General features: G+C 43.4%; 10 protein-coding genes, 1 long non-coding RNA gene and 4 pseudogenes across 20 annotated transcripts in view; 7 read left to right on the top strand and 8 right to left on the bottom strand.

Annotated features, from left to right (window-relative positions):
• Window positions 1–1,324: 1,324 nt before the first annotated feature.
• LOC137876850 (ribosomal RNA-processing protein 8-like) lies at window positions 1,325–1,881 on the bottom strand. The gene is made up of 2 exons (XM_068716643.1): window positions 1,486–1,881; window positions 1,325–1,410 (listed from the first exon to the last, which is right to left on the bottom strand). The coding sequence occupies exons 1-2, from the start codon at window positions 1,854–1,856 to the stop codon at window positions 1,332–1,334; spliced, it is 450 nt and encodes a 149-aa protein (XP_068572744.1). The 5' UTR covers window positions 1,857–1,881; the 3' UTR covers window positions 1,325–1,331.
• A 19,351-nt stretch (window positions 1,882–21,232) lies between these two features.
• LOC137876847 (E3 ubiquitin-protein ligase TRIM21-like) lies at window positions 21,233–24,923 on the top strand (annotated as a pseudogene).
• A 6,570-nt stretch (window positions 24,924–31,493) lies between these two features.
• LOC137876846 (ribosomal RNA-processing protein 8-like) lies at window positions 31,494–33,224 on the bottom strand. The gene is made up of 2 exons (XM_068716642.1): window positions 32,829–33,224; window positions 31,494–32,753 (listed from the first exon to the last, which is right to left on the bottom strand). Exons 1-2 carry the CDS (start codon window positions 33,197–33,199, stop codon window positions 32,675–32,677), a joined length of 450 nt encoding a protein of 149 aa, XP_068572743.1. The 5' UTR covers window positions 33,200–33,224; the 3' UTR covers window positions 31,494–32,674.
• An 18,255-nt stretch (window positions 33,225–51,479) lies between these two features.
• Window positions 51,480–54,557, top strand: LOC137876845 (E3 ubiquitin-protein ligase TRIM21-like). The gene is made up of 2 exons (XM_068716641.1): window positions 51,480–51,668; window positions 52,262–54,557. Exon 2 carries the CDS (start codon window positions 52,271–52,273, stop codon window positions 53,909–53,911), a length of 1,641 nt encoding a protein of 546 aa, XP_068572742.1. The 5' UTR covers window positions 51,480–51,668; window positions 52,262–52,270; the 3' UTR covers window positions 53,912–54,557.
• Window positions 54,558–55,041: 484 nt separating this feature from the next.
• Window positions 55,042–57,053, bottom strand: LOC137876829 (glycerophosphodiester phosphodiesterase domain-containing protein 4-like). The gene is made up of 4 exons (XM_068716627.1): window positions 56,779–57,053; window positions 56,392–56,474; window positions 55,804–55,883; window positions 55,042–55,292 (listed from the first exon to the last, which is right to left on the bottom strand). Exons 1-4 carry the CDS (start codon window positions 56,800–56,802, stop codon window positions 55,087–55,089), a joined length of 393 nt encoding a protein of 130 aa, XP_068572728.1. The 5' UTR covers window positions 56,803–57,053; the 3' UTR covers window positions 55,042–55,086.
• Window positions 57,054–58,157: 1,104 nt separating this feature from the next.
• On the top strand, window positions 58,158–68,100 carry LOC137876844 (LHFPL tetraspan subfamily member 6 protein-like; annotated as a pseudogene).
• Window positions 68,101–69,195: 1,095 nt separating this feature from the next.
• LOC137876843 (ribosomal RNA-processing protein 8-like) lies at window positions 69,196–69,752 on the bottom strand. The gene is made up of 2 exons (XM_068716639.1): window positions 69,357–69,752; window positions 69,196–69,281 (listed from the first exon to the last, which is right to left on the bottom strand). Exons 1-2 carry the CDS (start codon window positions 69,725–69,727, stop codon window positions 69,203–69,205), a joined length of 450 nt encoding a protein of 149 aa, XP_068572740.1. The 5' UTR covers window positions 69,728–69,752; the 3' UTR covers window positions 69,196–69,202.
• A 17,259-nt stretch (window positions 69,753–87,011) lies between these two features.
• On the top strand, window positions 87,012–91,311 carry LOC137876842 (E3 ubiquitin-protein ligase TRIM21-like; annotated as a pseudogene).
• Window positions 91,312–91,441: 130 nt separating this feature from the next.
• LOC137876794 (cullin-5-like) lies at window positions 91,442–93,825 on the bottom strand. Its single transcript, XM_068716596.1, has 5 exons — window positions 93,625–93,825; window positions 93,304–93,465; window positions 92,995–93,113; window positions 92,499–92,622; window positions 91,442–92,271 (listed from the first exon to the last, which is right to left on the bottom strand). The coding sequence occupies exons 1-5, from the start codon at window positions 93,823–93,825 to the stop codon at window positions 92,077–92,079; spliced, it is 801 nt and encodes a 266-aa protein (XP_068572697.1). The 3' UTR covers window positions 91,442–92,076.
• A 1,148-nt stretch (window positions 93,826–94,973) lies between these two features.
• Window positions 94,974–99,293, bottom strand: LOC137876793 (serine/threonine-protein kinase pim-1-like). The gene is made up of 10 exons (XM_068716595.1): window positions 99,121–99,293; window positions 97,893–97,975; window positions 97,161–97,364; window positions 96,646–96,800; window positions 96,204–96,314; window positions 96,063–96,110; window positions 95,737–95,946; window positions 95,462–95,642; window positions 95,182–95,349; window positions 94,974–95,065 (listed from the first exon to the last, which is right to left on the bottom strand). The coding sequence occupies exons 1-10, from the start codon at window positions 99,291–99,293 to the stop codon at window positions 94,974–94,976; spliced, it is 1,425 nt and encodes a 474-aa protein (XP_068572696.1).
• Window positions 99,294–100,578: 1,285 nt separating this feature from the next.
• Window positions 100,579–106,984, top strand: LOC137876839 (LHFPL tetraspan subfamily member 6 protein-like; annotated as a pseudogene).
• A 4,187-nt stretch (window positions 106,985–111,171) lies between these two features.
• LOC137876841 (ribosomal RNA-processing protein 8-like) lies at window positions 111,172–111,728 on the bottom strand. The gene is made up of 2 exons (XM_068716638.1): window positions 111,333–111,728; window positions 111,172–111,257 (listed from the first exon to the last, which is right to left on the bottom strand). Exons 1-2 carry the CDS (start codon window positions 111,701–111,703, stop codon window positions 111,179–111,181), a joined length of 450 nt encoding a protein of 149 aa, XP_068572739.1. The 5' UTR covers window positions 111,704–111,728; the 3' UTR covers window positions 111,172–111,178.
• Window positions 111,729–130,502: 18,774 nt separating this feature from the next.
• LOC137876838 (E3 ubiquitin-protein ligase TRIM21-like) lies at window positions 130,503–133,270 on the top strand. The gene is made up of 2 exons (XM_068716637.1): window positions 130,503–130,593; window positions 130,975–133,270. The coding sequence occupies exon 2, from the start codon at window positions 130,984–130,986 to the stop codon at window positions 132,622–132,624; it is 1,641 nt and encodes a 546-aa protein (XP_068572738.1). The 5' UTR covers window positions 130,503–130,593; window positions 130,975–130,983; the 3' UTR covers window positions 132,625–133,270.
• Window positions 133,271–133,754: 484 nt separating this feature from the next.
• Window positions 133,755–135,718, bottom strand: LOC137876243 (glycerophosphodiester phosphodiesterase domain-containing protein 4-like). 2 transcript variants are annotated; one of them, XM_068715651.1, is made up of 4 exons: window positions 135,492–135,718; window positions 135,105–135,187; window positions 134,502–134,596; window positions 133,755–134,005 (listed from the first exon to the last, which is right to left on the bottom strand). In XM_068715651.1, exons 1-4 carry the CDS (start codon window positions 135,513–135,515, stop codon window positions 133,800–133,802), a joined length of 408 nt encoding a protein of 135 aa, XP_068571752.1. In that variant the 5' UTR covers window positions 135,516–135,718; the 3' UTR covers window positions 133,755–133,799. The 2 variants fall into 2 exon arrangements, with proteins under 2 accessions (XP_068571752.1, XP_068571753.1); XM_068715652.1 differs by having other exon boundaries at window positions 134,517–134,596.
• Window positions 135,719–136,857: 1,139 nt separating this feature from the next.
• Window positions 136,858–142,459, top strand: part of LOC137876837 (uncharacterized) — a 6,797-nt gene continuing 1,195 nt past the window's right edge. For 2 of the 9 annotated variants that reach the window (XR_011103471.1, XR_011103468.1), the window contains exons 1-8: window positions 136,858–137,183; window positions 138,622–138,760; window positions 139,479–139,637; window positions 139,809–139,904; window positions 140,550–140,929; window positions 141,027–141,085; window positions 141,259–141,541; window positions 141,651–142,459. The exon at window positions 141,651–142,459 is cut by the window's right edge. This is a non-coding gene — a long non-coding RNA (uncharacterized lncRNA). Of the gene's footprint in view, window positions 137,184–138,621; window positions 138,761–139,478; window positions 139,638–139,808; window positions 139,905–140,549; window positions 140,930–141,003; window positions 141,086–141,258; window positions 141,542–141,650 lie in introns of all 9 variants that reach the window. The other 7 variants (XR_011103475.1, XR_011103473.1, XR_011103470.1 and 4 more) reach the window with 7 other exon arrangements.

Below are 142,459 nucleotides of genomic sequence, written 5' to 3'. Positions count from 1 at the left end.
GAGCCACAGAGAAAAAGACCATTTACGTCCCCAGATACCGTGAGTTTAGAAACGACGCTCATAACGAGCGCCTGCACACTTCAGTTGCTCCAAAAGTAGTGATTCACACAAATGCATTTGGCTGACTGCTAAACAGACTTTTCTGCAGATGTCTCCTCTGTGAGAGTCCTCTGCAAAGCCACTACGGTGAAACCATCACATGTGTCCTCCTCTACCTACCAGCTGATGAGGATGCAGCTGTACTCACAGTGTACGACTCTAAATGACATGTTCGCCCAATTTATAGGAGCTGTTACACCCAGAGTTCACAATGATCAGCCTGGAGATGTAGCATCATGGACATCACCCAGCATAACTTTGACTTTAAAGTATGAGTTTAAAGAGATTCTATAATCCCATGAACTGTACTGTAGTTTCTTTTGTTTTTTTTGGATCAACTCCACATATTCTGCTACAAATACTCACTAGAAGACCAAATGTGTTTAAATCTGCAAACTAATGTGCAAAGAGGAAATTACTGAGCCTTTTAGCAAACAAATTAAACTTCATATTTTGAGTGTAATTTTGAACATTTCTGTCTAAAGTGTAGGAAGAGATGAAGTGTAAACAGAGGAGGAAGTCAGAAACATGTGAGAGATGGACGAACACATCGTAGGTTAAAATCTTCAGACTGAGCTGTTTAAATGATGTACGTCTAACTTTAATACATTTTAAAAAGTCTGTTTTTTTCCAACAATAAACCAGTTTACTGAACATATTTTCTCCCTGAGGTTTCCTGCCCAAAGCAGCACAACCTCTAACTAAACATGATGAAAGATGCAGCTTCCAGCCGCTTATTCCCTCTTTGAGAAAACTGCCTTTTAAAAAGGAACAAAATTAATCCTGATGTCATGACAATAAATATTATTGCATATTTTTCAATGTTTTAAGATTTTACAGCTGGAAACAAAAGTGTAAAATGAAGGTGTTTACATGTGAGACTAACCGTCTGCTCCATCAGGGTTCTCATGATTGGATTTTGAGCCATTTTATTTCATCTACACTTCGTTTTTATTAACAAAAAAGAGAAACTAGACAAATAAGGAAGTGTCTCTCTGTCCCCGATGTCCCTCGTTTGTTGTCTCTCCTCGATCACCATCTTGAATCCCAGACAAAGTTCCGCATGTTCTGGAACCTGCTCACCACTTCTGCTATTTTCAGGACAACTTTACAACAAATGTGCAAATCAGTGATCCAGACATGTCCTATACATGCACCAAAGAAACCTGCCGTGCCTGTTCTGAATCACTGTGACATATTTGACCCCTTCTTTAACACACGGTTGGCCTCTGCTAGAAAATCTGCCAGGTTGGTTCCCATGAGAGAGAGGCAGAACACGGCGATGTCCACAGAGCCGTCACCAAGCGGGACCTGCAGAGACGATGCGTTACATTAAATTCTTTCTACTGTGGTCTACTTCTTTCTACATTGATTATAACGTCTCACTTTTGTCTGATGTAAGAGATGATGGCGTCCACTGGATTGGCGGGCCGTCTCTGAACCTGCGCCGTGTGTCCTCTGTGGTAGATCCAGAAGGCCTGTGGGTCCCGCTTGAACATGCGCTTCGCCTCGCCGCTGGACGCGCCGTACGAAACCTCACTGATGTATCGGAAACGGGCCGACTCCAGCCGCCGCTCCATGCGGGACCTCAGGGAGGCGGAGCGGTCCTCTTTCGCCTCTTCTTCTGGGACCGCGGGCTCGTCTGTCGTCTCCGCGGGATTCTCCTGCTGGACCGGTTCCTGTCTGCGGAGCAACTTCCGGAGCTTCTCTCTTTTCAGAATCTGTTCTTTGCTCAGCTCGGGTTTCAGTCTTTTCATGGGCCGCTCACCTGCGATCTCCACTTCAGGTACGTCTGCTTTCTGTTTTCATCCATCGGCAGAAGATTCAGTCGCGTCTTTTTCAACTTTGCCACCGACTCGCTGCTTTTCCTCTCCGAGCGTCTGTGTGTCTGTTGTCCCGGATAAGTCTGTGTCCTCTTCTGGCTTTTTCATTTTCTGTGGTTTACTTTGCTTTTCCTTTTTCTTGGCTGGTGTCTGACCGTTGTTGTTGTTGCTACATGAATCTATTTTGACTTCTTCTGTTTTTAAATTGATGAAATGTAAGCCTTTAACCAGTTAATTACTCACCAAATGTGTTGTCTTTCTTCCTCTGTTTTGTTGCAAGTGTCTCCTCATTAACCGTCTGATCCAAGTCTCCATCGTCTCACTGCTCTCCTGTTGTCTCCGCTTGCTTTTTCTTCTTCTTCTTCTTCTTCTTCTTCTTGCCAGGTGATGGGACCACGTCTGCCTCACTGTCGCTGTCCTGCTGATGGTCGTCCTTCTTCCACTCTGGTTCTGACCCGAGTGTCTGCAGGGTCCGCAGCCGGCTCTTCTTTCCAACCAGCTTGGGCTGATCTGGGGATCAATTCAATAATGTAATAAGTCACGTGTGCTTCTTTTTTTTATTCAGTTATTTATCTATTTCTTAAAATCCGATTCAACATCAGCAAATGTTTCCCTGCTTGACTTTTTCTTAGAACAGGAAACATTAAAAACTAAAACAAAACAACCTCCAGAGAACCAGCTGTTACATTTCCTGACTGTCATCGGTCCTTTTTAAAGGTTTCACCATCTTCACAACTAGTTCTTAGATCGAGCCGACATCCTCTGCTCTTATTCAGGATGTGTAGAGTTCAAAATGTAACGAGGCTATTTGTATCACTAATAATATTTATCATAAGCTCTCTGAACCTGAATGAATGAATACGTGTTTATAAAGTCTTGTTTCACATTTATACTCTACTGTACTATATGCATTTTACTTAAACATGCTTAGATCTGTTACTGACAGGTTTGTTGACATGTTTACACATGCAGGGACTTTGTATTAGTACTTTAGTGCATAACGGTCATAATATAGTAATATATATGTTATATATATATTATATACATATATAACGGCTGTTCCACAAACACATTGATGTTCTGCTTGTTTGCTTCATGTTGTGGTAAACTGCTGCTGCTTCCTCTCTTACTTGTGAGGGTTTTATTGTGAAAACAGATTCATAAAAACATGCAGACCTTATAACATGTCCTGTGATGTGAAGGGATCACTTTGATTCTACTTATCGACACCTTCATCTGTCAGCTTCTAGTCAAATAAATATCTTTGAAAACAGAAATGTATAGTTTCATTCTTTATAAAAAGGTTCAGTAGTTGCTTAAAAAAAGCTGGTGGATTTAGTTTTTATCAAACACACTTTATGTTTCATACTGATGAGTTTCATGCAGATCCAAACGTTAAAGTGCTTCAACATTGTCTATGACATCCTGTAGCTGCCGACTCATGTGGCCACAGGTGTCCTCAGTGTTAGCCAATTCATAAACAAACAAACCAAAACACTCAAAAAAAAAAAAAAAACCACACACACAGAAATGATATGTATCCATGGAGATGGATTGTTTGGCTTCAAATGAAGAGATTTCTTCACAGCCATCCAGCCACCAGAGAGCAGTTAGCAAAGAGCATTTAGCAGAAAGCATTGAACAGAGTAGTGAACAGAAAGCATTGAACTGAGAGGATTTAACAGAGGATTGAACAGAGGAATAAACAGAGAGGATCTAACTGAGAGGATTTAACAGAGGAATAAACTGAGAGGATTTAACTGAGGATTGAACAGAGGAATAAACTGAGAGGATTTAACAGAGGAATAAACAGAGGATTTAACTGAGGATTGAACAGAGGAATAAACAGAGAGGACTTAACTGAGGTTTGAACAGAGGATTTAACAGAGGAATAAACAGGATTTAACTGAGAAGATTTACTGTCTTTTTAAAGACACAACAACAGTCTTTTTAAAGACTGAAGATAAACCATCAGTCTTTTTAAAGACTGAAGATAAACCATCAGTCTTTTCAAAGACACGTCTGTTGGTGCAATGGATAAAGTCACGGATATCCGAAACAACGTCGAGCGCAGGATAACTAGCAAGGACACCTGCATTCTGATACCGATTCCCACCGTGGTTTCCTCACCACCGCAGGACGCTCCACCCTGCGCCGTGGCCGGCATCAGCGAGTCCTCACCACCTCTGAGGACTAACCTCTTTAAGATGGACCCCGAGCTCGTTGACGCAAACAAGGAGATCTACCGTCTAAGGCAGCAGATCGGACATCTGGAAGCAGCTAACCAGAAGTCTGACTCTGCGAAGTGGGATTTCTGTCGGCGTTTTCATGACGGTGTGCTTAAAGCTACCCGTCTACACCGGAGTCTGACGGTCGCTGACGGCAGGATCGTCACACTCAAGCAGCAGCTTAACGAGTCCGAAGATCTACTCGTTACTGTGCAAGAGAACCTCGCTCAGAACCTTAAGGCCTGGAAGATGAACTATGACATCCAGAGCAATAAGGTCCTGGACCGAAGGGACGACACCTGGAGAGCCATCGTGGCCGAGTTGGAATCGGCCAACCAAGAACTCACTGAAAATCTGAGCACGGAGATGGCTAAGAGTCACCTGTTGGCCGAGATACATCGGAGCCAGGAGGCTGACATCCAGGAGCTGACAGAGGTCAATAAAGACCTGCTAGACCTCTGTCAACCAGCAAAGGAGGAGAAGAAGAAGAGATGGTTCTTCTCCAGAAGGTTGGGAAATCCAAGGAAAGTGGTGGAGGAGAAGCAAAAGAAGAAAGCTACAGGGTGCTTCAGCTTTCTGTCACGAAAAAGACGTGACAGAAATGTTGAATAGCAACACCTTCCTCTCCGCTTCACCTCTCCCTCCACCCCCACCTCCCTACTCCATCTCCCCTACCTTCATCCAACCTCTGCTCCATCTCTCCTGTTTCTCCATTGCCGCCACCGCTGCCGTCGACTCCGGGCTCGGAGCGACCGGCTGCCGTCGCCGCAGGACTGCCAGCCGAAAGACAGCCACCGCGGCCGCCGCTGCCGTCGACTCCAGGCTTGGAGCGACCGGCTTCCGCCGCCGTAGGACTGCCAGACACAAGCCAGACCATTGCCGCCACCGCTGCCGTCGACTCCGGGCTCGGAGCGACCGGCTGCCGTCGCCGCAGGACTGCCAGCCGAAAGACAGCCACCGCGGCCACCGCTGCCGTCGACTCCAGGCTTGGAGCGACCGGCTGCCGCCGCCGTAGGACTGCCAGACACAAACCAGACCATTGCCGCCACCGCTGCCGTCGACTCCGGGCTCGGAGCGACCGGCTGCCGTCGCCGCAGGACTGCCAGCCGCAAGACAGCCACCGCGGCCGCCGCTGCCGTCGACTCCAGGCTTGGAGCGACCGGCTGCCGCCGCCGTAGGACTGCCAGACACAAGCCAGACCATTGCCGCCACCGCTGCCGTCGACTCCGGGCTCGGAGCGACCGGCTGCCGTCGCCGCAGGACTGCCAGCCGCAAGACAGCCACCGCGGCCGCCGCTGCCGTCGACTCCAGGCTTGGAGCGACCGGCTGCCGCCGCCGTAGGACTGCCAGACACAAACCAGACCATTGCCGCCACCGCTGCCGTCGACTCCGGGCTCGGAGCGACCGGCTGCCGTCGCCGCAGGACTGCCAGCCGCAAGACAGCCACCGCGGCCGCCGCTGCCGTCGACTCCAGGCTTGGAGCGACCGGCTGCCGCCGCCGTAGGACTGCCAGACACAAGCCAGACCATTGCCGCCACCGCTGCCGTGGACTCCGGGCTCGGAGCGACCGGCTGCCGTCGCCGCAGGACTGCCAGCCGCAAGACAGCCACCGCAGCCGCCGCTGCCGTCGACTCCAGGCTTGGAGCGACCGGCTGCCGCCGCCGTAGGACTGCCAGACACAAACCAGACCATTGCCGCCACCGCTGCCGTCGACTCCGGGCTCGGAGCGACCGGCTGCCGTCGCCGCAGGACTGCCAGCCGCAAGACAGCCACCGCGGCCGCTGCTGCCGTCGACTCCAGGCTTGGAGCGACCGGCTGCCGCTGCCGTAGGACTGCCAGACACAAGCCAGACCATCGCCACCACCGCTGCCGCCGCCGCTGTCCACTCCGGGCTCGGAGCTACCGGCCAGACCATCGCCACCACCGCGGCGGCAGGACATGCAAGCCGTCCTTCTGAGCACCTGTGTCCAGAGCCCTTCTGCCCTCCCGTGTCGATCCACGGGACAGTCCGCCGAACCTGCTCCGGACACAGGTGCTCAGGCGGAACAGACTCGACACCGGAGGGCAGGCAGATCGACAGCGTGATGTCCCGTGGATCGACACCGGAGGGGAGGGAGATCGACGGCGTGATGTCCCGTGGATCGACACCGGAGGGCAGGCAGATCGCAGCCGTGATGTCCCGTGGATCGACACCGGAGGGCAGAAGGGCAGAAGGGCTCCAGACACCGGTGATCCGGAGGACGGCCGGACTGCCGAACCTGCTCCGAACACAGGTGCTCAGGCGGACCAGACTCGGACTCTCGGAGTCGGGTCTCCGGGGAACAGGATGCTGGCCCAGCGGCGGGAGCTGGAGGTCGCTGCCTGCCCTCCGGTGTCGATCCACGGGACACCACGCCGTCAAGCTGCAGTGACCTTCAGTTTCCGCCGCCGGGCCAGCATCCTGTTTCCCGGAGCCCCGACTCCGAGAGTCCGATCCGCCTGAGCACCTTTGTCGGGAGCAAGTTCGGCAGTCCGGCCGTCCTTCTGAGCACCTGTGTCCGAAGCTCTTCTGCCCTCCGGTGTCGATCCATGGGACAGATCGACAGCGTGATGTCCCGTGAATCGACACCGGAGGGAAGGCAGATCGACGGCGTGATGTCCCGTGAATCGACACCGGAGGGAAGGCAGATCGACGGCGTGATGTCCCGTGAATCGACACCGGAGGGAAGGCAGATCGACGGCGTGATGCCCCGTGAATCGACACCGGAGGGAAGGCAGATCGACGGCGTGATGTCCCGTGAATCGACACCGGAGGGAAGGCAGATCGACGGCGTGATGTCCCGTGAATCGACACCGGAGGGAAGGCAGATCGACGGCGTGATGTCCCGTGAATCGACACCGGAGGGAAGGCAGATCGACGGCGTGATGTCCCGTGAATCGACACCGGAGGGAAGGCAGATCGACGGCGTGATGTCCCGTGAATCGACACCAGAGGGAGGACAAGCAGATCGACATATCTCAGACTCCGAGGTCCGAGTCCGCTCCGCCTGAGCACCTCAGTCCTTTCAATCAACAAAATCAAATAAAAAATCAAATGAATGTTCTATGTTTCTAGCTCTCTAATTAATTCTATATCGTATTAATACAGTTGTATGACATGATGGTGACTATAAAGAAGAAGTACTGGAATCGGTTTAAGTTTAAGTGATTTTAACTGCAGCTAGAAGAATAAAATGATCAAAGTTTCATAAAAGAAGTTTCAAATGGTATTTGAGTTTAAAAACAAAGATTTCATTCTACAGTAAAAACATGTGACCTTCATCACTGAGGGGTTTATGGATATGTTTAATAATAGCATTATCTACCGGTATTATAATTGAATGAACAGAGAGTTGTAAACTACTTCAACATGTTTTCTTTGTGATTGTGATTCACTGGTTCTTGTGTTGAATACATGAAGCTGGACAGAATCTACGTATCGACACTTTTAAGATGCAAAGTGTCTCTGAATAACTGCAGGTAGTCGCTGATCATAGTACTAGTATCAATACTAGTACTATCAATACTCTTATCGATTATTTTTGATTATTTTGTGAAAAAGAAGATAATTAATTTAAAACAGAATCAACATTGCTTTATTATTCATGTCAACAAATAGCATTTAACAGCGACAGCAGCAATGTTTAAATAACTCACTATTGTTGACTACTGTTTCCATGGCAACAACAAATGTAACTGAGAACATTCCTACAGGGAGTATATTATTATTATTATTATTATTATTATTATTATATATTAAGATATATTTGGAGTTGAGAGCTACTATTATTGAACTATTAAACTATTTAAACTTAAGGTGTGTTGGGTGGAGTGGTAGTGGGATGAGCAGCTTCAAAATAACTTCTAACACTAACTTATAACAACACAGCTGCTCCCCTTATTAATAACTATGTATGAAACAAATCAATATACACTGACAGACTTATTAGTTGTTCCCTAAATCCCTTAGACTCTACTGTTGAGAAGGGGTGCAGTCTTTAACAGTGAACTGTTCTATGAACAGCTCTATGACACTCGGTCACCCTCTACAAACAAGCCTGTGCACCCAGGAAACACTCACAGGGGATTTAAATGACTTTTAAAATCCCTGGATCGGCCTCTTCTCAGGCTTGTGTCTGTGTGCACAAACCGGTAGTTTGATTAACAGCTCTAGTGCATCTGTTAAGGTGGGACGAATTACACTTTGATCATTGTTATTAGTACATGGAGGCACATTATTTTACACCGTAGCTCCGCCCATTTTTAACCTGAGCAGAGGTCTAATCAGAACAACTGTGTGAAAAGCAAGAGAACATAAAACACATGACATGATTTTAAAGGAATCAGAGTATTTATAAAATCAAATTACTTTGCTATGTCTACATATAATCTGCTCTTTTTTTGACAAAATGTGCCTGGTTGTTTCTGAGGGCACTTTCATTATGTTATGAAAAGTTCATTTGAGTTCATTATCCACAAGCCTAAGTTTTATTTTGTCAGCAAGTCCGTTTTAAAAAAGATTCATAGTGTAGCAGCAAGTGAGTGCAGGTGCACTATAAACATATATCCCTTAATGTGAAAGGTTTGTGACTTCCCTGTTTAATTGACAAGTATGGCCAATAAAAAAAGTACCATATTACAAGTAAAGTCTTGCATTCAAAATCCTACTTAGTATTGCTATTTGGAAACTATACTTTCTTACAATATTCTTTTTTATATACAGTTCGGTTTAGCCCAATTTAAGGGTCACAAGATTAATCTAATCTCTTTTTTTGTAAGGTGTCACAAGCCAGAAAAGATTAGTGATCTTTAACAATGTAGGGCATTTTATAAGGTTATTATGTTTTTTTATTCATTTGAAATTAAAACCAAAGCTCTCATGTATTCGTACAGACAAAAGTACAATATTTACCAATAAAGTGTGGCCTGCTGGACTGTATCGGTATGTTGCTGTACATACAGCATGCAGGAGGGGGCGTGTTGAGAAGGGGTGCAGTCTTGAACAGTGAACTGTTCTATGAACAGCTCTATGACACTCGGTCACCCTCTACAAACACAGGAACACTCTGAAGGGCTGCTCTCCTGTTGTAATGATAAGGGAGTAACACATCATAAACAAGAACTACTTTGATGTGTGTCTCAAAGCCAAACATCACAGACTCTTATGCTGAGTATCATCTCCTGAGACACTGACTAGACAGCCTTCAGTCACATGAGGTCCAACAATGTAGATTACAGTTGGAGGTTGCCGATGACGAGAGATAGCGCTGCCAAAATACAGATTTGAAAGCCTGCGCACACCCAGAAAACACTCACACAGGTGATTTAAATATTGATAATGACCGACTTTCACATCAGAGAAGATACGCAGAGGCCAAATTGAACCGCCACAGGATTAGGAAATAGACCAGAATGCATTGCAGCAACAAGACAGTTTTAGTTATCAATAAGAACTGGAAAAGCGTTCTCATTACTTTGCTTACTACCTCATTTTTATGACCAATTTCTTATCGTATTTTTTCTACTTTAAGTGTAGTGACCACAGTCCAAAGACACATTTAACGGACTAAATTAATTCATTGTGAAGTTTAGGGTCTTAAAATGGACTCCAAGTCCCTCACTTGTGACGTTTTTATGCTGGTAAATAAACTCCACGCTGCTTTATTAGACAAAATAAATCACACATTGTTTCAGAGATGATGTGTCAGACATGCTGAGGCTTCACTTCTTGCTGGGTCATCATGCTAATCTTGAGTTTCGGGTACGTTAGGTGCTTTGGATAAAAGTGTGTCCCCTTCACAGAATCATGTTTCCATTCCCAACAAGAATGTAGCTGACAAAAAAAACCTCTCTGCTGCTGTCATTCACTGCTGATGTCACTGTGTGTAGTTCAGAAGACTCTTGAACTGTAAATGAGATCCAGTGAAGAGTCAACCTTCAACTTGTTCTTCTTTTGGCCCGTGTAGTTCATGTGTTGCCTTCAGTGTGTGTATGTTAAAGACCCGTCTCCACTTTCTGTTCCTCGTTTCCTCTTACTTCCCCCTTCAATCCTTCAGTGGTCTCCAAAAAAGTCCCAAAATATACTGTAAATGTTTTCAATCCACAAAAATAGATAGTCACAACACATTGAAGTAGAAGTAGGAATATATTGCACAAGTGTTTATAAGAATGATGAATATCACACAGATACATAAAGACTCCAACTGCACTACAGCTGTTCACACCTCGTTTATTAATAAACAAAAAGAAAAAAGGAGGAAACTCGATGGGAACTGAATCGGATGCTGTGAGGACGTTCACTCTGAGGCTGCGTTCACACTGCTGGAACCAAACGTTGTATCCTCATACCGGTCTGAGCGCTCGCATTTCTGAACTAATCAACGTACAAAAGAAATCATTACCAAAGATTTAACACCCGATACTCACGTAAAAAAATACGCAAACGGGAATGTAGGCTACAGGTGTCGTCACCTTTAACTATGACCTCAGTGGTAAACAAACTGTATAATTAAAGTTACACATTTCATTCATCAAAACCTGAACATTCTAAACGTTTTGAAGTTAGTAGAGTAGCTGTATTGAGTTCCTGTGGATTGTACAAGTGTCCTAATGAAGTGGACATCATTATATTTTAACATCTGGCCACAGACAGCAGATGACAACGAGCCCTGGAGACTAACTCTGGCTCATTTCCTGTTTTAATTGTTTCAGTTGGTCAATGAGAATCGTCCAATAGGTTTTCATTAGATGTGTTCAGACGTCTTCGTCTGAGCTGTCTCTCTTCATCTGCTTTCAAACACAATCAGGTGACTTTGAGGTCAGTGTAGATAATTCTGCATTCATCAAATTGAATGCAAAGTTTATTTCTAGCTTTGTCAACAACTTACACAGGCGTGTGGTTTCCCCTCGATTAACAGTGTCCGAACAACACCTGAACTCCTCACTGTGTCTCCACTGAATCGCTCCACGACAAACTTTGAGCAACACAACAGACGTGTGAATCGCGATCCGACTGAGCAGATTACATCTGGTTTCCTCCCGCAGTGTGAATGCAGCTCTGAAAGGTTGAACACTGTGACATTAATGAAAGCCTTTGCAGTTGTGTGAGCAAGTGTGCCTTTTGGAAAGCAACACTATCAAACTATTCTTTTCTTTTCTTTTCTTTTTTTTTGTCTTTATTGTCCAAACATGGCCGCCATTATGTGATCTTAAAAGAAGCTGGAAATGTAAAGAAACGTTTGCATTGATTTTTCCGAATGTGAACCGTTTTGTTGTTTTTCCTCCGCTGTAGAGCGAGTAGTTTTAAAGAATAGGACTCTCTGTGTAGGAACCGTCTGTTTTTTAAGTGCATTGATCTTTGTCATGATCGACCGAATGACGTTTAACCGCGAAATCAAAAAAAAAAAAGACTCATTTATATATATCAACATCTGGATGAAGGAATGTAGGTTTTTGCTACAAGAAATCACGATCATTCAGAGAAAAACAAACGCTGTTAGTCACAAATAACTATTTTTTCATTATTAATCTGTTTGTGTTCGGACTGGTGATGAACCTGGTAATGTGTATGGAGGCGGCTATGAGAAACATACAGCATGTATTTATTGCACTTTGTGATTTGGGTGTGCTTTTCCTGTTTTTCTTTGTATCGCGAGAGTCCCGAAAAGCTGTGAATTTTATTCTCAGACACTGTACTATCGACCAGATTTGTAAATATTTCACCAGCACAAAAAACTACCAAACACTATGTTTTGTAGTTTCACAACAAATAAAAAAAGTTCTTCTCTTCTATTTTCATGTGTTTTGTGGGTCCAGAAATGACTTTTTGTGCTTATTTTATTTATCTGCTTTTAAAAATTAAGAAACATTTTATTTTATTTTATTTCATATTTTCCTTTTAAGATTTACTCTCTGAAAACAGTTCATCAAGGTGAGTGTTGGCATGCATGCAACATTCTGTATCCTAATCAAACCAGAAGCTAATGTCTTATTAGTGATTACTGATTAAATGTTGTCTCTAGCCACTAGATCAGGGCTTCTTAACCTTTTTGACCTCAGGGCCCAACTTTTCAAGTACAAAGTGGCCTGGGGGACCATTCAAATATTAACACTGTATTGGTTTAACTAATTGATCTCACTCTTGGTTTGATTTGTGTTCAATAACAGAATCAAAACCTTGTCAAATAAATGACATGATACCAATAAACCCTAACCCTTATAATATGCAAATTATATGCTTCAGCAGTCTTCATTTTGGCATGGCAGAACCAGAAGTTGTTCTTCATATCTGTGACAAGTGAACAATAACAACAGTCACAACAGTCCACACACTGGGCTCTCGGCTCTGCCTCGTTACCTCCGTTCACAAAGCCGTACTTAATGAAGTCCGGATTGTAAATTTAGACTTTTCGGGGGGTTTGGCACCACTTTCGTCTTCATTTTTTTGTTTTAAATTAGTGCTGGGCAACGATTAACATTTTTAATCGCAATTAATCGCATTATTTTGTGCGATTAAAGGCAATTGTATGCACAATGTTCAATAATGAATTCAAAAGTAGTGTATTGTGTACTTTTATTTTAAAAGTACTGCTATATGAACAAAAGTGCAATAACATTTGGTTTGCAAACACTTTAAACAAATCAGGTTCTTTTTAACAGCAGTATTCATTTACACAGTAGCAGTTAAAATACAGTTAAAATGATTCTGATCATAGATATTCAGCCGGTGTTCACAACTTTATTTTCATGTGTGTAATAGATGCAATTTCAAATATACACCTTGAAAACTGCAAACCTATCTGTCATGTTTTTTTATGTTTGTTAAATTCTCAGTCGGATAACTAAATGATATGCTTATTATACATATTCCAAACAACAAAACTTTAAAAAATCAAAAAGAAAATAATTTAAATGAATCATTTCTTTTTTGCTTTTTTTGGTCAGACACATTTGCAACGCTGAGTACCTTGTACTATGTGTGGTATTTGTTATAAATGTACGTTGGTACAGAGAGGGTGATAAGAAGCTATACTTGGAGGGACTTAGGACCCAGGGGAATGTAGGTGAAGCATTGAACGTGGGGGGAGTCAGTACCGGGGCAGTAACGTGCATGTGAAGTTATGCCAATAAAGAGTTAAGAGCAGTTTGTTCTCACGTTCTTATATGCTTATTTAAAAACACGACAATATGTATTTTGATATTGTCACGTTTGATCCCGGGGGGGGGGGGGGGGGGGGGGGCGGAAGGAAGAGACGCCACCGCTCGCTGCCCGGTTCTTGTGTTAAAATTGTCCGCTTGATAATATTAAAAAAACTTCGTTAATGCGCGATAAAATAATTGTCGGTGTTACTTAGTTAATGCCTTAATGCAATAATAACACGTTAACTTATCCAGCACTATTTTAAATACTTCTCCATAACTTTCGCTACAGGCTAGCGGCTAGCTGAGTGTCTTCTTCTGCTTATTGGAGCTTGTTAAACAACTGACTGACGCATTACCGCCACCAAGTGGTGGGAAGCTATATTGTAACTGAGCGTCTCATGAATAACAGTAATATCTCTGGTGTCTTCAATTGATAACCGAAAAATACGTGATATTGTGGTAAATCTTCGAGTTGATTATATTAGTTGTGTAGAATTGTGTTTGGAGTTTGTAAAAATCGCTGACATGATAGTTTTGCCCAGACTTTTTTTAATCTGGTATATAACATGCTCTGGATAAATGCATTTTTTTCGACGGTATATGTTACTCGTCTAAGCCCTCGTCGAATCAACGTCTGTTCAAAGGAGGGTTGTCACTGTTGGCGCATTTGAACTGATAAAGCTTTGTTGATTCTCGCGCTTACCGCCACAGATCGCGTGTGAGCTTCGAGCAAGAACGGAGGCGTTCATACTGTATGTGCTGTGCTGTGCGTTATTCTCTGAAACACCAGAGTAGTACAAATATAACTAGAAAATTTCGCAAGAAATTTTGACAGTGTGGCTTCTACTGCCCGAAGACGTCGCAATATATACATAAATGCTGATGTTACCGGCAGTATCGTTGAGGTTCGATTGAGATAATGCTTCTCTCTTTTCTGCATTTTAGATTCATACTCTTGAAAAAGTTAAACCAAGTTAAAGCTGATGCTTATATTTTTTATTTTGCTCTATCCCTTATCGGTGTCTGACTTCCTGCCTGGGTCGATCTGCTCTGTGTTAATTGACGCGATAAACCCGAGCCTTGGGCTCTCGCGCACCCTTCATTGAGGCAGAGTAGTGTTTGCCTCCCCTTAATGTCAGATCAGCAACACTAAATATGTTCTACACAGACGTGAAATACAGTACCTATTATATGGAAAGAAAGGACATATAATAAAAGTGTCTACAAATATTACAGTGTGTGCAGGAATGAGACAGCAAAAGGCACGCGCTCAACCCAGTTAGTGAGGGATTCACAGTCTGAGGTGAGGAACAGCTGGTCACTGCCTCATCTCACTGTCTCCTCTCTGTTTCAACAGGACATGCGCTAATTCAGAGATTTTGATTATAAAAATGTTTGGAATAATACAGAAATTACATTTATAGCGCAGATCAGTAGAGAAATATTAATATTTATTTTATTTTAGCATTATTTGTTTTTTACATTTCATCATCACACCCTGACCGCACGTCCCTGCGTAGAGCTCTGGGTGAACACAGATGGCTACAGTTTGTACTTCTTGATTCTACAACAACAGGACGTCAGTGATGACAGGAGAAACATCGCGGCAACCGCGTCGCTTCAAACGCGTCGCTTCAAAGGCATCGCCCCAAACGCGTCGCCCCAAACGCTCCAAACGCCTCAAACGCGTCGCCCCAAACGCCCCAAACGCGTCGCCTCAAACGCGTCGCCTCAAACGCGCCGCCTCAAACGCGTCGCTCCAAACGCATCGCCCCGAACGCGTCGCCCCAAACGCATCGCGCAAAATTTGCGTCACTGCAGTCTCATCGTGTCTGTGCAAAGACTTTGTATGTAATCTCATCGCGCGAATAATTCGCCCTGCGTTCGGTGTGAACACAGCTGGCAGCCTCGTGGGGAGGGGAGGGGAGGGGGGAGCTGCGCTCATGTGATTGCTTGAAAATGAGGCTGACATCTGATTGGCTACAGATAGGTCCATGTTAAAAAAAACGTATTTGTGAATCCGGCCAGGCAGGGGAGTCTCAAAAAACTCACCAACAAATGTGAAGAGATCCACAAACAAATCCACACAAATCCACAAACAAATAGAAAACATCCACACACAAATACATACAAATGCAGAAATATATTTGTTCTGCGTGCATTTGTGAGTCACATTTATTTGTAAATCCTTCTGTGTAGAGACAGACAGACAGACAGAGAGAGAGAGAGCGCGTGCGTGCGTGTCACTGGTTGCCACTGGTTGCAGGGCCTGGAGAGTCTGTGAGTCTGTTTGTTTATAAACATCAGTAATTAGCTGAATTAAGAACACCTGTGAGCTTGGCAGACTTTTCATGAGAAAACACTGGAAAACACCTGTCAAACAAATGCACTTTATACCAAAACCATGAGTCCAATCAATAAAATAAGTGCACCGTGAGAGAGATAAGACTCTGCCGAACGCCCTGGTATGTTTTTTATGTTCATAGTGTTATAAATGTGAGCGCCAGCGCAAGTTACAAAACTGGTACCGTCTGCTTTCTTTGACAAATTTCTTTTCTGATTTAACATGGGGTCTAATGGGGCAGTCGGTTGGAATTCATGTCGCTCCACGGCTGTTTGAGCCAAATGTGTAAGTCCGTTGGATTCCATAGACACTTTGTTGCGACCAGCACAAGATTTCCAAGCTTTTTGGCCAAAAATGGTGTATAAAGAGTAAAAACTGTGGGAATGGGAGCAATTTGTTTGGAAAAATCACAGAACTTTTTCCTGCTCTGCTCCACTCTGACCGTGATGTCATCACTCTAGCACTTAACGAGCTGCGCAATACACACCCATTATAAAATCTGAAACAGACCCAAAGTTTTGCTGAAACTAAATCGGTGACTTCATGAAAACTATGTTAGCTAGCAAAATGTCCATTTGGCTCAATAACGTCCATCAATTTGTCTACGTTTTAAACTTTGAATCATGTTTCTACGTTAAAGTATGGCTGGTCAATATGGGTCGAAAGTTAAGTGTTTTTTTTGCTTTCTTCACGCCGAAATCCCATTCAAGTCAATGGGCCGATTTTTCATCGTAGATCGCGATTTTCGGGGAAACCGCTGGACGAATTTCTTATAAAAGTCATAGCTCACGATTCCCGATCAAGCTGCACGTGTTGAATTACTTTTTGAGCAGGTGTTGGCAACGCTGTGGGGCAAGTTTCGCGGCAAACTCTGATGTGGAAGATGGAGAATAAGAATAATAAGCCCGCAGGATTACAGTCAGTGTGCTTTGGCACAGGCAGTATTACTGCCTTGTGCCACAAAGCCACACTGAATTAACTGTGAGGAATCAAAAAGTCAACGAGTGTAGCTCATAGATACGCCCATAGACTGTAGGTGTAACCGGGGCAAAAAGGCATAAACCAACCTCCACTATAGAGGATGAATTGTAATTATCTGTAATCTCATATCTCTTATTCATGGACTACATTACCTTTTTTTGGTCCCCTGTAATTGGAACTGAACCCAAAATGTGCAATTTAACTTGGCGTACCTCATGTCAAACATGACCTTTTGAGTTCATTATCCACAAGCCTAAGTTTTATATTTTTTTATTTTTTTGAAATTAAAACCAAAGCTCTCATGTATTTCGTACAGACAAAAGTACAATATTTACCAATAAAGTGTGGCCTACTGGACTCTATCGGTATGTTGCTGTACAAACAGCATGCAGGAGGGGGCGCGTTGAGAAGGGGTGCAGTCTTGAACAGTGAACTGTTCTATGAACAGCTCTATGACACTCGGTCACCCTCTACAAACACAGGAACACTCTGAAGGGCTGCTCTCCTGTGTAATGATGAGGGAGTAACACATCATAAACAAGAACTACTTTGATGTGTGTCTCAAAGCCAAACATCACAGACTCTTATGTTGAGTATCATCTCCTGAGACATGCTGAGGCTTCACTTCTTGCTGGGTCATCATGCTAATCTTGAGTTTTGGGTACATTAGGTGCTTTGGATAAAAGTGTGTCCCCTTCACAGAATCATGTTTCCATTCCCAACAAGAATGTAGCTGACAAAAAAAACAAAAAAAACCTCTCTGCTGCTGTCATTCCAGATGTTTCTCTGTGTCACTGTGTGTAGCTCAGAAGACTCTTGAACTGTAGATGAGATCCAGTGAAGAGTCAACCTTCAACTTGTTCTTCTTTTGGCCCGTGTAGTTCATGTGTTGCCTTCAGTGTGTGTATGTTAAAGACCCGTCTCCACTTTCTGTTCCTCGTTTCCTCTTACGTCCCCCTTCAATCCTTCAGTGGTCTCCAAAAAAGTCCCAAAATATAAATACTGTAAATGTTTTCAATCCACAAAAATAGATAGTCACAACACATTGAAGTAGAAGTAGGAATATATTGCACAAGTGTTTATAAGAATGATGAATATCACACAGATACATAAAGACTCCAACAGCACTACAGCTGTTCACACCTCAGTTATTAATAAACAAAGAGAAAAAAGCGTTCACACTGCTGGAACTAAACGTTGTATCCTCATACCGGTCTGAGCGCTCGCATTTCTGAACTAATCAACGTACAAAAGAAATCGTTACCAAAGATTTAACACCCGATACTCACGTAAAAAAATACGCAAACGTGAATGTAGGCTGCAGGTGTCTTCGCCTTTAACTATGACCTCAGTGGTAAACAAACTGTATAATTAAAGTTACACATTTCATTCATCAAAACCTGAACATTCTAAACGTTTTGAAGTTAGTAGAGTAGCTGTATTGAGTTCCTGTGGATTGTACAAGTGTCCTAATGAAGTGGACATCATTATATTTTAACATCTGGCCACAGACAGCAGATGACAACGAGCCCTGGAGATTAACTCTGGCTCATTTCCTGTTTTAATTGTTTCAGTTGGTCAATGAGAATCGTCCAATAGGTTTTCATTAGATGTGTTCAGACGTCTTCGCCTGAGCTGTCTCTCTTCATCTGCTTTCAAACACAATCAGGTGACTTTGAGGTCAGTGCAGATAATTCTGCATTCATCAAATTGAATGCAAAGTTTATTTCTAGCTTTGTCAACAACTTACACAGGCGTGTGGTTTCCCCTCGATTAACAGTGTCCGAACAACACCTGAACTCCTCACTGTGTCTCCACTGAATCGCTCCACGACAAACTTTGAGCAACACAACAGACGTGTGAATCGCGATCCGACTGAGCAGATCACATCTGGTTTCCTCCCGCAGTGTGAATGCAGCTCTGAAAGGTTGAACACTGTGACATTAATGAAAGCCTTTGCAGTTGTGTGAGCGAGTGTGCCTTTTGGAAAGCAACACTATCAAACTGTTCTTTTCTTTTCCTTTCTTTTCTTTTGTCTTTATTGTCCAAACACGGCTGCCATTATGTGATCTTAAAAGAAGCTGGAAATGTAGAGAAACGTTTGCATTGATTTTTCCGAATGTGAGCCGTTTTGTTGTTTTTCCTCCGCTTAGTAGTTTTAAAGAATAGGACTCTCTGTGTAGGAACCGTCTGTTTTTTAAGTGCATTGATCTTTGTCATGATCGACCGAATGATGTTTAACCGCAAAATCAAAAGGAAAAAAAGACTCATTTATATATATCAACATCTGGATGAAGGAATGTAGGTTTTTGCTACAAGAAATCACGATCATTCAGAGAAAAACAAACGCTGTTAGTCACAAATAATTATTTTTTCATCATGTAGGTTGTGATATAATTCTTGTTTGTTTTTTTGAAGTTCAAGTGCATTTTTTTTTCTTCCTTCCCTCATTTGATTATTGTTTTTCCCTAATTAATCTGTTTGTGTTCGGACTGGTGATGAACCTGGTAATGTGTATGGAGGCAGCTATGAGAAACATACAGCATGTATTTATTGCACTTTGTGATTTGGGTGTGCTTTTCCTGTTTTTCTTTGTATCGCGAGAGTCCCGAAAAGCTGTGAATTTTATTCTCAGACACTGTACTATCGACCAGATTTGTAAATATTTCACCAGCACAAAAAAAAACAACCAAACAATATGTTTTGTAGTTTCACAACAAATAAAAAAAGTTCTTCTCTTCTATTTTCATGTGTTTTGTGGGTCCAGAAATGACTTTTTGTGCTTATTTTATTTATCTGCTTTTACAAATTAAGAAACATTTTATGTAAATAGTTGCAATATTCCGACTTTTTCAGGAGAGCTGATGACCTTCTTGTATTTTATTTGTATTCTTTACATTTTATTTCATATTTTCCTTTTAAGATTTACTCTCTGAAAACAGTTCATCAAGGTGAGTGTTGGCATGCATGCAACATTCTGTATCCTAATCAAACCAGAAGCTAATGTCTTATTAGTGATTACTGATTAAATGTTGTCTCTAGCCACTAGATCAGGGCTTCTTAACCTTTTTGACCTCAGGGCCCAACTTTTCAAGTACAAAGTGGCCCGGGGGCCCATTCAAATATTAACACTGTATTGGTTTAACTAATTGATCTCACTCTTGGTTTGATTTGTATTCAATAACAAAATCAAAACCTTGTCAAATAAATGACATGATACCAATAAACCCTAACCCTTATAATATGCAAATTATATGCTTCAGCAGTCTTCATTTTGGCATGGCAGAACCAGAAGTTGTTCTTCATATCTGTGACAAGTGAACAATAACAACAGTCACAACAGTCCACACACTGGGCTCTCGGCTCCGCCTCGTTACCTCCGTTCACAAAGCCGTGCTTAATGAAGTCAGGATTGTAAATTTAGACTTTTCGGGGGGTTTGGCACCACTTTCCTCTTAATTGTTTTGTTTTAAATTAGTGCTGGGCAACGATTAATATTTTTAATCGCAATTAATCGCATTATTTTGTGCGATTAATCGCATTGTTATGCGCAATGTTCAATAATGAATTCAAAAGTAGTGTATTGTGTACTTTTATTTTAAAAGTACTGCTATATGAACAAAAGTGCAATAACATTTGGTTTGCAAACAATTTAAACAAATCAGGTTCTTTTTAACAGCAGTATTCATTTACACAGTAGCAGTTAAAATACAGTTAAAATGATTCTGATCATAGATATTCAGCCGGTGTTCACAACTTTATTTTCATGTGTGTAATAGATGCAATTTGAAATATACACCTTGAAAACTGCAAACCTATCTGTCATGTTTTTTTATGTTTGTTAAATTCTCAGCAGGATAACTAAATGATATGCTTATTATACATATTCCAAACAAAAAAACTTAAAAAAATCTAAAAGAAAATAATTTAAATGAATCATTTCTTTTTTGCTTTTTTTGGTCAGACACATTTGCAACGCTGAGTACCTTGTACTATGTGTGGTATTTGTTATAAATGTACGTTTGTACATAGAGGGTGATAGGAAGCTGTACCTGGAGGGACTTAGGACCCAGGGGAATGTAGGTGAAGCATGGAACGTGGAGGGAGTCTGTACCGGGGCAGTAACTTGCATGTGAAGTTATGCTAATAAACAGTTAAGAGCAGTTTGTTCTCACGTGCTTATATGCTTATTTAAAAACACGACAATATGTATTTTGATATTGTCACGTTTGATCCTGGAACGAGACGTGTCACCCGGGAGGGGGGGGCAGGAAGACACGCCACACAAACAGCTGTTCACCGCTCGCTGCCCGTTTCTGGTGTCAAAAATGTCCGCTTAATAACAATAAAAAAACTTCGTTAATGCGCGGTAAAATAATTGTCGGCGTTACTTAGTTAATGCGTTAATGCGATATTAACACGTTAACTTGTCCAGCACTATTTTAAATACTTCTCCATAACTTTCGCTACAGGCTAGCGGCTAGCTGAGTGTCTTCTTCTGCTTATTGGAGCTTGTTAAACAACTGACTGACGCATTACCGCCACCAAGTGGTGGGAAACTGTATTGTAACTGAGCGTCTCATGAATAACAGTAATATCTCTGGTGTCTTCAATTGACAACCGAAAAGTACGTGATATTGTGGTAAATCTTCTATTTGATTATATTAGTTGTGTAGAATTGTGTTTGGAGTTTGTAAAAATAGCTGACACGATAGTTTTGCCCAGACTTTTTTAATCTGGTATATAACATGCTCTGGATAAATGCATTTTTTTCGACGGTATATGTTACTCGTCTAAGACCTCAAACATGTTACTAACTAACGTTGTAACATGTTGAATCAACGTCTGTTCAAAGGAGGGTTGTCACTGTTGGCGCATTTGAACTGATAAAGCTTTGTTGATTCTCGCGCTTACCGCCGTAGATCGCGTGTGAGCTTCGAGCAAGAACGGAGGCGTTCATACTGTATGTGCTGTGCTGTGCGTTATTCTCTGAAACACCAGAGTAGTACAAATATAATGAACTGTGAGGAATCAAAAAGACAACGAGTGTAGCTCATAGATACGCCCATAGACTGTAGGTGTAACCGGGGCAAAAAGCCATAAACCAACCTCCACTATAGAGGATGAATTGTAATTATCTGTAATCTCATATCTCTTATTCATGGACTACATTACCTTTTTGTACAAGCTCTGTAAACATACAAGTTAAGAAACACAGGTTTAATATCCTAAACAATGTGATTTGGCTGTCAAAATATATACTCAAATTATGATTTTTCTAAAGCATCTATAAAGGAATTGCCTTTCTTTTTATAATCCCCAAACATGTAAATAGAACAACTTGTGGCAGGTTTTCTCTATCAACACAATGTTCTTACCTTTTTTTTGTCTCTTAAAATGATTTCATTCACAGAGCTTCACTGAGAGGAGGAGCAACTGTGAAAGAGGAGAGCTGCAGAGTCACTTTTCCTGAAGTGAAAGTGAAAGTTAGTGTGAGCGACAGCAGAGCTGCAGTCGAGACAAGTCTCTCCGTTTCTCTCTAAAGAAACATTCAACTGAATCCAGCAGCTTCTTCTCAACAACACAACAGAGTCTCTGACAAACTGTGGTGAGTACACTGTTCTACAGAGAAACTCAACATTTGGTCAAAAGTGAGTTCAAACCAGGATCCATAACAAAGAAAGTAACAGCAGATAAACTAGGCCTGCTAAAGGCTAACTAGCCTAGCTGTTACTGCATTTTGATTTGTGTGATGTGACAGTAATGGAGGATCACTCTGTGTGTTTAAATTCTATGTTGTGATCACCTTTCTAAAGTACTCAAACCCTCTTCTGTAGTACTTCCTCTACAGTAGGTGTCTCCAGGACACATTCTACCATGATGACACACACAGAGACCCACAATGTGAAGACAGTACCTGACACACTCTGTTGCTGCTGCTAAAGATGTGATAACAGTTTTGTTTTTCTACACTTGTTGTCCTCAGAGTGTAGATATGTCTGCTGCCAGCTGTCTGCTGACTGAAGATCAGTTTCTCTGCTCCATCTGTCTGGATGTGTTCACTGATCCAGTCTTCATACCATGTGGACACAACTTCTGTAAAACCTGCATCACTGAACACTGGAACGTTAGTGTCCAGACTCAGTGTCCAAACTGTAAAGAGGCGTTCAACTCTAGACCTGAGCTGCGGGTCAATACTTTGATCTCTGAGATGGCTGCTCAGTTCAGACAGTCGGCTCAACAGAAAGCCAGCAGCAGCAGCTCAGAGCAACAAGCTGCCAAACCAGGAGAAGTTCCCTGTGACGTCTGCACTGGAACCAAACTGAAGGCCCTGAAGTCCTGCCTGGTGTGTCTGGTCTCCAACTGTGAGACTCACCTGGAGCCTCATCTGACAGCGTCAGGTCTGTAAAGACATCAGCTGATCGACCCTGTGGAGAACCTGGAAGGCAGGATGTGTACGAAGCACGATAAACTGCTGGAGCTGTTCTGTAAGACCGACCAGATGTGTGTCTGCATGCTCTGCACTTATTCAGTCCATAAGAACCATGATGTTGTTCCTCTGAAAAAAGAATATGAAGGAAAGAAAGCTGAGCTGGGGAAGACTGAGACTGAAATCCAGCAGATGATCCAGAAGAGACGACTGAAGATTGATGAGATCAAACACTCGGTGGAGCTCAGTGAGGAAGATGCAGACAGAGAGATAGCAGAAGGTGTTCAGGTTTTCACCGCTCTGAAGGAGTCTGTTGAGAGAAGCCAGGCCGAGCTCATCGACACGATCAAAGAGAAGCAGAGAAAGACGGAGAAACAGGCTGAAGGCTTCATCAAAGAGCTGGAACAGGAAATCTCTGAGCTGAAGAAGAGAAGCACTGAGGTAGAGCAGCTCTCCTGCTCTGAAGACCACCTCCACCTCCTCCAGAGCTTCAGGACCCTGAACGCTGCTCCACCCACCAAGAACTGGACAGGAGTCAGAGTCAGTCCACCTTCATATGAGGGGACTGTGGTGAGAGCTGTGAATCAGCTGGAGGAGACGATCAGTAAACAGAAGAAGAAGCTGTTTGAGGCTGAGCTGAAGAGGGTCCAGCAGTCTGCAGTGGATGTGACTCTTGATCCTGATACAGCACATCCTGAACTCATCCTGTCTGATGATGGAAAACAAGTTAAACTTGGTGATGTATGGAAGAATCTACCAGACAATCCAGAGAGATTTAATCCTTGTGTTAATGTTTTAGCAAAGCAGAGTTTCTCTTCAGGAAGATTTTACTACGAGGTTCAGGTTGAAGGGAAGACTGAGTGGGATTTAGGAGTGATCAGAGAGTCGATCAACAGGAAGGAAATCATCACACCGAGTCCTCAGAAAGGTTACTGGATGATATGTTTGGAGAATGAGAATGAGTACGGAGCTCTTGCTGGTCCTCCAGTCCTTCTCTCTCTGAAGTCTCAGCCTCAGAAGGTGGGGGTGTTTGTGGATCATGAGGAGGGTCTGGTCTCCTTCTATGACATTAAGTCTGCAGCTCTTATCTACTCCTTTACTGGCTGCTGCTTCACTGAGAAACTCTACCCATACTTTAGTCCATGTTTTAATGATGGTGGTAAAAACTCTGCTCCTCTGATCATCTCTCCTGTCAATCACTGAGTAGAACAAACACTTGATCTTCTACAGAGAAACTCTTTCATTTAATGTAACAAATCTATATTATTGGTGATTTACGGTGTGTACTGTATTGATTCTTCACATTATGATCAATGTTTTTTTTTTCTATTTGTCTGTAAATGTCTTTCTACTACTCCAACACACTGATTTTAATAACTGCATAACCTGCCTTCAAGTCTGTTGAACCATCACAAACAATGTACTCAGGAATAAGAAGCGTTTACACATTCCTTAAATATCTGGGTGTCAAATGAGAATGTTTAATGTCTGATTATTGTGTATATAATACATTATGAATACTGGATCAAATTATTGGAGAAAGTCATGAAACACTTATTGTTTAGTTTAAAAAAAGGTGTTTAAGGGTTTTATTTTGTATTATTTTTGAATTAACAGAAGCATCAAGGGTCTCTGTCTGGTATGTTTTTAGGGGTCAATAAAAGATGAATTATTTACTCATATTTGTAGAAAATGAATCAACAAAATGTAATAATAAAATATTCAGCTGCTGTGACCAGAGAAGAGAAGTTTAGTATTGTGTTATTTGTATTTCATACAGTCGTCCTCTCTGCAGACTGTTTTATAGCCTGAACAAAGTGAACAAATCCTCAACACAATAAAAACAAAGAAACTCTGAACTGGATTTGTCTTTTGTCTTTTACATTTAGTCAAGTACTGTAATTAAGTACAATTTTGAGATACTTTATTGTGTATTTCCACTACTTTTTACTGTACTACATCTCAGAGGTACATATTTTATTTCATACTGTACTACATCTGAGGTAAATATTTTACTGTACTACATCTCAGAGGTAAAGACTTTTTTATGAGATTTGTTACGACATACTATACTATGACTTTTTCAACATTCTACACTGACTTTTTATTTACCAACATAGTATACTATGACTTCTTTCATGACCTTTGACATACTTACCTCAGATGGTTTGGAAACTATTAAAATTTATAAACTTTAAAAATGGTTGTTGAAAAGATTCATAGCATGTTTGAAAACATTAAAATAGCATTGCACTGCATGTTGAAAAAAGGCATAAAAAAGTCAACAAGTATGTCAAAGGTCATGAAAGAAGTCATAGTATACTATGTTGGTAAATAAAAAGTCAGTGTAGAATGTTGAAAAAGTCATAGTATAGTATGTCCAAAGACACATTTAACGGACTAAATATATATATATATATATATATATATATATATATGTCTGTATATATACATATATATGTGTATATATATATGTATGTATGTATATATATATGTATATATACATATATATATACGAATATATATATATATACGTATATATATATATATATATATACGTATATATATATATATATATATGTATGTGTATATATATACGTATATTTTTATATATATATATATCATATATATATATATAAAAAACAGGGAGATTAATAATAGAGAGATTAACAACTTAAGGCGGCACTATTTTCTGTCTGAAGTCATCACCTCTGATCGAGAGAAAACACTATATGACAAACGGATCAAACTAAACTATACAAAACAAGGACTGAAACAAGTTGCTGAACGGCATTCTGGGAAATGTAGTAAATGACTAACTGGAGTAGAAGAAGAAAATTGCATCCATGGGACACTAAATAATTAAACGTCTTGAGCGTCACAGATTGAAAACAAGTTAGTTTTGTGGCTCTACATCACTGTAAGAGTCTGAGATTAAGGAAACAAAAAGAAACTACAAGAACAACCAGGAAAGTCAACAAGAGAACAAGAGAGACGACACACAAACAGCTGTTCACTGCTCGCTGACCGGTTCTTGTGTTAAAAATGTCCGCTTAATAAAAATAAAACATCTGCGTTAATGCGCGATAAAATAGTTGTAGGCGTTAATTAATTAATGCGTTAATGCGATAATAACACGTTAAGTTGTCCAGCACTATTTTAAATACTTCTCCATAACTTTCGCTACAGGCTAGCGGCTAGCTGAGTGTCTTCTTCTGCTTATTGGAGCTTGTTAAACAACTGACTGACGCATTACCGCCACCAACTGGTGGGAAGCTATATTGTAACTGAACGTCTCATGAATAACAGTAATATCTCTGGTGTCTTCAATTGATAACCGAAAAATACGCGATACTGTGGGAAATCTTCTAGTTGATTTTATTAGTTGTATAGAATTGTGTTTTGAGTTTGTAAAAATTGTTTACATGATAGTGTTGCCCAGACTTTTTTTTAATCTGGTATATAACATGCTCTGGATAATGCTCGTCTGAGCCCTCAAGCCCCCGATTTCGGGACGTCATGCAGAACAGGTCTTAATAGGCTACCTGTTGGGATGTACTGGTTGATATTATTATGTATACACTGTAAACACTAACTAGCAATCGTTGATCTCATACATGTTTTCAAATGAACCTGACTCAGAAACAAAGCTTTGTCATATTCAACTAACAAAAACGTGCCTGGCCAGTAAACTCCTCCTTATCGTTGCCCTAATAAGTCATTTCAAAACGGGTTAACAAGCATTTCTGAGTGGAGCCTTATTTTTCTTGATGAAATCCGCGTAACGACCGTTGCGCATGTGTGTTGCTGTCATGTACGGGGTATTTACGGGTCTAAGTCGGTGCTGAAAGCGATGAGGAACGTGGTGGTCGGACATCTTGTGGACAGAAAGTCTAACTGCGTGGGACCGAAGTTGGACATTATCGAACTATTTGTCGACCTGAAGTTTCCCAAGTTAGGTAAGTGTGTTTTTTACTAGACAACCAATGTGATCAGTAATGTGCACTGACCTATTTCAACCTACAGATTAATTCAATGAGTTCAACTAACTTAACTAGCTACCACATGTAGCTTTGTTAGCTACGTTATTAACTGTGTAGAATGCTGTGTCAGCCCCGCTTAACCGGTATAATCGTGATGTTTACGGCTACATGCAGCATTTACTGCTTCGGCAATGCGCCAGCGCTATAGTGGACACTTGAATTGTAGTTGTTTAACAAAGGCCAGTTTTTCCCGGTGCTGTGGAATCCTGTTTACCCGACTAAACACGGTCCAATATGGCGGTTACGTTCACGTACAAGCCAGTCATAACATTTTACACAGACAGCCTCTTTACGGCGGTAATATATGTAACGTTATGTATGTTTTGTGTCTAACATGGGGACATGAGATGGGTAATATCATTCCGTTTGGGCGGCAGCGGAGGTAACGTTAGTAACATGTTGAATCAACGTCTGTTCAAAGGAGGGTTGTCACTGTTGGCGCATTTGAACTGATAAAGCTTTGTTGATTCTCGCGCTTGCCGCCGTAGATCGCGTGTGAGCTTCGAGCAAGAACGGAGGCGTTCATACTGTATGTGCTGTGCTGTGCGTTATTCTCTGAAACACCAGAGTAGTACAAATATAATGAACTGTGAGGAATCAAAAAGACAACGAGTGTAGCTCATAGATACGCCCATAGACTGTAGGTGTAACCGGGGCAAAAAGCCATAAACCAACCTCCACTATAGAGGATGAATTGTAATTATCTGTAATCTCATATCTCTCATTCATGGGCTACATTACCTTTTGTACAAGCTCTGTAAACATACAAGTTAAGAAACACAGGTTTAATATTCTAAACAATGTGATTTGGCTGTCAAAATATATACTCAAATTATGATTTTTCTAAAGCATCCATAAAGGAATTGCCTTTCTTTTTATAATCCCCAAACATGTAAATAGAACAACTTGTGGCAGGTTTTCTCTATCAACACAATGTTCTTACCTTTTTTTTCGTCTCTTAAAATGATTTGATATGATATAAAATGTCATTGAACTGTTAGGTGTGTTTGTTTTGTGTTCATTAAGACAATTATAAATCACTGTCACTCAATACTGCAGTGCCATCCTTTCTAGCAGGCATATGTTTTACTGTTAAGTTTCCAGTTGGCTATTTTGCACGTCCTCTTCCCCCTGTATGACAGATTCAACCTGGCCTTTATCTATTCAGTCACATGGATGGGGTAGTTCTGGCTTCAGTGGGATACATGTATGTCTCATATTGATGAGATAAAGCTGTATCATGGTAGTTATTATATATATATGCAGATTACAAGGTCTGCAGCTTAAATGCTTATTGGAAAACTGAATATGTCCTATATGTGTCTCTTTTGTTTCATGGTTCGACGAAATGAAGAAGAAAAAGAAGAACATCACATTGATCCGGCACAAGATGGAGCTGACCTTTTCCCTCAGACGGAGAGAGGTAGTAGAGGGGCAGCCTGTGGTATCAGAGGTCCAGGAGAGATGACCTGCACTTTTGTTCCATTGAGGAGGTAAGACTGTCCTCATTTATTGTCTTATAATGCTTATTGTGGTGTGTGGAGTAATTATACTACATTGACTCTAACTGAATAAATACAGGATCTGCTGTTAGTGGTGGACAGATATAGTGGCAAACTCTACTATACACTGTCCTGTCACTCAACTACAGGCCCTTCCAACAATTATCTGTATGCAAATATATGCTAATTCAGTGTATAGACAGAAATGCAATGTAATGCTGTGGACAGGACAGCAGCACAACTTATTTTAGACATCTAAAGAAATCATTATTAGTGGTTATTAGTAGAATTGGGGGACTGTTGTGACTTTGGTTAATCCACATTAACTATAAAGTGACAGTAAACTAAGTGATCAAGGCAGTGGTAGACCAGCAGCTCCTGTGTTCCGTGAGATAAATGACTGTATTTGTCTACTAGCTTTGAGTAGAGCATTGATAAAGGCTTAATTTCCCCTCCAGTAAGGTCTGTCTGACAGCAGGATAAAGAGCCGAACATATTCTAAATATAGCGTACATTTAAACTGATTAACATTTTCTTTAGGTGTCTAAAATACATCCACAGGAGTACACTGACTATGGAGAAGAACCTCATACAAACACACTTCAAACAATCTGAAATATCCCTTTAAAATGGTGCATGCTTTGAACAAGACTGCTACCCAGTCATTTTATGTACACATGGTATTTCTTTGTTTTGTTATTCTGTTAAGATATCTGAAGAATTCCATCGGCTCACCAGCAAAGACCTCCTGGGGACTTTAAGTGCTTCCCTTGAAAAACATGTGCCTCGCCTGCTGAGACTTTACCGGACGAGGAAGGGAGCTTTTGGTCACAAGATGGAAGACCTCCTGGAAAAGCTTGATGAACAGGTGAGTGAAGCGCCTGAGTTTAGTTTTTTATTTAATTCTTAAGCATGATACTTGGGTCTGACCTGAGCTTTATCCTCCTCATTACTATCAATAATGTCATATTTTGTGTAACTTCACTAAGGCACGATACTAATTGTTGTGCTTTTGTGTTTTCCACTGAATACTTCTTAGACATCGGACTTTGTGTCTCAGTGAAAGACAGCAGCACTGAGAGACCTGTCCATTTTTGTCCGGGACGACCCAACAAAGTTCTTCCTGGAGTGTTTGGTAAGTGAAATTGTGGTAATTCATCAAAAACATTTTATTCTACATGTCTCATTTAAAATGTCACCACGAAAAATCCCTTTGCTTGAACCAGATCCTGTAAAAACCATTAAATTCTGCATTTCTCAGCGCAATTTAGAAGCCATGATTGATTTCACTGAGACCAACAGTCATGTGACAAAAATACCGTGAAATTTTGACTGAATTGCAGGCTGCTGAACACAGTGCATTTGAGGAGAGGACAAGGTTGTAAAAATGTAAATAGTTCAATACAGAACGTTGGATATATAGATTCTATTGTTTTCTATATAAGTTCATTATCATAAAAATCAGCTTGCGTTATTTTTTTTTTTATAGCATTCTGACTTTGTTCTACTGCCCACAAGACATGTTTGACTTCTCTCAACTTCTCGCCATGATTGTGCAGAAAAAAACGAGGCCACAGAGTAAAATGTGACGGGAGCAAAAAACGCCCCAAAACTATTATTATAACATTTAGAATATGCTCAGAAATATAACTCTTAAGCTAAATGCTAATAATTGTATGCATAATACTTAGTGGAAGATTTTATTTTTATCCCAGTGATGTTTAAAGAATGAGTGAGTTTTCTATGACTCTTTTTTTTTTTTTTTTTTTTTCCCTGCCGAGGGGCAACAGTCAACCCTGAACAGGCGGCCATTGTTGGCTGTTCTTTGGCAGAAATACTTCCTTAAAAAAACGAGTCACAACAAGGTTGGTGGGCAGGCATGGGACAATATGAAGATTTCATGTCATGATTATTCTGGCCAAAATATCTAATAATATATCAAAATAATATAATTTCATCTGGAGGGAGACCTGACGCTGACATCGCCTCGGCTTTGAACGGCGACGAAGAGCTGCAGAGAGAGGACAACACGGACTCAGACATGCAGACGAGCTCGGTCGTCCTCCTGCAACAGTGTATGAGGACCGTAATGTCACTCGTGTGTTCGACCGCCCCAGATTTACACACCAAGTGTCACGAGTCACAACACTGCCGTCTGTTTGTGAGTATGAGCAATGTTTCACCTTTTAAAATAACTCTGCTGATGCTCATGAGGTAGACGTTACAGGAGAACAGAGATGTGCTTTATTGTTCTGCAGATCTGTCTGGAGTTTATTTGGACGCAACGGAGTGGAAAGACGGTGACGAGTTCACAAAGGTGTGTTTGACCTGCAGAGTGAAGCTTCCAAGCCTGGAGGCACCAGAAAAAAAAGAACAATACACATTCTTGTGCACATTACGTTATTTCTTTCTTTGTGATATTTCTCTCTGTGACTCACACAAACTCACACAGCTGCTCATCGCCTTCCTGTCCCCTTGTTGTCTTTTTAGAAGCCCCTCTGCTGAGTGTGTCTCTGGTGAGACGGCAGGACTCTCCTCTCTGGCTGGCAGTGAGTGACTGCAGAGGGGAGGGTGTCGGGGCTGACCTCTCCTGGGTCCTTCCCGAAAAATGCCAAAGGCCAAACATCCCTGCGCTCAGAGCATGAGGGCCGCATTAAAGCCAGGCTGACTCACCAGTTTCCTCTGGTCCTTCATGAGGGGCAGGACCTGACCTGTGTGTATCGGTTTGATCATGGAGCCACAGAGAAAAAGACCATTTACGTCCCCAGATACCGTGAGTTTAGAAACGACGCTCATAACGAGCGCCTGCACACTTCAGTTGCTCCAAAAGTAGTGATTCACACAAATGCATTTGGCTGACTGCTAAACAGACTTTTCTGCAGATGTCTCCTCTGTGAGAGTCCTCTGCAAAGCCACTACGGTGAAACCATCACATGTGTCCTCCTCTACCTACCAGCTGATGAGGATGCAGCTGTACTCACAGTGTACGACTCTAAATGACATGTTCGCCCAATTTATAGGAGCTGTTACACCCAGAGTTCACAATGATCAGCCTGGAGATGTAGCATCATGGACATCACCCAGCATAACTTTGACTTTAAAGTATGAGTTTAAAGAGATTCTATAATCCCATGAACTGTACTGTAGTTTCTTTTGTTTTTTTTGGATCAACTCCACATATTCTGCTACAAATACTCACTAGAAGACCAAATGTGTTTAAATCTGCAAACTAATGTGCAAAGAGGAAATTACTGAGCCTTTTAGCAAACAAATTAAACTTCATATTTTGAGTGTAATTTTGAACATTTCTGTCTAAAGTGTAGGAAGAGATGAAGTGTAAACAGAGGAGGAAGTCAGAAACATGTGAGAGATGGACGAACACATCGTAGGTTAAAATCTTCAGACTGAGCTGTTTAAATGATGTACGTCTAACTTTAATACATTTTAAAAAGTCTGTTTTTTGCCAACAATAAACCAGTTTACTGAACATATTTTCTCCCTGAGGTTTCCTGCCCAAAGCAGCACAACCTCTAACTAAACATGATGAAAGATGCAGCTTCCAGCCGCTTATTCCCTCTTTGAGAAAACTGCCTTTTAAAAAGGAACAAAATTAATCCTGATGTCATGACAATAAATATTATTGCATATTTTTCAATGTTTTAAGATTTTACAGCTGGAAACAAAAGTGTAAAATGAAGGTGTTTACATGTGAGACTAACCGTCTGCTCCATCAGGGTTCTCATGATTGGATTTTGAGCCATTTTATTTCATCTACACTTCGTTTTTATTAACAAAAAAGAGAAACTAGACAAATAAGGAAGTGTCTCTCTGTCCCCGATGTCCCTCGTTTGTTGTCTCTCCTCGATCACCATCTTGAATCCCAGACAAAGTTCCGCATGTTCTGGAACCTGCTCACCACTTCTGCTATTTTCAGGACAACTTTACAACAAATGTGCAAATCAGTGATCCAGACATGTCCTATACATGCACCAAAGAAACCTGCCGTGCCTGTTCTGAATCACTGTGACATATTTGACCCCTTCTTTAACACACGGTTGGCCTCTGCTAGAAAATCTGCCAGGTTGGTTCCCATGAGAGAGAGGCAGAACACGGCGATGTCCACAGAGCCGTCACCAAGCGGGACCTGCAGAGACGATGCGTTACATTAAATTCTTTCTACTGTGGTCTACTTCTTTCTACATTGATTATAACGTCTCACTTTTGTCTGATGTAAGAGATGATGGCGTCCACTGGATTGGCGGGCCGTCTCTGAACCTGCGCCGTGTGTCCTCTGTGGTAGATCCAGAAGGCCTGTGGGTCCCGCTTGAACATGCGCTTCGCCTCGCCGCTGGACGCGCCGTACGAAACCTCACTGATGTATCGGAAACGGGCCGACTCCAGCCGCCGCTCCATGCGGGACCTCAGGGAGGCGGAGCGGTCCTCTTTCGCCTCTTCTTCTGGGACCGCGGGCTCGTCTGTCGTCTCCGCGGGATTCTCCTGCTGGACCGGTTCCTGTCTGCGGAGCAACTTCCGGAGCTTCTCTCTTTTCAGAATCTGTTCTTTGCTCAGCTCGGGTTTCAGTCTTTTCATGGGCCGCTCACCTGCGATCTCCACTTCAGGTACGTCTGCTTTCTGTTTTCATCCATCGGCAGAAGATTCAGTCGCGTCTTTTTCAACTTTGCCACCGACTCGCTGCTTTTCCTCTCCGAGCGTCTGTGTGTCTGTTGTCCCGGATAAGTCTGTGTCCTCTTCTGGCTTTTTCATTTTCTGTGGTTTACTTTGCTTTTCCTTTTTCTTGGCTGGTGTCTGACCGTTGTTGTTGTTGCTACATGAATCTATTTTGACTTCTTCTGTTTTTAAATTGATGAAATGTAAGCCTTTAACCAGTTAATTACTCACCAAATGTGTTGTCTTTCTTCCTCTGTTTTGTTGCAAGTGTCTCCTCATTAACCGTCTGATCCAAGTCTCCATCGTCTCACTGCTCTCCTGTTGTCTCCGCTTGCTTTTTCTTCTTCTTCTTCTTCTTCTTCTTCTTCTTCTTTTTCTTGCCAGGTGATGGGACCACGTCTGCCTCACTGTCGCTGTCCTGCTGATGGTCGTCCTTCTTCCACTCTGGTTCTGACCCGAGTGTCTGCAGGGTCCGCAGCCGGCTCTTCTTTCCAACCAGCTTGGGCTGATCTGGGGATAAATTCAATAATGTAATAAGTCACGTGTGCTTCTTTTTTTTATTCAGTTATTTATCTATTTCTTAAAATCCGATTCAACATCAGCAAATGTTTCCCTGCTTGACTTTTTCTTAGAACAGGAAACATTAAAAACTAAAACAAAACAACCTCCAGAGAACCAGCTGTTACATTTCCTGACTGTCATCGGTCCTTTTTAAAGGTTTCACCATCTTCACAACTAGTTCTTAGATCGAGCCGACATCCTCTGCTCTTATTCAGGATGTGTAGAGTTCAAAATGTAACGAGGCTATTTGTATCACTAATAATATTTATCATAAGCTCTCTGAACCTGAATGAATGAATACGTGTTTATAAAGTCTTGTTTCACATTTATACTCTACTGTACTATATGCATTTTACTTAAACATGCTTAGATCTGTTACTGACAGGTTTGTTGACATGTTTACACATGCAGGGACTTTGTATTAGTACTTTAGTGCATAACGGTCATAATATAGTAATATATATGTTATATATATATTATATACATATATAACGGCTGTTCCACAAACACATTGATGTTCTGCTTGTTTGCTTCATGTTGTGATAAACTGCTGCTGCTTCCTCTCTTACTTGAGGGTTTTATTGTGAAAACAGATTCATAAAAACATGCAGACCTTATAACATGTCCTGTGATGTGAAGGGATCACTTTGATTCTACTTATCGACACCTTCATCTGTCAGCTTCTAGTCAAATAAATATCTTTAAAAACACAAATGTATAGTTTCATTCTTTATAAAAAGGTTCAGTAGTTGCTTAAAAAAAGCTGGTGGATTTAGTTTTTATCAAACACACTTTATGTTTCATACTGATGAGTTTCATGCAGATCCAAACGTTAAAGTGCTTCAACATTGTCTATGACATCCTGTAGCTGCCGACTCATGTGGCCACAGGTGTCCTCAGTGTTAGCCAATTCATAAACAAACAAACCAAAACACTAAAAAAAAAAAAAAAAACACACACACAGAAATGATATGTATCCATGGAGATGGATTGTTTGGCTTCAAATGAAGAGATTTCTTCACAGCCATCCAGCCACCAGAGAGCAGTTAGCAAAGAGCATTTAGCAGAAAGCATTGAACAGAGGAGTGAACAGAAAGCATTGAACTGAGAGGATTTAACAGAGGATTGAACAGAGGAATAAACAGAGGATCTAACTGAGAGGATTTAACAGAGGATTTAACTGAGGATTGAACAGAGGAATAAACTGAGAGGATTTAACTGAGGATTGAACAGAGGATCTAACTGAGAGGATTTAACAGAGGATTTAACAGAGGATTGAACAGAGGAATAAACAGAGGATTGAACAGAGGAATAAACTGAGAGGATTTAACTGAGGATTGAACAGAGGATCTAACTGAGAGGATTTAACAGAGGATTTAACAGAGGATTGAACAGAGGAATAAACAGAGAGGACTTAACTGAGGTTTGAACAGAGGATTTAACAGAGGAATAAACAGGATTTAACTGAGAAGATTTACTGTCTTTTTAAAGACACAACAACAGTCTTTTTAAAGACTGAAGATAAACCAACAGTCTTTTTAAAGACTGAAGATAAACCATCAGTCTTTTTAAAGACTGAAGATAAACCATCAGTCTTTTCAAAGACACGTCTGTTGGTGCAATGGATAAAGTCACGGATATCCGAAACAACGTCGAGCGCAGGATAACTAGCAAGGACACCTGCATTCTGATACCGATTCCCACCGTGGTTTCCTCACCACCGCAGGACGCTCCACCCTGCGCCGTGGCCGGCATCAGCGAGTCCTCACCACCTCTGAGGACTAACCTCTTTAAGATGGACCCCGAGCTCGTTGACGCAAACAAGGAGATCTACCGTCTAAGGCAGCAGATCGGACATCTGGAAGCAGCTAACCAGAAGTCTGACTCTGCGAAGTGGGATTTCTGTCGGCGTTTTCATGACGGTGTGCTTAAAGCTACCCGTCTACACCGGAGTCTGACGGTCGCTGACGGCAGGATCGTCACACTCAAGCAGCAGCTTAACGAGTCCGAAGATCTACTCGTTACTGTGCAAGAGAACCTCGCTCAGAACCTTAAGGCCTGGAAGATGAACTATGACATCCAGAGCAATAAGGTCCTGGACCGAAGGGACAACACCTGGAGAGCCATCGTGGCCGAGTTGGAATCGGCCAACCAAGAACTCACTGAAAATCTGAGCACGGAGATGGCTAAGAGTCACCTGTTGGCCGAGATACATCGGAGCCAGGAGGCTGACATCCAGGAGCTGACAGAGGTCAATAAAGACCTGCTAGACCTCTGTCAACCAGCAAAGGAGGAGAAGAAGAAGAGATGGTTCTTCTCCAGAAGGTTGGGAAATCCAAGGAAAGTGGTGGAGGAGAAGGAAAAGAAGAAAGCTACAGGGTGCTTCAGCTTTCTGTCACGAAAAAGACGTGACAGAAATGTTGAATAGCAACACCTTCCTCTCCGCTTCACCTCTCCCTCCACCCCCACCTCCCTACTCCATCTCCCCTACCTTCATCCAACCTCTGCTCCATCTCTCCTGTTTCTCCATTGCCGCCACCGCTGCCGTCGACTCCGGGCTCGGAGCGACCGGCTGCCGTCGCCGCAGGACTGCCAGCCGAAAGACAGCCACCGCGGCCGCCGCTGCCGTCGACTCCAGGCTTGGAGCGACCGGCTTCCGCCGCCGTAGGACTGCCAGACACAAGCCAGACCATTGCCGCCACCGCTGCCGTCGACTCCGGGCTCGGAGCGACCGGCTGCCGTCGCCGCAGGACTGCCAGCCGAAAGACAGCCACCGCGGCCGCCGCTGCCGTCGACTCCAGGCTTGGAGCGACCGGCTGCCGCCGCCGTAGGACTGCCAGACACAAACCAGACCATTGCCGCCACCGCTGCCGTCGACTCCGGGCTCGGAGCGACCGGCTGCCGTCGCCGCAGGACTGCCAGCCGAAAGACAGCCACCGCGGCCGCCGCTGCCGTCGACTCCAGGCTTGGAGCGACCGGCTGCCGTCGCCGTAGGACTGCCAGACACAAGCCAGACCATTGCCGCCACCGCTGCCGTCGACTCCGGGCTCGGAGCGACCGGCTGCCGTCGCCGCAGGACTGCCAGCCGAAAGACAGCCACCGCGGCCGCCGCTGCCGTCGACTCCAGGCTTGGAGCGACCGGCTGCCGCCGCCGTAGGACTGCCAGACACAAGCCAGACCATTGCCGCCACCGCTGCCGTCGACTCCGGGCTCGGAGCGACCGGCTGCCGTCGCCGCAGGACTGCCAGCCGAAAGACAGCCACCGCGGCCGCCGCTGCCGTCGACTCCAGGCTAGGAGCGACCGGCTGCCGCCGCCGTAGGACTGCCAGACACAAGCCAGACCATTGCCGCCACCGCTGCCGTCGACTCCGGGCTCGGAGCGACCGGCTGCCGTCGCTGCAGGACTGCCAGCCGCAAGACAGCCACCGCGGCCGCCGCTGCCGTCGACTCCAGGCTTGGAGCGACCGGCTTCCGCCGCCGTAGGACTGCCAGACACAAACCAGACCATTGCCGCCACCGCTGCCGTCGACTCCGGGCTCGGAGCGACCGGCTGCCGTCGCCGCAGGACTGCCAGCCGCAAGACAGCCACCGCGGCCGCCGCTGCCGTCGACTCCAGGCTTGGAGCGACCGGCTGCCGCCGCCGTAGGACTGCCAGACACAAGCCAGACCATCGCCACCACCGCTGCCGCCGCCGCTGTCCACTCCGGGCTCGGAGCTACCGGCCAGACCATCGCCACCACCGCGGCGGCAGGACTGCCAGATGCAAGCCGTCCTTCTGAGCACCTGTGTCCAGAGCCCTTCTGCCCTCCCGTGTCGATCCACGGGACAGTCCGCCGAACCTGCTCCGGACACAGGTGCTCAGGCGGAACAGACTCGACACCGGAGGGCAGGCAGATCGACAGCGTGATGTCCCGTGGATCGACACCGGAGGGGAGGGAGATCGACGGCGTGATGTCCCGTGGATCGACACCGGAGGGCAGGCAGATCACAGCCGTGATGTCCCGTGGATCGACACCGGAGGGCAGAAGGGCAGAAGGGCTCCAGACACCGGTGATCCGGAGGACGGCCGGACTGCCGAACCTGCTCCGAACACAGGTGCTCAGGCGGACCAGACTCGGACTCTCGGAGTCGGGTCTCCGGGGAACAGGATGCTGGCCCAGCGGCGGGAGCTGGAGGTCGCTGCCTGCCCTCCGGTGTCGATCCACGGGACACCACGCCGTCAAGCTGCAGTGACCGCCCGGCCAGCATCCTGTTTCCCGGAGCCCCGACTCCGAGAGTCCGATCCGCCTGAGCACCTTTGTCGGGAGCAAGTTCGGCAGTCCGGCCGTCCTTCTGAGCACCTGTGTCCGAAACTCTTCTGCCCTCCGGTGTCGATCCATGGGACAGATCGACGGTGTGATGTCCCGTGAATCGACACCGGAGGGAAGGCAGATCGACAGCGTGATGTCCCGTGAATCGACACCGGAGGGAAGGCAGATCGACGGCGTGATGTCCCGTGAATCGACACCGGAGGGAAGGCAGATCGACGGCGTGATGCCCCGTGAATCGACACCGGAGGGAAGGCAGATCGACGGCGTGATGTCCCGTGAATCGACACCGGAGGGAAGGCAGATCGACGGCGTGATGTCCCGTGAATCGACACCGGAGGGAAGGCAGATCGACGGCGTGATGTCCCGTGAATCGACACCGGAGGGAGGACAAGCAGATCGACATATCTCCGACTCCGAGGTCCGAGTCCGCTCCGCCTGAGCACCTCAGTCCTTTCAATCAACAAAATCAAATAAAAAATCAAATCAATGTTCTATGTTTCTAGCTCTCTAATTAATTCTATATCGTATTAATACAGTTGTATGACATGATGGTGACTATAAAGAAGAAGTACTGGAATCGGTTTAAGTTTAAGTGATTTTAACTGCAGCTAGAAGAATAAAATGATCAAAGTTTCATAAAAGAAGTTTCAAATGGTATTTGAGTTTAAAAACAAAGATTTCATTCTACAGTAAAAACATGTGACCTTCATCACTGACGGGTTTATGGATATGTTTAATAATAGCATTATCTACCGGTATTATAATTGAATGAACAGAGAGTTGTAAACTACTTCAACATGTTTTCTTTGTGATTGTGATTCACTGGTTCTTGTGTTGAATACATGAAGCTGGACAGAATCTACGTATCGACACTTTTAAGATGCAAAGTGTCTCTGAATAACTGCAGGTAGTCGCTGATCATAGTACTAGTATCAATACTAGTACTATCAATACTCTTATCGATTATTGTTGATTATTTTGTGAAAAAGAAGATAATTAATTTAAAACAGAATCAACATTGCTTTATTATTCATGTCAACAAATAGCATTTAACAGCGACAGCAGCAATGTTTAAATAACTCACTATTGTTGACTACTGTTTCCATGGCAACAACAAATGTAACTGAGAACATTCCTACAGGGAGTATATTATTATTATTATTATTATTATATATTAAGATATATTTGGAGTTGAGAGCTACTATTATTGAACTATTAAACTGTTTAAACTTAAGGTGTGTTGGGTGGAGTGGTAGTGGGACGAGCAGCTTCAAAATAACTTCTAACACTAACTTATAACAACACAGCTGCTCCCCTTATTAATAACTATGTATGAAACAAATCAATATACACTGACAGACTTATTAGTTGTTCCCTAAATCCCTTAGACTCTACTGTTGAGAAGGGGTGCAGTCTTTAACAGTGAACTGTTCTATGAACAGCTCTATGACACTCGGTCACCCTCTACAAACAAGCCTGTGCACCCAGGAAACACTCACAGGGGATTTAAATGACTTTTAAAATCCCTGGATCGGCCTCTTCTCAGGCTTGTGTCTGTGTGCACAAACCGGTAGTTTGATTAACAGCTCTAGTGCATCTGTTAAGGTGGGACGAATTACACTTTGATCATTGTTATTAGTACATGGAGGCACATTATTTTACACCGTAGCTCCGCCCATTTTTAACCTGAGCAGAGGTCTAATCAGAACAACTGTGTGAAAAGCAAGAGAACATAAAACACATGACATGATTTTAAAGGAATCAGAGTATTTATAAAATCAAATTACTTTGATATGTCTACATATAATCTGCTCTTTTTTTGACAAAATGTGCCTGGTTGTTTCTGAGGGCACTTTCATTATGTTATGAAAAGCTGGTAAAAAAACAAACAAAACAATTTTTACCGTTTGTTGACCTCTACTGGTGATTATGTAGAATTGCAGCAATTGCAATAAGGGTCAAATGTATTAGTGTCCCTATGGTCCCCTGTAATTTGAACAGAACCCAAAATGTGCAATTTAACTTGGTGTACCTCATGTCAAACATGACCTTTTGTGTTCATTATCCACAAGCCTAAGTTTTATTTTGTCAGCAAGTCCTTTTTAAAAAAGATTCATAGTGTAGCAGCAAGTGAGTGCAGGTGCACTATAAACATATATCCCTTAATGTGAAAGGTTTGTGACTTCCCTGTTTAATTGACAAGTATGGCCGATAAAAAAAGTACCATATTACAAGTAAAGTCTTGCATTCAAAATCCTACTTAGTATTGCTATTTACAAACTATACTCTCTTACAATATTCTTTTTTATATATAGTTCGGTTTAGCCCAATTTAAGGGTCACAAGATAAATCTAATCTCTTTTTTTTGTAAGATGTCACAAGCCAGAAAAGATTAGTGATCTTTAACAATGTAGGGCATTTTATAAGGTTATTATGTTTTTTTATTCATTTGAAATTAAAACCAAAGCTCTCATGTATTTCGTACAGACAAAAGTACAATATTTACCAATAAAGTGTGGCCTGCTGGACTGTATCGGTATGTTGCTGTACATACAGCATGCAGGAGGGGGCGCGTTGAGAAGGGGTGCAGTCTTGAACAGTGAACTGTTCTATGAACAGCTCTATGACACTCGGTCACCCTCTACAAACACAGGAACACTCTGAAGGGCTGCTCTCCTGTGTAATGATGAGGGAGTAACACATCATAAACAAGAACTACTTCGATGTGTGTCTCAAAGCCAAACATCACAGACTCTTATGCTGAGTATCATCTCCTGAGACACTGACTAGACAGCCTTCAGTCACATGAGGTCCAACAATGTAGATTACAGTTGGAGGTTGCCGATGACGAGAGATAGCGCTGCCAAAATACAGATTTGAAAGCCTGCGCACACCCAGAAAACACTCACACAGGTGATTTAAATATTGATAATGACCGACTTTCACATCAGAGAAGATACGCAGAGGCCAAATTGAAGCACCACAGGATTAGGAAATAGACCAGAATGCATTGCAGCAACAAGACAGTTTTAGTTATCAATAAGAACTGGAAAATCGTTCTCATTACTTTGCTTACTACCTCATTTTTATGACCAATTTCTTATCGTATTTCTTCTGCTTAAAGTGTAGTGACCACAGTCCAAAGACACATTTAACGGACTAAATATATATATATTTATTTAGTAAATGGAATTGAAATAAAGTGTAAATGAAAATATAGCCTTATAATATGCAAATTATATGCTTCAGCAGTCTTCATTTTGGCATGGCAGAACCAGAAGTTGTTCTTCATATCTGTGACAAGTGAACAATAACAACAGTCACAACAGTCCACACACTGGGCTCTCGGCTCCGCCTCGTTACCTCCGTTCACAAAGCCGTGCTTAATGAAGTCAGGATTGTAAATTTAGACTTTTCGGGGGGTTTGGCACCACTTTCCTCTTCATTTTTTTGTTTTAAATTAGTGCTGGGCAACGATTAACATTTTTAATCATGATTAATCGCATTATTTTCTGCGATTAATCGCATTGTTATGTGCAATGTTCAATAATGAATTCAAAACTAGTGTATTGTGCACTTTTATTTTTAAAGTACTGCTATATGAACAAAAGTGCAATAACATTTGGTTTGCAATCACTTTAAACAAATCAGGTTATTTTTAACAGCAGTATTCATTTACACAGTAGCAGTTAAAATACAGTTAAAATGATTCTGATCATAGATATTCAGCCGGTGTCCACAACTTTATTTTCATGTGTGTAATAGATGCAATTTGAAATATACACCTTGAAAACTGCAAATGTGAGATAAATGGATTTTTGATTAACTAATTGTAGATTATTGTAATGTGTGTTATAGTTAAAACGGCCAGCAGGTGTCGCCAGCTCACCACTAGGGGGGTTGTCTGTGCATGGTATTCACGCTTCCTTGCAAAGTTTCGCAGAAGAAGAACAGCAAGCGAAGAGAAACGTAGAAAACAGACACCCTCAATAAAACATTTGTTTGAACTATATTCAAGGTGTCTGCTGCCGTTCTTTGGTGCGCCCGTCATCCACTGACGGGAGGGCAACACATCTTGGCGAGCCAGCCAGGAGAAAGGAGTCTTCGAGCAAAATCTCCAGCAGTGAGAGGAAGATCTTTCTCCCAAGACGAACCTAGAACAACCGTTAGAGAACTGCAGTTTCATTATGGAACTTCAGGCGCTTCTGGACAGAGCCAGCTCAATTCTGACCAAACTACAATGGGATCAGGTAGTACAAGTCTGCACACACCTAAACTGTATCGAGGAAGATGATGAGACCATAAATGATAGGAGTCGACGAACACTTGTCAAATTAGTGGAGAAGAAACTGGATGCTATTGAACAGGATGAGGATGAGGATGAAGCATGTCAGATTATCCAAGATCTTTTAGCCTTCATGGGAGCAATGATGGACGGGAGTGGTGAGGAAACAGAGAAGGAACTCCTCCGCTTACAAGAGATAAAGGGGAAGTACGTAGAGCTGCAGAGGTCCCAAGAACTGTCCCGTAAGCTCCTACAGGAGGAAATAAAAGCTCTCAGTGATAAACTGCATATAACCGACCCCACTGTGAATGAGCCTATCCAGCCCCCTCAACAATCCAAAATTCCTGAAGTAACCATTCGAAGAGAGTTCCGTATCAGTGGGCAAATTGGCGAGGGAGGACAGCGCGACAAATTGTCATATACCAACCTCGTACACCAAATAGATGGAGGACTTCGGAGAGGTCATGGTGAATCAGACATCATTGAAGCAGTCATAAAAGCCATTAGCCCAGGGCTGAAACTGCGGGATATGCTTGAAATAAAAACTGACCTGACTCTCTCAAAGCTTAAGACTATTCTAAAGGGGCACTATAAGGAGGAAGACACATCAGACCTGTACCAGAGACTCATTAGCATAGTTCAGGAACCGAAGGAATCAGCTCAAAACTTCCTGTTCAGGGCGATAGAACTCAAAGACAGGCTGCTGTTTGCATCAAAGGAAAATGAGTCAGGAGAGCAATATAGCCCTGATTTGATAAGTAAGAAATTCTTGAGGTCCGTGGGCACAGGGCTGTTGAGTGATAACATTAAATTCCAGATAAAGCCTTTCCTGGATGACCCAGCAGTCAGTGATGAGATGCTCATTGAAAGAGTAAATGAGGCAGCAAGTTTTGAGGCCGAGAGACTCAACAAACTCAAGAAATCCACTGTCAAGTCAGCCCGTGTAAATGAGCTACATGTTAGTGTTTCAGGCGAGGCAGCGAGCAGCCAACATAGCTCTTCTCCAGACCCAACTGCACAGGCTGGGAGGAACAGCCGAGACCAGAAAGAAAAGCCTCCGACAACCAGCCACACATCAGAGACTGAAATCCATTCAATCGTGAGGGAACTGAAAACAGAAATGGCAGAAATGAAAAAGATGGTATTGGCTTCCATGAGTACAGACACAAGAACAACCAGGAGACAGACAATGGGAGAGAGAGAGGGGCTCGGAAGAGAGGCTGCAGGACCTGCCAGGACAAAGGTGAAGGAGAAAGCTGCAACCACTGCTTCAAGTGTGGCCAGGCTGGACATGTGTCTCGTGGATGCAGGGCTCCTTACCAGTCCCAGGGAAACGGGCGAGGGTTGCTGTCGAGGGACCCACAGTAACCCAACAACAACCATCACAGTCCCGATGTTGCCAGAACTGCCTACAAGAGGAGGACCGGGGAAAAATACTACAAAAGTGTAAGGGGTGTTCAGCCACATTATACTGCTCAAAAGAATGTCAGAGAAATCACTGGGAAAAGCACAAGCCTCTCTGTGTGGCAATCAGTCAAGTCGAGAAAAAGGTAACTGAGGAGGAAGAAAGAAAACACAAATTACCAGATATGTGTAAGGTGAACTACCTCTCAGCCAAACAGAAAAAGAGACTGATTAAACTGATAGGAAGACGGAATATGGTGAAATGTAGCTTTGACAACACACCTGTTACAGCACTGTGGGACACAGGAGCACAGGCAACAGTGATAAATGATGCCTGGAGAGGTAAACACCTCCCTCACAGCACAATTCGTCAGATTGATGAACTTATTGGACCAGATCCACTAAATGGGGTTGCAGCCAATCAGACAGAAATACCATTTATTGGGTGGATACCGGTAGAGTTCAAACTGAACAACTCTGAGGATTCTAATCACAGTATGTTGGTACCAGTACTTGTGTCCAGCGACCCGAAGGTAGCTGAGGATCCCATCATAGGCTTCAACGTGATAGAGGAAATGATAAATACACAAATAAAACAGCCGGGAGTGGCAACAGAGGACTGTGCTACACAAGTAGTTAGTGGGGCCTTTGGCATTGACTCCAGTGCTGCTGAGACCTTCATACAATTAATGCACACTTACCAGTCAGATAATGAGGAAGTGATCGTGAAAACGGGAAAGCATAGAATAGTTCTCCTTCCTGGAGAATCAACCACAGTGAGGTGCCGCTCGCACACACAGACTGACGAAGACACAGTGATGTTGTTTTGCCCTGACACAAAAACCAATCTGCCAGAAGGGGTACATATACAGGAAGTGCTATTCACCAGGAGAAAGGGGAATTGTACCACTATTCCAGTCCCTATAGTTAACAGCACTAAACACAGTGTCGCACTGAGCCCACGCACAAACTTAGGGCACATTGAGATGGTGAAGGCAGTTTACCCAGCAGCAGTGCAGCCCGTCATGGAGGGACAAGCACAGTCAGAGCCGCAGGACACTGGAAACACACCACCTGATGAGGTTGGCGGAGTCAACACAAACACACCATGTCTAACCCAGAGTGACAGCAAAGCATGGGACTTACCTATAGTACTGGATCACCTGACCAGCGAGCAGCAGGCTATCGCAAAAAAAATGCTGAGAGAGGAGTGTAATGCTTTTACAGGATATGCTAGATAGTCTCAGTGGGAGTTCCTGGTTTTCAGTGTTAGATCAGGGCAAGGCATACCACCAAGGGTTCCTTGATGAAGAGAGCCAGCCTCTCACAGCCTTTATAACTCCATGGGGCTTGTACCAGTGGATACGAATCCCATTCGGATTGAGTTCAGCACCTGCGGAATTTCAAAGGAGTATGGAGGACTGTCTATGGGGACTACGAGATGAGATCTGCCAGCCATATCTAGATGATAATCTAGTCCATAGTAAATCCAGTTTCAGGATCATGTCAACCACATACAGATGATTCTGAGGCGGTACCAACAACACGGCATCAAGCTCACAGCAAAGAAATGTGAACTATTCAAACACAGTGTGAGATTTCTGGGGAAGATCGTGTCTAAGGAAGGATACACAATGGATCCTGCAGAAATAGCCCCTGTGCAGGCCTTAAAGGGGAAACGTCCTACTACCGTTGGAGAGATAAGACAGTTGCTAGGGTTTCTCTCCTACTACAGATCTTATATACAGGACTTTTCACGCCTGGCAAAGCCATTGTATGACCTGTTAGCAGCTCCTCCAAGTGGCACAGATCCTCCTCCTAATACCAAAGTCCTCAAAAGAAAAACAACGCAGAAAAGAGGGAAACAGGGACAGTTGCCTAGTGGGACACATGTGACATGGACTGAGGAACACCGCCAAGTAGTGTGTCAGCTAGTCGACAAGCTGTCCAGCCCATCAGTACTCAGTTACCCTGACTTCAACCAACCATTCGTTCTCCACACTGATGCATCACAAGATGGCCTCGGAGCGGTGTTGTACCAGCAGAGGGAAGGCAAGCTGAAGGTAACAGAACACTAACCCCTCCAGAAAAAAATGATCATCTGCATTCTGGTAAATTAGAGTTTCTGGCACTAAAGTGGGCTATTTGTGAGCGCTTTAGGGACTACCTGTTCCATGCTCCTTCCTTTGTTGTGTATACTGACAATAATCCGCTCACATACATACTGTCAACTGCAAAGTTAAATGCCACAGGGCAGAGATGGGTAGCCGAGTTAGCGGATTTCAATTTTACTATAAAGTACAGACCAGGTAAAGCAAATGCAGATGCAGATGGCTTGTCTAGAATGCCCATGTATTTTGAGAGGTACATAAGTCAGTGCACAGAGTCAGTCAGTCAGTCAGGAAACAGTGAGTGCCACTAGGCAGGGTATCCTGGTGCAGCAGGAGGAGCCAGCACCGTTGTTGAGCTCAGTCTCATTCAGTACCCTTCAAGAACAGGCCGATACAGACAGGTTGGTCAGCACAGTACAGCCAATATCCAAAGACAAAATACGAGATGCACAACAGAAAGACCCGGTAATAGGCAAAGTATTGGACTACAAAATGAAAAATGAAAGGCCTAGTCCCAATGTCCTAAGGAAGGAAAGCCCGGAGCTGAGAAACCTTGTTAGGGAATGGAGTAAACTGGAGATCAAGGCAGATGGAATTTTGCATAGGAGGAGTCAGTCTAGATGTCAGCTAGTACTCCCCAAGATCTACCATCCTCTCGTTCTGAAAGAGCTTCACAAGGAGATGGGTCACTTGGGCACAGAAAGGACAGTTAATCTGATCAGAGACCGTTTCTTTTGGCCAAAAATGCAGCGTGACGTGGAACACTTTGTGACGAATATGTGTGAATGCCTCAAGAAGAGGAAACCAAACCGAACAACACGAGCTCCGATGATGAGTACCAAAACCACTCACCCATTCGAGTTAGTCTCAGTGGACTTCCTGCACTTGGAAAAGTCTAAAGGGGGGTATGAATATATTCTGGTGGTTATAGACCATTATACACGCTTTGCCCAAGCCTACGCAACTACCAACAAATCAGCAAAAACTGTGGCTGACAAACTATTCAACGATTTTGCTATGAAATTTGGGTTTCCTAGAAAATCCATCATGACATGGGCAGGGAATTTGAGAACCAGTTGCTGCACCGTTTAAAAGAACTCTGTGGTATCAAGGGATCACACACCACTCCTTATCACCCACAAGGAAACGGACAGACTGAAAGATTCAACAGAACACTTCTCTCCATGTTAAGAACACTGACAGAGGAACAGAAAACGGACTGGAGAAGCTATCTTCCTAAAGTCCTGCATGCTTACAATTGCACCTCGAGTGATGCAACAGGCTACTCTCCATTCTTCTTGTTATTTGGCAGGACACCCCGGCTTCCAGTGGACATCCTTTTTGGAATAGAAAGGGAGGACCAGCCAGGCTCATATCAGGCCTATGTGGAGAAATGGAGAAAGAGGATGACAGAGGCCTATGAGATAGCGTCTAAAGATGCAGGCAGATCAGCCGACAGAGGAAAAAAACAATATGACAAAAGAATCTATGGTCCAGAGTTACAAGTGGGCAGCCGAGTTCTGGTGAGGAATACGACAGAGAGAGGAGGGCCTGGCAAACTCCGCTCATACTGGGAGGATGATGTCTACATCATCAGAGGACGTAAAGGGGATGACAGTCCAGTGTTTGAGGTCCAATCTGAGAGTGGGAAAAGTAGGACAAAAGTCCTCCACAGAAATCTGTTGTTGCCATGTGACTTCCTGCCTGTAGCTGAAAACACAAAACCAAAAACACTCCAAAACACAGAGCAAGTAAGGACAAGAAACAATAATAGAATTGATCAGGGACTCAGAACACAGCACATCCAGCAAACAGACACTGATGAAGAATCAGAGGAGGAGTTTCCCACAGGAGTACTCTCTTGGTCATCCACAGAACAGCAAGATCCACTTGCACTGAATCCGACAGCACCGGAATTCTATCCTCAGGACACATCTGATGTGTCAGACAGACACCACTCACTCCATGGAGCTCATGAGGAACAGGATGAAAACCCAGCTGCTGACAGGGCAGAACTGGATGTTATGGACAACAAGGATGACATTGGGAATCCAGGATAAAGTGTGGACTCTGACATTGAGATGCTGGAGGAAACAGAACAGATAGCTGGATATCCCAAAAGAGAAAGGAGACGACCACAGACACTGACATACGACAAACTTGGTCAGCCTACTTTCACACAGAGAACAGTGTCCACCAGAGAAATAGCTGTGAACAGCTACTGGCGGCCTTGGTAGTGGAAATAAACTGATAAAGTTCATTGACTGAGAGAAAGTGACTCCTACCATTTGAAACTATACATACAGTGGCTGTTGGCCTGGGAAGAGCAGAGCACACAATCTGTTGGCCGAAGTGTGTCAGAGCGTTTGAGTATGAAGTGGGTATGAGGACTGTCAGAGAGAGAAACCCACCCAGGTACAAGGACTAATAGAATGGTAGTAATGTGGAATGGGGGTAATGGGTATGTAAAGTGACAAAGTCAGGGGCAGTCATGATCGCAGTGCACGGTGGTTATGGTGCCAAAGGAAAAAGTGTCATACTCTTTATGTTAAAGAACATGTTGCCCAATCATTGTAATACCATTCTATGTATGTAGGGGTAAAAACAAACACAAAAGGTTACCAGTGTAGTTAAATGTCGAGACGACATTTGTTCAAGTGGGGGAGAGTGTGAGATAAATGGATTTTTGATTAACTAATTGTAGATTATTGTAATGTGTGTTATAGTTAAAACGGCCAGCAGGTGTCGCCAGCTCACCACTAGGGTGGTTGTCTGTGCATGGTATTCACGCTTCCTTGCAAAGTTTCGCAGAAGAAGAACAGCAAGCGAAGAGAAACGTAGAAAACAGACACCCTCAATAAAACATTTGTTTGAACTATATTCAAGGTGAGATTTCGAATTTTAAATGCACACATTGTTTTGAGCAACTGTTACGCTTGTTAGCTAAGGCGAGTATTAGATTGTAAGTCGTTTGATAGAAAACTGTTGATAGGGCCGTTATTAGCATTAGCCTAACAAGCTAACCCGTTGGCGAATATGACCGCATGGTTATTTTAGTATTGTTGTCTAGTTTGTACATTTGCAAAGTTTCGCAGAAGAAGAACAGCAAGCGAAGAGTAACGTAGAAAACAGACACCCTCAATACAACATTTGTTTGAACTATATTCAAGGTGTCTGCTGCCGTTCTTTGGTGCGCCCGTCATCCACTGACGGGAGGGCAACACAAACCTATCTGTCATGTTTGTTAAATTCTCAGTAGGATAACTAAATGATAACTAAATAACTAAATGAGAAGCTGGTCTTGGCCCACCTCCGACCGCAGGTGAAATCATCACTGGACCCTCTGAAATTTGCATGCCAGCCTCATGTGGGAGTGGACGACGCCATCATCTACCTGCTGCAGCGAGCTCAGTCGCACCTGGATGGAACCGGTGGCTCTGTGGGAATCACTGTCTTTGACTTCTCCAGTGCATTCAACACCATCCAACCAGTGCTACTGAGTGAGAAGCTGCGGGAGGTGGGGGTTAACGCGTCCACCGTCTCCTGGATCACTGACTACCTCACAGGCAGGCCACAGTTTGTCCGACTGGGCCGTGTGCTGTCTGATACGGTGGTCAGTGATACTGGAGCCCCACAGGGAACTGTTCTGTCTCCCTTCCTGTTCACCTTATGCACCACTGACTTCCAATACAACACGGGGTCATGCCATCTGCAGAAGTTCTCTGATGACTCTGCAGTGGTCGGGTATATAAGGGACGGACGGGAGGAGGAGTACAGGGCAGTAGTGGATGACTTTGTGGAGTGGGCCGGTAGAAATCACCTGCTTTTGAACGTGGCCAAGACCAGAGAGATGGTGGTCGACTTCGGGAGGAGGACGACGGCTCCACAGCCGCTGAGAGTTCTGGGAGAGGATGTGGACATGGTGGAGGAGTACAAGTACCTGGGTGTCTCCATCGACAACAGACTGAACTGGAAGGCCAACATCAACGCTGTGTACAAGAAGGGGATGAGTCGACTCTTTTTCTTGAGGAAACTTGAATCCTTCAACGTGTGCAGCAAGATGTTGGAGATGTTCTATCAGTCTGTTGTGGCCAGTGCACTTCACTTTGCTGTAGTCTGCTGGGGGAGCAGCATTGGAGCCGGAGACACCAACAGACTTAATAAACTGATTAAGAAGGCCGTCTCCATCATCGGCTGCAAACCGGACAGTCTGGAACAGGTGGTGGAGAGGAGGACACTGAAGAAACTATTATCCATATTGGATAACCAGGACCACCCTCTCCACCACCTACTGCAGGGACAGCGGAGCACTTTCTCCAACAGACTGATCCAGCTCCGCTGTCATAAGGACAGGTACAGGAGAACATTCCTGCCAACTGCTATAAGACTATAACAAATCACCTCGGGACAAATCTTTCACTGTTGGTTAAACCTTTGCACTACTGTTTATTTAGTTGATTTAATATTATTCTGTTATTCAATTTCATTGTGTATATAGTGTGCATTCTTTATCTAATATCTTTACTCTGTTATTATAATTGTATATATTGTGTATTGACATGTGCATTTTTTATATTATATTAAGATGTTTACTGTAACCTATTGCTGCTCTGTAACCTATTGCTGCTTGCAACAAAATAATTTCCCCTCGTGGGATCAATAAAGTTACTATCTATCTATCTATCTATCTATCTATCTATCTATCTTATTATACATATTCCAAACAAACCAACTTTAAAAAATCTAAAAGAAAATTATTTAAATGAATCATTTCTTTTTTGTTTTTTTGGGTCAGACACATTTGCAACGCTGAGTACCTTGTACTATGTGTGGTATTTGTTATAAATGTACGTTGGTACATAGAGGGTGATAAGAATGTGTACCTGGAGGGACTTAGGACCCAGGGGAATGTAGGTGAAGCATGGAACGTGGAGGGAGTCTGTACCGGGGCAGTAACGTGCATGTGAAGTTATGCCTATAAAGAGATAAGAGCAGTTTGTTCTCACGTGCTTATATGCTTATTTAAGAACACGACAATATGTATTTTGATATTGTCACGTTTGATCCTGTAACGAGACGTGTCACCCGGGGGGGGGGGGGGGGGCAGGAAGAGACGCCACACAAACAGCTGTTCACTGCTCGCTGACCGGTTCTTGTGTTAAAAATGTCCGCTTAATAATAATAAAAAACTGCGTTAATGCGCGATAAAATAATTGTCGGCCTTACTTAATTAATGCGTTAATGCGATAATAACAGGTTAACTTGTCCAGCACTATTTTAAATACTTCTCCATAACTTTCGCTACAGGCTAGCGGCTAGCTGAGTGTCTTCTTCTGCTTATTGGAGCTTGTTAAACAACTGACTGACGCATTACCGCCACCAAGTGGTGGGAAACCATATATAAAGGAATTGCCTTTCTTTTTATAATCCCCAAACATGTAAATAGAACAACTTGTGGCAGGTTTTCTCTATCAACACAATGTTCTTACCTTTTTTTTTGTCTCTTAAAATGATTTCATTCACAGAGCTTCACTGAGAGGAGGAGCAACTGTGAAAGAGGAGAGCTGCAGAGTCACTTTTCCTGAAGTGAAAGTGAAAGTTAGTGTGAGCGACAGCAGAGCTGCAGTCGGGACAAGTCTCTCCGTTTCTCTCTAAAGAAACATTCAACTGAATCCAGCAGCTTCTTCTCAACAACACAACAGAGTCTCTGACAAACTGTGGTGAGTACACTGTTCTACAGAGAAACTCAACATTTGGTCAAAAGTGAGTTCAAACCAGGATCCATAACAAAGAAAGTAACAGCAGATAAACTAGGCCTGCTAAAGGCTAACTAGCCTAGCTGTTACTGCATTTTGATTTAATGTGTGATGTGACAGTAATGGAGGATCACTCTGTGTGTTTAAATTCTATGTTGTGATCACCTTTCTAAAGTACTAAACCCTCTTCTGTAGTAGGTCCTCTACAGTAGGTGTCTCCAGGACACATTCTACCATGATGACACACACAGAGACCCACAATGTGAAGACAGTACCTGACGCACTCTGTTGCTGCTAAAGATGTGATAACAGTTTTGTTTGGGGGGTGACCGTGGTTAAGTGGAGAGCAGGGCCGTCTTTCAATCAGAGGTTCGATCCCCGGCTCCTGCTCCACTAGTCTCATGTCAATGTGTCCTTGAGCAAGACACTTAACCCCAAAAATTGCTCCCGTAGCTGTACCTATGGTGTGTAGATAGATACTGAAATGTAAGTCGCTTTGGATAAAAGCGTCTGCTAAATTACTGTAATGTAATGTTTTCTACACTTGTTGTCCTCAGAGTGTAGATATGTCTGCTGCCAACTGTCTGCTGACTGAAGATCAGTTTCTGTGCTCCATCTGTCTGGATGTGTTCACTGATCCAGTCTTCATACCATGTGGACACAACTTCTGTAAAACCTGCATCACTCAACACTGGAACGTTAGTGTCCAGACTCAGTGTCCAAACTGTAAAGAGGCGTTCAACTCTAGACCTGAGCTGCGGGTCAATACTTTGATCTCTGAGATGGCTGCTCAGTTCAGACAGTCGGCTCAACAGAAAGCCAGCAGCAGCAGCTCAGAGCAACAAGCTGCCAAACCAGGAGAAGTTCCCTGTGACGTCTGCACTGGAACCAAACTGAAGGCCCTGAAGTCCTGCCTGGTGTGTCTGGACTCCTACTGTGAGACTCACCTGGAGCCTCATCTGACAAGATCAGGTCTGAAAAGACATCAGCTGATCGACCCTGTGGAGAACCTGGAAGGCAGGATGTGTACGGAGCACGATAAACTGCTGGAGCTGTTCTGTAAGACCGACCAGATGTGTGTCTGCATGCTCTGCACTTATTCAGACCACAAGAACCATGATGTTGTCCCTCTGAAAAAAGAATATGAAGGAAAGAAAGCTGAGCTGGGGAAGACTGAGACTGAATTCCAGCAGATGATCCAGAAGAGACGACTGAAGATTGATGAGATCAAACACTCGGTGGAGCTCAGTGAGGAAGATGCAGACAGAGAGATAGCAGAAGGTGTTCAGGTCTTCACCGCTCTGAAGGAGTCTGTTGAGAGAAGCCAGGCCGAGCTCATCGACACGATCAAAGAGAAGCAGAGAAAGACAGAGAAACAAGCTGAAGGCTTCATCAAAGAGCTGGAACAGGAAATCTGTGAGCTGAAGAAGAGAATCACTGAGGTAGAGCAGCTCTCCTGCTCTGAAGACCACCTCCACCTCCTCCAGAGCTTCAGGACCCTGAACACTGCTCCACCCACCAAGAACTGGACAGGAGTCAGAGTCAGTCCACCTTCATATGAGGGGACTGTGGTGAGAGCTGTGAATCAGCTGGAGAAGACGATCAGTGAACAGATGAAGAAGCTGCTCACTGAGGCTGAGCTGAAGAGGGTCCAGCAGTCTGCAGTGGATGTGACTCTTGATCCTGATACAGCACAGCCTGAACTCATCCTGTCTGATGATGGAAAACAAGTTAAACATGGTGATGTAAGGAAGAATCTACCAGACAATTCAAAGAGATTTAATTCTTGTGTTAGTGTTTTAGCAAAGCAGAGTTTCAATTCAGGAAGATTTTACTACGAGGTTCAGGTTGAAGGGAAGACTGAGTGGGATTCAGGAGTGGCCAGAGAGTCGATCAACAGGAAGGGAATCATCACACCGACTCCTCAGAAAGGTTACTGGACGATATGTTTGAAGAATGAGAATGAGTACAAAGCTTTTGCTGACCCTCAAGTCCGTCTCTCTCTGAAGTCTCGGCCTCAGAAGGTGGGGGTGTTTGTGGATTATGAGGAGGGTCTGGTCTCCTTCTATGACGTTAAGTCTACAGCTCTTATCTACTCTTTTACTGGCTGCTGCTTCACTGAGAAGCTCTACCCATTCTTTAGTCCTGGTCTTAATAATGGTGGTAAAAACTCTGCTCCTCTGATCATCTCTCCTGTCAATCACTGAGTAGAACAAACACTTGATCTTCTACAGAGAAACTCTTTCATTTAATGTAACAAATCTATATTATTGGTGATTTACGGTGTATACTTTATTGATTCTTCACATTATGATGAATGGTTCTTTCTATTTGTCTGTAAATGTCTTTCTACTACTCCAACACACTGATATTAATAACTGCATAACCTGCCTTCAAGTCTGTTGAACATCACAAACAATGTACTCAGGAATAAGAAGCGTTTACACATTCCTTAAATATCTGGGTGTCAAATGACAATGTTTAATGTCTGATTATTGTATCTATAATACATTATGAATACTGGATCAAATTATTGGAGAAAGTCATGAAACACTTATTGTTTAGTTTAAAAAAAGGTGTTTAAGGGTTTTATTTTGTATTATTCTTGAATTAACAGAAGCATCAAGGGTCTCTGTCTGGTATGTTTTTAGGGGTCAATAAAAGATGAATTATTTACTCATATTTGTAGAAAATGAATCAACAAAATGTAATAATAAAATATTCAGCTGCTGTGACCAGAGAAGAGAAGTTTACTATTGTGTTATTTGTATTTCATACAGTCGTCCTCTCTGCAGACTGTTTTATAGCCTGAACAAAGTGAACAAATCCTCAACACAATAAAAACAAAGAAACTCTGAACTGGATTTGTCTTTTGTCTTTTACATTTAGTCAAGGACTGTAATTAAGTACAATTTTGAGATACTTTATTGTGTATTTCCACTACTTTTTACTGTACTACATCTCAGAGGTACATATTTTATTTCATACTGTACTACATCTGAGGTAAATATTTCACTGTACTACATCTCAGAGGTAAAGACTTTTTTATGAGATTTGTTACGACATACTATACTATGACTTTTTGAACATTCTACACTGACTTTTTATTTACCAACATAGTATACTATGACTTCTTTCATGACCTTTGACATACTTGTTGACTCTTTTATGCTTTTTTTTAAACAACCATTTTTAAAGTTTATAAATATTAATAGTTTCCAAACCATCTGAGGTCAGTATAGTATCACTGTTTTTATAATCTTCTGCCAATTATACAATTGTCACTTTTGCATCTTTTGTACGTAAAACTGAACACAATAAATACATTTTTTTTTTTTATTCAAGTTCAGTGTTAAGTGAACCCAGAATTCAGCACACAGACTCAGATTAAAAGCTTTATTGCAAAACTTGGTTTCCAGAATTGAGATAATGGCAGACGGGCAAGACCGCGGGTGAACGTTCCTGAACGTTCCTGGGCCGATCTGGTGGATGAACAGATGAGAACGGGGAGCTGTGTTTGACGGCTGAGAGAGTGAACGGGCAGGAAGGACATCGGGAATCCAGAAGAGCTGACGGGGAGGTGGAGATCTGAGCACAAGGAAACACGATGATTAACTGAGGGAGACCACGGAAGAACAAGGAAGGTCTAGATGAGACGTGATAGTATAGAATATCAAATAATGACAGTAAAAAATCAGGTAAAGTGTGTCGGAAAAACTCCTGAAAAGCCATAGTGTGTATATATAGTATGTCAAAAAATCCCATAGGAAAGACATTGTACAAAAATGTAAAAAAGTCATCGAAAATGCATAGTATTTAATGCGGAAAAAGTCATTAAAATGTGTATATGTATGAATATGTAAACAAAAGTCATAGCATAGTTTGTTGAAAATAAGCCAAAGTATAACGTGTCAGAAAAGTCCAAACAAGTCATGAAATATTCATAGTATAGGATGTTGAAAAAGTCACAGCATGTCAAAAAACATCACAGTATACCATTAAAAAAAAAATCATAGTATGACATGAACTAGTCGTACATCATAAAAAGTCCAGTCCAGTAAGTCATGATAAAAAAGTACTTTTCTTCGGAGTGATCGACCTGTTTTGAACTTGCTGTATGTTCCGTTGTCCAGCGGGATCTTGCTGCTCGAGCAGAAAGCCAGTCGTCTCTCTCGCCACCTAGGAGCAAACGCAACGTTTAGTCTCCTTATTCAGATCGGACCACCTTTCCTCCACTACATTTACAGTTTACAGTGATACTGGTTGTCTAGATTTGTATTGTCCTTCATTAAACTACCCAACAGTTTACAAAAGGTGCAGCTGAAAGTTGGTTAATCGCTTGACAGAAAATTAACTGGCAACTATTTTGAAAATTGTCCTTTTTCATGTACACGTTTGCTGCTTTTCCTTTTAATAATGTTAAAAATACGAATGTATTGGAAACAACGTTGAGGTTCAACTAAAACACTGACTGTGTCACTTTGGGCTCTGAGTATTTGTGACCAACATTTCTCACCGTTTACTAATAATCAGCAGATTAAACCATAATGAAAAGAATCAGTTTACAGTCACAATTGGACATTTATATATTTTTAATACTTTAACTGAAGTAAGATTTTCAATGCAGGACTTGTACTTGTAGTATTTTCTCAGTGTGGTGTTTGTAGTTTTTAACTGTCAGATTCACCAGTGAAAGATGAAGATGATGAAGATGAGCACGAGGGACACCAGGTCAGTGAGAATCCACATCAGGTTGTACTCGTCTGGACTCTGAGAGACACACAGAAATACAAAACACAAGGAAGGCAGTATTTCCCACGTAGAGAAACTGGTGTCTTAATCTGATAAGTATGTATTTGTGAGCCTGCATGTCCATATATGTTCATGTTCTATAGCCTCAATTCACACAGGACTAACAATAGGCTTTATGGTTATTTAATGTAGATTATTTACTGAATTATCAGTAGAATCCCTGTATTGCAATAGAAGATTTTGGCCTCATCGCCCTGGAGCAGGTATTTTAAATGTGTACTTGAGTGCAGTACTTGTGTGCATGTATCTGTGTAAGTGTTACCATGAGGAAGAGAGGCGAGCTCATGTTGCTGAGGAGCTGTGGAGCGTTGGTGGTGACCGACTGGACTCCAGCACACCAGGCCAGAGAGAAGAGCCACGGCTGGCTGATCACATACAGGTTGGTAGTGATGTTTGCTGCAGCGTACTCACTGCACACAGGTGAGGAGAGGAGTCATGATGCGTTACGAAACACCTGGGAGGAGGGAGGGTGTGTGTGTGTGTGTGTGTGTGTGTGTGTGTGTGTGTGTGTGTGTGTGTGTGTGGGGGGGGGGGGGACATGGAGCTGTAGTGCAGGTTGAGCGTGACGATGTGGTTGCTCTGGAGCTCCTCTAGAGGGAGCCGACTGCCCGACGTCTGCTGGAGCTCTGGATCGATGTCCTAAACCAGAGAGCGCAGGTCTGAGGGCAGCCACAGCACCTGGTGGATTGACCCAGGGGAATGTAGGTGAAGCATGGAACGTGGAGGGAGTCTGTACCGGGGCAGTAACGTGCATGTGAAGTTATGCTAATAAAGAGATAAGAGCAGTTTGTTCTCACGTGCTTATATGCTTATTTAAAAACACGACAATATGTATTTTGATGTTGTCACGTTTGATCCTGTAACGAGACGTGTCACCCGGGGGGGGGGGGGGGGGGGGACGCCGCACAAACACACACACACACACACACACACACACACACACACACACACACACACACACACACAAACAGTTGTTCACTGCTCGCTGCCCGGTTCTTGTGTTAAAAATGTCCGCTTAATAATAATAAAAAACTGCGTTAATGCGCGATAAAATAATTGTCGGCCTTACTTAATTAATGCGTTAATGCGATAATAACACGTTAACTTGTCCAGCACTATTTTAAACTATTAACTTAACTATTATTAACTACTTAATAACTTTCGCTACAGGCTAGCGGCTAGCTGAGTGTCTTCTTCTGCTTATTGGAGCTTGTTAAACAACTGACTGACGCATTACCGCCACCAAGTGGTGGGAAGCTATATTGTAACTGAGCGTCTCATGAATAACAGTAATATCTCTGGTGTCTTCAATTGATAACCGAAAAATACGTGATATTGTGGTAAATCTTCTAGTTGATTATATTAGTTCTATAGAATTGTGTTTGGAGTTTGTAAAAATGGTTGACATGATAGTTTTGCCCAGACTTTTTTTTCAATCTGGTATATAACATGCTCTGGATAAATGCATTTTTTTCTTCTAGTATATGCTACTCGTCTGAGCCCTCGAGCTCCCGAATTCGGGGCGTCGTGCCGAACAGGTTTTAATAGGCTACCTGTTGGGATGTACTGGTTGATATTATTGTGCATACACTGTAAAAACTAACTAGCAATCGTTGATCTCATACATGTTTTCAAATGAACCTGACTCAGAAACAAAGCTTTGTCATATTCAACTAACGAAAACGTGCCTGATCAGTAAACTCATCTTTATCGTTGCCCTAATAAGTCATTTCAAAACGGGTTAACAAGCATTTCTGAATGGAGCCTTATTTTTCTTGATGAAATCCGCGTAACGACCGTTGCGCATGTGTGTTGCTGTCATGTACGGGGTATTTACGGGTCTAAGTCGGTGCTGAAAGCGATGAGGAACGTGGTGGTCGGACATCTTGTGGACAGAAAGTCTAACTGCGTGGGACCGAAGTTGGACATTATCGAACTATTTGTCGACCTGAAGTTTCCCAAGTTAGGTAAGTGTGTTTTTTACTAGACAACCAATGTGATCAGTAATGTGCACTGACCTATTTCAACCTACAGATTAATTCAATGAGTTCAACTAACTTAACTAGCTACCACATGTAGCTTTGTTAGCTACGTTATTAACTGTGTAGAATGCTGTGTCAGCCCCGCTTAACCGGTATAATCGTGATGTTTACGGCTACATGCAGCATTTACTGCTTCGGCAATGCGCCAGCGCTATAGTGGACACTTGAATTGTAGTTGTTTAACAAAGGCCAGTTTTTCCCGGTGCTGTGGAATCCTGTTTACCCGGCTAAACACGGTCCAATATGGCGGTTACGTTCACGTACAAGCCAGTCATAACATTTTACACAGACAGCCTCTTTACGGCGGTAATATATGTAACGTTATGTATGTTTTGTGTCTAACATGGGGACATGAGATGGGTAATATCATTCCGTTTGGGCGGCAGCGGAGGTAACGTTAGTAACATGTTGAATCAACGTCTGTTCAAAGGAGGGTTGTCACTGTTGGCGCATTTGAACTGATAAAGCTTTGTTGATTCTCGCGCTTGCCGCCGTAGATCGCGTGTGAGCTTCGAGCAAGAACGGAGGCGTTCATACTGTATGTGCTGTGCTGTGCGTTATTCTCTGAAACACCAGAGTAGTACAAATATAATGAACTGTGAGGAATCAAAAAGACAACGAGTGTAGCTCATAGATACGCCCATAGACTGTAGGTGTAACCGGGGCAAAAAGCCATAAACCAACCTCCACTATAGAGGATGAATTGTAATTATCTGTAATCTCATATCTCTCATTCATGGGCTACATTACCTTTTGTACAAGCTCTGTAAACATACAAGTTAAGAAACACAGGTTTAATATCCTAAACAATGTGATTTGGCTGTCAAAATATATACTCAAATTATGATTTTTCTAAAGCATCCATAAAGGAATTGCCTTTCTTTTTATAATCCCCAAACATGTAAATAGAACAACTTGTGGCAGGTTTTCTCTATCAACACAATGTTCTTACCTTTTTTTTCGTCTCTTAAAATGATTTGATATGATATAAAATGTCATTGAACTGTTAGGTGTGTTTGTTTTGTGTTCATTAAGACAATTATAAATCACTGTCACTCAATACTGCAGTGCCATCCTTTCTAGCAGGCATATGTTTTACTGTTAAGTTTCCATTTGGCTATTTTGCACGTCCTCTTCCCCCTGTATGACAGATTCAACCTGGCCTTTATCTATTCAGTCACATGGATGGGGTAGTTCTGGCTTCAGTGGGATACATGTATGTCTCATATTGATGAGATAAAGCTGTATCATGGTAGTTATTATATATATATGCAGATTACAAGGTCTGCAGCTTAAATGCTTATTGGAAAACTGAATATGTCCTATATGTGTCTCTTTTGTTTCATGGTTCGACGAAATGAAGAAGAAAAAGAAGAACATCACATTGATCCGGCACAAGATGGAGCTGACCTTTTCCCTCAGACGGAGAGAGGTAGTAGAGGGGCAGCCTGTGGTATCAGAGGTCCAGGAGAGATGACCTGCACTTTTGTTCCATTGAGGAGGTAAGACTGTCCTCATTTATTGTCTTATAATGCTTATTGTGGTGTGTGGAGTAATTATACTACATTGACTCTAACTGAATAAATACAGGATCTGCTGTTAGTGGTGGACAGATATAGTGGCAAACTCTACTATACACTGTCCTGTCACTCAACTACAGGCCCTTCCAACAATTATCTGTATGCAAATATATGCTAATTCAGTGTATAGACAGAAATGCAATGTAATGCTGTGGACAGGACAGCAGCACAACTTATTTTAGACATCTAAAGAAATCATTATTAGTGGTTATTAGTAGAATTGGGGGACTGTTGTGACTTTGGTTAATCCACATTAACTATAAAGTGACAGTAAACTAAGTGATCAAGGCAGTGGTAGACCAGCAGCTCCTGTGTTCCGTGAGATAAATGACTGTATTTGTCTACTAGCTTTGAGTAGAGCATTGATAAAGGCTTAATTTCCCCTCCAGTAAGGTCTGTCTGACAGCAGGAGAAAGAGCCGAACATATTCTAAATATAGCGTACATTTAAACTGATTAACATTTTCTTTAGGTGTCTAAAATACATCCACAGGAGTACACTGACTATGGAGAAGAACCTCATACAAACACACTTCAAACAATCTGAAATATCCCTTTAAAATGGTGCATGCTTTGAACAAGACTGCTACCCAGTCATTTTATGTACACATGGTATTTCTTTGTTTTGTTATTCTGTTAAGATATCTGAAGAATTCCATCGGCTCACCAGCAAAGACCTCCTGGGGACTTTAAGTGCTTCCCTTGAAAAACATGTGCCTCGCCTGCTGAGACTTTACCGGACGAGGAAGGGAGCTTTTGGTCACAAGATGGAAGACCTCCTGGAAAAGCTTGATGAACAGGTGAGTGAAGCGCCTGAGTTTAGTTTTTTATTTAATTCTTAAGCATGATACTTGGGTCTGACCTGAGCTTTATCCTCCTCATTACTATCAATAATGTCATATTTTGTGTAACTTCACTAAGGCACGATACTAATTGTTGTGCTTTTGTGTTTTCCACTGAATACTTCTTAGACATCGGACTTTGTGTCTCAGTGAAAGACAGCAGCACTGAGAGACCTGTCCATTTTTGTCCGGGACGACCCAACAAAGTTCTTCCTTTGTGTTTGGTAAGTGAAATTGTAGTAATTCATCAAAAACATTTTATTCTACATGTCTCATTTAAAATGTCGCTGCGAAAAATCCCTTTGCTTGAACCAGATCCTGTAAAAAACATTAAATTCTGTGTTCCTCAGCGCAATTTAGAAGCCATGATTGATTTCACTGAGACCAACAGTCATGTGACAAAAATACCGTGAAATTTTGACTGAATTGCAGGCTGCTGAACACAGTGCATTTGAGGAGAGGACAAGGTTGTACAAATGTAAATAGTTCAATACAGAACGTTGAGCCTCCATTGTCCCAACTTTTAGAATATGCTCAGAACTATAACTCTTAAGCTAAACGCTAATAACTGTATGCATAATACTTAGTGGAAGATTTTATTTTGATCCCAGTGATGTTTAAAGAATGAGTGAGTTTTCTATGACTCTTTTTTTCTGCCGAGGGGCAACAGTCAACCCTGAACAGGCGGCCATTGTTGGCTGTTCTTTGGCAGAAATACTTCCTTAAAACGAGTCGCAACAAGGTTGGTGGGCAGGCATGGGACAATATGAAGATTTCATGTCATGATTATTCTGGCCAAAATATTCACGATAATAACATAATCTAACTTTTTGTTAAGGAACGAATATTTTTATTCCATCAGAGATGGGACACATTTTTTAAGTGGATGTTCTTTTCGGTAAAAAACAATCAAACAATCTTAAATAAGGTAATCATACATCATAAGACACTCCTGCATAAAGAAGACAAATTAGTGCGTCTGTGATTTCTGATGTGATAATTTGTGTATTTCTTTTAAAATCAGGCTCTATTTTTCACTCCTCCACCATGACACCAAGCTAGACAGCTCTTTCAGATCACTCATGAGGATATTCACCATCAACTTATTGTGAGTGTTTTATTCAGGATCCACGATAAAATCCTCTACTGTACGGTGGGTGATAGCAACTGTGCTGTTGAGTCACAACTTTAACATTTCTTTTTAAAACGTCCACAAGCCGAATGGCAAGAGTCAGTAGAATGGTGCTAAAGTTAGAATGAATAGAAATGTGTTTTGTCTTTAAATGTCCCTCAGCACTCAATCCTGCATGTGTTGCTTTTCCTCAGGACACTGACCATGAAGAAAGAGAACTCAGAGATGTGTCTGTTGCCATCATTGAAGACGATGATGCTGCCGTATCACCAAATGTGTGATGCTCGCAGCGCATACGCTCTCTGAAAACAAAGCTTTTGCTCTAAATGTGATGGGGATCCAGACCTAAAGCTTTGGGTTTTTTTTCCTGTTTGAGTGCAAAGCTGTTCGTTCTCATGTTTAACCATTTAAGTCTCCTTCGCCTCAGATTCACAGAATTTGTAAAAATATCAGTTGCCAGTTCACAACAGGGACAAATCCAGTGTTTAACTATTCATGTTCATTGTCGGTACTCAGGTATAAGTTTTATTTATTTATATATATATACTGTATACAGATACATACACATATATACACGTGTGTGTGTGTGTGTGTGTGTGTGTGTGTGTGTGTGTGTGTGTGTGTGTGTGTGTGTGTGTCTCTGTGTATATTCAGGGATATAGTCAAGTGTTTTGCATTGACTATTGTTAACATAGTTGCCGTTCTGAATCCAGAGTCAATCCATTGTTTCCTGAAGGTCAGACTGACCTCATTGAGTTCTTTTAACTCGTGTTCAAAACCTTTTTACCAAGGAGACATCAACAAGGTTTGAGCTAACTTTGAGCTGTGTGCCCTTTAATTATATGTATTAATGTATTTCTTGAGAATTCCTTTAATACAATTACAGCAACATGCATTTTCATTGAGTTATCGAGGAAGATTTCTATCTCACTGAAGCAAGAATTATGTTTATTCAACTAGTACATCTGTGTTTGTTGAAGGCATAAATACTTGGCATTGAAACAATGATTTTATTTTTAACCTCACAGAAATTTCATAATTCTGTGGAATTTTGTGAACTAACTAGAATGCTTTATTTCTTTCTCTTGCATTCCTCTGTGACTATAAAGGAAAAAGAGAATAACTGTTCATCTTATCATACTTGAGTTGATAATGCTTCAGCCTGAGTTTGATAATTGATGAATTGTGTTTCCGAATCGTATTGAATAACTGTGCCTCTTATTAAACGACGCCCAGTTTTGTTTAGTCTAAAGAATAAGATAATTCCAAAAGCCAACAACTTGTTCCCACAGATGACTTTTTGTTTTGTCTTCTCTGTGTCTCTTCCTCCTGACAGGGACCGGGAGTCACTGAGGAGGTGAAGGCTGCTGCTGTTAAATGCTCACCGTGAGGCTCCCCTACCACACTGCGTCTGCTCATATAACTGCTGTTAGTTCAGTGACTGTGTGAACCGCTCACAGGCTTGTTTACCATGGCGTCTAGTCTCACATGTCCGGGTGTCATCTGGGCCCTGCTGTGCGCTGTTGGCTTCTTCATGCCCTACTGGCTGCCGGGGACACCGATGGACAAGCCGGTGTCCTTCGGCACGTTCCGCCGCTGCTCCGACCCGGTGAGGGACGAGGAGAGGCGGGCCACGGTGACGACGGAGCAGTGCGGCCGCTACGCCTCCTTCCTCGGCATCCCCGGCCTGGAGTGGAGGATTGCACGGTGGTGATGGGCGTGGGCTGCGGCCTCCTCCTGCTGGTGGCCCTCACTGCTCTCATGGGCTGCTGCATCTCTGACCTCATCTCACGTACAATCGGCCGCGTCGCCGGCGGCATTCAGTTTGTTGGAGGTGAGTTTATGTTTCTGTGTTTGTGTTCCCTCCCCTAGTGATTCTCATCTGACTGCTGGTGTGCAGAGCCACGGCTCTGGTTGGAATTATGAGGCGATATGGGGGCTATCAAGTTTGGATCTTACAGATCACAAATGTCTTAATGGTTTGCTTTAAATTGTATATATGTTTTTAAGAGCAATTTTTGAGTCATGAATAAGAGCAGAGTATTGATAAGAGTAGCTCCTAGTAGTAATACCACCCTGAAGGTAACTAACCCTACCTGAAGGCCACTGTAGTATTATAGTTTTTTCATCTGGAGAAGAAGACAGAAGTGCAGTATGACATGTGACTGCTGTGGGGAACAGGACACAGTTCAACAGGCCTGTTTCACAAAGCAGGTGAGATGAGAGAAACTGAGTTTTCAGTTTCAGAAAGAGAGGTAACTTAAATTCTGGGTCTGTTACCATGGTAACGAACTCTGAACCTGACCTGTTGCAGTTGAGTTTCTCTCTTTCTCCTCTTACAGAGACAGACACTGTATTGAAGGTTTCCTGTCTGTCAGAATGTAAATCCTGGTTGGATATTAGTGTGTTACTCATTGAAATCTGAAGTTACTGCTTTTAGGAGTTGTCAGTCATTTCTTTACTTGGTGTTTTCGTGCGTCCTTCCCAGCATTTCCAAACCCTTTAGTTTTTGAAGGTTTCAAAGTACGGAGCAGTGTGGACACTAGGCATAAACGTAGTGCCTCAGACTTCCTTTTTAACACACCTTGACAAGAATGGAACAACCTGTTGGCTGTGAAAGGTATTTATGTTGTTGAACTATGGCATGTCTTCCTTTATAAGATGATATTTTTGGTTTTCTTATGAATAAGAGAATCTAATGTTTTTCTATGTAACTTCAAGTATACTGCTGTTAGACCTTACAGAACTGTTAAATTATAACAAGGTGTTGGCATAACTAAAAAAAAAAAAAGAGCATTTATTTATGATCATTACAACAAACATTGCAACATATTTCATCCTACATTTGTAGGGACAGCGTTTTTACCCGGCAAATGCTTTCAACATAAACTATCAAGACTTTCTTCATTCCCAGAATTCCAAGCAGGAGTCCTGCCACACAGAGGGAAACGCAGGTCCCTGGGCCGTTACACAGCACCTGAAACAAACACAGACAGACAGACAGACAGACAGACATTTCCAGGAAGTGGCAGACTGGTTAAAGGAACAATACTGGGCAATGTGTGTTTGCTATTTTAAAATCATTATCTCTTTAATCCCTGTGTGTCCATTACAGTGATAGATTGCAGACTGATTTGTTTTTCATCAATATACTAGTTTTTCTTGTTTTCTAAGACAAGGAGGTGTGTAAGAACCACTATGCGGTGGTTCGAGCCCTGGTTCCTTCGGTCCACATGTCAAAGTGTCCCTGGACAAGCTACTGGACCCCAAGCTGCTTCGGAAGGCTGTGCCATCGGTGTGTGAATATGTGTGATTGAGCATTAGATTAGATCCTGATCGGTAGGTGGCACCTTGCATGGTAGCCCCTGCATCAGTGAATGAATGGGTGAATGATGGCATGTAGTGTTAAAGTGCTTTGAGTGGTCAGAAGACGAGAAAGGTGCTATATAAATGCAAGTCCATTTACCATTTATGTTTGCCCAGTTGTCTGCACCTGTGTTGGCTTTCTGAGCCACTGTAGAAAACTCACATCCAGGCACTGTCATCTGTCCTCTCCAAAGAACAGTGGAGTCCATGAGGAACATGTTTAGAATGCACACATTTAATACGTTTATGTCTTTTGTAGATACCTCTAAAACAGCAACATTTCTATGGTTTCACTTTTTCAAGCCAGGAAATCACTGGTTGATTCAGAGCCCAGGAGTGTCCATAGATAGAAAAACATATTTAGATGCAACAATTTACAAATTTGTGGGCACGAGATGTAGTACTTGGCCTTAATTCAAGTCAGTTAATTTCCCCTTCTTTTTTTTTTGATAATTTGTGTGCAGGAGATAAGTGTACCTGAAGAGAGCCAGCACAGTGCAGCCCACTGCTCTCTCTTACTGCAGTGATGTCGCTGTCAATCCAAAATGACACGTGGGAGATCCGCTTGTTACATTTTGTGCAACGAGCATCAGACTGCTGTAAGATGACAGAACATCCTGTGTTCATGTGCTCATCAAACATGTCGTTTTGATTCATTATGCTTTCATCCGCGCGTAACCATGGCTGGCTCCACATGTGTCTTTAGAATAGCCTACAGCTAGATGTGTGGCTGCGATGAGCAACATGATTGAAGCGATCAATTCTCTGGGCAATATGGCCGACATCTTAACTATGAAACGTCAACTGTCCAATAGTTTGCCCATCAACTTTGACTGTATTTGAGCACCAAGCATCAATGATGCAAACGGAGCCTCCCTGCATACAGAGTCCTGCGCTCCACCCGTCAAGTGCAGCTTGATCCACAATGAAACCAGGTCTTTGTGTGGCCACTTGTCTCTGGTTGATGGGTTAGCCTGAGTTTTCCTGCAGACTGGGCGGTGGAATAGCAGAGTTAGCTTAGCGTCTGTCTCGGCTCTCCTCCCTCTCGACTCTACTTTCAGTGGCAGCAGGTCTGGCTGGGTGGTCGGCCGTAAGCAGTCATCGTTTCAACGTCTGCTAAGCCGAACCCCACGAATGAATCCAATCCCCACGCTTCCTTCTCCGATGTCGAGTGTATTCTGTCATCAGTGCTCCATTAATAAAGACAACATGACAAAAATGTAGCTCCGTGATTTAAGAGGTGAAAGTAGTGAATGTGATAAGCCGTGATTGTCACAGTAAATGGACTGTACTTGTATCGCGCTTTTCTAGTCTTTCCGACCACTTGACACTACATGTTATCATTCACCCATTCATACTTTCATACATATTCATAGCCAAAAGTGCGTTAACATGCTCCTGATGCACATGGCAGGGCGCCCCTGACTGCGATCTAGCTGCATCGCTACAATAGTCACCACAATAGTTACCACAGCTGAATGAAAAACATCAGACCTGGAGAAAGAATAACTCTTCTCGCCTTTCTTCCTGCTCTTTTAGCGAGGCCAAATGTAAGCATTAAAGCAGAGATGGTTCAACGAGGAGGAAGTGAGTTCAGGGTGGTCTCGTGCATTTCATCTGGAGGGAGACCTGACGCTGACATCGCCTCGGCTTTGAACGGCGACGAAGAGCTGCAGAGAGAGGACAACACGGACTCAGACATGCAGACGAGCTCGGTCGTCCTCCTGCAACAGTGTATGAGGACCGTAATGTCACTCGTGTGTTCGACCGCCCCAGATTTACACACCAAGTGTCACGAGTCACAACACTGCCGTCTGTTTGTGAGTATGAGCAATGTTTCACCTTTTTAAAATAACTCTGCTGATGCTCATGAGGTAGACGTTACAGGAGAACAGAGATGTGCTTTATTGTTCTGCAGATCTGTCTGGAGTTTATTTGGACGCAACGGAGTGGAAAGACGGTGACGAGTTCACAAAGGTGTGTTTGACCTGCAGAGTGAAGCTTCCAAGCCTGGAGGCACCAGAAAAAAAGAACAATACACATTCTTGTGCACATTATGTTATTTCTTTCTTTGCGATATTTCTCTCTGTGACTCACACAAACTCACACAGCTGCTCATCGCCTTCCTGTCCCCTTGTTGTCTTTTTCAGAAGCCCCTCTGCTGAGTGTGTCTCTGGTGAGACGGCAGGACTCTCCTCTCTGGCTGGCAGTGAGTGACTGCAGAGGGGAGGGTGTCGGGGCTGACCTCTCCTGGGTCCTTCCCGAAAAATGCCAAAGGCCAAACATCCCTGCGCTCAGAGCATGAGGGCCGCATTAAAGCCAGGCTGACTCACCAGTTTCCTCTGGTCCTTCATGAGGGGCAGGACCTGACCTGTGTGTATCGGTTTGATCATGGAGCCACAGAGAAAAAGACCATTTACGTCCCCAGATACCGTGAGTTTAGAAACGACGCTCATAACGAGCGCCTGCACACTTCAGTTGCTCCAAAAGTAGTGATTCACACAAATGCATTTGGCTGACTGCTAAACAGACTTTTCTGCAGATGTCTCCTCTGTGAGAGTCCTCTGCAAAGCCACTACGGTGAAACCATCACATGTGTCCTCCTCTACCTACCAGCTGATGAGGATGCAGCTGTACTCACAGTGTACGACTCTAAATGACATGTTCGCCCAATTTATAGGAGCTGTTACACCCAGAGTTCACAATGATCAGCCTGGAGATGTAGCATCATGGACATCACCCAGCATAACTTTGACTTTAAAGTATGAGTTTAAAGAGATTCTATAATCCCATGAACTGTACTGTAGTTTCTTTTGTTTTTTTTGGATCAACTCCACATATTCTGCTACAAATACTCACTAGAAGACCAAATGTGTTTAAATCTGCAAACTAATGTGCAAAGAGGAAATTACTGAGCCTTTTAGCAAACAAATTAAACTTCATATTTTGAGTGTAATTTTGAACATTTCTGTCTAAAGTGTAGGAAGAGATGAAGTGTAAACAGAGGAGGAAGTCAGAAACATGTGAGAGATGGACGAACACATCGTAGGTTAAAATCTTCAGACTGAGCTGTTTAAATGATGTACGTCTAACTTTAATACATTTTAAAAAGTCTGTTTTTTTCCAACAATAAACCAGTTTACTGAACATATTTTCTCCCTGAGGTTTCCTGCCCAAAGCAGCACAACCTCTAACTAAACATGATGAAAGATGCAGCTTCCAGCCGCTTATTCCCTCTTTGAGAAAACTGCCTTTTAAAAAGGAACAAAATTAATCCTGATGTCATGACAATAAATATTATTGCATATTTTTCAATGTTTTAAGATTTTACAGCTGGAAACAAAAGTGTAAAATGAAGGTGTTTACATGTGAGACTAACCGTCTGCTCCATCAGGGTTCTCATGATTGGATTTTGAGCCATTTTATTTCATCTACACTTCGTTTTTATTAACAAAAAAGAGAAACTAGACAAATAAGGAAGTGTCTCTCTGTCCCCGATGTCCCTCGTTTGTTGTCTCTCCTCGATCACCATCTTGAATCCCAGACAAAGTTCCGCATGTTCTGGAACCTGCTCACCACTTCTGCTATTTTCAGGACAACTTTACAACAAATGTGCAAATCAGTGATCCAGACATGTCCTATACATGCACCAAAGAAACCTGCCGTGCCTGTTCTGAATCACTGTGACATATTTGACCCCTTCTTTAACACACGGTTGGCCTCTGCTAGAAAATCTGCCAGGTTGGTTCCCATGAGAGAGAGGCAGAACACGGCGATGTCCACAGAGCCGTCACCAAGCGGGACCTGCAGAGACGATGCGTTACATTAAATTCTTTCTACTGTGGTCTACTTCTTTCTACATTGATTATAACGTCTCACTTTTGTCTGATGTAAGAGATGATGGCGTCCACTGGATTGGCGGGCCGTCTCTGAACCTGCGCCGTGTGTCCTCTGTGGTAGATCCAGAAGGCCTGTGGGTCCCGCTTGAACATGCGCTTCGCCTCGCCGCTGGACGCGGCGTACGAAACCTCACTGATGTATCGGAAACGGGCCGACTCCAGCCGCCGCTCCATGCGGGACCTCAGGGAGGCGGAGCGGTCCTCTTTCGCCTCTTCTTCTGGGACCGCGGGCTCGTCTGTCGTCTCCGCGGGATTCTCCTGCTGGACCGGTTCCTGTCTGCGGAGCAACTTCCGGAGCTTCTCTCTTTTCAGAATCTGTTCTTTGCTCAGCTCGGGTTTCAGTCTTTTCATGGGCCGCTCACCTGCGATCTCCACTTCAGGTACGTCTGCTTTCTGTTTTCATCCATCGGCAGAAGATTCAGTCGCGTCTTTTTCAACTTTGCCACCGACTCGCTGCTTTTCCTCTCCGAGCGTCTGTGTGTCTGTTGTCCCGGATAAGTCTGTGTCCTCTTCTGGCTTTTTCATTTTCTGTGGTTTACTTTGCTTTTCCTTTTTCTTGGCTGGTGTCTGACCGTTGTTGTTGTTGCTACATGAATCTATTTTGACTTCTTCTGTTTTTAAATTGATGAAATGTAAGCCTTTAACCAGTTAATTACTCACCAAATGTGTTGTCTTTCTTCCTCTGTTTTGTTGCAAGTGTCTCCTCATTAACCGTCTGATCCAAGTCTCCATCGTCTCACTGCTCTCCTGTTGTCTCCGCTTGCTTTTTCTTCTTCTTCTTCTTCTTCTTCTTCTTCTTGCCAGGTGATGGGACCACGTCTGCCTCACTGTCGCTGTCCTGCTGATGGTCGTCCTTCTTCCACTCTGGTTCTGACCCGAGTGTCTGCAGGGTCCGCAGCCGGCTCTTCTTTCCAACCAGCTTGGGCTGATCTGGGGATAAATTCAATAATGTAATAAGTCACGTGTGCTTCTTTTTTTTATTCAGTTATTTATCTATTTTTTAAAATCCGATTCAACATCAGCAAATGTTTCCCTGCTTGACTTTTTCTTAGAACAGGAAACATTAAAAACTAAAACAAAACAACCTCCAGAGAACCAGCTGTTACATTTCCTGACTGTCATCGGTCCTTTTTAAAGGTTTCACCATCTTCACAACTAGTTCTTAGATCGAGCCGACATCCTCTGCTCTTATTCAGGATGTGTAGAGTTCAAAATGTAACGAGGCTATTTGTATCACTAATAATATTTATCATAAGCTCTCTGAACCTGAATGAATGAATACGTGTTTATAAAGTCTTGTTTCACATTTATACTCTACTGTACTATATGCATTTTACTTAAACATGCTTAGATCTGTTACTGACAGGTTTGTTGACATGTTTACACATGCAGGGACTTTGTATTAGTACTTTAGTGCATAATGGTCATAATATAGTAATATATATGTTATATATATATTATATACATATATAACGGCTGTTCCACAAACACATTGATGTTCTGCTTGTTTGCTTCATGTTGTGATAAACTGCTGCTGCTTCCTCTCTTACTTGAGGGTTTTATTGTGAAAACAGATTCATAAAAACATGCAGACCTTATAACATGTCCTGTGATGTGAAGGGATCACTTTGATTCTACTTATCGACACCTTCATCTGTCAGCTTCTAGTCAAATAAATATCTTTAAAAACACAAATATATAGTTTCATTCTTTATAAAAAGGTTCAGTAGTTGCTTAAAAAAAGCTGGTGGATTTAGTTTTTAATCAAACACACTTTATGTTTCATACTGATGAGTTTCATGCAGATCCAAACGTTAAAGTGCTTCAACATTGTCTATGACATCCTGTAGCTGCCGACTCATGTAGCCACAGGTGTCCTCAGTGTTAGCCAATTCATAAACAAACAAACCAAAACACTAAAAAAAAACAAAAAAACACACACACAGAAATGATATGTATCCATGGAGATGGATTGTTTGGCTTCAAATGAAGAGATTTCTTCACAGCCATCCAGCCACCAGAGAGCAGTTAGCAAAGAGCATTTAGCAGAAAGCATTGAACAGAGGAGTGAACAGAAAGCATTGAACTGAGAGGATTTAACAGAGGATTTAACAGAGGAATAAACAGAGAGGATCTAACTGAGAGGATTTAACAGAGGAATAAACAGAGGATTTAACTGAGGATTGAACAGAGGAATAAACTGAGAGGATTTAACTGAGGATTGAACAGAGGATCTAACTGAGAGGATTTAACAGAGGATTGAACAGAGGAATAAACAGAGAGGACTTAACTGAGGTTTGAACAGAGGATTTAACAGAGGAATAAACAGGATTTAACTGAGAAGATTTACTGTCTTTTTAAAGACACAACAACAGTCTTTTTAAAGACTGAAGATAAACCATCAGTCTTTTTAAAGACTGAAGATAAACCATCAGTCTTTTCAAAGACACGTCTGTTGGTGCAATGGATAAAGTCACGGATATCCGAAACAACGTCGAGCGCAGGATAACTAGCAAGGACACCTGCATTCTGATACCGATTCCCACCGTGGTTTCCTCACCACCGCAGGACGCTCCACCCTGCGCCGTGGCCGGCATCAGCGAGTCCTCACCACCTCTGAGGACTAACCTCTTTAAGATGGACCCCGAGCTCGTTGACGCAAACAAGGAGATCTACCGTCTAAGGCAGCAGATCGGACATCTGGAAGCAGCTAACCAGAAGTCTGACTCTGCGAAGTGGGATTTCTGTCGGCGTTTTCATGACGGTGTGCTTAAAGCTACCCGTCTACACCGGAGTCTGACGGTCGCTGACGGCAGGATCGTCACACTCAAGCAGCAGCTTAACGAGTCCGAAGATCTACTCGTTACTGTGCAAGAGAACCTCGCTCAGAACCTTAAGGCCTGGAAGATGAACTATGACATCCAGAGCAATAAGGTCCTGGACCGAAGGGACGACACCTGGAGAGCCATCGTGGCCGAGTTGGAATCGGCCAACCAAGAACTCACTGAAAATCTGAGCACGGAGATGGCTAAGAGTCACCTGTTGGCCGAGATACATCGGAGCCAGGAGGCTGACATCCAGGAGCTGACAGAGGTCAATAAAGACCTGCTAGACCTCTGTCAACCAGCAAAGGAGGAGAAGAAGAAGAGATGGTTCTTCTCCAGAAGGTTGGGAAATCCAAGGAAAGTGGTGGAGGAGAAGCAAAAGAAGAAAGCTACAGGGTGCTTCAGCTTTCTGTCACGAAAAAGACGTGACAGAAATGTTGAATAGCAACACCTTCCTCTCCGCTTCACCTCTCCCTCCACCCCCACCTCCCTACTCCATCTCCCCTACCTTCATCCAACCTCTGCTCCATCTCTCCTGTTTCTCCATTGCCGCCACCGCTGCCGTCGACTCCGGGCTCGGAGCGACCGGTTGCCGTCGCCGCAGGACTGCCAGCCGAAAGACAGCCACCGCGGCCGCCGCTGCCGTCGACTCCAGGCTTGGAGCGACCGGCTTCCGCCGCCGTAGGACTGCCAGACACAAGCCAGACCATTGCCGCCACCGCTGCCGTCGACTCCGGGCTCGGAGCGACCGGCTGCCGTCGCCGCAGGACTGCCAGCCGAAAGACAGCCACCGCGGGCGCCGCTGCCGTCGACTCCTGGCTTGGAGCGACCGGCTGCCGCCGCCGTAGGACTGCCAGACACAAACCAGACCATTGCCGCCACCGCTGCCGTCGACTCCGGGCTCGGAGCGACCGGCTGCCGTCGCCGCAGGACTGCCAGCCGAAAGACAGCCACCGCGGCCGCCGCTGCCGTCGACTCCAGGCTTGGAGCAACCGGCTGCCGCCGCCGTAGGACTGCCAGACACAAGCCAGACCATTGCCGCCACCGCTGCCGTCGACTCCGGGCTCGGAGCGACCGGCTGCCGTCGCCGCAGGACTGCCAGCCGAAAGACAGCCACCGCGGCCGCCGCTGCCGTCGACTCCAGGCTAGGAGCGACCGGCTGCCGCCGCCGTAGGACTGCCAGACACAAGCCAGACCATTGCCGCCACCGCTGCCGTCGACTCCGGGCTCGGAGTGACCGGCTGCCGTCGCTGCAGGACTGCCAGCCGCAAGACAGCCACCGCGGCCTCCGCTGCCGTCGACTCCAGGCTTGGAGCGACCGGCTGCCGCCGCCGTAGGACTGCCAGACACAAACCAGACCATTGCCGCCACCGCTGCCGTCGACTCCGGGCTCGGAGCGACCGGCTGCCGTCGCCGCAGGACTGCCAGCCGCAAGACAGCCACCGCGGCCGCCGCTGCCGTCGACTCCAGGCTTGGAGCGACCGGCTGCCGCCGCCGTAGGACTGCCAGACACAAGCCAGACCATCGCCACCACCGCTGCCGCCGCCGCTGTCCACTCCGGGCTCGGAGCTACCGGCCAGACCATCGCCACCACCGCGGCGGCAGGACTGCCAGATGCAAGCCGTCCTTCTGAGCACCTGTGTCCAGAGCCCTTCTGCCCTCCCGTGTCGATCCACGGGACAGTCCGCCGAACCTGCTCCGGACACAGGTGCTCAGGCGGAACAGACTCGACACCGGAGGGCAGGCAGATCGACAGCGTGATGTCCCGTGGATCGACACCGGAGGGGAGGGAGATCGACGGCGTGATGTCCCGTGGATCGACACCGGAGGGCAGGCAGATCGCAGCCGTGATGTCCCGTGGATCGACACCGGAGGGCAGAAGGGCAGAAGGGCTCCAGACACCGGTGATCCGGAGGACGGCCGGACTGCCGAACCTGCTCCGAACACAGGTGCTCAGGCGGACCAGACTCGGACTCTCGGAGTCGGGTCTCCGGGGAACAGGATGCTGGCCCAGCGGCGGGAGCTGGAGGTCGCTGCCTGCCCTCCGGTGTCGATCCACGGGACACCACGCCGTCAAGCTGCAGTGACCGCCCGGCCAGCATCCTGTTTCCCGGAGCCCCGACTCCGAGAGTCCGATCCGCCTGAGCACCTTTGTCGGGAGCAAGTTCGGCAGTCCGGCCGTCCTTCTGAGCACCTGTGTCCGAAACTCTTCTGCCCTCCGGTGTCGATCCATGGGACAGATCGACGGTGTGATGTCCCGTGAATCGACACCGGAGGGAAGGCAGATCGACAGCGTGATGTCCCGTGAATCGACACCGGAGGGAAGGCAGATCGACGGCGTGATGTCCCGTGAATCGACACCGGAGGGAAGGCAGATCGACGGCGTGATGTCCCGTGAATCGACACCGGAGGGAAGGCAGATCGACGGCGTGATGTCCCGTGAATCGACACCGGAGGGAAGGCAGATCGACGGCGTGATGCCCCGTGAATCGACACCGGAGGGAAGGCAGATCGACGGCGTGATGTCCCGTGAATCGACACCAGAGGGAAGGCAGATCGACGGCGTGATGTCCCGTGAATCGACACCGGAGGGAAGGCAGATCGACGGCGTGATGTCCCGTGAATCGACACCGGAGGGAGGACAGGCAGATCGACGGCGTGATGTCCCGTGAATCGACACCAGAGGGAGGACAAGCAGATCGACATATCTCCGACTCCGAGGTCCGAGTCCGCTCCGCCTGAGCACCTCAGTCCTTTCAATCAACAAAATCAAATAAAAAATCAAATCAATGTTCTATGTTTCTAGCTCTCTAATTAATTCTATATCGTATTAATACAGTTGTATGACATGATGGTGACTATAAAGAAGAAGTACTGGAATCGGTTTAAGTTTAAGTGATTTTAACTGCAGCTAGAAGAATAAAATGATCAAAGTTTCATAAAAAAAGTTTCAAATGGTATTTGAGTTTAAAAACAAAGATTTCATTCTACAGTAAAAACATGTGACCTTCATCACTGACGGGTTTATGGATATGTTTAATAATAGCATTATCTACCGGTATTATAATTGAATGAACAGAGAGTTGTAAACTACTTCAACATGTTTTCTTTGTGATTGTGATTCACTGGTTCTTGTGTTGAATACATGAAGCTGGACAGAATCTACGTATCGACACTTTTAAGATGCAAAGTGTCTCTGAATAACTGCAGGTAGTCGCTGATCATAGTACTAGTATCAATACTAGTACTATCAATACTCTTATCGATTATTTTTGATTATTTTGTGAAAAAGAAGATAATTAATTTAAAACAGAATCAACATTGCTTTATTATTCATGTCAACAAATAGCATTTAACAGCGACAGCAGCAATGTTTAAATAACTCACTATTGTTGACTACTGTTTCCATGGCAACAACAAATGTAACTGAGAACATTCCTACAGGGAGTATATTATTATTATTATTATATATTAAGATATATTTGGAGTTGAGAGCTACTATTATTGAACTATTAAACTGTTTAAACTTAAGGTGTGTTGGGTGGAGTGGTAGTGGGACGAGCAGCTTCAAAATAACTTCTAACACTAACTTATAACAACACAGCTGCTCCCCTTATTAATAACTATGTATGAAACAAATCAATATACACTGACAGACTTATTAGTTGTTCCCTAAATCCCTTAGACTCTACTGTTGAGAAGGGGTGCAGTCTTTAACAGTGAACTGTTCTATGAACAGCTCTATGACACTCGGTCACCCTCTACAAACAAGCCTGTGCACCCAGGAAACACTCACAGGGGATTTAAATGACTTTTAAAATCCCTGGATCGGCCTCTTCTCAGGCTTGTGTCTGTGTGCACAAACCGGTAGTTTGATTAACAGCTCTAGTGCATCTGTTAAGGTGGGACGAATTACACTTTGATCATTGTTATTAGTACATGGAGGCACATTATTTTACACCGTAGCTCCGCCCATTTTTAACCTGAGCAGAGGTCTAATCAGAACAACTGTGTGAAAAGCAAGAGAACATAAAACACATGACATGATTTTAAAGGAATCAGAGTATTTATAAAATCAAATTACTTTGATATGTCTACATATAATCTGCTCTTTTTTGACAAAATGTGCCTGGTTGTTTCTGAGGGCACTTTCATTATGTTATGAAAAGCTGGTAAAAAAACAAACAAAACAATTTTTACCGTTTGTTGACCTCTACTGGTGATTATGTAGAATTGCAGCAATTGCAATAAGGGTCAAATGTATTAGTGTCCCTATGGTCCCCTGTAATTTGAACAGAACCCAAAATGTGCAATTTAACTTGGTGTACCTCATGTCAAACATGACCTTTTGTGTTCATTATCCACAAGCCTAAGTTTTATTTTGTCAGCAAGTCCTTTTTAAAAAAGATTCATAGTGTAGCAGCAAGTGAGTGCAGGTGCACTATAAACATATATCCCTTAATGTGAAAGGTTTGTGACTTCCCTGTTTAATTGACAAGTATGGCCGATAAAAAAAGTACCATATTACAAGTAAAGTCTTGCATTCAAAATCATACTTAGTATTGCTATTTACAAACTATACTCTCTTACAATATTCTTTTTTATATATAGTTCGGTTTAGCCCAATTTAAGGGTCACAAGATTAATCTAATCTCTTTTTTTTGTAAGGTGTCACAAGCCAGAAAAGATTAGTGATCTTTAACAATGTAGGGCATTTTATAAGGTTATTATGTTTTTTTATTCATTTGAAATTAAAACCAAAGCTCTCATGTATTTCGTACAGACAAAAGTACAATATTTACCAATAAAGTGTGGCCTGCTGGACTGTATCGGTATGTTGCTGTACATACAGCATGCAGGAGGGGGCGCGTTGAGAAGGGGTGCAGTCTTGAACAGTGAACTGTTCTATGAACAGCTCTATGACACTCGGTCACCCTCTACAAACACAGGAACACTCTGAAGGGCTGCTCTCCTGTGTAATGATGAGGGAGTAACACATCATAAACAAGAACTACTTTGATGTGTGTCTCAAAGCCAAACATCACAGACTCTTATGCTGAGTATCATCTCCTGAGACACTGACTAGCCAGCCTTCAGTCACATGAGGTCCAACAATGTAGATTACAGTTGGAGGTTGCCGATGACGAGAGATAGCGCTGCCAAAATACAGATTTGAAAGCCTGCGCACACCCAGAAAACACTCACACAGGTGATTTAAATATTGATAATGACCGACTTTCACATCAGAGAAGATACGCAGAGGCCAAATTGAAGCACCACAGGATTAGGAAATAGACCAGAATGCATTGCAGCAACAAGACAGTTTTAGTTATCAATAAGAACTGGAAAATCGTTCTCATTACTTTGCTTACTACCTCATTTTTATGACCAATTTCTTATCGTATTTCTTCTGCTTAAAGTGTAGTGACCACAGTCCAAAGACACATTTAACGGACTAAATATATATATATTTATTTAGTAAATGGAATTGAAATAAAGTGTAAATGAAAATATAGCCTTATAATATGCAAATTATATGCTTCAGCAGTCTTTATTTTGGCATGGCAGAACCAGAAGTTGTTCTTCATATCTGTGACAAGTGAACAATAACAACAGTCACAACAGTCCACACACTGGGCTCTCGGCTCCGCCTCGTTACCTCCGTTCACAAAGCCGTGCTTAATGAAGTCAGGATTGTAAATTTAGACTTTTCGGGGGGTTTGGCACCACTTTCCTCTTAATTTTTTTGTTTTAAATTAGTGCTGGGCAACGATTAACATTTTTAATCGTGATTAATCGCATTATTTTCTGCGATTAATCGCATTGTTATGTGCAATGTTCAATAATGAATTCAAAACTAGTGTATTGTGCACTTTTATTTTTAAAGTACTGCTATATGAACAAAAGTGCAATAACATTTGGTTTGCAATCACTTTAAACAAATCAGGTTATTTTTAACAGCAGTATTCATTTACACAGTAGCAGTTAAAATACAGTTAAATTGATTCTGATCATAGATATTCAGCCGGTGTCCACAACTTTATTTTCATGTGTGTAATAGATGCAATTTGAAATATACACCTTGAAAACTGCAAATGTGAGATAAATGGATTTTTGATTAACTAATTGTAGATTATTGTAATGTGTGTTATAGTTAAAACGGCCAGCAGGTGTCGCCAGCTCACCACTAGGGGGGTTGTCTGTGCATGGTATTCACGCTTCCTTGCAAAGTTTCGCAGAAGAAGAACAGCAAGCGAAGAGAAACGTAGAAAACAGACACCCTCAATAAAACATTTGTTTGAACTATATTCAAGGTGTCTGCTGCCGTTCTTTGGTGCGCCCGTCATCCACTGACGGGAGGGCAACACATCTTGGCGAGCCAGCCAGGAGAAAGGAGTCTTCGAGCAAAATCTCCAGCAGTGAGAGGAAGATCTTTCTCCCAAGACGAACCTAGAACAACCGTTAGAGAACTGCAGTTTCATTATGGAACTTCAGGCGCTTCTGGACAGAGCCAGCTCAATTCTGACCAAACTACAATGGGATCAGGTAGTACAAGTCTGCACACACCTAAACTGTATCGAGGAAGATGATGAGACCATAAATGATAGGAGTCGACGAACACTTGTCAAATTAGTGGAGAAGAAACTGGATGCTATTGAACAGGATGAGGATGAGGATGAAGCATGTCAGATTATCCAAGATCTTTTAGCCTTCATGGGAGCAATGATGGACGGGAGTGGTGAGGAAACAGAGAAGGAACTCCTCCGCTTACAAGAGATAAAGGGGAAGTACGTAGAGCTGCAGAGGTCCCAAGAACTGTCCCGTAAGCTCCTACAGGAGGAAATAAAAGCTCTCAGTGATAAACTGCATATAACCGACCCCACTGTGAATGAGCCTATCCAGCCCCCTCAACAATCCAAAATTCCTGAAGTAACCATTCGAAGAGAGTTCCGTATCAGTGGGCAAATTGGCGAGGGAGGACAGCGCGACAAATTGTCATATACCAACCTCGTACACCAAATAGATGGAGGACTTCGGAGAGGTCATGGTGAATCAGACATCATTGAAGCAGTCATAAAAGCCATTAGCCCAGGGCTGAAACTGCGGGATATGCTTGAAATAAAAACTGACCTGACTCTCTCAAAGCTTAAGACTATTCTAAAGGGGCACTATAAGGAGGAAGACACATCAGACCTGTACCAGAGACTCATTAGCATAGTTCAGGAACCGAAGGAATCAGCTCAAAACTTCCTGTTCAGGGCGATAGAACTCAAAGACAGGCTGCTGTTTGCATCAAAGGAAAATGAGTCAGGAGAGCAATATAGCCCTGATTTGATAAGTAAGAAATTCTTGAGGTCCGTGGGCACAGGGCTGTTGAGTGATAACATTAAATTCCAGATAAAGCCTTTCCTGGATGACCCAGCAGTCAGTGATGAGATGCTCATTGAAAGAGTAAATGAGGCAGCAAGTTTTGAGGCCGAGAGACTCAACAAACTCAAGAAATCCACTGTCAAGTCAGCCCGTGTAAATGAGCTACATGTTAGTGTTTCAGGCGAGGCAGCGAGCAGCCAACATAGCTCTTCTCCAGACCCAACTGCACAGGCTGGGAGGAACAGCCGAGACCAGAAAGAAAAGCCTCCGACAACCAGCCACACATCAGAGACTGAAATCCATTCAATCGTGAGGGAACTGAAAACAGAAATGGCAGAAATGAAAAAGATGGTATTGGCTTCCATGAGTACAGACACAAGAACAACCAGGAGACAGACAATGGGAGAGAGAGAGGGGCTCGGAAGAGAGGCTGCAGGACCTGCCAGGACAAAGGTGAAGGAGAAAGCTGCAACCACTGCTTCAAGTGTGGCCAGGCTGGACATGTGTCTCGTGGATGCAGGGCTCCTTACCAGTCCCAGGGAAACGGGCGAGGGTTGCTGTCGAGGGACCCACAGTAACCCAACAACAACCATCACAGTCCCGATGTTGCCAGAACTGCCTACAAGAGGAGGACCGGGGAAAAATACTACAAAAGTGTAAGGGGTGTTCAGCCACATTATACTGCTCAAAAGAATGTCAGAGAAATCACTGGGAAAAGCACAAGCCTCTCTGTGTGGCAATCAGTCAAGTCGAGAAAAAGGTAACTGAGGAGGAAGAAAGAAAACACAAATTACCAGATATGTGTAAGGTGAACTACCTCTCAGCCAAACAGAAAAAGAGACTGATTAAACTGATAGGAAGACGGAATATGGTGAAATGTAGCTTTGACAACACACCTGTTACAGCACTGTGGGACACAGGAGCACAGGCAACAGTGATAAATGATGCCTGGAGAGGTAAACACCTCCCTCACAGCACAATTCGTCAGATTGATGAACTTATTGGACCAGATCCACTAAATGGGGTTGCAGCCAATCAGACAGAAATACCATTTATTGGGTGGATACCGGTAGAGTTCAAACTGAACAACTCTGAGGATTCTAATCACAGTATGTTGGTACCAGTACTTGTGTCCAGCGACCCGAAGGTAGCTGAGGATCCCATCATAGGCTTCAACGTGATAGAGGAAATGATAAATACACAAATAAAACAGCCGGGAGTGGCAACAGAGGACTGTGCTACACAAGTAGTTAGTGGGGCCTTTGGCATTGACTCCAGTGCTGCTGAGACCTTCATACAATTAATGCACACTTACCAGTCAGATAATGAGGAAGTGATCGTGAAAACGGGAAAGCATAGAATAGTTCTCCTTCCTGGAGAATCAACCACAGTGAGGTGCCGCTCGCACACACAGACTGACGAAGACACAGTGATGTTGTTTTGCCCTGACACAAAAAACAATCTGCCAGAAGGGGTACATATACAGGAAGTGCTATTCACCAGGAGAAAGGGGAATTGTACCACTATTCCAGTCCCTATAGTTAACAGCACTAAACACAGTGTCGCACTGAGCCCACGCACAAACTTAGGGCACATTGAGATGGTGAAGGCAGTTTACCCAGCAGCAGTGCAGCCCGTCATGGAGGGACAAGCACAGTCAGAGCCGCAGGACACTGGAAACACACCACCTGATGAGGTTGGCGGAGTCAACACAAACACACCATGTCTAACCCAGAGTGACAGCAAAGCATGGGACTTACCTATAGTACTGGATCACCTGACCAGCGAGCAGCAGGCTATCGCAAAAAAAATGCTGAGAGAGGAGTGTAATGCTTTTACAGGATATGCTAGATAGTCTCAGTGGGAGTTCCTGGTTTTCAGTGTTAGATCAGGGCAAGGCATACCACCAAGGGTTCCTTGATGAAGAGAGCCAGCCTCTCACAGCCTTTATAACTCCATGGGGCTTGTACCAGTGGATACGAATCCCATTCGGATTGAGTTCAGCACCTGCGGAATTTCAAAGGAGTATGGAGGACTGTCTATGGGGACTACGAGATGAGATCTGCCAGCCATATCTAGATGATAATCTAGTCCATAGTAAATCCAGTTTCAGGATCATGTCAACCACATACAGATGATTCTGAGGCGGTACCAACAACACGGCATCAAGCTCACAGCAAAGAAATGTGAACTATTCAAACACAGTGTGAGATTTCTGGGGAAGATCGTGTCTAAGGAAGGATACACAATGGATCCTGCAGAAATAGCCCCTGTGCAGGCCTTAAAGGGGAAACGTCCTACTACCGTTGGAGAGATAAGACAGTTGCTAGGGTTTCTCTCCTACTACAGATCTTATATACAGGACTTTTCACGCCTGGCAAAGCCATTGTATGACCTGTTAGCAGCTCCTCCAAGTGGCACAGATCCTCCTCCTAATACCAAAGTCCTCAAAAGAAAAACAACGCAGAAAAGAGGGAAACAGGGACAGTTGCCTAGTGGGACACATGTGACATGGACTGAGGAACACCGCCAAGTAGTGTGTCAGCTAGTCGACAAGCTGTCCAGCCCATCAGTACTCAGTTACCCTGACTTCAACCAACCATTCGTTCTCCACACTGATGCATCACAAGATGGCCTCGGAGCGGTGTTGTACCAGCAGAGGGAAGGCAAGCTGAAGGTAACAGAACACTAACCCCTCCAGAAAAAAATGATCATCTGCATTCTGGTAAATTAGAGTTTCTGGCACTAAAGTGGGCTATTTGTGAGCGCTTTAGGGACTACCTGTTCCATGCTCCTTCCTTTGTTGTGTATACTGACAATAATCCGCTCACATACATACTGTCAACTGCAAACAGGGCAGAGATGGGTAGCCGAGTTAGCGGATTTCAATTTTACTATAAAGTACAGACCAGGTAAAGCAAATGCAGATGCAGATGGCTTGTCTAGAATGCCCATGTATTTTGAGAGGTACATAAGTCAGTGCACAGAGTCAGTCAGTCAGTCAGGAAACAGTGAGTGCCACTAGGCAGGGTATCCTGGTGCAGCAGGAGGAGCCAGCACCGTTGTTGAGCTCAGTCTCATTCAGTACCCTTCAAGAACAGGCCGATACAGACAGGTTGGTCAGCACAGTACAGCCAATATCCAAAGACAAAATACGAGATGCACAACAGAAAGACCCGGTAATAGGCAAAGTATTGGACTACAAAATGAAAAATGAAAGGCCTAGTCCCAATGTCCTAAGGAAGGAAAGCCCGGAGCTGAGAAACCTTGTTAGGGAATGGAGTAAACTGGAGATCAAGGCAGATGGAATTTTGCATAGGAGGAGTCAGTCTAGATGTCAGCTAGTACTCCCCAAGATCTACCATCCTCTCGTTCTGAAAGAGCTTCACAAGGAGATGGGTCACTTGGGCACAGAAAGGACAGTTAATCTGATCAGAGACCGTTTCTTTTGGCCAAAAATGCAGCGTGACGTGGAACACTTTGTGACGAATATGTGTGAATGCCTCAAGAAGAGGAAACCAAACCGAACAACACGAGCTCCGATGATGAGTATCAAAACCACTCACCCATTCGAGTTAGTCTCAGTGGACTTCCTGCACTTGGAAAAGTCTAAAGGGGGGTATGAATATATTCTGGTGGTTATAGACCATTATACACGCTTTGCCCAAGCCTACGCAACTACCAACAAATCAGCAAAAACTGTGGCTGACAAACTATTCAACGATTTTGCTATGAAATTTGGGTGTCCTAGAAAAATCCATCATGACATGGGCAGGGAATTTGAGAACCAGTTGCTGCACCGTTTAAAAGAACTCTGTGGTATCAAGGGATCACACACCACTCCTTATCACCCACAAGGAAACGGACAGACTGAAAGATTCAACAGAACACTTCTCTCCATGTTAAGAACACTGACAGAGGAACAGAAAACGGACTGGAGAAGCTATCTTCCTAAAGTCCTGCATGCTTACAATTGCACCTCGAGTGATGCAACAGGCTACTCTCCATTCTTCTTGTTATTTGGCAGGACACCCCGGCTTCCAGTGGACATCCTTTTTGGAATAGAAAGGGAGGACCAGCCAGGCTCATATCAGGCCTATGTGGAGAAATGGAGAAAGAGGATGACAGAGGCCTATGAGATAGCGTCTAAAGATGCAGGCAGATCAGCCGACAGAGGAAAAAAACAATATGACAAAAGAATCTATGGTCCAGAGTTACAAGTGGGCAGCCGAGTTCTGGTGAGGAATACGACAGAGAGAGGAGGGCCTGGCAAACTCCGCTCATACTGGGAGGATGATGTCTACATCATCAGAGGACGTAAAGGGGATGACAGTCCAGTGTTTGAGGTCCAATCTGAGAGTGGGAAAAGTAGGACAAAAGTCCTCCACAGAAATCTGTTGTTGCCATGTGACTTCCTGCCTGTAGCTGAAAACACAAAACCAAAAACACTCCAAAACACAGAGCAAGTAAGGACAAGAAACAATAATAGAATTGATCAGGGACTCAGAACACAGCACATCCAGCAAACAGACACTGATGAAGAATCAGAGGAGGAGTTTCCCACAGGAGTACTCTCTTGGTCGGTTGACTGAGAGAAAGAGACTCCTACCATTTGAAACTATACATACAGTGGCTGTTGGCCTGGGAAGAGCAGAGCACACAATCTGTTGGCCGAAGTGTGTCAGAGCGTTTGAGTATGAAGTGGGTATGAGGACTGTCAGAGAGAGAAACCCACCCAGGTACAAGGACTAATAGAATGGTAGTAATGTGGAATGGGGGTAATGGGTATGTAAAGTGACAAAGTCAGGGGCAGTCATGATCGCAGTGCACGGTGGTTATGGTGCCAAAGGAAAAAGTGTCATACTCTTTATGTTAAAGAACATGTTGCCCAATCATTGTAATACCATTCTATGTATGTAGGGGTAAAAACAAACACAAAAGGTTACCAGTGTAGTTAAATGTCGAGACGACATTTGTTCAAGTGGGGGAGAGTGTGAGATAAATGGATTTTTGATTAACTAATTGTAGATTATTGTAATGTGTGTTATAGTTAAAACGGCCAGCAGGTGTCGCCAGCTCACCACTAGGGTGGTTGTCTGTGCATGGTATTCACGCTTCCTTGCAAAGTTTCGCAGAAGAAGAACAGCAAGCGAAGAGAAACGTAGAAAACAGACACCCTCAATAAAACATTTGTTTGAACTATATTCAAGGTGAGATTTCGAATTTTAAATGCACACATTGTTTAGAGCAACTGTTACGCTTGTTAGCTAAGGCGAGTATTAGATTGTAAGTCGTTTGATAGAAAACTGTTGATAGGGCCGTTATTAGCATTAGCCTAACAAGCTAACCCGTTGGCGAATATGACCGCATGGTTATTTTAGTATTGTTGTCTAGTTTGTACATTTGCAAAGTTTCGCAGAAGAACAACAGCAAGCGAAGAGTAACGTAGAAAACAGACACCCTCAATACAACATTTGTTTGAACTATATTCAAGGTGTCTGCTGCCGTTCTTTGGTGCGCCCGTCATCCACTGACGGGAGGGCAACACAAACCTATCTGTCATGTTTGTTAAATTCTCAGTAGGATAACTAAATGATAACTAAATAACTAAATGAGAAGCTGGTCTTGGCCCACCTCCGACCGCAGGTGAAATCATCACTGGACCCTCTGAAATTTGCATGCCAGCCTCATGTGGGAGTGGACGACGCCATCATCTACCTGCTGCAGCGAGCTCAGTCGCACCTGGATGGAACCGGTGGCTCTGTGGGAATCACTGTCTTTGACTTCTCCAGTGCATTCAACACCATCCAACCAGTGCTACTGAGTGAGAAGCTGCGGGAGGTGGGGGTTAACGCGTCCACCGTCTCCTGGATCACTGACTACCTCACAGACTGAACTGGAAGGCAAACATCAACGCTGTGTACAAGAAGGGGATGAGTCGACTCTTTTTCTTGAGGAAACTTGAATCCTTCAACGTGTGCAGCAAGATGTTGGAGATGTTCTATCAGTCTGTTGTGGCCAGTGCACTTCACTTTGCTGTAGTCTGCTGGGGGAGCAGCATTGGAGCCGGAGACACCAACAGACTTAATAAACTGATTAAGAAGGCCGTCTCCATCATCGGCTGCAAACCGGACAGTCTGGAACAGGTGGTGGAGAGGAGGACACTGAAGAAACTATTATCCATATTGGATAACCAGGACCACCCTCTCCACCACCTACTGCAGGGACAGCGGAGCACTTTCTCCAACAGACTGATCCAGCTCCGCTGTCATAAGGACAGGTACAGGAGAACATTCCTGCCAACTGCTATAAGACTGTATAACAAATCACCTCGGGACAAATCTTTCACTGTTGGTTAAACCTTTGCACTACTGTTTATTTAGTTGATTTAATATTATTCTGTTATTCAATTTCATTGTGTATATAGTGTGCATTCTTTATCTAATATCTTTACTCTGTTATTATAATTGTATATATTGTGTATTGACATGTGCATTTTTTATATTATATTAAGATGTTTACTGTAACCTATTGCTGCTCTGTAACCTATTGCTGCTTGCAACAAAATAATTTCCCCTCGTGGGATCAATAAAGTTACTATCTATCTATCTATCTATCTATCTATCTATCTTATTATACATATTCCAAACAAACCAACTTTAAAAAATCTAAAAGAAAATTATTTAAATGAATCATTTCTTTTTTGTTTTTTTGGGTCAGACACATTTGCAACGCTGAGTACCTTGTACTATGTGTGGTATTTGTTATAAATGTACGTTGGTACATAGAGGGTGATAAGAATGTGTACCTAGAGGGACTTAGGACCCAGGGGAATGTAGGTGAAGCATGGAACGTGGAGGGAGTCTGTACCGGGGCAGTAACGTGCATGTGAAGTTATGCCTATAAAGAGATAAGAGCAGTTTGTTCTCACGTGCTTATATGCTTATTTAAGAACACGACAATATGTATTTTGATATTGTCACGTTTGATCCTGTAACGAGACGTGTCACCCGGGGGGGGGGGGGCAGGAAGAGACGCCACACAAACAGCTGTTCACTGCTCGCTGACCGGTTCTTGTGTTAAAAATGTCCGCTTAATAATAATAAAAAACTGCGTTAATGCGCGATAAAATAATTGTCGGCCTTACTTAATTAATGCGTTAATGCGATAATAACAGGTTAACTTGTCCAGCACTATTTTAAATACTTCTCCATAACTTTCGCTACAGGCTAGCGGCTAGCTGAGTGTCTTCTTCTGCTTATTGGAGCTTGTTAAACAACTGACTGACGCATTACCGCCACCAAGTGGTGGGAAACCATATATAAAGGAATTGCCTTTCTTTTTATAATCCCCAAACATGTAAATAGAACAACTTGTGGCAGGTTTTCTCTATCAACACAATGTTCTTACCTTTTTTTTTGTCTCTTAAAATGATTTCATTCACAGAGCTTCACTGAGAGGAGGAGCAACTGTGAAAGAGGAGAGCTGCAGAGTCACTTTTCCTGAAGTGAAAGTGAAAGTTAGTGTGAGCGACAGCAGAGCTGCAGTCGAGACAAGTCTCTCCGTTTCTCTCTAAAGAAACATTCAACTGAATCCAGCAGCTTCTTCTCAACAACACAACAGAGTCTCTGACAAACTGTGGTGAGTACACTGTTCTACAGAGAAACTCAACATTTGGTCAAAAGTGAGTTCAAACCAGGATCCATAACAAAGAAAGTAACAGCAGATAAACTAGGCCTGCTAAAGGCTAACTAGCTTAGCTGTTACTGCATTTTGATTTAACATGTGATGTGACAGTAATGGAGGATCACTCTGTGTGTTTAAATTCTATGTTGCGATCACCTTTCTAAAGTACTCAAACCCTCTTCTGTAGTAGTTCCTCTACAGTAGGTGTCTCCAGGACACATTCTACCATGATGACACACAGAGACCCACAATGTGAAGACAGTACCTGACACACTCTGTTGCTGCTGCTAAAGATGTGATAACAGTTTTGTTTGGGGGGTGACCGTGGCTAAGTGGAGAGCAGGGCCGTCTTTCAATCAGAGGTTCGATCCCCGGCTCCTGCTCCACTAGTCTCATGTCAATGTGTCCTTGAGCAAGACACTTAACCCCAAAAATTGCTCCCGTAGCTGTACCTACGGTGTGTAGATAGATACTGAAATGTAAGTCGCTTTGGATAAAAGCGTCTGCTAAATGACTGTAATGTAATGTTTTTCACACTTGTTTTCCTCAGAGTGTAGATATGTCTGCTGTCAGCTGTCTGCTGACTGAAGATCAGTTTCTGTGCTCCATCTGTCTGGATGTGTTCACTGATCCAGTCCTCATACCATGTGGACACAACTTCTGTAAAACCTGCATCACCAAACACTGGAAAGTTAGTGTCCAGACTCAGTGTCCAAACTGTAAAGAGGCGTTCAACTCTAGACCTGAGCTGCGGGTCAATACTTTGATCTCTGAGATGGCTGCTCAGTTCAGACAGTCGGCTCAACAGAAAGCCAGCAGCAGCAGCTCAGAGCAACAAGCTGCCAAACCAGGAGAAGTTCCCTGTGACGTCTGCACTGGAACCAAACTGAAGGCCCTGAAGTCCTGCCTGGTGTGTCTGGTCTCCTACTGTGAGACTCACCTGGAGCCTCATCTGACAACGTCAGGCCTGAAAAGACATCAGCTGATCGACCCTGTGGAGAACCTGGAAGGCAGGATGTGTACGAAGCACGATAAACTGCTGGAGCTGTTCTGTAAGACCGACCAGATGTGTGTCTGCGTGCTCTGCACTTATTCAGACCACAAGAACCATGATGTTGTTCCTCTGGAAGAAGAATATGAAGGAAAGAAAGCCGAGCTGGGGAAGACTGAGACTGAAGTCCAGCAGATGATCCAGAAGAGACGACTGAAGATTGATGAGATCAAACACTCGGTGGAGCTCGGTGAGGAAGATGCAGACAGAGAGATAGCAGAAGGTGTTCAGGTCTTCACCGCTCTGAAGGAGTCTGTTGAGAGAAGCCAGGCCGAGCTCATCGACACGATCAAAGAGAAGCAGAGAAAGACAGAGAAACAGGCTGAAGGCTTCATCAAAGAGCTGGAACAGGAAATCTGTGAGCTGAAGAAGAGGAGCACTGAGGTAGAGCAGCTCTCCTGCTCTGAAGACCACCTCCACCTCCTCCAGAGCTTCAGGACCCTGAACGCTGCTCCACCCACCAAGAACTGGACAGGAGTCAGAGTCAGTCCACCTTCATATGAGGGGACTGTGGTGAGAGCTGTGAATCAGCTGGAGGAGACGATCAGTAAACAGATGAAGAAGCTGCTCCCTGAGGCTGAGCTGAAGAGGGTCCAGCAGTCTGCAGTGGATGTGACTCTTGATCCTGATACAGCAAATCCTGAACTCATCCTGTCTGATGATGGAAAACAAGTTAAACATGTGATGTAAGGAAGAATCTACCAGACAATCCAGAGAGATTTAATTACATTACATTACATTACAGTCATTTAGCAGACGCTTTTATCCAAAGCGACTTACAATAAGTGCATTCAACATTGGTAATCAAAAGAACTACTAGTCACCAGAAGTCATAAGTACATTTCCTTTTCCAAACAGGCATCTAAGAGCATGAAGCAGAGCATAACTCAGAGCCAAAGTACAGTGCAGAACCAAGAAAAACAGTTAGTGCTATAAGTAATACGAATACAATAAGTGCAACAAGCTAGTATGAAAACAATAAGCGCTAAGTGGAAGGCTCGGGGTAGCACTTCCTGAAGAGGTGGGTTTTCAGCCTGCGTCGAAAGATGGGCAGCGACTCCGCTGTCCTGACGTCAGTGGGAAGTTCATTCCACCACTGTGGGGCCAGGACAGAAAACAGCCGTGACCGGGTCGATCGGCCGCCGGGACCTCTGAGCGACGGGGCAACCGATCGCCCCGAGGCAGCAGAGCGAAGTGGTCGGGCGGGGGTGTGAGGCTTGACCATGGCCTGGAGATAGGAAGGATCTGTTCCTTTCACTGCCCTGTAGGCTAGCACCAGAGTCTTAAACTGGATGCGAGCTCTTACAGGTAGCCAGTGTAGAGAACGGAGAAAGGAAGTTGTGTGGGAGAACTTGGGGCGATTGAACACCAGGCGAGCTGCAGCTTTCTGGACAAAGCTCCAGAGGTCTGATGGCCGACGCCGGGGCTCCGGCGAGTAGAGAGTTGCAGTAGTCCAGGCGGGAGATGACAAGAGCCTGGATGAGAACCTGCGCCGTCTCGTCAGTCAGGAAGGGACGAATCCTCCTGACGTTGTAGAGCAGGAATCTGCAGGAGCGTGTAACGGATGAAATGTTTGCCGAGAATGACAGTTGGTCATCCAGGGTCACACCCAGGTTCTTCGCAGTCCGAGTTGGCGTCACCACGGTATCATCAATGGTGATGGACAGGTCCCGGTGCGGGCAACCCTTCCCCGGGAGGAACAGTAGCTCAGTTTTGTCTAGTTTGAGCTTGAGGTGGTGTGTCGTCATCCACTTCGAGATGTCAGCCAAACACGCAGCGATGCGCGTCTCCACTTGGGTGTCACCGGGGGGAAATGACAAGACCAGCTGGGTGTCATCGGCATAACAATGGTAGGAGAAGTCATGCGAGCGAATAACAGAACCCAGAGATGTTGTGTAGAGCGAATTATTACAATAATAACATAATTATTATGTTAGTGTTTTAGCAAAGCAGAGTTTCTCTTCAGGAAGATTTTACTTCGAGGTTCAGGTTGAAGGGAAGACTGACTGGACTTTAGGAGTGATCAGAGAGTCGATCAACAGGAAGGGAAAAATCACACTGACTCCTCAGGAAGGTTACTGGATGATATGTTTGAGGAATGAGAATGAGTACAAAGCTTTTGCTGACCCTCAAGTCCGTCTCTCTCTGAAGTCTCGGCCTCAGAAGGTGGGGGTGTTTGTGGATTATGAGGAGGGTCTGGTCTCCTTCTATGACGTTAAGTCTGCAGCTCTTATCTACTCCTTTACTGGCTGCTGCTTCACTGAGAAACTCTTCCCATACTTTGGTCCATGTGTTAATGATGGTGGTAAAAACTCTGCTCCTCTGATCATCTCTCCTGTCAATCACACTGAGTAGAACAAACACTTGATCTTCTACAGAGAAACTCTTTCATTTAATGTAACAAATCTATATTATTGTTGATTTACGGTGTATACTTTATTGATTCTTCACATTATGATCAATGGTTCTTTCTATTTGTCTGTAAATGTCTTTCTACTACTCCAACACACTGATATTAATAACTGCATAACCTGCCTTCAAGTCTGTTGAACCATCACAAACAATGTACTCAGGAATAAGAAGTGTTTACACATTCCTCAAATATCTGGGTGTCAAATGAAAATGTTTGTCTGATTATTGTATATATAATACATTATGAATACTGCATCAAATTATTGGAGAAAGTCATGAAACACTTATTGTTTAGTTTAAAAAAAGGTGTTTAAGGGTTTTATTTTGTATTATTTTTGAATTAACAGAAGCATCAAGGGTCTCTGTCTGGTATGTTTTTAGGGGTCAATAAAAGATGAATTATTTACTCATATTTGTAGAAAATGAATCAACAAAATGTAATAATAAAATATTCAGCTGGCTGTGACCAGAGAAGAGAAGTTTAGTATTGTGTTATTTGTATTTCATACAGTCGTCCTCTCTGCAGACTGTTTTATAGCCTGAACAAAGTGAACAAATCCTCAACACAATAAAAACAAAGAAACTCTGAACTGGATTTGTCTTTTGTCTTTTACATTTAGTCAAGGACTGTAATTAAGTACAATTGTGAGATACTTGGTAAATGGATTCTGGATTATAGCAATATGCTATTTTTTTTAATTTATTTTTTTAACCCAAGGACAGAGGCCTGGCGGGGTTTTGAGTTGGCAGTCTGCTTCAGTCCTGCAAACTGTGAAGTGCTTATCTGGCTCTTTATACACACACTGAATGTCCGGATTAAGTGTTTGATCACTTTAGCTGTGACCGCAGAGGGCCACGACAGCACAAACCCGCTGGCTCGGTAAGAGGCCGGCGTTTTGTTCGAGGTTCAGGTGGTCTTGGTGTTTTGACGTGGAATGAAAACTGGACCGCAGACATTTCGAGATCCCAAAAGTTCCTCAGCTTCTCCTGTCGGCGTGCCGTTTAGACTTGCCCGAGTGTTGTAGTAGCTGCCCTGATGACACACCGTGGCATCAAAAACAGACCATTAACAAACTAACAGCCCCACCTGGACAGAAAGGAAACTCCCTCAAACTAAAAACAGTTAGAACCACTTGGTGCAGACTCCCACTGCAATTCATTTTTTTGTCTTTGTACAACTTTAAGGCAGGAAGTATCGTTTCTGTTAAACAGGTCTCAGTCTTAAATTCATGCCTCCCTGCACAAGAATGGATTTTATTTTTAAATAGAGGACGGGGAGCCTGGAAATATCCTAGTGTCCATCAGGCCTGATCCACTGAAACCAAAGTCAACGCGAGTCATCCCGCTGCGCTGTGCTACGCCATGTAGATGAAGGTGTTTAAATCGGTCTCGTCCCGCTTTATGTACTTGTGATCGATCAGCCACTCGATCTGCTCCTTGATCATCTTCTTCTGCGGTAAAAACATGCTCTTTAGGATCTCCACCAGCTCCGTCTGCAGCTGGGCGTTGTTGATGCGCTTCCTCATCTTCATGATCTGGATTATGGCCTCCTGGAGAGCGGAAACACAACGGTGTGATGAACAGGAAAAACACTGTGTCACAAAGTGCACCGTGAGACGGACGGGTTGTATTGTAGATAATACAAACACGGGGGTCTGTTGAAAACTCCACGGTGTGGAGATGGAAGGTGAAACCATGTATTCTCAGCAGGTGGTGTTACATAATGAGAGAGACCTGCAGTGTCTTCACCTGCATGCTGCAAGCTTCATGTCTGTACCTGTGTTCTTAGTATCCTGAGCTGGACGATGCCCTCGTTCTCCTCCTCTCTCATTCGCTCTGTGGTGAGCTGCAGCCGGCCAATCAGGTTAATTTTCCCCCTTTTCTGAACCTTTGAGTTTTTTCTGTAGAGTTTAAATAAAAACACAAACAAATCAATGTAGAATACAGGTTTACAGATGCATAGACAACATAAACGAACCGCCAACATCGCTGTAGTTTATACTGACTTTTCTATTCGATGCAAATGAAATTCATAAACATGTTTAGCACACAGTTTAAAAAAGGTAATAAAAGGAATTCCACGGGAAAAAAAATAATGGTTTTGCACGATGAGCACCCAACGAGCAGGGGCGTGTTGCTGAAAAGTGATATGCAGATCAATTTGCGGGTTTTAATTTGTTAAACCTGTAAAAGATTTACATTTGAGGACTTTGGTGGAAGGGGGGGGGAGGTGTGTGTGTGTGTGTGTCCCAGAACCGATAACTTTTACCTACATGAGAGAAAACTCCTCATTGATGTAAAATAGTGTTCCTTCTGCAAAGTCTTTGGGTGAAGACACCACCGGGTCGTACGACAACACCTGCCGCTTGAGTTTAGGAAACGCCACCAGAGACTGGGAGAGTGAGAGAAAGAGTGACGGTTCAGAGGGAAGCGGAAAAAAAACAAATAATCTGATCAATGAAACGGATTGAAATCAAGCTACGTCGAATACAAAAATACAACAGCACTGACAATCATGATGGAACCAAATGAGCAGATTTATCGCCATCGTTTATTTCTCTTACGACACGCTATCCGTTTACCCAGAGAGTGCGCCGCAGCTCGGCATCCGGCAGCTCAGTGGCTAGCTTGAGGTTTTCAAAGCTGATCCTCTCTCTGGGCCTCTGGTTCCAGGCAAACAGCACAGCCAGCTGGAAGGTGGTGACCTCCAGGTTGTACTGGCCCACCTCATTCTTAAAGGTTATCTGGAGTAACGACATTGTATTTAGTCCCATTCCCAGCTTCTTTCACGAAGAAACAAGCAAAACGGAACTGTAGTGTTCGCCGAAAACTAGATATTTGTATCCCTCAAGGCCCAAAAACAGGCTGCATGAAATAAATAGTTGCACTGCTGTTGTACTCACGATGCCGTTGGACATGAGGTGATGCCAGTGCAGCTTCCTGCCGCTGTGGTTCTTCTTGTAGAAGTCTTCGACCTCCGGTATCAAATCTTCCAGCTCGGTAGGTAGAGAGACGAAAACCTTCTCGCTGCTCCTCGACCACGCTCCGGCATTCAGGATCTTTATGTTGACCGAGTCGGCTGCGAGGGGAACACACAGAGACATCGTGGTTGCGTGACAGTTTGCACGTCTTTAACTTGGGCAAAAAATACAGTGTTGAGCCAAAGAGGTGGACATACACTGCCTGGCCAAAAAAAAAGGTCACACACTCTAATATTTCGTTGGACCGCCTTTAGCTTTGATTACGGCACGCATTCGCTGTGGCATTGTTTCGATAAGCTTCTGCAATGTCACAAGATTTATTTCCATCCAGTGTTGCATTAATTTCTCATCAAGATCTTGTATTGATGATGGTAGAGTCTGACCGCTGCGCAAAGCCTTCTCCAGCACATCCCAAAGATTCTCAATGGGGTTAAGGTCTGGACTGGATATTGCCTTGTCAACCTTTTAATGTACTATTAGTTATTGCCTGCACATTTATTCAAAACGCATGTAGCAACAATTTATCCTGTCAGCAGAAAAACGGTTTGAATTCTATTTCACATTGTGATAAAGTCCATGCTGTAAAATGTCAAAGTTGATTTGACTTATCTGTACTGAGAATACAGCGGTACAGTCATTTTTGACTTCTCACCTGAATTCCAGGTTTATTGACATGTCTCAATATTTGCGTATTAAAAAAACAGATTTTTTTTTTACAAGGTAAAGGTATTAGTATTTAAATATATCTGTCCATCCACCAGTAGTGGAAGAAGTACCAGATCATTTACTGAATAAAAATAGCGATACATCACTGTAAAAATACTAGCTGCAAACGTCCAACATTTCACTTAGATAAAGCAATACATTATAAATATTAAATACATTATGGTACTGCTAACTAACTATCTAATTACTAATGCAGTTGGTCGGGGTGGAGCTCAGTTTAAAGTATATAAATTGGCACAAAATAGAAATACTCAACAAGTTCATCAGATTTGTACTTAAGTATGGTACTTGAGGAGCACCACTGATCAACAACACACAGAAGGTATAAATAAGTATAAATAAGAGTAATTGGTTGAAACAAATTATGTCTAAAAGTCAGTATTATTTAGAAGTCTCTGGAAAAAATATATGATTCAAATGCTGATTCAAATGCTTTGACAGCGACACTTGCAGGACAGACAATGAAGTGATGTTTTGGAGGAAACAAATTTGAAAAAAAAAAGAAGCTTTTATTAAAGCTTTTTCAGTCCAACTTTCTACTGGGTCTACTGGAGCCATGGATGACCCCTGAGCTGTACCAGGGTGGGACGGTTGTCGGGGTCGACCTCCAAACATCTCCGTAAGAAATCCTGACAACCTGGAGAGAAAGAAGGAGAAGAAAGGTGAGGGCGACGGCTCCAGTGATCCATCGGAATGTGAAATAAAATGAACAGATTTGTGTCGGCCGACACTGTTTGTTTATGTTTTTCTTACTTTCGGAGAGCTCGTTGTTGATTTTCAACTTGTCTGCATAGAACTTGAAGCTAGTGAATCTTACACCTCTGTGGACGGTGTTAAACAGGACGACTCCTATCTGAAACACCGTCATGGATCCAGCTCTGTACATTCCATGATTGCGCCACTCTGGGGGGATGGTAGTACCTAGAATATACAGACATAATAAAAAGACAGTGAGGATGAGGAGCTTGGTTTCAATGTATAAGTCACAGATGGGTAAGTTAGTGAAGAGCAGGAGTAAAGCCGGACATCTTACCGTAGAAGATGTGATAAGTGTCTTCTCTCTCGCCAAAGCAGCTCATACCAAAGTCAAGGAGACGAACACGCGGGACGTCCGCGCTGCTCTGGATCAAAATGTTCTCCGACTTAATGTCCCGGTGGAAAATATGTTTTTCTTCCAGGTAAATTGCTGCATCAACCAGCTGTTTCATTATGATCTGTCAGACAGAAAGAGAGAGGTGAGGGATCAGAGAGGAGGATGTTCTGGCGTGTTTTCACGGCCGTGACTCTGAGCTGACTGCAGCTGCTCACCTTGGCCTCCTTCTCGTCTAAGGACCCTCCGTTAACTTTGACGTGGTCGGAAAGGTCTCTGGAAGGCATCGGTCTCTCCAGCACCAGGATCAGCTCCTTGTCCAGATTGTACCAGTCCAGCAGGGATACTGGTGCTGACGTCCCGTTTGATTCGGCCGTCAGTTTTAACAGGATAACGACTTCCGCGGAGAGCTCTTTCCCATCATCGTCCTGAAACGTCACAACAGAGATGGGAGAGAAACATGATTCATCCGTACTACATTCAGAAACAGAGCGCGTGTGTTGAATACAGCAGACTTTAACAGCAGCAGGTGTTGCTCACTCACCACGTGTTTGCAGAAAATGTTCTTCTTGGAGATGTGTTTGACGGCAACCTACGAGATACAAACAAGACTTTGGTTAGCACTTCCTGACCATATTGTGTGTGTGTGTGTGTGTGTGTGTGTGTGTGTGTGTGTAACACTTACAGGTAGATAATCTGCATCGCGGTAACCAGCAAATACAGATCCACAACCTCCTTCGCCGAGTTTGTACAGCTGGAAGTATTTGGCTTCAAATTCTAAACAGAGAAACAGATTCTTGACTTTAATACATTTGTGAGTAACTGCAACTATATGTTGCCTAAACTCTAATATGAATCCCTCCTCCGTTTGTTGTACATAATTTAAATTGTAATTTTACACTGAACATAATAAAGACAAACTACTGACCTGTTTTGCCCTGTACCGACAAACCCTGTTTGGGGTCTTGTACAGTCTCTGTAGGTTCAGAGGCCTCGTTCAGGTCCACTTTAGGTTCAGAAGCCTCGTTCAGGTCCACTTTAGGTTCAGAAGCCTCGTTCAGGTCCACTTTAGGTTCAGAGGCCTCGTTCAGGTCCACTTTAGGTTCAGAGGCCTCGTTCAGGTCCACTTTAGGTTCAGAAGCCTCGTTCAGGTCCACTTTAGGTTCAGAAGCCTCGTTCAGGTCCAGCCTGATCTTCTTCCTGCTTGGTCCATCACCATCAGTGACGGCCTTCCTTTTACAGCCTCTCTTGCTCACATCCTCCACAGATGTGTTGCAGTTTTCTACAGATGAGGAATGAAAACAGAGTAACACCAGTTTGTTGACAATCACAACACTAACGTGGACAAAAAGTCCTTCAAAGTAAATTTAAAAAAAAGAGTCTTTTCTGCTCTGCTGCCTCTTAGTTAAAGGAACAGCTCATCATTTATAGCAGATCATCCCAGAAGAAACATCGGGTCTGTATAGGAGAATTACCCCCACAACTATGCTATGCTATCTCAATATCGGCCAACATCGTAGTTTTTTTTAACTTGCTCAGATTACAATATCGGCATAAACTCTAATATGAATCCCTCCTCCGTTTGTTGTTCGTAATTTAAATTGTAATTTTACACTGAACATAATAAAGCCAAACTACTGACCTGTTTTGTCCTGTACTGACAAACCCTGTTTGGGGTCTTGTACAGTCTCTGTAGGTTCAGAAGCCTCGTTCAGGTCCACTTTAGGTTCAGAGGCCTCCTTCAGGTCCAGCCTGATCTTCTTCCTGCTTGGTCCGTCACCATCAGTGACGGCCTTCCTTTTACGGCCTCTCTTGCTCACATCCTCCACAGATGTGTTGCAGTTTTCTACAGATGAGGAATGAAAACAGAGGAACACCAGTTTGTTGACAATCAAAACACTGACAAAGAGTCCTTCAAAGTAAATTTAAAAAAAGAGTCTTTTCTGCTCTGCTGCCTCTTAGTTAAAGGAACAGTTCATCATTTATAGCAGATCATCCCAGAAGAAACGCTGTATAGGAGAATTACCCCCACAACTATGCTATGCTATCTCAATATCGGCCAACATCATTGTTTTTTTTTAAACTTGCTCGTATTTTTTTTTTTTAACTTGCTCGGATTACAATATCGGCATAAAGTATGTTGTCAGGCGAATATGTTGGTCTCAAGTTTTGACATATCAGCACTAAAAATGAATTTCCTCTGTTGCAACTGGGTGAATGCAAACATCTCAGAGACAGCTATTTAAAAAGGGGAAAATCAAACTATCTGCATAAATAGATATTAATAGAGGGAGGAGAACATGTGTTTTTATTTGAAATTGAACAAGTCCTATGGATCATTAACAGCAGATTTCTACCTAGATTTCAAACTTACCTCGACTTCTTTTAAAAGCCGGAGAACCGTGGCTCTTTGTCTTCTTTGAGGAATCTTTATCCATTGGGATGGTGAAGAAGTTTCTTATAAGAAAAATTCAGTGTGTACTGATCGAAGACTTGGAGCTATCTGAGTGCATCGATGTTGTTATTCAACTGCTAAATCTATGCAAGAACGACACATATTGTAAAATAAATGTTCATTTTCACAGCTAATCAAAAACTGCTTGACCATGTGTTTGTATTGTTATAAAGCATTATGATATTCATGAGTGTTTATAACTATGTATGTTCCATCGTTTATTAATTAACGCCGACAATTATATTATCGCGTGTTAACGCACTTTTTTTATTTTTTATTATTAAGCGGACATTTTTAACACAAGAACCGAAATAATATTATAAGAAATAATAAAATTGATGGAGGTGCTCTTTTAGAAAAAAAAACATATTGAAGGATAAAACATTAACGATTTAATTTATATGCAAAATGAATTGTGTGGAAATGTTCAGCTGAGCTAGGATGAATGACAAGCAGGCCTGGACTGGGACAAAAATTCGGCCCTGGACTTTTTGGTCCAGACTGGCCCACCACAATCCGCGCGCAGATACTGTGCCAAATCGGTCCGTTGATGTACTGTACATATAATCACACAAGCCCTTAATAACACTACTATACTGAATAATATCCCTTGATATTCTGGAGCATTGAATAAAATAAATGATGACTACACAGTATGTTGCTCACTTGCTCTTAAGAAGGATACTGGAGAAAGGATTTAAGATTCAAGAGTGTTTATTTATACAAATACTCATACAAATACAAATAGAACTACCTGTGAAAGACAGAAACAAAAGATGTTATTAATATCCATTCAAGTTGTCAAGTGTTGACTAAAATAAATGTATAATAGATAGCCAAGAAAAGAGTGTATTGCTCTTACAAGGAGGATACTGGCTAAAGTACATCAGGACAGTGGCACTGGAAGACAACTGTAGGTCCCTCACAAAGCACACACTGGAACAAATATAAAGCTCTCCTCAGCCCTGTGAAAGACAGACAACATTATTTTTGTGATTTGTACTGTACAAATCACAAAAATAATGTTGTCTGTCTTTCATCATTTACACCACACGCTATCTATTATGTCAAGTAAAGTTCATAGACAACGTTTCTGAACATTTAGTGAATGAGTGTTTATCCACAACATGTTAGCTAGCACACACACCTGCTATCACCACCACCAATCTCCTCCTCCCCCTCCTGTACCACCATGGCAGCGGGAGCCTCACTTTCACTGTCCGACGACACCTCCTGAGAGGGACCCGCCGCGCCCGGCGCAGCCAAAGCCCCGGAGCCGGAGGCTACGCCACCGCCGCCGGCCCCCGCAGCAGCAAACATGTTTATTATATTTCTGCTCTTAGCAGCATCAGTTGCGAGAGCTTTTTTTTCTTTTCCCTCAGTTTTTCTGCACCGCCTTTTCGTTTTTTCTCCATTTTTGCTTTCTCTTCTCTCTCACAGATTGCTAATGATGTGTCATTAGCTCATCATTAAAGGTGATTGGACGAGGGGGGGTCTGGAAAATGCGTGGGCGGGACTACTGGGCCTATCATAGGGCCACTGGGCCTCTTATGCGTCTTTACATACCAAAAAAAAAAAAAAAGGTCAGCCACTGCCGGCCCATTACTGACCGGCCCACCGGGAAAACTCCCGGTACTCCCTATGGCCCATCCACCCCTGGTGTCACCCGGGGAAGGTGGGGGGGAAGAGACGCCACACAAACACACATACACACACACACACACACACACACAGACACACAAACACACAAACAGTTGTTCACTGCTCGCTGCCCGGTTCTTGTGTTAAAAATGTCCGCTTAATAATAATAAAAAACGTCGTTAATGCGCGATAAAATAATTGTCGGCCTTACTTAATTAATGCGTTAATGCGATAATAACACGTTAACTTGTCCAGCACTATTTTAAATACTTCTCCATAACTTTCGCTACAGGCTAGCGGCTAGCTGAGTGTCTTCTTCTGCTTATAGGAGCTTGTTAAACAACTGACTGACGCATTACCGCCACCAAGTGGTGGGAAGCTGTATTGTAACTGAGCGTCTCATGAATAACAGTAATATCTCTGGTGTCTTCAATTGATAACCGAAAAATACGTGATATTGTGGTAAATCTTCTAGTTGATTATATTAGTTGTGTAGAATTGTGTTTGGAGTTTGTAAAAATGGTTTACATGATAGTTTTGCCCAGACTTTTTTTTCAATCTGGTATATAACATGCTCTGGATAAATGCATTTTTTTCTTCGAGTATATGTTACTCGTCTGAGCCCTCGAGCTCCCGAATTCGGGGCGTCGTGCCGAACAGGTTTTTATAGGCTACCTGTTGGGATGTACTGGTTGATATTATTATGTATACACTGTAAACACTAACTAGCAATCGTTGATCTCATACATGTTTTCAAATTAAACTGACTCAGAAACAAAGCTTTGTCATATTCAACTAACAAAAACGTGCCTGATCAGTAAACTCCTCTTTATCGTTGCCCTAATAAGTCATTTCAAAACGGGTTAACAAGCATTTCTGAGTGGAGCCTTATTTTTCTTGATGAAATCCACGTAACGATCGTTGCGCATGCGTGTTGCTGTCATGTACTGGTTATTTACGCGTCTGATTCGGGGCTGTAAGCTATGCGGAGCGTGGTGGTCGGACATCTTGTGGACAGAAAGTCTAACTGCGTGGGACCGAAGTTGGACATTATCGAACTATTTGTCGACCTGAAGTTTCCCAAGTTAGGTAAGTGTGTTTTTTACTAGACAACCAATGTTATCAGTAATGTGTACTGACCTATTTCAACCTACAGATGAATTCAATGAGTTCAACTTACGTTCACGTACAAGCCAGTCATAACATTTTACACAGACAGCCTCTTTACGGCGGTAATATATGTAACGTTATGTATGTTTTGTGTCTAACATGGGGACATGAGATGGGTAATATCATTCCGTTTGGGCGGCAGCGGAGGTAACGTTAGTAACATGTTGAATCAACGTCTGTTCAAAGGAGGGTTGTCACTGTTGGCGCATTTGAACTGATAAAGCTTTGTTGATTCTCGCGCTTGCCGCCGTAGATCGCGTGTGAGCTTCGAGCAAGAACGGAGGCGTTCATACTGTATGTGCTGTGCTGTGCGTTATTCTCTGAAACACCAGAGTAGTACAAATATAATGAACTGTGAGGAATCAAAAAGACAACGAGTGTAGCTCATAGATACGCCCATAGACTGTAGGTGTAACCGGGGCAAAAAGCCATAAACCAACCTCCACTATAGAGGATGAATTGTAATTATCTGTAATCTCATATCTCTTATTCATGGACTACATTACCTTTTTGGACAAGCTCTGTAAACATACAAGTTAAGAAACACAGGTTTAATATCCTAAACAATGTGATTTGGCTGTCAAAATATATACTCAAATTATGATTTTTCTAAAGCATCTATAAAGGAATTGCCTTTCTTTTTATAATCCCCAAACATGTAAATAGAACAACTTGTGGCAGGTTTTCTCTATCAACACAATGTTCTTACTTTCTTTTTTTTGTCTCTTAAAATGATTTGATATGATATACAATGTCATTGAACTGTTAGTTGTGTTTGTTTTGTGTTCATTAAGACAATTATAAATCACTGTCACTCAATACTGCAGTGCCATCCTTTCTAGCAGGCATATGTTTTACTGTTAAGTTTCCAGTTGGCTATTTTGCACGTCCTCTTCCCCCTGTATGACAGATTCAACCTGGCCTTTATCTATTCAGTCACATGGATGGGGTAGTTCTGGCTTCAGTGGGATACATGTATGTCTCATGTTGATGAGATAAAGCTCTATCATGGTAGTTATTATATATATATGCAGATTACAAGGTCTACAGTTTAAATGCTTTTTCATAAACTGAATATGTCCTATATGTGTCTCTTTTGTTTCATGGTTCGACGAAATGAAGAAGAAAAAGAAGAACATCACATTGATCCGGCACAAGATGGAGCTGACCTTTTCCCTCAGACGGAGAGAGGTAGTAGAGGGGCAGCCTGTGGTATCAGAGGTCCAGGAGAGATGACCTGCACTTTTGTTCCATTGAGGAGGTAAGACTGTCCTCATTTATTGTCTTATAATGCTTATTGTGGTGTGTGGAGTAATTATACTACATTGACTCTAACTGAATAAATACAGGATCTGCTGTTAGTGGTGGACAGATATAGTGGCAAACTCTACTATACACTGTCCTGTCACTCAACTACAGGCCCTTCCAACAATTATCTGTATGCAAATATATGCTAATTCAGTGTATAGACAGAAATGCAATGTAATGCTGTGGACAGGACAGCAGCACAACTTATTTTAGACATCTAAAGAAATCATTATTAGTGGTTATTAGTAGATTTGGGGGACTGTTGTGACTTTGGTTAATCCACATTAACTATAAAGTGACAGTAAACTAAGTGATCAAGGCAGTGGTAGACCAGCAGCTCCTGTGTTCCGTGAGATAAATGACTGTATTTGTCTACTAGCTTTGAGTAGAGCATTGATAAAGGCTTAATTTCCCCTCCAGTAAGGTCTGTCTGACAGCAGGATAAAGAGCCGAACATATTCTAAATATAGCGTACATTTAAACTGATTAACATTTTCTTTAGGTGTCTAAAATACATCCACAGCAGTACACTGACTATGGAGAAGAACCTCATACAAACACACTTCAAACAATCTGAAATATCCCTTTAAAATGGTGCATGCTTTGAACAAGACTGCTACCCAGTCATTTTATGTACACATGGTATTTCTTTGTTTTGTTATTCTGTTAAGATATCTGAAGAATTCCATCGGCTCACCAGCAAAGACCTCCTGGGGACTTTAAGTGCTTCCCTTGAAAAACATGTGCCTCGCCTACTGAGACTTTACCGGACGAGGAAGGGAGCTTTTGGTCACAAGATGGAAGACCTCCTGGAAAAGCTTGATGAACAGGTGAGTGAAGCGCCTGAGTTTAGTTTTTTATTTAATTCTTAAGCATGATACTTGGGTCTGACCTGAGCTTTATCCTCCTCATTACTATCAATAATGTCATATTTTGTGTAACTTCACTAAGGCACGATACTAATTGTTGTGCTTTTGTGTTTTCCACTGAATACTTCTTAGACATCGGACTTTGTGTCTCAGTGAAAGACAGCAGCACTGAGAGACCTGTCCATTTTTGTCCGGGACGACCCAACAAAGTTCTTCCTGGAGTGTTTGGTAAGTGAAATTGTAGTAATTCATCAAAAACATTTTATTCTACATGTCTCATTTAAAATGTCGCTGCGAAAAATCCCTTTGCTTGAACCAGATCCTGTAAAAAACATTAAATTCTGTGTTCCTCAGCGCAATTTAGAAGCCATGATTGATTTCACTGAGACCAACAGTCATGTGACAAAAATACCGTGAAATTTTGACTGAATTGCAGGCTGCTGAACACAGTGCATTTGAGGAGAGGACAAGGTTGTACAAATGTAAATAGTTCAATACAGAACGTTGAGCCTCCATTGTCCCAACTTTTAGAATATGCTCAGAACTATAACTCTTAAGCTAAACGCTAATAACTGTATGCATAATACTTAGTGGAAGATTTTATTTTGATCCCAGTGATGTTTAAAGAATGAGTGAGTTTTCTATGACTCTTTTTTTCTGCCGAGGGGCAACAGTCAACCCTGAACAGGCGGCCATTGTTGGCTGTTCTTTGGCAGAAATACTTCCTTAAAACGAGTCGCAACAAGGTTGGTGGGCAGGCATGGAACAATATGAAGATTTCATGTCATGATTATTCTGGCCAAAATATTCACGATAATAACATAATCTAACTTTTTGTTAAGGAACGAATATTTTTATTCCATCAGAGATGGGACACATTTTTTAAGTGGATGTTCTTTTCGGTAAAAAACAATCAAACAATCTTAAATAAGGTAATCATACATCATAAGACACTCCTGCATAAAGAAGACAAATTAGTGCGTCTGTGATTTCTGATGTGATAATTTGTGTATTTCTTTTAAAATCAGGCTCTATTTTTCACTCCTCCACCATGACACCAAGCTAGACAGCTCTTTCAGATCACTCATGAGGATATTCACCATCAACTTATTGTGAGTGTTTTATTCAGGATCCACGATAAAATCCTCTACTGTACGGTGGGTGATAGCAACTGTGCTGTTGAGTCACAACTTTAACATTTCTTTTTAAAACGTCCACAAGCCGAATGGCAAGAGTCAGTAGAATGGTGCTAAAGTTAGAATGAATAGAAATGTGTTTTGTCTTTAAATGTCCCTCAGCACTCAATCCTGCATGTGTTGCTTTTCCTCAGGACACTGACCATGAAGAAAGAGAACTCAGAGGTGTGTCTGTTGCCATCATTGAAGACGATGATGCTGCCGTATCACCAAATGTGTGATGCTCGCAGCGCATACGCTCTCTGAAAACAAAGCTTTTGCTCTAAATGTGATGGGGATCCAGACCTAAAGCTTTGGGTTTTTTTTCCTGTTTGAGTGCAAAGCTGTTCGTTCTCATGTTTAACCATTTAAGTCTCCTTCGCCTCAGATTCACAGAATTTGTAAAAATATCAGTTGCCAGTTCACAACAGGGACAAATCCAGTGTTTAACTATTCATGTTCATTGTCGGTACTCAGGTATAAGTTTTATTTATTTATATATATATATATATACTGTATACAGATACATACACATATATACACGTGTGTGTGTGTGTGTGTGTGTGTGTGTGTGTGTGTGTGTGTGTGTCTCTGTGTATATTCAGGGATATAGTCAAGTGTTTTGCATTGACTATTGTTAACATAGTTGCCGTTCTGAATCCAGAGTCAATCCATTGTTTCCTGAAGGTCAGACTGACCTCATTGAGTTCTTTTAACTCGTGTTCAAAACCTTTTTACCAAGGAGACATCAACAAGGTTTGAGCTAACTTTGAGCTGTGTGCCCTTTAATTATATGTATTAATGTATTTCTTGAGAATTCCTTTAATACAATTACAGCAACATGCATTTTCATTGAGTTATCGAGGAAGATTTCTATCTCACTGAAGCAAGAATTATGTTTATTCAACTAGTACATCTGTGTTTGTTGAAGGCATAAATACTTGGCATTGAAACAATGATTTTATTTTTAACCTCACAGAAATTTCATAATTCTGTGGAATTTTGTGAACTAACTAGAATGCTTTATTTCTTTCTCTTGCATTCCTCTGTGACTATAAAGGAAAAAGAGAATAACTGTTCATCTTATCATACTTGAGTTGATAATGCTTCAGCCTGAGTTTGATAATTGATGAATTGTGTTTCCGAATCGTATTGAATAACTGTGCCTCTTATTAAACGACGCCCAGTTTTGTTTAGTCTAAAGAATAAGATAATTCCAAAAGCCAACAACTTGTTCCCACAGATGACTTTTTGTTTTGTCTTCTCTGTGTCTCTTCCTCCTGACAGGGACCGGGAGTCACTGAGGAGGTGAAGGCTGCTGCTGTTAAATGCTCACCGTGAGGCTCCCCTACCACACTGCGTCTGCTCATATAACTGCTGTTAGTTCAGTGACTGTGTGAACCGCTCACAGGCTTGTTTACCATGGCGTCTAGTCTCACATGTCCGGGTGTCATCTGGGCCCTGCTGTGCGCTGTTGGCTTCTTCATGCCCTACTGGCTGCCGGGGACACCGATGGACAAGCCGGTGTCCTTCGGCACGTTCCGCCGCTGCTCCGACCCGGTGAGGGACGAGGAGAGGCGGGCCACGGTGACGACGGAGCAGTGCGGCCGCTACGCCTCCTTCCTCGGCATCCCCGGCCTGGAGTGGAGGATTGCACGGTGGTGATGGGCGTGGGCTGCGGCCTCCTCCTGCTGGTGGCCCTCACTGCTCTCATGGGCTGCTGCATCTCTGACCTCATCTCACGTACAATCGGCTGCGTCGCCGGCGGCATTCAGTTTGTTGGAGGTGAGTTTATGTTTCTGTGTTTGTGTTCCCTCCCCTAGTGATTCTCATCTGACTGCTGGTGTGCAGAGCCACGGCTCTGGTTGGAATTATGAGGCGATATGGGGGCTATCAAGTTTGGATCTTACAGATCACAAATGTCTTAATGGTTTGCTTTAAATTGTATATATGTTTTTAAGAGCAATTTTTGAGTCATGAATAAGAGCAGAGTATTGATAAGAGTAGCTCCTAGTAGTAATACCACCCTGAAGGTAACTAACCCTACCTGAAGGCCACTGTAGTATTATAGTTTTTTCATCTGGAGAAGAAGACAGAAGTGCAGTATGACATGTGACTGCTGTGGGGAACAGGACACAGTTCAACAGGCCTGTTTCACAAAGCAGGTGAGATGAGAGAAACTGAGTTTTCAGTTTCAGAAAGAGAGGTAACTTAAATTCTGGGTCTGTTACCATGGTAACGAACTCTGAACCTGACCTGTTGCAGTTGAGTTTCTCTCTTTCTCCTCTTACAGAGACAGACACTGTATTGAAGGTTTCCTGTCTGTCAGAATGTAAATCCTGGTTGGATATTAGTGTGTTACTCATTGAAATCTGAAGTTACTGCTTTTAGGAGTTGTCAGTCATTTCTTTACTTGGTGTTTTCGTGCGTCCTTCCCAGCATTTCCAAACCCTTTAGTTTTTGAAGGTTTCAAAGTACGGAGCAGTGTGGACACTAGGCATAAACGTAGTGCCTCAGACTTCCTTTTTAACACACCTTGACAAGAATGGAACAACCTGTTGGCTGTGAAAGGTATTTATGTTGTTGAACTATGGCATGTCTTCCTTTATAAGATGATATTTTTGGTTTTCTTATGAATAAGAGAATCTAATGTTTTTCTATGTAACTTCAAGTATACTGCTGTTAGACCTTACAGAACTGTTAAATTATAACAAGGTGTTGGCATAACTAAAAAAAAAAAAAGAGCATTTATTTATGATCATTACAACAAACATTGCAACATATTTCATCCTACATTTGTAGGGACAGCGTTTTTACCCGGCAAATGCTTTCAACATAAACTATCAAGACTTTCTTCATTCCCAGAATTCCAAGCAGGAGTCCTGCCACACAGAGGGAAACGCAGGTCCCTGGGCCGTTACACAGCACCTGAAACAAACACAGACAGACAGACAGACAGACAGACATTTCCAGGAAGTGGCAGACTGGTTAAAGGAACAATACTGGGCAATGTGTGTTTGCTATTTTAAAATCATTATCTCTTTAATCCCTGTGTGTCCATTACAGTGATAGATTGCAGACTGATTTGTTTTTCATCAATATACTAGTTTTTCTTGTTTTCTAAGACAAGGAGGTGTGTAAGAACCACTATGCGGTGGTTCGAGCCCTGGTTCCTTCGGTCCACATGTCAAAGTGTCCCTGGACAAGCTACTGGACCCCAAGCTGCTTCGGAAGGCTGTGCCATCGGTGTGTGAATATGTGTGATTGAGCATTAGATTAGATCCTGATCGGTAGGTGGCACCTTGCATGGTAGCCCCTGCATCAGTGAATGAATGGGTGAATGATGGCATGTAGTGTTAAAGTGCTTTGAGTGGTCAGAAGACGAGAAAGGTGCTATATAAATGCAAGTCCATTTACCATTTATGTTTGCCCAGTTGTCTGCACCTGTGTTGGCTTTCTGAGCCACTGTAGAAAACTCACATCCAGGCACTGTCATCTGTCCTCTCCAAAGAACAGTGGAGTCCATGAGGAACATGTTTAGAATGCACACATTTAATACGTTTATGTCTTTTGTAGATACCTCTAAAACAGCAACATTTCTATGGTTTCACTTTTTCAAGCCAGGAAATCACTGGTTGATTCAGAGCCCAGGAGTGTCCATAGATAGAAAAACATATTTAGATGCAACAATTTACAAATTTGTGGGCACGAGATGTAGTACTTGGCCTTAATTCAAGTCAGTTAATTTCCCCTTCTTTTTTTTTTGATAATTTGTGTGCAGGAGATAAGTGTACCTGAAGAGAGCCAGCACAGTGCAGCCCACTGCTCTCTCTTACTGCAGTGATGTCGCTGTCAATCCAAAATGACACGTGGGAGATCCGCTTGTTACATTTTGTGCAACGAGCATCAGACTGCTGTAAGATGACAGAACATCCTGTGTTCATGTGCTCATCAAACATGTCGTTTTGATTCATTATGCTTTCATCCGCGCGTAACCATGGCTGGCTCCACATGTGTCTTTAGAATAGCCTACAGCTAGATGTGTGGCTGCGATGAGCAACATGATTGAAGCGATCAATTCTCTGGGCAATATGGCCGACATCTTAACTATGAAACGTCAACTGTCCAATAGTTTGCCCATCAACTTTGACTGTATTTGAGCACCAAGCATCAATGATGCAAACGGAGCCTCCCTGCATACAGAGTCCTGCGCTCCACCCGTCAAGTGCAGCTTGATCCACAATGAAACCAGGTCTTTGTGTGGCCACTTGTCTCTGGTTGATGGGTTAGCCTGAGTTTTCCTGCAGACTGGGCGGTGGAATAGCAGAGTTAGCTTAGCGTCTGTCTCGGCTCTCCTCCCTCTCGACTCTACTTTCAGTGGCAGCAGGTCTGGCTTGGTGGTCGGCCGTAAGCAGTCATCGTTTCAACGTCTGCTAAGCCGAACCCCACGAATGAATCCAATCCCCACGCTTCCTTCTCCGATGTCGAGTGTATTCTGTCATCAGTGCTCCATTAATAAAGACAACATGACAAAAATGTAGCTCCGTGATTTAAGAGGTGAAAGTAGTGAATGTGATAAGCCGTGATTGTCACAGTAAATGGACTGTACTTGTATCGCGCTTTTCTAGTCTTTCCGACCACTTGACACTACATGTTATCATTCACCCATTCATACTTTCATACATATTCATAGCCAAAAGTGCGTTAACATGCTCCTGATGCACATGGCAGGGCGCCCCTGACTGCGATCTAGCTGCATCGCTACAATAGTCACCACAATAGTTACCACAGCTGAATGAAAAACATCAGACCTGGAGAAAGAATAACTCTTCTCGCCTTTCTTCCTGCTCTTTTAGCGAGGCCAAATGTAAGCATTAAAGCAGAGATGGTTCAACGAGGAGGAAGTGAGTTCAGGGTGGTCTCGTGCATTTCATCTGGAGGGAGACCTGACGCTGACATCGCCTCGGCTTTGAACGGCGACGAAGAGCTGCAGAGAGAGGACAACACGGACTCAGACATGCAGACGAGCTCGGTCGTCCTCCTGCAACAGTGTATGAGGACCGTAATGTCACTCGTGTGTTCGACCGCCCCAGATTTACACACCAAGTGTCACGAGTCACAACACTGCCGTCTGTTTGTGAGTATGAGCAATGTTTCACCTTTTTAAAATAACTCTGCTGATGCTCATGAGGTAGACGTTACAGGAGAACAGAGATGTGCTTTATTGTTCTGCAGATCTGTCTGGAGTTTATTTGGACGCAACGGAGTGGAAAGACGGTGACGAGTTCACAAAGGTGTGTTTGACCTGCAGAGTGAAGCTTCCAAGCCTGGAGGCACCAGAAAAAAAGAACAATACACATTCTTGTGCACATTATGTTATTTCTTTCTTTGCGATATTTCTCTCTGTGACTCACACAAACTCACACAGCTGCTCATCGCCTTCCTGTCCCCTTGTTGTCTTTTTCAGAAGCCCCTCTGCTGAGTGTGTCTCTGGTGAGACGGCAGGACTCTCCTCTCTGGCTGGCAGTGAGTGACTGCAGAGGGGAGGGTGTCGGGGCTGACCTCTCCTGGGTCCTTCCCGAAAAATGCCAAAGGCCAAACATCCCTGCGCTCAGAGCATGAGGGCCGCATTAAAGCCAGGCTGACTCACCAGTTTCCTCTGGTCCTTCATGAGGGGCAGGACCTGACCTGTGTGTATCGGTTTGATCATGGAGCCACAGAGAAAAAGACCATTTACGTCCCCAGATACCGTGAGTTTAGAAACGACGCTCATAACGAGCGCCTGCACACTTCAGTTGCTCCAAAAGTAGTGATTCACACAAATGCATTTGGCTGACTGCTAAACAGACTTTTCTGCAGATGTCTCCTCTGTGAGAGTCCTCTGCAAAGCCACTACGGTGAAACCATCACATGTGTCCTCCTCTACCTACCAGCTGATGAGGATGCAGCTGTACTCACAGTGTACGACTCTAAATGACATGTTCGCCCAATTTATAGGAGCTGTTACACCCAGAGTTCACAATGATCAGCCTGGAGATGTAGCATCATGGACATCACCCAGCATAACTTTGACTTTAAAGTATGAGTTTAGAGAGATTCTATAATCCCATGAACTGTACTGTAGTTTCTTTTGTTTTTTTTGGATCAACTCCACATATTCTGCTACAAATACTCACTAGAAGACCAAATGTGTTTAAATCTGCAAACTAATGTGCAAAGAGGAAATTACTGAGCCTTTTAGCAAACAAATTAAACTTCATATTTTGAGTGTAATTTTGAACATTTCTGTCTAAAGTGTAGGAAGAGATGAAGTGTAAACAGAGGAGGAAGTCAGAAACATGTGAGAGATGGACGAACACATCGTAGGTTAAAATCTTCAGACTGAGCTGTTTAAATGATGTACGTCTAACTTTAATACATTTTAAAAAGTCTGTTTTTTTCCAACAATAAACCAGTTTACTGAACATATTTTCTCCCTGAGGTTTCCTGCCCAAAGCAGCACAACCTCTAACTAAACATGATGAAAGATGCAGCTTCCAGCCGCTTATTCCCTCTTTGAGAAAACTGCCTTTTAAAAAGGAACAAAATTAATCCTGATGTCATGACAATAAATATTATTGCATATTTTTCAATGTTTTAAGATTTTACAGCTGGAAACAAAAGTGTAAAATGAAGGTGTTTACATGTGAGACTAACCGTCTGCTCCATCAGGGTTCTCATGATTGGATTTTGAGCCATTTTATTTCATCTACACTTCGTTTTTATTAACAAAAAAGAGAAACTAGACAAATAAGGAAGTGTCTCTCTGTCCCCGATGTCCCTCGTTTGTTGTCTCTCCTCGATCACCATCTTGAATCCCAGACAAAGTTCCGCATGTTCTGGAACCTGCTCACCACTTCTGCTATTTTCAGGACAACTTTACAACAAATGTGCAAATCAGTGATCCAGACATGTCCTATACATGCACCAAAGAAACCTGCCGTGCCTGTTCTGAATCACTGTGACATATTTGACCCCTTCTTTAACACACGGTTGGCCTCTGCTAGAAAATCTGCCAGGTTGGTTCCCATGAGAGAGAGGCAGAACACGGCGATGTCCACAGAGCCGTCACCAAGCGGGACCTGCAGAGACGATGCGTTACATTAAATTCTTTCTACTGTGGTCTACTTCTTTCTACATTGATTATAACGTCTCACTTTTGTCTGATGTAAGAGATGATGGCGTCCACTGGATTGGCGGGCCGTCTCTGAACCTGCGCCGTGTGTCCTCTGTGGTAGATCCAGAAGGCCTGTGGGTCCCGCTTGAACATGCGCTTCGCCTCGCCGCTGGACGCGCCGTACGAAACCTCACTGATGTATCGGAAACGGGCCGACTCCAGCCGCCGCTCCATGCGGGACCTCAGGGAGGCGGAGCGGTCCTCTTTCGCCTCTTCTTCTGGGACCGCGGGCTCGTCTGTCGTCTCCGCGGGATTCTCCTGCTGGACCGGTTCCTGTCTGCGGAGCAACTTCCGGAGCTTCTCTCTTTTCAGAATCTGTTCTTTGCTCAGCTCGGGTTTCAGTCTTTTCATGGGCCGCTCACCTGCGATCTCCACTTCAGGTACGTCTGCTTTCTGTTTTCATCCATCGGCAGAAGATTCAGTCGCGTCTTTTTCAACTTTGCCACCGACTCGCTGCTTTTCCTCTCCGAGCGTCTGTGTGTCTGTTGTCCCGGATAAGTCTGTGTCCTCTTCTGGCTTTTTCATTTTCTGTGGTTTACTTTGCTTTTCCTTTTTCTTGGCTGGTGTCTGACCGTTGTTGTTGTTGCTACATGAATCTATTTTGACTTCTTCTGTTTTTAAATTGATGAAATGTAAGCCTTTAACCAGTTAATTACTCACCAAATGTGTTGTCTTTCTTCCTCTGTTTTGTTGCAAGTGTCTCCTCATTAACCGTCTGATCCAAGTCTCCATCGTCTCACTGCTCTCCTGTTGTCTCCGCTTGCTTTTTCTTCTTCTTCTTCTTCTTCTTCTTCTTCTTGCCAGGTGATGGGACCACGTCTGCCTCACTGTCGCTGTCCTGCTGATGGTCGTCCTTCTTCCACTCTGGTTCTGACCCGAGTGTCTGCAGGGTCCGCAGCCGGCTCTTCTTTCCAACCAGCTTGGGCTGATCTGGGGATAAATTCAATAATGTAATAAGTCACGTGTGCTTCTTTTTTTTATTCAGTTATTTATCTATTTTTTAAAATCCGATTCAACATCAGCAAATGTTTCCCTGCTTGACTTTTTCTTAGAACAGGAAACATTAAAAACTAAAACAAAACAACCTCCAGAGAACCAGCTGTTACATTTCCTGACTGTCATCGGTCCTTTTTAAAGGTTTCACCATCTTCACAACTAGTTCTTAGATCGAGCCGACATCCTCTGCTCTTATTCAGGATGTGTAGAGTTCAAAATGTAACGAGGCTATTTGTATCACTAATAATATTTATCATAAGCTCTCTGAACCTGAATGAATGAATACGTGTTTATAAAGTCTTGTTTCACATTTATACTCTACTGTACTATATGCATTTTACTTAAACATGCTTAGATCTGTTACTGACAGGTTTGTTGACATGTTTACACATGCAGGGACTTTGTATTAGTACTTTAGTGCATAACGGTCATAATATAGTAATATATATGTTATATATATATTATATACATATATAACGGCTGTTCCACAAACACATTGATGTTCTGCTTGTTTGCTTCATGTTGTGATAAACTGCTGCTGCTTCCTCTCTTACTTGAGGGTTTTATTGTGAAAACAGATTCATAAAAACATGCAGACCTTATAACATGTCCTGTGATGTGAAGGGATCACTTTGATTCTACTTATCGACACCTTCATCTGTCAGCTTCTAGTCAAATAAATATCTTTAAAAACACAAATATATAGTTTCATTCTTTATAAAAAGGTTCAGTAGTTGCTTAAAAAAAGCTGGTGGATTTAGTTTTTAATCAAACACACTTTATGTTTCATACTGATGAGTTTCATGCAGATCCAAACGTTAAAGTGCTTCAACATTGTCTATGACATCCTGTAGCTGCCGACTCATGTAGCCACAGGTGTCCTCAGTGTTAGCCAATTCATAAACAAACAAACCAAAACACTAAAAAAAAACAAAAAAACACACACACAGAAATGATATGTATCCATGGAGATGGATTGTTTGGCTTCAAATGAAGAGATTTCTTCACAGCCATCCAGCCACCAGAGAGCAGTTAGCAAAGAGCATTTAGCAGAAAGCATTGAACAGAGGAGTGAACAGAAAGCATTGAACTGAGAGGATTTAACAGAGGATTTAACAGAGGAATAAACAGAGAGGATCTAACTGAGAGGATTTAACAGAGGAATAAACAGAGGATTTAACTGAGGATTGAACAGAGGAATAAACTGAGAGGATTTAACTGAGGATTGAACAGAGGATCTAACTGAGAGGATTTAACAGAGGATTGAACAGAGGAATAAACAGAGAGGACTTAACTGAGGTTTGAACAGAGGATTTAACAGAGGAATAAACAGGATTTAACTGAGAAGATTTACTGTCTTTTTAAAGACACAACAACAGTCTTTTTAAAGACTGAAGATAAACCATCAGTCTTTTTAAAGACTGAAGATAAACCATCAGTCTTTTCAAAGACACGTCTGTTGGTGCAATGGATAAAGTCACGGATATCCGAAACAACGTCGAGCGCAGGATAACTAGCAAGGACACCTGCATTCTGATACCGATTCCCACCGTGGTTTCCTCACCACCGCAGGACGCTCCACCCTGCGCCGTGGCCGGCATCAGCGAGTCCTCACCACCTCTGAGGACTAACCTCTTTAAGATGGACCCCGAGCTCGTTGACGCAAACAAGGAGATCTACCGTCTAAGGCAGCAGATCGGACATCTGGAAGCAGCTAACCAGAAGTCTGACTCTGCGAAGTGGGATTTCTGTCGGCGTTTTCATGACGGTGTGCTTAAAGCTACCCGTCTACACCGGAGTCTGACGGTCGCTGACGGCAGGATCGTCACACTCAAGCAGCAGCTTAACGAGTCCGAAGATCTACTCGTTACTGTGCAAGAGAACCTCGCTCAGAACCTTAAGGCCTGGAAGATGAACTATGACATCCAGAGCAATAAGGTCCTGGACCGAAGGGACGACACCTGGAGAGCCATCGTGGCCGAGTTGGAATCGGCCAACCAAGAACTCACTGAAAATCTGAGCACGGAGATGGCTAAGAGTCACCTGTTGGCCGAGATACATCGGAGCCAGGAGGCTGACATCCAGGAGCTGACAGAGGTCAATAAAGACCTGCTAGACCTCTGTCAACCAGCAAAGGAGGAGAAGAAGAAGAGATGGTTCTTCTCCAGAAGGTTGGGAAATCCAAGGAAAGTGGTGGAGGAGAAGCAAAAGAAGAAAGCTACAGGGTGCTTCAGCTTTCTGTCACGAAAAAGACGTGACAGAAATGTTGAATAGCAACACCTTCCTCTCCGCTTCACCTCTCCCTCCACCCCCACCTCCCTACTCCATCTCCCCTACCTTCATCCAACCTCTGCTCCATCTCTCCTGTTTCTCCATTGCCGCCACCGCTGCCGTCGACTCCGGGCTCGGAGCGACCGGTTGCCGTCGCCGCAGGACTGCCAGCCGAAAGACAGCCACCGCGGCCGCCGCTGCCGTCGACTCCAGGCTTGGAGCGACCGGCTTCCGCCGCCGTAGGACTGCCAGACACAAGCCAGACCATTGCCGCCACCGCTGCCGTCGACTCCGGGCTCGGAGCGACCGGCTGCCGTCGCCGCAGGACTGCCAGCCGAAAGACAGCCACCGCGGGCGCCGCTGCCGTCGACTCCTGGCTTGGAGCGACCGGCTGCCGCCGCCGTAGGACTGCCAGACACAAACCAGACCATTGCCGCCACCGCTGCCGTCGACTCCGGGCTCGGAGCGACCGGCTGCCGTCGCCGCAGGACTGCCAGCCGAAAGACAGCCACCGCGGCCGCCGCTGCCGTCGACTCCAGGCTTGGAGCAACCGGCTGCCGCCGCCGTAGGACTGCCAGACACAAGCCAGACCATTGCCGCCACCGCTGCCGTCGACTCCGGGCTCGGAGCGACCGGCTGCCGTCGCCGCAGGACTGCCAGCCGAAAGACAGCCACCGCGGCCGCCGCTGCCGTCGACTCCAGGCTAGGAGCGACCGGCTGCCGCCGCCGTAGGACTGCCAGACACAAGCCAGACCATTGCCGCCACCGCTGCCGTCGACTCCGGGCTCGGAGTGACCGGCTGCCGTCGCTGCAGGACTGCCAGCCGCAAGACAGCCACCGCGGCCGCCGCTGCCGTCGACTCCAGGCTTGGAGCGACCGGCTGCCGCCGCCGTAGGACTGCCAGACACAAACCAGACCATTGCCGCCACCGCTGCCGTCGACTCCGGGCTCGGAGCGACCGGCTGCCGTCGCCGCAGGACTGCCAGCCGCAAGACAGCCACCGCGGCCGCCGCTGCCGTCGACTCCAGGCTTGGAGCGACCGGCTGCCGCCGCCGTAGGACTGCCAGACACAAGCCAGACCATCGCCACCACCGCTGCCGCCGCCGCTGTCCACTCCGGGCTCGGAGCTACCGGCCAGACCATCGCCACCACCGCGGCGGCAGGACTGCCAGATGCAAGCCGTCCTTCTGAGCACCTGTGTCCAGAGCCCTTCTGCCCTCCCGTGTCGATCCACGGGACAGTCCGCCGAACCTGCTCCGGACACAGGTGCTCAGGCGGAACAGACTCGACACCGGAGGGCAGGCAGATCGACAGCGTGATGTCCCGTGGATCGACACCGGAGGGGAGGGAGATCGACGGCGTGATGTCCCGTGGATCGACACCGGAGGGCAGGCAGATCGCAGCCGTGATGTCCCGTGGATCGACACCGGAGGGCAGAAGGGCAGAAGGGCTCCAGACACCGGTGATCCGGAGGACGGCCGGACTGCCGAACCTGCTCCGAACACAGGTGCTCAGGCGGACCAGACTCGGACTCTCGGAGTCGGGTCTCCGGGGAACAGGATGCTGGCCCAGCGGCGGGAGCTGGAGGTCGCTGCCTGCCCTCCGGTGTCGATCCACGGGACACCACGCCGTCAAGCTGCAGTGACCGCCCGGCCAGCATCCTGTTTCCCGGAGCCCCGACTCCGAGAGTCCGATCCGCCTGAGCACCTTTGTCGGGAGCAAGTTCGGCAGTCCGGCCGTCCTTCTGAGCACCTGTGTCCGAAACTCTTCTGCCCTCCGGTGTCGATCCATGGGACAGATCGACGGTGTGATGTCCCGTGAATCGACACCGGAGGGAAGGCAGATCGACGGCGTGATGTCCCGTGAATCGACACCGGAGGGAAGGCAGATCGACGGCGTGATGTCCCGTGAATCGACACCGGAGGGAAGGCAGATCGACGGCGTGATGTCCCGTGAATCGACACCGGAGGGAAGGCAGATCGACGGCGTGATGTCCCGTGAATCGACACCGGAGGGAAGGCAGATCGACGGCGTGATGCCCCGTGAATCGACACCGGAGGGAAGGCAGATCGACGGCGTGATGTCCCGTGAATCGACACCAGAGGGAAGGCAGATCGACGGCGTGATGTCCCGTGAATCGACACCGGAGGGAAGGCAGATCGACGGCGTGATGTCCCGTGAATCGACACCGGAGGGAGGACAAGCAGATCGACATATCTCCGACTCCGAGGTCCGAGTCCGCTCCGCCTGAGCACCTCAGTCCTTTCAATCAACAAAATCAAATAAAAAATCAAATGAATGTTCTATGTTTCTAGCTCTCTAATTAATTCTATATCGTATTAATACAGTTGTATGACATGATGGTGACTATAAAGAAGAAGTACTGGAATCGGTTTAAGTTTAAGTGATTTTAACTGCAGCTAGAAGAATAAAATGATCAAAGTTTCATAAAAAAAGTTTCAAATGGTATTTGAGTTTAAAAACAAAGATTTCATTCTACAGTAAAAACATGTGACCTTCATCACTGACGGGTTTATGGATATGTTTAATAATAGCATTATCTACCGGTATTATAATTGAATGAACAGAGAGTTGTAAACTACTTCAACATGTTTTCTTTGTGATTGTGATTCACTGGTTCTTGTGTTGAATACATGAAGCTGGACAGAATCTACGTATCGACACTTTTAAGATGCAAAGTGTCTCTGAATAACTGCAGGTAGTCGCTGATCATAGTACTAGTATCAATACTAGTACTATCAATACTCTTATCGATTATTTTTGATTATTTTGTGAAAAAGAAGATAATTAATTTAAAACAGAATCAACATTGCTTTATTATTCATGTCAACAAATAGCATTTAACAGCGACAGCAGCAATGTTTAAATAACTCACTATTGTTGACTACTGTTTCCATGGCAACAACAAATGTAACTGAGAACATTCCTACAGGGAGTATATTATTATTATTATTATTATTATTATATATTAAGATATATTTGGAGTTGAGAGCTACTATTATTGAACTATTAAACTGTTTAAACTTAAGGTGTGTTGGGTGGAGTGGTAGTGGGACGAGCAGCTTCAAAATAACTTCTAACACTAACTTATAACAACACAGCTGCTCCCCTTATTAATAACTATGTATGAAACAAATCAATATACACTGACAGACTTATTAGTTGTTCCCTAAATCCCTTAGACTCTACTGTTGAGAAGGGGTGCAGTCTTTAACAGTGAACTGTTCTATGAACAGCTCTATGACACTCGGTCACCCTCTACAAACAAGCCTGTGCACCCAGGAAACACTCACAGGGGATTTAAATGACTTTTAAAATCCCTGGATCGGCCTCTTCTCAGGCTTGTGTCTGTGTGCACAAACCGGTAGTTTGATTAACAGCTCTAGTGCATCTGTTAAGGTGGGACGAATTACACTTTGATCATTGTTATTAGTACATGGAGGCACATTATTTTACACCGTAGCTCCGCCCATTTTTAACCTGAGCAGAGGTCTAATCAGAACAACTGTGTGAAAAGCAAGAGAACATAAAACACATGACATGATTTTAAAGGAATCAGAGTATTTATAAAATCAAATTACTTTGATATGTCTACATATAATCTGCTCTTTTTTGACAAAATGTGCCTGGTTGTTTCTGAGGGCACTTTCATTATGTTATGAAAAGCTGGTAAAAAAACAAACAAAACAATTTTTACCGTTTGTTGACCTCTACTGGTGATTATGTAGAATTGCAGCAATTGCAATAAGGGTCAAATGTATTAGTGTCCCTATGGTCCCCTGTAATTTGAACAGAACCCAAAATGTGCAATTTAACTTGGTGTACCTCATGTCAAACATGACCTTTTGTGTTCATTATCCACAAGCCTAAGTTTTATTTTGTCAGCAAGTCCTTTTTAAAAAAGATTCATAGTGTAGCAGCAAGTGAGTGCAGGTGCACTATAAACATATATCCCTTAATGTGAAAGGTTTGTGACTTCCCTGTTTAATTGACAAGTATGGCCGATAAAAAAAGTACCATATTACAAGTAAAGTCTTGCATTCAAAATCATACTTAGTATTGCTATTTACAAACTATACTCTCTTACAATATTCTTTTTTATATATAGTTCGGTTTAGCCCAATTTAAGGGTCACAAGATTAATCTAATCTCTTTTTTTTGTAAGGTGTCACAAGCCAGAAAAGATTAGTGATCTTTAACAATGTAGGGCATTTTATAAGGTTATTATGTTTCTTTATTCATTTGAAATTAAAACCAAAGCTCTCATGTATTTCGTACAGACAAAAGTACAATATTTACCAATAAAGTGTGGCCTGCTGGACTGTATCGGTATGTTGCTGTACATACAGCATGCAGGAGGGGGCGCGTTGAGAAGGGGTGCAGTCTTGAACAGTGAACTGTTCTATGAACAGCTCTATGACACTCGGTCACCCTCTACAAACACAGGAACACTCTGAAGGGCTGCTCTCCTGTGTAATGATGAGGGAGTAACACATCATAAACAAGAACTACTTCGATGTGTGTCTCAAAGCCAAACATCACAGACTCTTATGCTGAGTATCATCTCCTGAGACACTGACTAGCCAGCCTTCAGTCACATGAGGTCCAACAATGTAGATTACAGTTGGAGGTTGCCGATGACGAGAGATAGCGCTGCCAAAATACAGATTTGAAAGCCTGCGCACACCCAGAAAACACTCACACAGGTGATTTAAATATTGATAATGACCGACTTTCACATCAGAGAAGATACGCAGAGGCCAAATTGAAGCACCACAGGATTAGGAAATAGACCAGAATGCATTGCAGCAACAAGACAGTTTTAGTTATCAATAAGAACTGGAAAATCGTTCTCATTACTTTGCTTACTACCTCATTTTTATGACCAATTTCTTATCGTATTTCTTCTGCTTAAAGTGTAGTGACCACAGTCCAAAGACACATTTAACGGACTAAATATATATATATTTATTTAGTAAATGGAATTGAAATAAAGTGTAAATGAAAATATAGCCTTATAATATGCAAATTATATGCTTCAGCAGTCTTCATTTTGGCATGGCAGAACCAGAAGTTGTTCTTCATATCTGTGACAAGTGAACAATAACAACAGTCACAACAGTCCACACACTGGGCTCTCGGCTCCGCCTCGTTACCTCCGTTCACAAAGCCGTGCTTAATGAAGTCAGGATTGTAAATTTAGACTTTTCGGGGGGTTTGGCACCACTTTCCTCTTAATTTTTTTGTTTTAAATTAGTGCTGGGCAACGATTAACATTTTTAATCGTGATTAATCGCATTATTTTCTGCGATTAATCGCATTGTTATGTGCAATGTTCAATAATGAATTCAAAACTAGTGTATTGTGCACTTTTATTTTTAAAGTACTGCTATATGAACAAAAGTGCAATAACATTTGGTTTGCAATCACTTTAAACAAATCAGGTTATTTTTAACAGCAGTATTCATTTACACAGTAGCAGTTAAAATACAGTTAAATTGATTCTGATCATAGATATTCAGCCGGTGTCCACAACTTTATTTTCATGTGTGTAATAGATGCAATTTGAAATATACACCTTGAAAACTGCAAATGTGAGATAAATGGATTTTTGATTAACTAATTGTAGATTATTGTAATGTGTGTTATAGTTAAAACGGCCAGCAGGTGTCGCCAGCTCACCACTAGGGGGGTTGTCTGTGCATGGTATTCACGCTTCCTTGCAAAGTTTCGCAGAAGAAGAACAGCAAGCGAAGAGAAACGTAGAAAACAGACACCCTCAATAAAACATTTGTTTGAACTATATTCAAGGTGTCTGCTGCCGTTCTTTGGTGCGCCCGTCATCCACTGACGGGAGGGCAACACATCTTGGCGAGCCAGCCAGGAGAAAGGAGTCTTCGAGCAAAATCTCCAGCAGTGAGAGGAAGATCTTTCTCCCAAGACGAACCTAGAACAACCGTTAGAGAACTGCAGTTTCATTATGGAACTTCAGGCGCTTCTGGACAGAGCCAGCTCAATTCTGACCAAACTACAATGGGATCAGGTACTACAAGTCTGCACACACCTAAACTGTATCGAGGAAGATGATGAGACCATAAATGATAGGAGTCGACGAACACTTGTCAAATTAGTGGAGAAGAAACTGGATGCTATTGAACAGGATGAGGATGAGGATGAAGCATGTCAGATTATCCAAGATCTTTTAGCCTTCATGGGAGCAATGATGGACGGGAGTGGTGAGGAAACAGAGAAGGAACTCCTCCGCTTACAAGAGATAAAGGGGAAGTACGTAGAGCTGCAGAGGTCCCAAGAACTGTCCCGTAAGCTCCTACAGGAGGAAATAAAAGCTCTCAGTGATAAACTGCATATAACCGACCCCACTGTGAATGAGCCTATCCAGCCCCCTCAACAATCCAAAATTCCTGAAGTAACCATTCGAAGAGAGTTCCGTATCAGTGGGCAAATTGGCGAGGGAGGACAGCGCGACAAATTGTCATATACCAACCTCGTACACCAAATAGATGGAGGACTTCGGAGAGGTCATGGTGAATCAGACATCATTGAAGCAGTCATAAAAGCCATTAGCCCAGGGCTGAAACTGCGGGATATGCTTGAAATAAAAACTGACCTGACTCTCTCAAAGCTTAAGACTATTCTAAAGGGGCACTATAAGGAGGAAGACACATCAGACCTGTACCAGAGACTCATTAGCATAGTTCAGGAACCGAAGGAATCAGCTCAAAACTTCCTGTTCAGGGCGATAGAACTCAAAGACAGGCTGCTGTTTGCATCAAAGGAAAATGAGTCAGGAGAGCAATATAGCCCTGATTTGATAAGTAAGAAATTCTTGAGGTCCGTGGGCACAGGGCTGTTGAGTGATAACATTAAATTCCAGATAAAGCCTTTCCTGGATGACCCAGCAGTCAGTGATGAGATGCTCATTGAAAGAGTAAATGAGGCAGCAAGTTTTGAGGCCGAGAGACTCAACAAACTCAAGAAATCCACTGTCAAGTCAGCCCGTGTAAATGAGCTACATGTTAGTGTTTCAGGCGAGGCAGCGAGCAGCCAACATAGCTCTTCTCCAGACCCACCTGCACAGGCTGAGAGGAACAGCCGAGACCAGAAAGAAAAGCCTCCGACAACCAGCCACACATCAGAGACTGAAATCCATTCAATCGTGAGGGAACTGAAAACAGAAATGGCAGAAATGAAAAAGATGGTATTGGCTTCCATGAGTACAGACACAAGAACAACCAGGAGACAGACAATGGGAGAGAGAGAGGGGCTCGGAAGAGAGGCTGCAGGACCTGCCAGGACAAAGGTGAAGGAGAAAGCTGCAACCACTGCTTCAAGTGTGGCCAGGCTGGACATGTGTCTCGTGGATGCAGGGCTCCTTACCAGTCCCAGGGAAACGGGAGAGGGTTGCTGTCGAGGGACCCACAGTAACCCAACAACAACCATCACAGTCCCGATGTTGCCAGAACTGCCTACAAGAGGAGGACCGGGGAAAAATACTACAAAAGTGTAAGGGGTGTTCAGCCACATTATACTGCTCAAAAGAATGTCAGAGAAATCACTGGGAAAAGCACAAGCCTCTCTGTGTGGCAATCAGTCAAGTCGAGAAAAAGGTAACTGAGGAGGAAGAAAGAAAACACAAATTACCAGATATGTGTAAGGTGAACTACCTCTCAGCCAAACAGAAAAAGAGACTGATTAAACTGATAGGAAGACGGAATATGGTGAAATGTAGCTTTGACAACACACCTGTTACAGCACTGTGGGACACAGGAGCACAGGCAACAGTGATAAATGATGCCTGGAGAGGTAAACACCTCCCTCACAGCACAATTCGTCAGATTGATGAACTTATTGGACCAGATCCACTAAATGGGGCAACTGAACAACTCTGAGGATTCTAATCACAGTATGTTGGTACCAGTACTTGTGTCCAGCGACCCGAAGGTAGCTGAGGATCCCATCATAGGCTTCAATGTGACAGAGGAAATGATAAATACACAAATAAAACAGCCGGGAGTGGCAACAGAGGAGTAGTTAGTGGGGCCTTTGACATTGACTCCAGTGCTGCTGAGACCTTCATACAATTAATGCACACTTACCAGTCAGATAATGAGGAAGTGATCGTGAAAACGGGAAAGCATAGAATAGTTCTCCTTCCTGGAGAATCAACCACAGTGAGGTGCCGCTCGCACACACAGACTGACGAAGACACAGTGATGTTGTTTTGCCCTGACACAAAAACCAATCTGCCAGAAGGGGTACATATACAGGAAGTGCTATTCACCAGGAGAAAGGGGAATTGTACCACTATTCCGGTCCCTATAGTTAACAGCACTAAACACAGTGTCGCACTGAGCCCACGCACAAACTTAGGGCACATTGAGATGGTGAAGGCAGTTTACCCAGCAGCAGTGCAGCCCGTCATGGAGGGACAAGCACAGACAGAGCCGCAGGACACTGGAAACACACCACCTGATGAGGTTGGCGGAGTCAACACAAACGCACCATGTCCAACCCAGAGTGACAGCAAAGCATGGGACCCACCTATAGTACTGGATCACCTGACCAGCGAGCAGCAGGCTATCGCAAAAAAAATGCTGAGAGAGGAGTGTAATGCTTTTACAGGATATGCTAGATAGTCTCAGTGGGAGTTCCTGGTTTTCAGTGTTAGATCAGGGCAAGGCATACCACCAAGGGTTCCTTGATGAAGAGAGCCAGCCTCTCACAGCCTTTATAACTCCATGGGGCTTGTACCAGTGGATACGAATCCCATTCGGATTGAGTTCAGCACCTGCGGAATTTCAAAGGAGTATGGAGGACTGTCTATGGGGACTACGAGATGAGATCTGCCAGCCATATCTAGATGATAATCTAGTCCATAGTAAATCCAGTTTCAGGATCATGTCAACCACATACAGATGATTCTGAGGCGGTACCAACAACACGGCATCAAGCTCACAGCAAAGAAATGTGAACTATTCAAACACAGTGTGAGATTTCTGGGGAAGATCGTGTCTAAGGAAGGATACACAATGGATCCTGCAGAAATAGCCCCTGTGCAGGCCTTAAAGGGGAAACGTCCTACTACCGTTGGAGAGATAAGACAGTTGCTAGGGTTTCTCTCCTACTACAGATCTTATATACAGGACTTTTCACGCCTGGCAAAGCCATTGTATGACCTGTTAGCAGCTCCTCCAAGTGGCACAGATCCTCCTCCTAATACCAAAGTCCTCAAAAGAAAAACAACGCAGAAAAGAGGGAAACAGGGACAGTTGCCTAGTGGGACACATGTGACATGGACTGAGGAACACCGCCAAGTAGTGTGTCAGCTAGTCGACAAGCTGTCCAGCCCATCAGTACTCAGTTACCCTGACTTCAACCAACCATTCGTTCTCCACACTGATGCATCACAAGATGGCCTCGGAGCGGTGTTGTACCAGCAGAGGGAAGGCAAGCTGAAGGTAACAGAACACTAACCCCTCCAGAAAAAAATGATCATCTGCATTCTGGTAAATTAGAGTTTCTGGCACTAAAGTGGGCTATTTGTGAGCGCTTTAGGGACTACCTGTTCCATGCTCCTTCCTTTGTTGTGTATACTGACAATAATCCGCTCACATACATACTGTCAACTGCAAACAGGGCAGAGATGGGTAGCCGAGTTAGCGGATTTCAATTTTACTATAAAGTACAGACCAGGTAAAGCAAATGCAGATGCAGATGGCTTGTCTAGAATGCCCATGTATTTTGAGAGGTACATAAGTCAGTGCACAGAGTCAGTCAGTCAGTCAGGAAACAGTGAGTGCCACTAGGCAGGGTATCCTGGTGCAGCAGGAGGAGCCAGCACCGTTGTTGAGCTCAGTCTCATTCAGTACCCTTCAAGAACAGGCCGATACAGACAGGTTGGTCAGCACAGTACAGCCAATATCCAAAGACAAAATACGAGATGCACAACAGAAAGACCCGGTAATAGGCAAAGTATTGGACTACAAAATGAAAAATGAAAGGCCTAGTCCCAATGTCCTAAGGAAGGAAAGCCCGGAGCTGAGAAACCTTGTTAGGGAATGGAGTAAACTGGAGATCAAGGCAGATGGAATTTTGCATAGGAGGAGTCAGTCTAGATGTCAGCTAGTACTCCCCAAGATCTACCATCCTCTCGTTCTGAAAGAGCTTCACAAGGAGATGGGTCACTTGGGCACAGAAAGGACAGTTAATCTGATCAGAGACCGTTTCTTTTGGCCAAAAATGCAGCGTGACGTGGAACACTTTGTGACGAATATGTGTGAATGCCTCAAGAAGAGGAAACCAAACCGAACAACACGAGCTCCGATGATGAGTATCAAAACCACTCACCCATTCGAGTTAGTCTCAGTGGACTTCCTGCACTTGGAAAAGTCTAAAGGGGGGTATGAATATATTCTGGTGGTTATAGACCATTATACACGCTTTGCCCAAGCCTACGCAACTACCAACAAATCAGCAAAAACTGTGGCTGACAAACTATTCAACGATTTTGCTATGAAATTTGGGTGTCCTAGAAAAATCCATCATGACATGGGCAGGGAATTTGAGAACCAGTTGCTGCACCGTTTAAAAGAACTCTGTGGTATCAAGGGATCACACACCACTCCTTATCACCCACAAGGAAACGGACAGACTGAAAGATTCAACAGAACACTTCTCTCCATGTTAAGAACACTGACAGAGGAACAGAAAACGGACTGGAGAAGCTATCTTCCTAAAGTCCTGCATGCTTACAATTGCACCTCGAGTGATGCAACAGGCTACTCTCCATTCTTCTTGTTATTTGGCAGGACACCCCGGCTTCCAGTGGACATCCTTTTTGGAATAGAAAGGGAGGACCAGCCAGGCTCATATCAGGCCTATGTGGAGAAATGGAGAAAGAGGATGACAGAGGCCTATGAGATAGCGTCTAAACATGCAGGCAGATCAGCCGACAGAGGAAAAAAACAATATGACAAAAGAATCTATGGTCCAGAGTTACAAGTGGGCAGCCGAGTTCTGGTGAGGAATACGACAGAGAGAGGAGGGCCTGGCAAACTCCGCTCATACTGGGAGGATGATGTCTACATCATCAGAGGACGTAAAGGGGATGACAGTCCAGTGTTTGAGGTCCAATCTGAGAGTGGGAAAAGTAGGACAAAAGTCCTCCACAGAAATCTGTTGTTGCCATGTGACTTCCTGCCTGTAGCTGAAAACACAAAACCAAAAACACTCCAAAACACAGAGCAAGTAAGGACAAGAAACAATAATAGAATTGATCAGGGACTCAGAACACAGCACATCCAGCAAACAGACACTGATGAAGAATCAGAGGAGGAGTTTCCCACAGGAGTACTCTCTTGGTCATCCACAGAACAGCAAGATCCACTTGCACTGAATCCGACAGCACCGGAATTCTATCCTCAGGACACATCTGATGTGTCAGACAGACACCACTCACTCCATGGAGCTCATGAGGAACAGGATGAAAACCCAGCTGCTGACAGGGCAGAACTGGATGTTATGGACAACAAGGATGACATTGGGAATCCAGGAGAAAGTGTGGACTCTGACATTGAGATGCTGGAGGAAACAGAACAGATAGCTGGATATCCCAAAAGAGAAAGGAGACGACCACAGACACTGACATACGACAAACTTGGTCAGCCTACTTTCACACAGAGAACAGTGTCCACCAGAGAAATAGCTGTGAACAGCTACTGGCGGCCTTGGTAGTGGAAATAAACTGATAAAGTTCATTGACTGAGAGAAAGAGACTCCTACCATTTGAAACTATACATACAGTGGCTGTTGGCCTGGGAAGAGCAGAGCACACAATCTGTTGGCCGAAGTGTGTCAGAGCGTTTGAGTATGAAGTGGGTATGAGGACTGTCAGAGAGAGAAACCCACCCAGGTACAAGGACTAATAGAATGGTAGTAATGTGGAATGGGGGTAATGGGGGTAAAGTGACAAAGTCAGGGGCAGTCATGATCGCAGTGCACGGTGGTTATGGTGCCAAAGGAAAAAGTGTCATACTCTTTATGTTAAAGAACATGTTGCCCAATCATTGTAATACCATTCTATGTATGTAGGGGTAAAAACAAACACAAAAGGTTACCAGTGTAGTTAAATGTCGAGACGACATTTGTTCAAGTGGGGGAGAGTGTGAGATAAATGGATTTTTGATTAACTAATTGTAGATTATTGTAATGTGTGTTATAGTTAAAACGGCCAGCAGGTGTCGCCAGCTCACCACTAGGGTGGTTGTCTGTGCATGGTATTCACGCTTCCTTGCAAAGTTTCGCAGAAGAAGAACAGCAAGCGAAGAGAAACGTAGAAAACAGACACCCTCAATAAAACATTTGTTTGAACTATATTCAAGGTGAGATTTCGAATTTTAAATGCACACATTGTTTTGAGCAACTGTTACGCTTGTTAGCTAAGGCGAGTATTAGATTGTAAGTCGTTTGATAGAAAACTGTTGATAGGGCCGTTATTAGCATTAGCCTAACAAGCTAACCCGTTGGCGAATATGACCGCATGGTTATTTTAGTATTGTTGTCTAGTTTGTACATTTGCAAAGTTTCGCAGAAGAAGAACAGCAAGCGAAGAGTAACGTAGAAAACAGACACCCTCAATAAAACATTTGTTTGAACTATATTCAAGGTGTCTGCTGCCGTTCTTTGGTGCGCCCGTCATCCACTGACGGGAGGGCAACACAAACCTATCTGTCATGTTTGTTAAATTCTCAGTAGGATAACTAAATGATAACTAAATGAGAAGCTGGTCTTGGCCCACCTCCGACCGCAGGTGAAATCATCACTGGACCCTCTGAAATTTGCATGCCAGCCTCATGTGGGAGTGGACGACGCCATCATCTACCTACTGCAGCGAGCTCAGTCGCACCTGGATGGAACCGGTGGCTCTGTGGGAATCACTGTCTTTGACTTCTCCAGTGCATTCAACACCATCCAACCAGTGCTACTGAGTGAGAAGCTGCGGGAGGTGGGGGTTAACGCGTCCACCGTCTCCTGGATCACTGACTACCTCACAGGCAGGCCACAGTTTGTCCGACTGGGCCGTGTGCTGTCTGATACGGTGGTCAGTGATACTGGAGCCCCACAGGGAACTGTTCTGTCTCCCTTCCTGTTCACCTTGTGCACCACTGACTTCCAATACAACACGGGGTCATGCCATCTGCAGAAGTTCTCTGATGACTCTGCAGTGGTCGGGTATATAAGGGACGGACGGGAGGAGGAGTACAGGGCAGTAGTGGATGACTTTGTGGAGTGGGCCGGTAGAAATCACCTGCTTTTGAACGTGGCCAAGACCAGAGAGATGGTGGTCGACTTCGGGAGGAGGACAACGGCTCCACAGCCGCTGAGAGTTCTGGGAGAGGATGTGGACATGGTGGAGGAGTACAAGTACCTGGGTGTCTCCATCGACAACAGACTGAACTGGAAGGCCAACATCAACGCTGTGTACAAGAAGGGGATGAGTCGACTCTTTTTCTTGAGGAAACTTGAATCCTTCAACGTGTGCAGCAAGATGTTGGAGATGTTCTATCAGTCTGTTGTGGCCAGTGCACTTCACTTTGCTGTAGTCTGCTGGGGGAGCAGCATTGGAGCCGGAGACACCAACAGACTTAATAAACTGATTAAGAAGGCCGTCTCCATCATCGGCTGCAAACCTGGACAGTCTGGAACAGGTGGTGGAGAGGAGGACACTGAATAAACTATTATCCATATTGGATAACCAGGACCACCCTCTCCACCACCTACTGCAGGGACAGCGGAGCACTTTCTCCAACAGACTGATCCAGCTCCGCTGTCATAAGGACAGGTACAGGAGAACATTCCTGCCAACTGCTATAAGACTGTATAACAAATCACCTCGGGACAAATCTTTCACTGTTGGTTAAACCTTTGCACTACTGTTTATTTAGTTGATTTAATATTATTCTGTTATTCTATTTCATTGTGTATATAGTGTTCATTCTTTATCTAATATCTTTACTCTGTTATTATAATTGTATATATTGTGTATTGACATGTGCATTTTTTATATTATATTAAGATTTTTACTGTAACCTATTGCTGCTCTGTACCCAATTGCTGCTTGCAACAAAATAATTTCCCCTCGTGGGATCAATAAAGTTACTATCTATCTATCTTATTATACATATTCCAAACAAACCAACTTTAAAAAATCTAAAAGAAAATTATTTAAATGAATCATTTCTTTTTTGCTTATTTTGGTCAGACACATTTGCAACGCTGAGTACCTTGTACTATGTGTGGTATTTGTTATAAATGTACGTTTGTACAGAGAGGGTGATAAGAAGCTGAACCTGGAGGGACTTAGGACCCAGGGGAATGTAGGTGAAGCATGAAACGTGGAGGGAGTCTGTACCGGGGTAGTAACGTGCATGTGAAGTTATGCCAATAAAGAGATAAGAGCAGTTTGTTCTCACGTGCTTATATGCTTATTTAAGAACACGACAATATGTATTTTGATATTGTCACGTTTGATCCTGTAACGAGACGTGTCACCCGGGGGGGGGGGGCGGGAAGAGACGCCACACAAACAGCTGTTCACTGCTCGCTGACCGGTTCTGGTGTCAAAAATGTCCGCTTAATAACAATAAAAAAACTTCGTTAATGCGCGTTAAAATAATTGTCGGCGTTACTTAGTTAATGCGTTAATGCGATAATAACACGTTAAGTTGTCCAGCACTATTTTAAATACTTCTCCATAACTTTCGCTACAGGCTAGCGGCTAGCTGAGTGTCTTCTTCTGCTTATTGGAGCTTGTTAAACAACTGACTGACGCATTACCGCCACCAAGTGGTGGGAAGCTATATTGTAACTGAGCGTCTCATGGATAACAGTAATATCTCTGGTGTCTTCAATTGATAACCGAAAAATACGTGATATTGTGGTAAATCTTCTAGTTGATTATATTAGTTGTGTAGAATTGTGTTACGAGTTTGTAAAAATAGCTGACATGATAGTTTTGCCCAGACTTTTTTTTAATCTTGTATATAACATGCTCTGGATAAATGCATTTTTTTCGACGGTATATGTTACTCGTCTGAGCCTTCAAACATGTTACTAACTAACGTTAGTAACATGTTTGTGTAAACATAACAACAGATGTTGAATCAACGTCTGTTCAAAGGAGGGTTGTCACTGTTGGCGCATTTGAACTGATAAAGCTTTGTTGATTCTCGCGCTTACCGCCGTAGATCGCGTGTGAGCTTCGAGCAAGAACGGAGGCGTTCATACTGTATGTGCTGTGCTGTGCGTTATTCTCTGAAACACCAGAGTAGTACAAATATAATGAACTGTGAGGAATCAAAAAGACAACGAGTGTAGCTCATAGATACGCCCATAGACTGTAGGTGTAACCGGGGCAAAAAGCCATAAACCAACCTCCACTATAGAGGATGAATTGTAATTATCTGTAATCTCATATCTCTTATTCATGGACTACATTACCTTTTTGTACAAGCTCTGTAAACATACAAGTTAAGAAACACAGGTTTAATATCCTAAACAATGTGATTTGGCTGTCAAAATATATACTCAAATTATGATTTTTCTAAAGCATCTATAAAGGAATTGCCTTTCTTTTTATAATCCCCAAACATGTAAATAGAACAACTTGTGGCAGGTTTTCTCTATCAACACAATGTTCTTACCTTTTTTTTTGTCTCTTAAAATGATTTCATTCACAGAGCTTCACTGAGAGGAGGAGCAACTGTGAAAGAGGAGAGCTGCAGAGTCACTTTTCCTGAAGTGAAAGTGAAAGTTAGTGTGAGCGACAGCAGAGCTGCAGTCGAGACAAGTCTCTCTGTTTCTCTCTAAAGAAACATTCAACTGAATCCAGCAGCTTCTTCTCAACAACACAACAGAGTCTCTGACAAACTGTGGTGAGTACACTGTTCTACAGAGAAACTCAACATTTGGTCAAAAGTGAGTTCAAACCAGGATCCATAACAAAGGAAGTAACAGCAGATAAACTAGGCCTGCTAAAGGCTAACTAGCCTAGCTGCTACTCCATTTTGATTTAACATGTGATGTGACAGTAATGGAGGATCACTCTGTGTGTTTAAATTCTATGTTGTGATCACCTTTCTAAAGTACTCAAACCCTCTTCTGTAGTAGTTCCTCTACAGTAGGTGTCTCCAGGACACATTCTACCATGATGACACACACAGAGACCCACAATGTGAAGACAGTACCTGACACACTCTGTTGCTGCTGCTAAAGATGTGATAACAGTTTTTTTTTTCCACACTTGTTTTCCTCAGAGTGTAGATATGTCTGCTGCCAGCTGTCTGCTGACTGAAGATCAGTTTCTGTGCTCCATCTGTCTGGATGTGTTCACTGATCCAGTCCTCATACCATGTGGACACAACTTCTGTAAAACCTGCATCACTGAACACTGGAACGTTAGTGTCCAGACTCAGTGTCCAAACTGTAAAGAGGTGTTCAACTCTAGACCTGAGCTGCGGGTCAATACTTTGATCTCTGAGATGGCTGCTCAGTTCAGACAGTCAGCTCAACAGAAAGCCAGCAGCAGCAGCTCAGAGCAACAAGCTGCCAAACCAGGAGAAGTTCCCTGTGACGTCTGCACTGGAACCAAACTGAAGGCCCTGAAGTCCTGCCTGGTGTGTCTGGACTCCTACTGTGAGACTCACCTGGAGCCTCATCTGACAAGATCAGGTCTGAAAAGACATCAGCTGATCGACCCTGTGGAGAACCTGGAAGGCAGGATGTGTACGGAGCACGATAAACTGCTGGAGCTGTTCTGTAAGACCGACCAGATGTGTGTCTGCATGCTCTGCACTTATTCAGACCACAAGAACCATGATGTTGTCCCTCTGAAAAAAGAATATGAAGGAAAGAAAGCTGAGCTGGGGAAGACTGAGACTGAATTCCAGCAGATGATCCAGAAGAGACGACTGAAGATTGATGAGATCAAACACTCGGTGGAACTCAGTGAGGAAGATGCAGACAGAGAGATAGCAGAAGGTGTTCAGGTCTTCACCGCTCTGAAGGAGTCTGTTGAGAGAAGCCAGGCCGAGCTCATCGACACGATCAAAGAGAAGCAGAGAAAGACAGAGAAACAAGCTGAAGGCTTCATCAAAGAGCTGGAACAGGAAATCTGTGAGCTGAAGAAGAGAATCACTGAGGTAGAGCAGCTCTCCTGCTCTGAAGACCACCTCCACCTCCTCCAGAGCTTCAGGACCCTGAACACTGCTCCACCCACCAAGAACTGGACAGGAGTCAGAGTCAGTCCACCTTCATATGAGGGGACTGTGGTGAGAGCTGTGAATCAGCTGGAGAAGACGATCAGTGAACAGATGAAGAAGCTGCTCACTGAGGCTGAGCTGAAGAGGGTCCAGCAGTCTGCAGTGGATGTGACTCTTGATCCTGATACAGCACAGCCTGAACTCATCCTGTCTGATGATGGAAAACAAGTTAAACATGGTGATGTAAGGAAGAATCTACCAGACAATTCAAAGAGATTTAATTCTTGTGTTAGTGTTTTAGCAAAGCAGAGTTTCAATTCAGGAAGATTTTACTACGAGGTTCAGGTTGAAGGGAAGACTGAGTGGGATTCAGGAGTGGCCAGAGAGTCGATCAACAGGAAGGGAATCATCACACCGACTCCTCAGAAAGGTTACTGGACGATATGTTTGAAGAATGAGAATGAGTACAAAGCTTTTGCTGACCCTCAAGTCCGTCTCTCTCTGAAGTCTCGGCCTCAGAAGGTGGGGGTGTTTGTGGATCATGAGGAGGGTCTGGTCTCCTTCTATGACGTTAAGTCTACAGCTCTTATCTACTCTTTTACTGGCTGCTGCTTCACTGAGAAGCTCTACCCATTCTTTAGTCCTGGTCTTAATAATGGTGGTAAAAACTCTGCTCCTCTGATCATCTCTCCTGTCAATCACTGAGTAGAACAAACACTTGATCTTCTACAGAGAAACTCTTTCATTTAATGTAACAAATCTATATTATTGGTGATTTACGGTGTATACTTTATTGATTCTTCACATTATGATGAATGGTTCTTTCTATTTGTCTGTAAATGTCTTTCTACTACTCCAACACACTGATATTAATAACTGCATAACCTGCCTTCAAGTCTGTTGAACATCACAAACAATGTACTCAGGAATAAGAAGCGTTTACACATTCCTTAAATATCTGGGTGTCAAATGACAATGTTTAATGTCTGATTATTGTATCTATAATACATTATGAATACTGGATCAAATTATTGGAGAAAGTCATGAAACACTTATTGTTTAGTTTAAAAAAAGGTGTTTAAGGGTTTTATTTTGTATTATTCTTGAATTAACAGAAGCATCAAGGGTCTCTGTCTGGTATGTTTTTAGGGGTCAATAAAAGATGAATTATTTACTCATATTTGTAGAAAATGAATCAACAAAATGTAATAATAAAATATTCAGCTGCTGTGACCAGAGAAGAGAAGTTTACTATTGTGTTATTTGTATTTCATACAGTCGTCCTCTCTGCAGACTGTTTTATAGCCTGAACAAAGTGAACAAATCCTCAACACAATAAAAACAAAGAAACTCTGAACTGGATTTGTCTTTTGTCTTTTACATTTAGTCAAGGACTGTAATTAAGTACAATTTTGAGATACTTTATTGTGTATTTCCACTACTTTTTACTGTACTACATCTCAGAGGTACATATTTTATTTCATACTGTACTACATCTGAGGTAAATATTTTACTGTACTACATCTCAGAGGTAAAGACTTTTTTATGAGATTTGTTACGACATACTATACTATGACTTTTTCAACATTCTACACTGACTTTTTATTTACCAACATAGTATACTATGACTTCTTTCATGACCTTTGACATACTTGTTGACTCTTTTATGCTTTTTTTTAAACAACCATTTTTAAAGTTTATAAATATTAATAGTTTCCAAACCATCTGAGGTCAGTATAGTATCACTGTTTTTATAATCTTCTGCCAATTATACAATTGTCACTTTTGCATCTTTTGTACGTAAAACTGAACACAATAAATACATTTTTTTTTTTTATTCAAGTTCAGTGTTAAGTGAACCCAGAATTCAGCACACAGACTCAGATTAAAAGCTTTATTGCAAAACTTGGTTTCCAGAATTGAGATAATGGCAGACGGGCAAGACCGCGGGTGAACGTTCCTGAACGTTCCTGGGCCGATCTGGTGGATGAACAGATGAGAACGGGGAGCTGTGTTTGACGGCTGAGAGAGTGAACGGGCAGGAAGGACATCGGGAATCCAGAAGAGCTGACGGGGAGGTGGAGATCTGAGCACAAGGAAACACGATGATTAACTGAGGGAGACCACGGAAGAACAAGGAAGGTCTAGATGAGACGTGATAGTATAGAATATCAAATAATGACAGTAAAAAATCAGGTAAAGTGTGTCGGAAAAACTCCTGAAAAGCCATAGTGTGTATATATAGTATGTCAAAAAATCCCATAGGAAAGACATTGTACAAAAATGTAAAAAAGTCATCGAAAATGCATAGTATTTAATGCGGAAAAAGTCATTAAAATGTGTATATGTATGAATATGTAAACAAAAGTCATAGCATAGTTTGTTGAAAATAAGCCAAAGTATAACGTGTCAGAAAAGTCCAAACAAGTCATGAAATATTCATAGTATAGGATGTTGAAAAAGTCACAGCATGTCAAAAAACATCACGGTATACCATTAAAAAAAAAATCATAGTATGACATGAACTAGTCGTACATCATAAAAAGTCCAGTCCAGTAAGTCATGATAAAAAAGTACTTTACTTCGGAGTGATCGACCTGTTTTGAACTTGCTGTATGTTCCGTTGTCCAGCGGGATCTTGCTGCTCGAGCAGAAAGCCAGTCGTCTCTCTCGCCACCTAGGAGCAAACGCAACGTTTAGTCTCCTTATTCAGATCGGACCACCTTTCCTCCACTACATTTACAGTTTACAGTGATACTGGTTGTCTAGATTTGTATTGTCCTTCATTAAACTACCCAACAGTTTACAAAAGGTGCAGCTGAAAGTTGGTTAATCGCTTGACAGAAAATTAACTGGCAACTATTTTGAAAATTGTCCTTTTTCATGTACACGTTTGCTGCTTTTCCTTTTAATAATGTTAAAAATACGAATGTATTGGAAACAACGTTGAGGTTCAACTAAAACACTGACTGTGTCACTTTGGGCTCTGAGTATTTGTGACCAACATTTCTCACCGTTTACTAATAATCAGCAGATTAAACCATAATGAAAATAATCAGTTTACAGTCACAATTGGACATTTATATATTTTTAATACTTTAACTGAAGTAAGATTTTCAATGCAGGACTTGTACTTGTAGTATTTTCTCAGTGTGGTGTTTGTAGTTTTTAACTGTCAGATTCACCAGTGAAAGATGAAGATGATGAAGATGAGCACGAGGGACACCAGGTCAGTGAGAATCCACATCAAGTTGTACTCGTCTGGACTCTGAGAGACACACAGAAATACAAAACACAAGGAAGGCAGTATTTCCCACGTAGAGAAACTGGTGTCTTAATCTGATAAGTATGTATTTGTGAGCCTGCATGTCCATATATGTTCATGTTCTATAGCCTCAATTCACACAGGACTAACAATAGGCTTTATGGTTATTTAATGTAGATTATTTACTGAATTATCAGTAGAATCCCTGTATTGCAATAGAAGATTTTGGCCTCATCGCCCTGGAGCAGGTATCTTAAATGTGTACTTGAGTGCAGTACTTGTGTGCATGTATCTGTGTAAGTGTTACCATGAGGAAGAGAGGCGAGCTCATGTTGCTGAGGAGCTGTGGAGCGTTGGTGGTGACCGACTGGACTCCAGCACACCAGGCCAGAGAGAAGAGCCACGGCTGGCTGATCACATACAGGTTGGTAGTGATGTTTGCTGCAGCGTACTCACTGCACACAGGTGAGGAGAGGAGTCATGATGCGTTACGAAACACCTGGGAGGAGGGAGGGTGTGTGTGTGTGTGTGTGTGTGTGTGTGTGTGTGTGTGTGTGTGTGTGTGTGTGTGTGTGTGTGTGTGGGGGGGGGGGACATGGAGCTGTAGTGCAGGTTGAGCGTGACGATGTGGTTGCTCTGGAGCTCCTCTAGAGGGAGCCGACTGCCCGACGTCTGCTGGAGCTCTGGATCGATGTCCTAAACCAGAGAGCGCAGGTCTGAGGGCAGCCACAGCACCTGGTGGATTGACCCAGGGGAATGTAGGTGAAGCATGGAACGTGGAGGGAGTCTGTACCGGGGCAGTAACGTGCATGTGAAGTTATGCTAATAAAGAGATAAGAGCAGTTTGTTCTCACGTGCTTATATGCTTATTTAAAAACACGACAATATGTATTTTGATGTTGTCACGTTTGATCCTGTAACGAGACGTGTCACCCGGGGGGGGGGGGGGGACGCCGCACAAACACACACACACACACACACACACACACACACACACAAACAGTTGTTCACTGCTCGCTGCCCGGTTCTTGTGTTAAAAATGTCCGCTTAATAATAATAAAAAACTGCGTTAATGCGCGATAAAATAATTGTCGGCCTTACTTAATTAATGCGTTAATGCGATAATAACACGTTAACTTGTCCAGCACTATTTTAAACTATTAACTTAACTATTATTAACTACTTAATAACTTTCGCTACAGGCTAGCGGCTAGCTGAGTGTCTTCTTCTGCTTATTGGAGCTTGTTAAACAACTGACTGACGCATTACCGCCACCAAGTGGTGGGAAGCTATATTGTAACTGAGCGTCTCATGAATAACAGTAATATCTCTGGTGTCTTCAATTGATAACCGAAAAATACGTGATATTGTGGTAAATCTTCTAGTTGATTATATTAGTTCTATAGAATTGTGTTTGGAGTTTGTAAAAATGGTTGACATGATAGTTTTGCCCAGACTTTTTTTTCAATCTGGTATATAACATGCTCTGGATAAATGCATTTTTTTCTTCTAGTATATGCTACTCGTCTGAGCCCTCGAGCTCCCGAATTCGGGGCGTCGTGCCGAACAGGTTTTAATAGGCTACCTGTTGGGATGTACTGGTTGATATTATTGTGCATACACTGTAAAAACTAACTAGCAATCGTTGATCTCATACATGTTTTCAAATGAACCTGACTCAGAAACAAAGCTTTGTCATATTCAACTAACGAAAACGTGCCTGATCAGTAAACTCATCTTTATCGTTGCCCTAATAAGTCATTTCAAAACGGGTTAACAAGCATTTCTGAATGGAGCCTTATTTTTCTTGATGAAATCCGCGTAACGACCGTTGCGCATGTGTGTTGCTGTCATGTACGGGGTATTTACGGGTCTAAGTCGGTGCTGAAAGCGATGAGGAACGTGGTGGTCGGACATCTTGTGGACAGAAAGTCTAACTGCGTGGGACCGAAGTTGGACATTATCGAACTATTTGTCGACCTGAAGTTTCCCAAGTTAGGTAAGTGTGTTTTTTACTAGACAACCAATGTGATCAGTAATGTGCACTGACCTATTTCAACCTACAGATTAATTCAATGAGTTCAACTAACTTAACTAGCTACCACATGTAGCTTTGTTAGCTACGTTATTAACTGTGTAGAATGCTGTGTCAGCCCCGCTTAACCGGTATAATCGTGATGTTTACGGCTACATGCAGCATTTACTGCTTCGGCAATGCGCCAGCGCTATAGTGGACACTTGAATTGTAGTTGTTTAACAAAGGCCAGTTTTTCCCGGTGCTGTGGAATCCTGTTTACCCGGCTAAACACGGTCCAATATGGCGGTTACGTTCACGTACAAGCCAGTCATAACATTTTACACAGACAGCCTCTTTACGGCGGTAATATATGTAACGTTATGTATGTTTTGTGTCTAACATGGGGACATGAGATGGGTAATATCATTCCGTTTGGGCGGCAGCGGAGGTAACGTTAGTAACATGTTGAATCAACGTCTGTTCAAAGGAGGGTTGTCACTGTTGGCGCATTTGAACTGATAAAGCTTTGTTGATTCTCGCGCTTGCCGCCGTAGATCGCGTGTGAGCTTCGAGCAAGAACGGAGGCGTTCATACTGTATGTGCTGTGCTGTGCGTTATTCTCTGAAACACCAGAGTAGTACAAATATAATGAACTGTGAGGAATCAAAAAGACAACGAGTGTAGCTCATAGATACGCCCATAGACTGTAGGTGTAACCGGGGCAAAAAGCCATAAACCAACCTCCACTATAGAGGATGAATTGTAATTATCTGTAATCTCATATCTCTCATTCATGGGCTACATTACCTTTTGTACAAGCTCTGTAAACATACAAGTTAAGAAACACAGGTTTAATATCCTAAACAATGTGATTTGGCTGTCAAAATATATACTCAAATTATGATTTTTCTAAAGCATCCATAAAGGAATTGCCTTTCTTTTTATAATCCCCAAACATGTAAATAGAACAACTTGTGGCAGGTTTTCTCTATCAACACAATGTTCTTACCTTTTTTTTCGTCTCTTAAAATGATTTGATATGATATAAAATGTCATTGAACTGTTAGGTGTGTTTGTTTTGTGTTCATTAAGACAATTATAAATCACTGTCACTCAATACTGCAGTGCCATCCTTTCTAGCAGGCATATGTTTTACTGTTAAGTTTCCAGTTGGCTATTTTGCACGTCCTCTTCCCCCTGTATGACAGATTCAACCTGGCCTTTATCTATTCAGTCACATGGATGGGGTAGTTCTGGCTTCAGTGGGATACATGTATGTCTCATATTGATGAGATAAAGCTGTATCATGGTAGTTATTATATATATATGCAGATTACAAGGTCTGCAGCTTAAATGCTTATTGGAAAACTGAATATGTCCTATATGTGTCTCTTTTGTTTCATGGTTCGACGAAATGAAGAAGAAAAAGAAGAACATCACATTGATCCGGCACAAGATGGAGCTGACCTTTTCCCTCAGACGGAGAGAGGTAGTAGAGGGGCAGCCTGTGGTATCAGAGGTCCAGGAGAGATGACCTGCACTTTTGTTCCATTGAGGAGGTAAGACTGTCCTCATTTATTGTCTTATAATGCTTATTGTGGTGTGTGGAGTAATTATACTACATTGACTCTAACTGAATAAATACAGGATCTGCTGTTAGTGGTGGACAGATATAGTGGCAAACTCTACTATACACTGTCCTGTCACTCAACTACAGGCCCTTCCAACAATTATCTGTATGCAAATATATGCTAATTCAGTGTATAGACAGAAATGCAATGTAATGCTGTGGACAGGACAGCAGCACAACTTATTTTAGACATCTAAAGAAATCATTATTAGTGGTTATTAGTAGAATTGGGGGACTGTTGTGACTTTGGTTAATCCACATTAACTATAAAGTGACAGTAAACTAAGTGATCAAGGCAGTGGTAGACCAGCAGCTCCTGTGTTCCGTGAGATAAATGACTGTATTTGTCTACTAGCTTTGAGTAGAGCATTGATAAAGGCTTAATTTCCCCTCCAGTAAGGTCTGTCTGACAGCAGGAGAAAGAGCCGAACATATTCTAAATATAGCGTACATTTAAACTGATTAACATTTTCTTTAGGTGTCTAAAATACATCCACAGGAGTACACTGACTATGGAGAAGAACCTCATACAAACACACTTCAAACAATCTGAAATATCCCTTTAAAATGGTGCATGCTTTGAACAAGACTGCTACCCAGTCATTTTATGTACACATGGTATTTCTTTGTTTTGTTATTCTGTTAAGATATCTGAAGAATTCCATCGGCTCACCAGCAAAGACCTCCTGGGGACTTTAAGTGCTTCCCTTGAAAAACATGTGCCTCGCCTGCTGAGACTTTACCGGACGAGGAAGGGAGCTTTTGGTCACAAGATGGAAGACCTCCTGGAAAAGCTTGATGAACAGGTGAGTGAAGCGCCTGAGTTTAGTTTTTTATTTAATTCTTAAGCATGATACTTGGGTCTGACCTGAGCTTTATCCTCCTCATTACTATCAATAATGTCATATTTTGTGTAACTTCACTAAGGCACGATACTAATTGTTGTGCTTTTGTGTTTTCCACTGAATACTTCTTAGACATCGGACTTTGTGTCTCAGTGAAAGACAGCAGCACTGAGAGACCTGTCCATTTTTGTCCGGGACGACCCAACAAAGTTCTTCCTGGAGTGTTTGGTAAGTGAAATTGTGGTAATTCATCAAAAACATTTTATTCTACATGTCTCATTTAAAATGTCACCACGAAAAATCCCTTTGCTTGAACCAGATCTTGTAAAAACCATTAAATTCTGCATTTCTCAGCGCAATTTAGAAGCCATGATTGATTTCACTGAGACCAACAGTCATGTGACAAAAATACCGTGAAATTTTGACTGAATTGCAGGCTGCTGAACACAGTGCATTTGAGGAGAGGACAAGGTTGTAAAAATGTAAATAGTTCAATACAGAACGTTGGATATATAGATTCTATTGTTTTCTATATAAGTTCATTATCATAAAAATCAGCTTGCGTTATTTTTCTTTTATAGCATTCTGACTTTGTTCTACTGCCCACAAGACATGTTTGACTTCTCTCAACTTCTCGCCATGATTGTGCAGAAAAAAACGAGGCCACAGAGTAAAATGTGACGGGAGCAAAAAACGCCCCAAAACTACTATTATAACATTTAGAATATGCTCAGAAATATAACTCTTAAGCTAAATGCTAATAATTGTATGCATAATACTTAGTGGAAGATTTTATTTTTATCCCAGTGATGTTTAAAGAATGAGTGAGTTTTCTATGACTCTTTTTTTTTTTTTTTTTTTTTTCCTGCCGAGGGGCAACAGTCAACCCTGAACAGGCGGCCATTGTTGGCTGTTCTTTGGCAGAAATACTTCCTTAAAAAAACGAGTCACAACAAGGTTGGTGGGCAGGCATGGGACAATATGAAGATTTCATGTCATGATTATTCTGGCCAAAATATCTAATAATATATCAAAATAATATAATTTCATCTGGAGGGAGACCTGACGCTGACATCGCCTCGGCTTTGAACGGCGACGAAGAGCTGCAGAGAGAGGACAACACGGACTCAGACATGCAGACGAGCTCGGTCGTCCTCCTGCAACAGTGTATGAGGACCGTAATGTCACTCGTGTGTTCGACCGCCCCAGATTTACACACCAAGTGTCACGAGTCACAACACTGCCGTCTGTTTGTGAGTATGAGCGATGTTTCACCTTTTAAAATAACTCTGCTGATGCTCATGAGGTAGACGTTACAGGAGAACAGAGATGTGCTTTATTGTTCTGCAGATCTGTCTGGAGTTTATTTGGACGCAACGGAGTGGAAAGACGGTGATGAGTTCACAAAGGTGTGTTTGACCTGCAGAGTGAAGCTTCCAAGCCTGGAGGCACCAGAAAAAAAGAACAATACACATTCTTGTGCACATTATGTTATTTCTTTCTTTGTGATATTTCTCTCTGTGACTCACACAAACTCACACAGCTGCTCATCGCCTTCCTGTCCCCTTGTTGTCTTTTTCAGAAGCCCCTCTGCTGAGTGTGTCTCTGGTGAGACGGCAGGACTCTCCTCTCTGGCTGGCAATGAGTGACTGCAGAGGGGAGGGTGTCGGGGCTGACCTTTCCTGGGTCCTTCCCGAAAAATGCCAAAGGCCAAACATCCCTGCGCTCAGAGCATGAGGGCCGCATTAAAGCCAGGCTGACTCACCAGTTTCCTCTGGTCCTTCATGAGGGGCAGGACCTGACCTGTGTGTATCGGTTTGATCATGGAGCCACAGAGAAAAAGACCATTTACGTCCCCAGATACCGTGAGTTTAGAAACGACGCTCTTTACGAGCGCCTGCACACTTCAGTTGCTCCAAAAGTAGTGATTCACACAAATGCATTTGGCTGACTGCTAAACAGACTTTTCTGCAGATGTCTCCTCTGTGAGAGTCCTCTGCAAAGCCACTACGGTGAAACCATCACACACAGACCGGCTCTCCAGGAAAACCTTCTCGACCAGAGAGTGCTGCTCCGAGTCGAAGGCAGCGTGTCAGAGTACCACCTCATCTGTACAAGGTGATGTGTCCTCCTCTACCTACCAGCTGATGAGGATGCAGCTGTACTCACAGTGTACGACTCTAAATGACATGTTCGCCCAATTTATAGGAGCTGTTACACCCAGAGTTCACAATGATCAGCCTGGAGATGTAGCATCATGGACATCACCCAGCATAACTTTGACTTAAAAGTATGAGTTTAGAGAGATTCTATAATCCCATGAACTGTACTGTAGTTCATTTTGTTGTTTTTGGATCAACTCCACATATTCTGCTGCAAATACTCACTAGAAGACCAAATGTGTTTAAATCTGCAAACTAATGTGCAAAGAGGAAATTACTGAGCCTTTTAGCAAACAAATTAAACTTCATATGTTGGCTGCAATTTTGAACATTCATGTCTAAAGTGTAGGAAGAGATGAGGTGTAAACAGAGGAGGAAGTCAGAAACATGTGAGAGATGGACGAACACATCGTTGGTTAAAATCTTCAGACTGAGCTGTTTAAATGATGTACGTCTAACTTTAATACATTTTAAAAAGTCTGTTTTTTGCCAACAATAAACCAGTTTACTGAACATATTTTCTCCCTGAGGTTTCCTGCCCAAAGCAGCACAACCTCTAACTAAACATGATGAAAGATGCAGCTTCCAGCCGCTTATTCCCTCTTTGAGAAAACTGCCTTT

Source organism: Cebidichthys violaceus, unplaced genomic scaffold (assembly GCF_023349555.1).
Source record: "Cebidichthys violaceus isolate CVI_PGR_0920_01 unplaced genomic scaffold, fCebVio1.0.p SCAF_20, whole genome shotgun sequence".
Taxonomy (NCBI): domain Eukaryota; kingdom Metazoa; phylum Chordata; class Actinopteri; order Perciformes; family Stichaeidae; genus Cebidichthys; species Cebidichthys violaceus.
Note: the sequence above shows the minus strand (reverse complement) of the source record. Positions and strands in the feature narration are given on the sequence as shown.

Coding starts and splice junctions, on each gene's coding strand:
- LOC137876794 (XM_068716596.1), bottom strand. CDS start 93,825: ATGTCTCTGTGTGTTCCCCTCGCAGCCGACTCGGTCAACATAAAGATC. Junction 93,114..93,303: donor AGCTGCGGCGCACTCTCTGG/GTAAACGGATAG, acceptor TCACTCTCCCAG/TCTCTGGTGGCGTTTCCTAA. Junction 92,623..92,994: donor AATGAGGAGTTTTCTCTCAT/GTAGGTAAAAGT, acceptor TAAACTCTACAG/AAAAAACTCAAAGGTTCAGA.
- LOC137876845 (XM_068716641.1), top strand. CDS start 52,271: ATGTCTGCTGCCAACTGTCTGCTGACTGAAGATCAGTTTCTGTGCTCC.
- LOC137876841 (XM_068716638.1), bottom strand. CDS start 111,703: ATGAAAAGACTGAAACCCGAGCTGAGCAAAGAACAGATTCTGAAAAGA. Junction 111,258..111,332: donor ATCTCTTACATCAGACAAAA/GTGAGACGTTAT, acceptor TCGTCTCTGCAG/GTCCCGCTTGGTGACGGCTC.
- LOC137876846 (XM_068716642.1), bottom strand. CDS start 33,199: ATGAAAAGACTGAAACCCGAGCTGAGCAAAGAACAGATTCTGAAAAGA. Junction 32,754..32,828: donor ATCTCTTACATCAGACAAAA/GTGAGACGTTAT, acceptor TCGTCTCTGCAG/GTCCCGCTTGGTGACGGCTC.
- LOC137876829 (XM_068716627.1), bottom strand. CDS start 56,802: ATGAGCTCGCCTCTCTTCCTCATG. Junction 55,884..56,391: donor ATCATCTTCATCTTTCACTG/GTGAATCTGACA, acceptor GTTTGCTCCTAG/GTGGCGAGAGAGACGACTGG. Junction 55,293..55,803: donor ATACAGCAAGTTCAAAACAG/GTCGATCACTCC, acceptor CCTTGTGCTCAG/ATCTCCACCTCCCCGTCAGC.
- LOC137876793 (XM_068716595.1), bottom strand. CDS start 99,293: ATGTTTGCTGCTGCGGGGGCCGGCGGCGGTGGCGTAGCCTCCGGCTCC. Junction 97,365..97,892: donor GGCTTTTAAAAGAAGTCGAG/GTAAGTTTGAAA, acceptor CCTCATCTGTAG/AAAACTGCAACACATCTGTG. Junction 95,947..96,062: donor ACATTTTCTGCAAACACGTG/GTGAGTGAGCAA, acceptor GTGACGTTTCAG/GACGATGATGGGAAAGAGCT.
- LOC137876243 (XM_068715651.1), bottom strand. CDS start 135,515: ATGAGCTCGCCTCTCTTCCTCATG. Junction 135,188..135,491: donor GCTCGCCTCTCTTCCTCATG/GTAACACTTACA, acceptor TGTGTCTCTCAG/AGTCCAGACGAGTACAACTT. Junction 134,006..134,501: donor AACAGGTCGATCACTCCGAA/GTAAAGTACTTT, acceptor CCTTGTGCTCAG/ATCTCCACCTCCCCGTCAGC.
- LOC137876838 (XM_068716637.1), top strand. CDS start 130,984: ATGTCTGCTGCCAGCTGTCTGCTGACTGAAGATCAGTTTCTGTGCTCC.
- LOC137876850 (XM_068716643.1), bottom strand. CDS start 1,856: ATGAAAAGACTGAAACCCGAGCTGAGCAAAGAACAGATTCTGAAAAGA. Junction 1,411..1,485: donor ATCTCTTACATCAGACAAAA/GTGAGACGTTAT, acceptor TCGTCTCTGCAG/GTCCCGCTTGGTGACGGCTC.
- LOC137876843 (XM_068716639.1), bottom strand. CDS start 69,727: ATGAAAAGACTGAAACCCGAGCTGAGCAAAGAACAGATTCTGAAAAGA. Junction 69,282..69,356: donor ATCTCTTACATCAGACAAAA/GTGAGACGTTAT, acceptor TCGTCTCTGCAG/GTCCCGCTTGGTGACGGCTC.